Source organism: Tachyglossus aculeatus, chromosome 8, assembly GCF_015852505.1.
Source record: "Tachyglossus aculeatus isolate mTacAcu1 chromosome 8, mTacAcu1.pri, whole genome shotgun sequence".
Classification (NCBI taxonomy): domain Eukaryota; kingdom Metazoa; phylum Chordata; class Mammalia; order Monotremata; family Tachyglossidae; genus Tachyglossus; species Tachyglossus aculeatus.
Genome location: NC_052073.1, coordinates 5,415,848 through 5,521,790, shown reverse-complemented (window position 1 = coordinate 5,521,790; position 105,943 = coordinate 5,415,848). Strand labels below are relative to the sequence as shown.

The following is a 105,943-nucleotide window of genomic DNA, read 5'->3' as shown; positions in this document are numbered from 1 at the left end:
CGACAACCCGCGGACGGAGCCAAGTTGGCTAGCAAGACAGACCAGTTATCCAGCACCTGGAATGCCGCCATATTGTATTGTAGACTCCCAAGCGCTCAGTACAGTGCTCTGCACACCGTAAGTGCTCAATAAATACCACTCATTGACTGACCAGGACCAAGCAGGGACCTCCTAGTAGGGACACCCCCTAGCCTAATGGGTCATCTCCATAAGGTCCTCCTTGTGCTTTCAAAAATGCCCAGTTCCATCATGAACAGACTATCCAAATTATCAAAAATCAAACGTGACACTAATTTGTCCTAGGAGAATAACTGTATTGTAGACTCCCAAGCGCTCGGTACAGTGCTCTGCACACCGTAAGTGCTCAATAAATACCACTCATTGACTGATCAGGACCTAGCAGGGACCTCCTAGTAGGGACAGCCCCTAGCCTAATGGGTCATCTCCATAAGGTCCTCCTTGTGCTTTCAAAAATGCCCAGTTCCATCATGAACAGACTATCCAAATTATCAAAAATCAAATGTGACACTAATTAGTCCTAGGAGAATAACTGTATTGTAGTCTCCCAAGCGCTCGGTACAGTGCTCTGCACACAGTTAGTGCTCAATAAATACCACTCATTGACTGACCAGGACCAAGCAGGGACCTCCTAGTAGGGACACCCCCTAGCCTAATGGGTCATCTCCATAAGGTCCTCCTTGTGCTTTCAAAAATGCCCAGTTCCATCATGAACAGACTATCCAAATTATCAAAAATCAAATGTGACACTAATTTGTCCTAGGAGAATAACTGTATTGTAGACTCCCAAGCTCTCGGTACAGTGCTCTGCACACCATAAGTGCTCAATAAATACCACTCATTGACTGACCAGGACCGAGCAGGGACCTCCTAGTAGGGACACCCCCTAGCCTAATGGGTCATCTCCATAAGGCCCTCCTTGCGCTTTCAAAAATGCCCAGTTCCATCATGAACAGACTATCCAAATTATCAAAAATCAATTGTGACACTAATTTGTCCTAGGAGAATAACTAATCCAGAAGAAGACACTAATGAGGCCTCGGGCTTCCAAGAAAAATGAAGTTTTTGACATTTATGACACACTTAAAGCAAATAAATCCTGTGGATTTTTTTGTTTTTAATCTTCATTTCAAACCACTTTGAGAACACGGCCTGTTTTTATTGTAACTACAATTAGCTCCCATTAAATCTCCGGGGTTCTCCCAGTGGAAAATAAACATATTTCACACAAAAAAGGCATCCACTGTCTTGTTGTCCAAGGTCACGCTTATATTATTTGTTTCTTTATGCAATTTTTGACCCAGTAATTTTAAGACCCTCATAGCTAACAAAACTAGAAGGTTGACTAAACATCTTAAATAGACACGATACAGCAAAATTTAGCCAGAAGCTTAATATTTATCTCTAATTTGATTTACTAAGAAACGTCATTCTTTCCCTGGGGAGAAAAAAAGGCTCAGAGATTCCCATTAAGAATCTCAAGAGATTCTCCCTCTAGGGAGGCTGATAAGAGGAATGATTATGTTGGTGTTTATTAAATGCCTATTTGTGATAAGCCTCATGCTAAGCACAGGGGTAGATAATAATAATAATGGCATTTGCTAAGCGCTTACTATGTGCCAAGCACTGTTCTAAGCGCTGAGGGGATACAAGGTAATCAGGTTGTCCCACATGGGGCTCACAGTCTTAATCCCCATTTTACAGATGAGGGAACTGAGGCACAGAGAAGTTAAGCGACTTGCCCAAAGTCACATAGCTGAGAAGTGGCAGAACAGGGATTTGAACCCATAACCTCCGACTCCAAAGCCCGAGCTCTTTCCACTGAGCCACAGTGCTTCTTTAGATATGAAGTAATTAATTGGGATATTGTCCCAATTCCACCCAGGGCTCCCTAAGAGGGAGGGAGAGCCCACGTCCACCCGAGTTCTAATCCCGGCTCTGCCACTTGTCTTGCTGTGTGACCTTGGGCAAGTCACTTAACTTCTCTGTGCCTCAGCGACCTCAACTGTAAAATGGGGATGAAGACTGTGAGCCCCATGAGGGACAAACTGATCACCTTGTATCTATCCCAGCACTTAGAACAGTGGTCGGCACATAGTAAGCGCTTAACAAATACCATTATTATTATCTGTAAAATAGGGATCAAGACTGTGAACCCCATATGGAACATGGGCTGTGTCCAACCTGACTAACTAGGATTTACCTCAGCACTTCGTAAAGGGCATGGCACATTGTAAGTGCTTAACAGACACCATTAAAAGAAAAAAAAGAACGGGTATTTTATCCCTATTGTACAAATGAGGAATCAGAGACATGGAGAGATTGTGACTTTCCTAAAACCAGACTGCCGGAACTAGAACCCAGATCTCCTGACTGCTGCTCTGACCCCCTTCCTGAGGGAAGGGTTTATAGGAGTGACGGGAGGTTTGGTGGGAATAGGTTTCAAAAGAATATATATATTCCATTTCTGGGCTGAAATGACACACGGCAGGTGTTTTAATAATAATAATAATAATAATAATGGCATTTATTAAGCACTTACTATGTGCAAAGCACTATTCTAAGCATTTTCCCTATAACCACCTGAAGGCTGGACGGGAGAATCACAGAGGCGGCTAACAACCCCCACATCTGGCTGACTTCATTTCCCCCCGCTGTGGGCTTTATGGTACTTGTTAGATGCTGTGTGCCAATATATATATATATATAATATATATATATTATAATGATGGCATTTATTAAGCACTTACTATGTGCAAAGCACTGTTCTAAGTGCTGGGAAGGTTACAAGGTGATCAGGTTGTCCCACGGGGGGCTCACAGTCTTAATCCCCATTTTACAGATGAGGTAACTGAGGCACAGAGAAGTGAAGTGACTTGCCCAAAGTCACACAGCTGACAATTGGCGGAGCCGGGATTTGAACCCATGACCTCTGACTCCAAAGCCCAGGCTCTTTCCGCTGAGCCACGCTGCTTCTCTCTCTCTCTCTATATATATATAATCATCACAACTCACGCTACTCTAGTAGTCACACCGGATCCAACACGTTTCTTCCACCAGTGTAGCACTATAATAATAATAATGGCATTTATTAAGCGCTTACTATGTGCAAAGCACTGTTCATCATCAATCGTATTTATTGAGTGCTTACTATGTGCAGAGCACCGTACTAAGCGCTTGGGAAGTACAAATTGGCAACATATAGAGACAGTCCCTACCCAACAGTGGGCTCACAGTCTACAAGGGGAAGACAGAGAACAAAACCAAACATACTAACAAAATAAAATAAATAGAATAGATATGTACAAGTAAAATAAATAGAGTAATAAATATGTACAAACATATATACATGTGCTGTGGGGAAGGGAAGGAGGTAAGAAGGGGGGGGACTGTTCTAAGCGCTAGGGAGGTTACAAGGTAATCAGGTTGTCCCATGTGGTGCTCCACAGTCTTAATCCCCATTTTACAGATGAGGGAACTGAGGCCCAGAGAAGTGAAGCGACTTGCTCAAAGTCACACAGCTGACAAGCAGCAGAGTCAGGATTTGAACCCACGACCCCTGACTCCCAAGCCCGGGCTCTTTCCACTGAGCCACGCTGCTTCTCATTCAAACCCATGCTTCCTTCCCATCCCTTCCCACCCCCGTTTGGCAAAATCCTTGGTCTCTCCAGCGAATTCCGCTGCTCTGAACCAACAGCAGCAGGAGCGGGTGAACCCAGAGGACTGGACGTTCAGTACACCGTCCTTGGCAGATCAAAACAGAACCAATCGTGCCTGTTTAAAGGCGCTCACCGACCGTGGGTAAGAATAGCCAGAGAAGAAGGGCCACCTCAGAGACGACCCCCCAACACGCAAACAGAAAATGCTTTTCGCCACCAAAACCAGACAAAGTTACCAACCGGTCTTTTTACCTCAGCACTCCAGGCAGGGGCGTGAAATGGATGGAAAATGGATTTAAGCGAGGAGCTAGCTGCTTTCTCCTCTTCTCCTGTTCCCCGGGTAATGAAGAGAGCGTGAAGGAGGCCAGACACCAATTAAAGCTCAAACCTCCTGGGCTTATGGACTTAGCTTTCAGATCTCTAACCCTTGATACCATCTGGTTTAGCAACCATCAGCCCATCCCAGCTGAGAAATCATTACCGGGTTTTCCATTTCTGGGCTGAAATGACACACGGCCGGTGTTTTCATAATAATAATAATAATAATGGCATTTATTAAGCACTTACTATGTGCAAAGCACTATTCTAAGCATTTCCCTATAACCACCTGAAGGCTGGACGGGAGAATCACAGAGGCGGCTAACAACCCCCACATCTGGCTGACTTCATTTCCCCCCGCTGTGGGCTTTATGGTATTTGTTAGATGCTGTGTGCCAAGCAGTGTATTGAGCGATGAGAGAGAGACAAACTAATCGGGCTGGATGCAGTTCCTGTCCCACCTGGTGCTCCCAGTCCTAATCCCCATTTTACAGATGAAGTCACTGAGGCCCTGAGAAGTGGAGAGAGCGGATTTCATCTTTATTTGGTAAACAGTCGGGTGTTTTGTTTCCTCGTCCAGAGGGCCCTCGGCTTTCGCTGCTGAAATCTTGAGTCTGTGAGCCCGGGGATCGTGTCTGATCTGATATTATTATTATTATTATTATTATTAGACCGTATTTCTCGCAGAACTTAGCGTAATAAGCACCTAGCCAATACCACTATTGTCACTATTGCTGAAAAAATACCAAAATGGTATCCGATCTCCGGGGGGGTGGCTCTCACTCTCTGACCTGGGGGAAGCAATCGATCAATCAATCAATCGTATTTATTGAGCGCTTACTATGTGCAGAGCACTGTACTAAGCGCTTGGGAAGTACAAATTGGCCACACATAGAGACAGTGTGGCCTAGTGGATAGAACATAACCCTGGGAGTCAGAAGGACCTGGGTTCTAATCCCGCCTCTGCCACTTGCCTGCTCTGTGACCTTGGGCAAGTCACTTCACTTCTCTGGGCCTCACTTCCCTCATCTGTAAAACGGCGATCAATAATAATAACAATGATGGCATTTGTTAAGCACTTACTATGTGCAAAGCACTGTTCTAAGCGCTGGGCAGATACAAGGTGATCAGGTTGTCCTACGTGGGGCTCACAGTCTTCATCCCCATTTTACAGATGAGGTAACTGAGGCTCAGAGAAGTTAAGTGACTTGCCCAAGGTCACACAGCAGACATGTGGCAGAGCCGGGATAATACTGTGAGCCCCATGTAGGACACGGACTGTGTCCAACCTGATTACCTTGTATCTACCCCAACGCTTAGTACAGTGCCTGGCGCATAGTAAGTGCTTAACAAATACCATTTTAAAATACTGGAAGAGGCAGGATTAGAATCCAGGGCTTCTGGCGCCCAGGCCAAAATTCCCTCTGCTAGGCCATGCTGCTTCTAGGACACACGCAGATTCGGAGGCAGGAGTTGTGTTTCCTTCTCCATAAATACTGGGATCCTTAAGAGCAGGTTAAAGCGTGACATCCGAGAAGGAGCGTGGCTCAGCGGAAAGAGCCCGGGCTTGGCAGTCAGAGGTCGTGGGTTCTAATCCCACCTCCTCCACTTAGCTGTGTGACTTTGGGCAAGTCGCTTGACTTCTCCGAGCCTCAGTTCCCTCATCTGTAAAATGGGGATGAAGCCTGTGAGTCCCAAGTGGGACAACCTGATCACCTTGTATCTCCCCCAGCACTTAGAACAGTGCTTTGCACATAGTAAGCGCTTAATAAATGCCATCATTATCATTACTATTATTATCATCTTTCAGATTGCGGCAAGCAGGTCTCGGGCCATCCCACTTAGGTAACTGGGGATGCTGTGCCCTCTCATTCATTCATTCATTCAATCGTATTTATTGAGCGCTTACTGTGTGCAGAGCACTGTACTAAGCGCTTGGGAGGTACAAGTTGGCAACATATAGAGACGGTCCCTACCCAACAGTGGGCTCACAGTCTAGAAGGGGGAGACAGACAATAAAACAAAACATATTAACAAAATAAAATAAGTAGAATAAATATGTACAAGTGAAATAAATAACTACAGTAATAAATATTTAAAAATTTAAATATTTAAATATTTAAATATTTATATCTCTCAAAGATAGAAATGACGGAAGGCAGGAGACAAACCCGTTAGAGGAAGCGGATGGGAAAGTTTCAGCAGAGCACTTGACAAAGATCCTTGGCATGAAAAGCTTGTGCGAATATATTCGACTGTTACCCATCTTCCAGAACTGGCTATTTAGAAAGTCTAGGAAAGTAGCAGTTCACTGTGCTCATTTTTGTCTGGTTGGAGCCCACTATAATAAAGATGAACTATTAATAATATTTTTATTATTATTGCCATGTGCTCACTATGTGCCATCACTTTCCTAGAACAGTGCTTTGCACATAGTAAGCGCTTAACAAATACCAACATTATTATCATTATTACTGTCATCATCATCATCATCAATCGTATTTATTGAGCGCTTACTATGTGCAGAGCACTGTACTAAGCGCTTGGGAAGTACAAATTGGCAACATATAGAGACAGTCCCTACCCAACAGTGGGCTCACAGTCTGAAAGGGGGAGACAGAGAACAAAACCAAACATACTAACAAAATAAAATAAATAGTCCTGGGGTGGATACCAAATAGTCAAATCAGATATAGGCCCTACCCACACAGGGCTCACAATCTAAGTAGGATGGAGAACGGGTCCTGAATTCCCATTTTACGGATAAGGAAACTGAGGCCTGGAGGAACTAAGTGATTTGCCCAAGGTCACACAGCAGGCAAGTGCTTTGCACATAGTAAGCGCTTAATAAATGCCATCGTTATTATTATTATTATTATTATAAGTGGCAGAGCCGGCGTTAGAACCCGCGCTCTCCATCTCTTAGGCCCGTACGCTTTCGACGTTGCTTCTCAATCCTTAGCAGAAACAAATTAAAGTAGAGGAAGTGGTATTTGTGAAGCACATTCTGGTTACCAAGGACTGAACTAAATACGAGTCAGACACAGTCCCTAGCCCAGGTGGGGCTCACAGTCAAGGGGACGTTGGGGGAGAGATGTGTGGAATAATAATAATAATAATAATAATAATAATAATAGCATTTATTAAGCGCTTACTATGTGCAAAGCACTGTTCTAAGCGCTGGGGAGGTTAACAAGGTGATCAGGTTGTCCCATGGGGGGCTCACAGTCTTAATCCCCACTTTACAGATGAGGGAACTGAGGCCCAGAGAAGTGAAGTGACTTGCCCAAAGTCACACAGCTGGCAATTGGCGGAGCCGGGATTTGAACCCATGACCTCTGACTCCAAAGCCCGGGCTCTTCACCTCTTTCCCTCCCCTCCCCAATGCTGGGTGGTGGCTGCAGTTGAGGGAAAATAGACACTGCCAAGACGCCAAGATGGTGGGCCCGAAATAGCTGCTTCTGGTGAACTTTATGATGGCATTTATCAATCAATCAATCAATCAAATTTATTGAGCGCTTACTGTGTGCAGAGCACTGTACGAAGCGCTTGGGAAGTCCAAGTTGGCAACAGAAAAGACGGTCCCTACCCGACAGCGGGCTCACAGTCTAGAAGGGGGAGACAGAGAACAAAACAAAACATATGAACAAAATAAAATAAATAGAATGGATATGTACAAGTAAAATAAATAAATAGAGTAATAAATACGTACAAACATATATGTACTTCCCAAGCGCTTAGTACAGTGCTCTGCACACAGTAAGCGCTCAATAAATACGATTGATGATGATATATGCATATATACAGGTGCTGTGGGGAAGGGAAGGAGGTAAGGCGGGGGGGATGGAGAGGGGAAGGAGGGAGCATTTATTAAGTGCTTACTATGTGCGAAGCACTGTTCTAAGCACTGGGGAGGTTACAAGGTGATCGCTGCTTTGTCTCCCTTTCTCAAGGTGGAAGAATCAAATCTCATGCCATTCTGTCTCCTGGGCACCAAGGAGAGCCCATTCCAAAGAAAATTATAGTATTTATTAACAATAAATGAGCAACCTTGCTCAAATTCACACAGCAAAATCCCCCCCATCTTACCTCCTTCCCTTCCCCACAGCACCCGTATATATGTATATATGTTTGTACATATTTATTACTCTATTTATTTATTTTACTTGCACATATCTATTCTATTTTATTTTGTTAGTATGTTTGGTTTTGTCTCCCCCTTTTAGACTGTGAGCCCACTGTTGGGTAGGGACTGCCTCTATATGTTGCCAATTTGTACTTCCCAAGCGCTTAGTACAGAGCTCTGCACACAGTAAGCGCTCAATAAATACGATTGATGATGATGGTAGTGCTGGGTTTCGAACCCAAGTCTCTTGACTCCCAGTCCCAAGCCACATTTCACTTCTCTTCCCAACTACGATACCTGAATACTGGCTTCAAAACCAACACGAGGGTAATAATTATGGTATTCGTTCAGCCCTTCACTTCCCTGGGCCTCAGTTCCCTCATCTGTAAAATGGGGATTAAGACTAGGAGCCCCACGTGGGACAACCTGATCGCTTTGTAAACTCCCCAGCTTGGACTTCCCAAACGCTTAGTACAGTGCTCTGCACACAGTAAGCGCTCAATCATCATCATCATCATCAATTGTATTTATTGAGCGCTTACTATGTGCAGAGCACTGTACTAAGCGCTTGGGAAGTCCAAATTGGCAACATCCAGAGACAGTCCCTACCCAACAGTGGGCTCACAGTCTAAAAGGGGGAGACAGAGAACAAAACCAAACATACTAACACAATAAAACAGAATAGATATGTACAAATAAATTAAATAAATAAATAGAGTAAAAAAAATTAAATATGATTGATTGATTGATCGATTGGGGTCTCCAGCCCAAATTCGGGCCTCGAAGCCCCAGCCTAGGCCGGTAAGAATTGGTGTCACCCCAAATCTTTGGCCAAAAGCCCTGCCCAGCCCGGTTTGATGACCCAACTTCAGCAGAGAGGGAAGGTGGAGAAAGGAGGCGGGGGGGGAGCAGCATCATCATCATCATCATCAATCGTATTTATTGAGCGCTTACTATGTGCAGAGCACTGGATTAAGCGCTTGGGAAGTACAAATTGGCAACATACAGAGACCGTTCCTACCCAACAGTGGGCTCACAGTCTAAAAGGGGGAGACAGAGAACAAAACCAAACGTACTAACAAAATAAAATAAATAGGATAGATATGTACAAATAAAATAGAGTAATAAATATGTACAACCATACTTTTAGGTCGTAGGGCATACTTTTAGGACCCCCCTGAAATGGAGGAGGTTAAAAAATGGGAAAATTAAATTAAATCAATGGGAAAATTAAATTTAAAAAATTATCAATCAATAAATAAGATTGATGGATGGGATGGAAAGTTAAGGTCTGGAGGTGCCACCAGTCTGCAAGCAGGGGGGGGTCCCCCATCTCTGCCTGTGGGCGAGGGTCTTAGCAGCTCCTAGGTAACCCTCATTGCCCCCCACCCTCAGGGACCCCCTTACCAGCTGGAGACTTGTCTGCTCTGTCTCCCCCAGGTCCTTGGGGTTGGGGGGATTTAGCCATCCGGCCCCCACATGACTTCCCGGAAAGAGAGGGAACGGTTGGTCCTTTCCTCCTCCTCCTCCCCCTCTGGGGGGGCTCCCCCAGATCTGCCCTTCTGGGGAGGGGGTCCTGCCATTCAGTCATTCATATTTATTGAGCGCTTACTCATTTTATTACTTATTACTCTATTTATTCTACTTGTACCTATCTATTCTATTCATTTTATTTTGTTAATATGTTTTGTTCTGTTCTCTGTCTCCCCCTTCTAGACTGTGAGCCCGCTGTTGGGTAGGGGCCGTCTCTAGATGTTGCCAACTTGGACTTCCCAAGCGCTTAGTACAGTGCTCTGCACACAGTAAGCGCTCAATCATCATCATCATCATCAATTGTATTTATTGAGCGCTTACTATGTGCAGAGCACTGGACTAAGCGCTTGGGAAGTACAAATTGGCAACATCTAGAGACAGTCCCTGCCCAACAGTGGGCTCACAGTCTAAAAGGGGGAGACAGAGAACAAAACCAAACATACTAACACAATAAAACAGAATAGATATGTACAAATAAATTAAATAAATAAATAAATAGAGTAAAAAAAATTAAATATGATTGATTGATTGATCGATTGGGGTCTCCAGCCCAAATTCGGGCCTCGAAGCCCCAGCCTAGGCCGGTAAGAATTGGTGTCACCCCAAATCTTTGGCCAAAAGCCCTGCCCAGCCCGGTTTGATGACCCAACTTCAGTAGAGAAGGAAAGTTGAGAAAGGGGGGGGGGGGAGCATCATCATCATCATCATCAATCGTATTTATTGAGCGCTTACTATGTGCAGAGCACCGTACTAAGCGCTTGGGAAGTACAAACTGGCAACACATAGAGACCGTCCCTACCCAACAGTGGGCTCACAGTCTAAAAGGGGGAGACAGAGAACAAAACCAAACGTACTAACAAAATAAAATAAATAGGATAGATAGGTACAAATAAAATAAATAAATAGAGTAATAAATATGTACAACCATACCTTTAGGTCGTAGGGCATACTTTTAGGACCCCCCTGAAATGGAGGAGGTTAAAAAATGGGAAAATTAAATTAAATCAATGGGAAAATTAAATTTAAAAAATTATCAATCAATAAATAAGATTGATGGATGGGATGGAAAGTTAAGGTCTGGAGGTGCCACCAGTCTGCAAGCAGGGGGGGGGGTCCCCCATCTCTGCCTGTGGGCGAGGGTCTTAGCAGCTCCTAGGTAAGCCTCATTGCCCCCCACCCTCAGGGACCCCCTTACCAGCTGGAGACTTGTCTGCTCTGTCTCCCCCAGGTCCTTGGGGTTGGGGGGATTTAGCCATCCGGCCCCCACATGACTTCCCGGAAAGAGAGGGAACGGTTGGTCCTTTCCTCCTCCTCCTCCCCCTCTGGGGGGGCTCCCCCAGATCTGCCCTTCTGGGGAGGGGGTCCTGCCATTCAGTCATTCATATTTATTGAGCGCTTACTCATTTTATTACTTATTACTCTATTTATTTTACTTGTACATCTCTATTCTATTTTATTTTGTTAATATGTTTTGTTCTGTTGTCTGTCTCCCCCTTCTAGACTGTGAGCCCGCTGTTGGGTAGGGGCCGTCTCTAGATGTTGCCAACTTGGACTTCCCCAGCGCTTAGTCCAGTGCTCTGCACACAGTAAGGGCTCAATAAATACGATTGATTGATTGATTGATTGCTCTATTTATTTATTTATTTATTTTACTTGTACATCTCTATTTTATTTTGTTAGTATGTTTGGCTTTATTCTCTGTCTTCCCCTTTTAGAATGTGAGCCCACTGTTGGGTAGGGGCCGTTTCTAGATGTTGCCAACTTGGACTTCCCCAGCGCTTAGTACAGTGCTCTGCACACAGTAAGTGCTTAATAAGTACGATTGATCGATTGATTGCTTACTGTGTGCTAGAGCACTGTGCTAAGCGCTTAGGAAGTACCCATCCCCCCCGCCTTAACTCCTTCCCCTCCCCACAGCACTTGTATATATGTTTGTACGTATTTATTACTCAATTTATTTATTTTATTTGTACACATTTATTCTATTTATTTTATTTTGTTAATATGTTTTGCTCTGTTGTCTGTCTCCCCCTTCTAGACTGTGAGCCCACTGTCGGGTAGGGACTGTCTCTAGATGTTGCCAACTTGGATTTCCCCAGCGCTTAGTACGGTGCTCTGCACACCGTAAGTGCTTAATAAGTACAATTGATTGATTGATTGATTGCTTCCTCTCCCCCTCACCCCCCTCGCCCTCCCCCCGCCTTACCTCCTTCCCTTCCCCACAGCACCTGTATATATGTATATATGTGTGTACATATTTATTACTCTATTTATTTTACTTGTACATAGCTATTCTATTTATTTTATTTTGTTAATAAGTTTTGTTTTGTTGTCTGTCTCCCCCTTCTAGACTGTGAACCCACTGTTGGGTAGGGGCCGTCTGTAGATGTTGCCAACTTGGACTTCCCAAGCGCTTAGTACAGTGCTCTGCACACAGTAAGCACTTAATAAATGTGATTGCTTACTGTGTGCAGAGCACTGTACTAAGCGCTTGGGAAGTACCCTTCCCCCCTGCCTTACCTCCTTCCCCTCCCCACAGCACCTGTATATATGTTTGTACGTATTTATTACTCTATTTATTAATTTATTTTATTTGTACATGTTTATTCTATTTATTTTATTTTGTTAATATGTTTTGTTTTGTTCTCTGTCTCCCCCTTCTAGACTGTGAGCCCGCTGTTGGGTAGGGACCGTCTCTCTATGTTGCCAAGTTGTACTTCTCAAGCGCTTAGTACAGTGCTCTGCACACAGTAAGCGCTCAATAAATACGATTGAATGAATGAAAGTACAAGTTGGCAACATAGAGAGACGGTCCCTACCCGACAACGGGCTCACAATCTAGAAGCGGGAGACAGACAATAAAACCAAACATGTGGACAGGTGTCAAGTCGTCAGAACAAATAGAATTAAAGCTGGATGCACATCATTAACAAAATAAATAGAATAGTAAATATGTACAATAGTAAATTCATTCATTCATTCAATCATATTTATTGAGCGCTTACTGTGTGCAGAGCACTGTACTAAGCGCTTGGGAAGTACAAGTTGGCAACGTATAGAGACAGTCCCTACCCAACAGTGGGCTCACAGTCTAGAAATATTGTAAATATTTAAATATTGTAAATATTGCAAATATTTAAATATTGTAAATATTTACAATATTTAAATGTAAATGTAAATTAATGTAAAATTTAAATGTAAATGAGAAGCAACGTGGCTCAGTGGAAAGAGCCCGGGCTTTGGAGTCAGAGGTCATCGGTTCAAATCCCGGCTCCGCCACTTGTCAGCTGTGTGGCTTTGGGCAAGTCACATCTCTGGGCCTCAGTTCCCTCATCTGTCAAATGGGGATGGAGACTGTGAGCCCCCCGTGGGACAACAGGATCACTCTGTAACCTCCCCAGCGCTTAGAACAGTGCTTTGCACATAGTATACGCTTAAGAAATGCCATCATTCATTCATTCATTCAATCGTATTTATTGAGCACTTACTGTGTGCAGAGCACTGGACTAAGCGCTTGGGAAGTGCAAGTTGGCAACATATAGAGACGGTCCCCAACAGTGGGCTCCATTATTATTATTATTATTATTATTATTATTCTCTGGGCCTCAGTTCCCTCATCTGTCAAATGGGGATGAAGACTGTGAGCCCCCCGTGGGACAACAGGATCACTCTGTAACCTCCCCAGCGCTTAGAACAGTGCTTGGCACATAGTAAGCGCTTGACAAATGCCATTATCATCATTATTATTATTATTATTATATGTGTAAATATGTACAACCACCTCCCAGGGAAGCTGTCCGGCCTGGGAGAGGGATGGGAAATGAGTGGTGGGGGGGCCTCTGGGTTAAGGATGAAGGATTCCCTTCAAGGCCCTACTGAGAGCTCACCTCCTCCAGGAGGCCTTCCCAGACTAAGCCCCTTCCTTCCTGTCCCCCTCGTCCCCCTCTCCATCCCCCCCATCTTACCTCCTTCCCTTCCCCACAGCACCTGTATATATGGATATATGTTTGTACACATTTATTACTCTATTTATTTATTTATTTATTTTACTTGTACGTATCTATTCTATTTATTTTATTTTGTTAGTATGTTTGGTTTTATTCTCTGTCTCCCCCTTTTAGACTGTGAGCCCACTGTTGGGTAGGGACCGTCTCTAGATGCTGCCAACATGTACTTCCCAAGCACTTAGTCCAGTGCTCTGCACACAGTGAGCGCTCAATAAATACGATTGATTGATTGATTGATTACTCTATTTATTTATTTATTTATTTTACTTGTACATCTCTATTCTATTTTATTTTGTTGGTATGTTTGGTTTTATTCTCTGTCTCCCCCTTTTAGACTGTGAGCCCAATGTTGGGTAGGGACTGTCTCTATACGTTGCCAATTTGTACTTCCCAAGTGCTTAGTACAGTGCTCTGCACATAGTAAGCGCTCAATAAATACGATTGATTGATTGATTACTCTATTTATTTATTTATTTTACTTGTACATCTCCATTCTATTTTATTTTGTTAGTATGTTTGGTTTTATTCTCTATCTCCCCCTTCTAGACTGTGAGCCCACTGCTGGGTAGGGACCGTCTCTAGATGTTGCCAACTTGTACTTCCCAAGCGCTTAGTCCAGTGCTCTGCACACAGTGAGCGCTCAATAAATACGATTAATTGACTGTTTGGAAGGAGGGAGGAGAGGGGATGGATGGGCAAATTGGGGAGGGGGACTCCTCTGGGCCTGTCACGTCATCTGTAAAATGGGGTTGAAGACTGTGAGCCTCATGTGGGACAACCAGATTCCCTTGCATCTCCCCCAGCGCTTAGAACAGTGCTTGGCATCATCATCATCATCAATCGTATTTATTGAGCACTTACTGTGTGCAGAGCACTGTACTAAGCGCTTGGGAAGTACAAGTTGGCAACCTATAGAGACGGTCCCTACCCAACAGTGGGCTCCTTGGCACATAGTAAGCTGCTCTGCACACAGTAAGCGCTCAATAAATACTATTGAATGAATGAATAAATGAATGAATGAATGAATGAATGAATGAATGAATGAATGAATGGTCGCTGCTCACCTGTGTCCAGAAGGCTTGAGAGGGGCGGTGGGCAGAGGGAGGGAGGGACATCTCCTGGTCCATAAAATCCCTGATCCAATTTCCCAAGGAAGCAGGCCGGAGCCTCCCCTTCCTCCCTTCCCTCTTCCTCTCCCCCTTCCCTTCCGGACCCCCACCCCCAAATCCCCCCATCATCATCATCATCATCATCATCAATCGTATTTATTGAGCGCTTACTATGTGCAGAGCACTGTACTAAGCGCTTGGGAAGTACAAATTGGCAACATCTAGAGACAATCCCTTCCCAACAGTGGGCTCATAGTCTAAAAGGGGGAGACAGAGAACAAAACCAAACATACTAACAAAATAAAATAAATAGAATAGATATGTACAAGTAAAATAAATAAATAAATAGAGTAATAAATATGTACAAACATATATACAAGCCCCCATGGCTTCAGACCACCTGGAGACCCCAAACCCCCAATCCCCTGCAGCCTGTGGAAAAGGAAAGGTCAGGGGGAGCAGCCGGCTGGGCCACGGACCCCAGGAAAACCAATTTTCCCAGAGGAAAATCTCCACAGCCAAGCTTTTCCTCCCCTTGGGGGGATTCCAGGTTTCTTTCCCACCAGGCTGGGAAGGTGCAAGGGAGGGGGAAAAGGTGGAAAAACTAAAGTTGCAATTTGGGGAGGGATGATCTGTCAGGCTCTGCTCCCTCCTGCTGGTGGGCCCCTCCCCAATTGTCCTTTCCAAGCGTTTAGCACAGTGCTCTGCACACTTTAAGCGCTCAATAAATAATAATGCTGGCATTTGTTCAGCGCTTACTATCTGCCAAGCACTGTTCAAAGCGCTGGGGAGGTTACAAGGTTGTCCCACGTGGGGCTCACAGCCTTCATCCCCATTTTAATAATAACAATAATAATAATAATTTTGGTATTTGTTAAGCGCTTACTACCTGCCAAGCACTGTTCAAAGCGCTGGGGAGGTTACAAGGTTGTCCCACGTGGGGCTCACGGCCTTCATCCCCATTTTAATAATAATAATAATAATAATTTTGGTATTTGTTAAGCGCTTACTACCTGCCAAGCACTGTTCAAAGCGCTGGGGAGGTTACAAGTTTGTCCCACGTGGGGCTCACAGCCTTCATCCCCATTTTAATAATAATAATAATAATAATAATAATAATAATAACTTTGGAATTTGTTAAGCGCTTACTACCTGCCAAGGACTGTTCTAAGCGCTGGGGAGGATACAAGGTGATCAGGTTGTCCCATGTGGGGCTCACAATCAATCCCCATTTTACCGATGAGGTGACTGAGGCCCAGAGAAGTGAAGTGACTTGCCCAAAGTCACACAGCTGACAAGTGGCAGAGGCGGAATTTGAACCCATGACCTCTGACTCCAAAGCCCGGGCTCTTTCCACTGAGCCACGATGCTTCGAATTTCAAACCCCTCTCCCTTTTTTTTTTTAGGGTTCTTTTCATAATAGTGCTCCAGCGCTTCGAGCAGTGCTTTGCACGTAGTAAGCGCTTAATAAATGCCATAATTATTATAATGGTCTTTCATTCCTTCATTCAGTGGTATTTATTGAGAGCTTACTGTGGGCAGAGCACTGGACTAAGCGCTTGAGAGAGGATAATTCGGCAAAAGAGATGGTCTCTACCCAACAATGGGCTCGCTTAGGACAGTGTTTGGCCCACAGTAAGTACTTAACAAATACCATTATAATTATTATTATTATTATTATTCGCTTATTATGGGCCAGGCTTACCATTATTATTATTATTATTATTATTATTTGCTTACTATGGGCCGGGCTTATTCTTATTCTTATTATTCGCTTACTATGGGCCGGGCTTATTATTATTATTATTATTATTATTATTATTATTATTATTATTATCATTATTCGCTTACCATGGGCCAGGCACTGCTCTAAGCACGGGTTGGATAATCAGGTTGGATCAATTATCTGGATAAGATAATCAGGTTGGATCAATCAATCGTACTTATTGAGCACTTACTGTGTGCAGAGCACAGTACTAAGCGCTTAGTTGGATGCAGTCCCTGTCCCACAGTAGTCATCCCCGTTTTAATAATGATAATTGGGGTAGTTCTGAAGCGCTTACTATGTAATAATAATTGGGGTCGTTCAGAAGTGCTTACTAGATAATAATAATTGGGGTCGTTCTGAAGCGCTCACTCTATGATCATCATCATCATCATCAAATGTATTTATTGAGCGCTTACTGTGTGCAGAGCACTGTACTAAGCGCTTGGGAAGTACAAATTGGCAACATATAGAGACAGTCCCTACCCAACAGTGGGCTCACAGTCTAAAAGTTGGGGTAGTTCTGAAGCGCTCACTGTATAATAATAATAATTGGGGTCGTTCTGAAGCGCTCGCTATATAATAATAATAATTGGGGTCGTTCTGAAGCGCTTGCTATATAATAATAATAATTGGGGTCGTTCTGAAGCGCTTGCTATATAATAATAATAATTGGGGTCGTTCTGAAGCGCTCGCTATATAATAATAATAATTGGGGTCGTTCTTAAGTGCTTACTATATAATAGTAACAATATATTGGGGTAGTTCTTAAGTGCTTCCTATATAATAATAATAATTGGGGTAGGTCTGAAGTGCTTACTATATAATAGTAATAATAATTATTGCTATTATTACTATTACTATATAATAATAGTTATAATAATAATAATAGTAAATACGATCGATTAATCTCATCCAAGAGACCTGCCCCACTAAACCCCTCCTTGCCTCCACATCAGTCCATTGTATTTATTGAGCGCTTACTGTGGGCGAGCACTGTACTGAGAGCTTGGGAGAGGACAGTATAACAATAAACAGCCACATTCCCTGCCCACAGTGAGTTTCGAGTCAAGAGGACTGTACCTACCCTGGCGAGCGCTTGCTGGTCTAAGACACCCCAGCACATTGGTAGTATATCAATCAATCAATCAATCGTATTTATTGAGCGCTTACTGTGTGCAGAGCACTGTACTAAGCGCTTGGGAAGTCCAAGTTGGAAACATATAGAGACGGTCCCTACCCAACAGTGGGCTCACAGTCTAGTATACTGTTGTCGCCTTGGCCACAAAGTGCTTAAAATTTTTGTGAGGCTTCCCATCATCATCAATCGTATTTATTGAGCGCTTACTATGTGCAGAGCACTGTACTAAGCGCTTTGTGCTGCATCCCCCCCCAACCCCTCACTTTTTGCCCTCCTGCCCCAGCAAGAACAAAAGAGTGTGACTAGCTCTGCGCAGACCCGCACCGCCGCGATCGATTCCTTCGCAAAAATTCTCGGCCTCAAAATCTTCGTTCCTGGAAGGAGAGTCCAATAAATCTCACCATCATCTTCCAATACGCTGCAAAGATCAATCAATCAATCAATCGTATTTATTGAGCGCTTACTGTGTGCAGAGCACTGTATTAAGCGCTTGGGAAGTCCAAGTTGGCAACATCTAGAGACGGTCCCTACCCAACAGCGGGCTCACAGTCTAGAAGGGGGAGACAGAGAACAAAACAAAACATATTAACAAAATAAAATCAGTAGAATAGATATGTATAAGTAAAATAAATAGAGTAATAAATACAAAATGTAATAAATACAAGTAATAAATACAAAATGCAAAGGTACGATGACTTCTAGGAACTCTGAATCTTTTTTTTTAATTAAATAACATCCTTCTGCCAAAACGGCACTGTTCTTCCCTCCCAACAAAGTGGCTTAATTAAAAAAAATTCACTTTACATGACATTTGGAGCCCCAAATATTTGTTTTTTTTGTGCCTGCAATGTAGATACAGTTTTCTGATATGGCAGGCGTAAATCCAGCCACCTTGGAAAATTCAGGAGAGGGGTGGAAGGAGAAGGTTTCACCTTGGGCAGGCTATTCATTCAATCGTATTTATTGAGCGCTTACTGTGTGCAGAGCACTGTACTAAGCGCTAAGGCTACTTATACATTCAATTTCGGAAAGGAGAATTAGGCTCGCTGACAAGTCTTCTGAGCTTTCTGGTTTCTTCATGCTTAGCTTAGAACTATTTACTTCCTCATACCAAGGTAATCAGCTAAAAATTACCTGTATATATGGTATTCATTGAGCGCTTAGTGTGCAGAGCACTGTACTAAGCGCTAAGGCTACTTATACATTCAATTTCGGAAAGGAGAATTAGGCTCGCCGACAAGTCTTCTGATATTTCTGGTTTCTGCATGCTTAGCTTAGAACTATTTACCTCCTCATACCAAGGTAATCGGCTAAAAATTACCTGTATAGATGGTATTTATTGAGGGCTTACTGTGTGCAGAGCACTGTACTAAGCGCTAAGGCTACTTATACATTCAATTTCGGAAAGGAGAATTAGGCTCGCCGACAAGTCTTCTGATATTTCTGGTTTCTGCATGCTTAGCTTAGAACTATTTACCTCCTCATACCAAGGTAATCGGCTAAAAATTACCTGTATAGATGGTATTTATTGAGGGCTTATTGTGTGCAGAGCACTGTACTAAGCGCTAAGGCTACTTATACATTCAATTTCAGAAAGGAGAATTAGGCTCGCCGACAAGTCTTCTGATATTTCGGGTTTCTGCATGCTTAGCTTAGAACTATTTACCTCCTCATACCAAGGTAATCAGCTAAAAATACCTATATAGATGGTATTCATTGAGCGCTTACTGTGTGCAGCGCACTGTACTGAGCGCTAAGGCTACTTATACATTCAATTTCAGAAAGGAGAATTAGGCTCGCCGACAAGTCTTCTGATATTTCTGGTTTCTGCATGCTTAGCTTAGAACTATTTACCGCCTCATGCCAAGGTAATCAGCTAAAAATACCTGTATATATGGTATTCACTGAGCGCTTACTGTGTGCAGAGCACTGTACTAAGCGCTAAGGCTACTTATACATTCAATTTCGGAAAGGAGAATTAGGCTCGCCAAGTCTTCTGATATTTCGGGTTTCTGTATGCTTAGCTTAGAACTATTTACCTCCTCATACCAAGGTAATCAGCTAAAAATTCCTGTATAGATGGTATTCATTGAGCGCTTACTGTGTGCAGCGCACTGTACTAAGCGCTAAGGCTACTTATACATTCAATTTTGGAAAGGAGAATTAGGCTCACTGACAAGTCTTCTGATATTTCTGGTTTCTGTATGCTTAGCTTCGAACTATTTACCTCCTCATACCAAGTTAATCAGCTAAAAATTCCTGTATAGATGGTATTCATTGAGCGCTTACTGTGTGCAGAGCACTGTACTAAGCGCTAAGGCTACTTATACATTCAATTTCGGAAAGGAGAATTAGGCTCGCCAAGTCTTCTGATATTTCGGGTTTCTGCATGCTTAGCTTAGAACTATTTACCTCCTCATACCAAGGTAATCAGCTAAAAATACCTGTATAGATGGTATTCATTGAGCGCTTAGTGTGCAGAGCACTGTACTGAGCGCTAAGGCTACTTATACATTCAATTTCGGAAAGGAGAATTAGGCTCGCCGACAAGTCTTCTGATATTTCTGGTTTCTGCATGCTTAGCTTAGAACTATTTACCGCCTCATGCCAAGGTAATCAGCTAAAAATACCTGTATATATGGTATTCACTGAGCGCTTACTGTGTGCAGAGCACTGTACTAAGCGCTAAGGCTACTTATACATTCAATTTCGGAAAGGAGAATTAGGCTCGCCAAGTCTTCTGATATTTCGGGTTTCTGCATGCTTAGCTTAGAACTATTTACCTTCTCATACCAAGGTAATCAGCTAAAAATACTTGTATAGATGGTATTTATTGAGGGCTGTGTGCGAAGCGCTTAGGAGAGTACAACAGAATGAGCAGAAACGTTCCCTGCCCACGACCGGCTTACAGTCTATGCACCTTTACCCCCCACAAATAACGTATTCATTCAAATCGGCACGGCTAATTAAAAATTGGGTGAAACCAGTTATTTTTTATTCCACTCGGTATCAGATATCTCCGGCAGGCCTGTCATTTCAGACGCTTAAGTTCCCAAGCACCTTCACGGGTGAGTTTTGCGCGGCGTCTTAGCTTTTCTTATCTTCTGGTTCTTGTGCAGTTGGCGATTTTTCTTTTAATGCCCTCTGGTCCCTGGTATATTGTTCAAAGATTGGTTGGTAGATGTATATTCCTCCCCCAACCCCCAGAACTCCGGCAAAAATCATCTGAGGAAGAGTCAAACGACCAAACATCTTGTTTTCGGGTCGGGTGCGTTTGCTGTTTCTCCAGTCCCACGTAGTCTTCAAAATTAGGAGAAAGGAAAGTTAATATATATGCATATATGTTTGTACATATTTATTACTCTATTTATTTAGGGTGCGTTTGCTGTTTCTCCAGTCCCACGTAGTCTTCAGAATTAGGAGAAAGGAAAGTTAGTATATATGTATATATGTTTGTACATATTTATTACTCTATTTATTTAGGGTGCGTTTGCTCTTTCTCCAGTCCCACGTAGCCTTCAAAATTAGGAGAAAGGAAAGTTAGTATATGTGCATATATGTTTGTACATATTTATTACTCTATTTATTTAGGGTGTGTTTGCTGTTTCTCCAGTCCCACGTAGTCTTCAAAATTAGGAGAAAGGAAAGTTAGTATATGTGCATATATGTTTGTACATATTTATTACTCTATTTATTTAGGGTGCGTTTGCTGTTTCTCCAGTCCCACGTAGTCTTCAAAATTAGGAGAAAGGAAAGTTAGTAGATATGCATATATGTTTGTACATATTTATTACTCTATTTATTTAGGGTGCGTTTGCTCTTTCTCCAGTCCCACGTAGCCTTCAAAATTAGGAGAAAGGAAAGTTAGTATATGTGCATATATGTTTGTACATATTTATTACTCTATTTATTTAGGGTGCGTTTGCTGTTTCTCCAGTCCCACGTAGTCTTCAAAATTAGGAGAAAGGAAAGTTAGTATATGTGCATATATGTTTGTACATATTTATTACTCTATTTATTTAGGGTGCGTTTGCTGTTTCTCCAGTCCCACGTAGTCTTCAAAATTAGGAGAAAGTTAGTATATATGTATATATGTTTGTACATATTTATTACTCTATTTATTTAGGGTGCGTTTGCTGTTTCTCCAGTCCCACGTAGCCTTCAAAATTAGGAGAAAGGAAAGTTAGTATATATGCATATATGTTTGTACATATTTATTACTCTATTTATTTAGGGTGCGTTTGCTGTTTCTCCAGTCCCACTCCCACGTAGTCTTCAAAATTAGGAGAAAGGAAAGTTAGTATATATGCACATATGTTTGTACATATTTATTACTCTATTTATTTAGGGTGCGTTTGCTGTTTCTCCAGTCCCACGTAGTCTTCAAAATTAGGAGAAAGGAAAGTTAGTATATATGTATATATGTTTGTACATATTTATTACTCTATTTATTTTACTTGTACATATCTATTCTATTTATTTTATTTTGTTAGTATGTTTGGTTTTGTTCTCTGTCTCCCCTTTTTAGACTGTGAGCTCACTGTTGGGTAGGGACTGTCTCTAGATGTTGCCAATTTGTACTTCCCAAGCGCTTAGTACAGTGCTCTGCACACAGTAAGCGCTCAATAAATACGATCGATGATGATGATATTTGTGCTTTAAAGTTTGTGGTGTAACTTGTACTTCCCAAGCGCTTAGTACAGTGCTCTGCACACAGTAAGTGCTCAATAAATACAATTGATTGTATATATATATATATATATATATATATATATGTATATATCCTGTATATATGTATATATGTTTGTACATATTTATTACTCTATTTATTTATTTTACTTGTACATATCTATTCTATTTATTTTATTTTGTTAGTATGTTTGGTTTTGTTCTCTGTCTCCCCCTTTCTGACTGTGAGCCCACTGTTGGGTAGGGACTGTCTCTACATGTTGCCAATTTGTACTTCCCAAACGCTTAGTACAGTGCTCTGCACACAGTAAGCGCTCAATAAATACGATCGATGATGATGATATTTGTGCTTTAAAGTTTATGGTGTAACTTGTACTTCCCAAGCGCTTAGTACAGTGCTTACTGCTCTGCACGCAGTAAGTGCTCAATAAATACAATTGATTGTATATATATGTATATATCCTGTATATATGTATATATGTTTGTACATATTTATTACTCTTTATTTATTTATTTATTTATTTATTTTACTTGTACATATCTATTCTATTTATTTTATTTTGTTAGTATGTTTGGTTTTGTTCTCTGTCTCCCCCTTTTAGGCTGTGAGCGTCCACTGTTGGGTAGGGACTGTCTCTACATGTTGCCAATTTGTACTTCCCAAGCGCTTAGTACAGTGCTCTGCACCCAGTAAGCGCTCAATAAATACGATTGATGATGATGATATTTGTGCTTTAAAGTTTGTGGTGTAGCTTGTACTTCCCAAGTGCTTAGTACAGTGCTCTGCACACAGTAAGTGCTCAATAAATACAATTGATTGTATATATATATGTATATATCCTGTATATATGTATATATGTTTGTACATATTTATTACTCTATTTATTTATTTTACTTGTACATATCTATTCTATTTATTTTATTTTGTTAGTATGTTTGGTTTTGTTCTCTGTCTCCCCCTTTTAGACTGTGAGCCCACTGGTGGGTAGGGACCGTCTCTCTATGTTGCCAATTTGTACTTCCCAAGCGCTTAGTACAGTGCTCTGCACACAGTAAGCGCTCAATAAATACGATTGATGATGATGATATTTGTGCTTTAAAGTTTGTGGTGTAACTTGAACTGCCCAAGCGCTTAATACAGTGCTCTGCACACAGTGAGTGCTCAATAAATACAATTGATTGTATATATATATATACAATATATATATATGTATATATCCTGTATATATGTATATATGTTTGTACATATTTATTACTCTATTTATTTTACTTGTAAATATCTATTCTATTTATTTTACTTTGTTAGTATGTTTGGTTTTGTTCTCTCTCTCCCCCTTTTAGACTGTGAGCCCGCTGTTGGGTAGGGACTGTCTCTATATGTTGCCAATTTGTACTTCCCAAGCGCTTAGTACAGTGCTCTGCACACAGTAAGCGCTCAATAAATTCGATTGATTGATTGATTAAATGGGAAAGAGGCATTAGAACCGCTGCCGTAAACCATATTTCATTCCCCAAGAGTCCTCAGGTTGTACGGGGACTCTTACTATGTGCCAAGCGCTCAATAAATACGATTGATTGATTGATTGATTGATTGATTTTTTTTCTCCAGAAACCAACTTCCCAAGCGGTAGATTTACTTTTTGCGAGGACCGCTGGAGAAGCAGCATGGCCCAGTGGAAGGAGCACAGATGTGGCAATCAGGGGATCTGGGTTCTAATCCCGTTTCAACTTGTACTTCCCAAGCGCCTAGTACGGTGCTCTGCACACAGTAAGCGCTCAATACATACGATTGATTGATTGATTTCTGCCCTTTGGCTAATGCGTGGCTTTAGGCAGCGCAACTGAGAAGCCGGGTGGTCCAGTAGAAAGGATCTGGGTTCTAATCCCATTTCAACTTGTACTTCCCAAGCGCCTAGTACGGCGCTCTGCACACAGTAAGCGCTCAATACATACGATTGATTGATTGATTTCTGCCCTTTGGCTAATGTGTGGCTTTAGGCAGCGCAACTGAGAAGCCGGGTGGTCCAGTAGAAAGGATCTGGGTTCTAATCCCATTTCAACTTGTACTGCCCAAGCGCCTAGTACAGTGCTCTGCACACAGTAAGCGCTCAATACATACGATTGATTGATTGATTTCTGCCCTTTGGCTAACGTGTGGCTTTAGGCAGCGCAACTGAGAAGCCGGGTGGTCCAGTAGAAAGGATCTGGGTTCTAATCCCATTTCAACTTGTACTGCCCAAGCGCCTAGTACAGTGCTCTGCACACAGTAAGCGCTCAATACATACGATGGATTGATTGATTGATTTCTGCCCTTTGGCTAACGTGTGGCTTTAGGCAGCGCAACTGAGAAGCCAGGTGGTCCAGTGGAAAGGATCTGGGTTCTAATCCCATTTCAACTTGTACTTCCCAAGCGCCTAGTACGGCGCTCTGCACACAGTAAGCGCTCAATACATACGATTGATTGATTGATTGATTTCTGCCCTTTGGCTAATGTGTGGCTTTAGGCAGCGCAACCGAGAAGCCGGGTGGTCCAGTGGAAAGAGCGTGGGCCTGGGAGACAGAGGACCTGGGTTCTAATCCTGGCTCTGCCCGTTGCTTCCTGGGTGCCCTTAGGCAAGTCGATTAACTTCTCTAGGCCTCAGTTTTCTCGACTGTAAAATGGGGATTAAATCCTATTTCCTATTTAAGATTGTGAGCCCCAAGTGAAACGGGGACTGCTTCCAATCTGATAAATCTGTATATACTCCAGCGCTTAGAACAGACTGTAAGCCCCCCGTGGGACAACCTGATCACCTTGTAACCTCCCTAGCGCTTAGAACAGTGCTTTGCACATAGTAAGTGCTTAATAAATGCCATCATTATTATTAGAGTAGCAAGTGCTTGACAAAACCATAAAACAAACAACTTCTCCGCGCCCCAATTTCCTTACCTGCAAAATGGCAGCCAGAATATCTGTTCTCCTTCCTCCTTAAACTGTAAGCCCCATGAGGGGCTGGGGTTGCCCCTGATTATTTTGTATCTGTCCCAATACTTGGCAACCAGTAAACGCTTGACAAATACCATAATTATCATTATATTTCTTATCCCGGGCGTAGTTGATTTGAGCTCTAGTTTTAATACTAGGGATCTGCTCGTTTTCTCCTTCCGCAACCAGTCTCCCTAAAAAACACCGCAATTACCATTTCCTTGGCTCATCAGCCTCTGCACGCTGTCGGAAGGGATGTTAGAGCGGGGTCATCATCATCATCAATCGTATTTATTGAGCGCTTACTATGTGCAGAGCACTGTACTAAGCGCTTGGGAAGTACAAATTGGCAACATATAGAGACGGTCCCTACCCAACAGTGGGCTCACAGTCTAAAAGAGAACAAAACCAAACATACTCACAAAATAAAATAAATAGAATAGAATAGATATGTTGCGTTGGGGTCCAACGCAGTTCGCAAATGGGATCGGGAAAAGAGACGGAAGAGCCTCAGTGACCTCATCTGTAAAATGGGGGATAAGTGTGCGAGCCCCAAGTGGGACAGGGACTGTGCCCGACCTGATTAGCTTGGATTTTTAATTAGTATTATATTTGTTAAGCGCTTACTCTGTGCCAAGCACTGTTCTAAGCGGGGGTAATAATAATAATAATGTTGGTATTTAAGGGCTTACTCTGTGCCAAGCACTGTTCTAATAATGATAATAATAATGGCATTTATTAAGCGCTTACTATGTGCAGCACTGGGGTAATAATAATAATAATGATGTTGGTATTTGTTATAAGTGCTTACTCTGTGCCAAGCACTGTTCTAAGCGGGGGTAATAATAATAATAATGTTGGTATTTAAGGGCTTACTCTGTGCCAAGCACTGTTCTAAGCACTGGGGTAATAATAATAATAATAATAATAATAATAATGTTGGTATTTAAGGGCTTACTCTGTGCCAAGCACTGTTCTAAGCACTGGGGTAATAATAATAATAATAATAATTAATAATGTTGGTATTTGTATAAGTGCTTATTCTGTGCCAAGCACTGTTCTAAGCGCTGGGGGAGATACGAGGTCATCAGGTTGTCCCACGTGGAGCTCACAGTCTTCATCCCCATTGGACAGATGAGGTAACTGAGGCCCAGAGAAGTGAAGTAGCTTGCCCAAGGTCACACAGCAGACAAGTGGTGGAGGCAGGATTAGAACCCACGTCCTCTGACTCCCAAGCCCGGGCTCTGGTGACTAAGCCACTCTGTTTCTTGGATAATAATAATAGTAATGATGATGGCATTTGTTAAGTTGCTTACTATGTGCTGAGCACCGTTCTAAGCACTGGGGTAGATACAGAGTAATCAGGTTGTCCCACATGGGGCTCACAGTCTTCATCCCCATTTGACAGATGAGGTCACTGAGGCCCAGAGCAGTGAAGTGACTCGCCCACGGTCACCCAGCGGACAAGTGGCGGAGCCAGGATTAGAACCCACGACCTCCGACTCCCAAGCCCGGGCTCTTTCCACTGAGCCACGCTGCTTCTCTGGATAATACTAATAATGATGGCATTTGTTAAGCACTTACTATGTGCCAAGCACTGTTCTAAGCGTCGGGGGGTGGGGGGTGGGGGTATTCATTCATTCATTCATTCAGTTGTATTTACTGAGCGCTTACTGTGTGCAGAGCACTGTACTAAGCGCTTGGGAAGTCCAAGTTGGCAACATCTAGAGACGGTCCCTACCCAACAGCGGGCTCACAGTCTAGAAGGGGGAGACAAAGAGAGAAGCAGCGTGGCTCAGTGGAAAAAGCCCGGGCTTTGGAGTCGGAGGTCATGGGTTCTAATTCCGCCTCAGCCACTCATTGGCTGTGTGGCTTTGGGCAAGTCACTTCACTTCTCTGGGCCTCAGTGACCTCATCTGGAAAATGGGGATGAAGACTGTGAGCCCCCCGTGGGACAACTTGATCACCCTGTAACCTCCCCAGTGCTTCGAACAGTGCTTGGCACAGAGTAAGCGCTTAATAAATGCCATTATGATTGTTATTATTATAGAAGGTGATCAGGTTGTCCCGTGTGGAGCTCACAGTCTTCAACCCCATTTCACAGATGAGGTCACTGAGGCCCAGTGAATAATAATAATAATGTGATTATTATAAGTGATCAGGTTGTCCCATTGTGGAGCTCAGTCTTCATCCCCATTTTACAGATGAGGTCACTGAGGCCCAGTGAATAATAATGTTATTATTGTAGGTGATCAGGTTGTCCCGTGTGGAGCTCACAATCTTCATCCCCATTTTACAGATGAGGTCACTGAGGCCCAGTGAATAATAATAATAATGTGATTACTATAGGTGATCAGGTTGTCCCGTGTGGCGCTCACAGTCTTCATCCCCATTTTACAGATGAGGTCACTGAGGCCCAGTGAATAATAATAATAATAATGTGATTATTATAGGTGATCAGGTTGTCCCGTGTGGAGCTCACAATCTTCATCCCCATTTTACAGATGAGGTCACTGAGGCCCAGTGAATAATAATAATGTTATTACTATAGGTGACCAGGTTGTCCCGTGTGGAGCTCACAGTCTTCATCCCCATTTTACAGGTGAGGTCAATGAGGCCCAGTGAATAATAATAATAATAATGTGATCATTATAGGTGATCAGGTTGTCCCGTGTGGAGCTCACAGTCTTCATCCCCATTTTACAGATGAGGTCACTGAGGCCCAGAGAATAATAACAACAATAATGGTATTTGTTAAGCGCTTACTATGTGCAAAGCACTGTTCTAAGCGCTGGGGGGGGTGGGGGATACAAGGTGATGAGGTTGTCCCACGGGGGGCTCACAGTCTTTATCCCCATTATCCAGATGAGGGAACTGAGGCCCAGAGAAGTGAAGCGACTTCCCCAAAGTCACCCACCTGACAAGTGGAGGAGGCGGGATTTGAACCCACGACCTCTGACTCCCAAGCCCGTGCTCTTGCCATTGAGTAACGTTGGTGCTTTACCCCGGCGCTCAGTACAGTGCCTGGCACATAGTGAGCGCTTAGCCGGGACCCGAGGAGGAGGAGGAGGAAGAAGAGGAAGAAGAGGAGGAGCCGCCCCCCACTCACGTGGAGCAGCCGGACCACGGCGCTGACACAGATGACGGCGGCGGCGCCGGCGGTGGAGACTCACATCGGAAGGGGCGGGGCCTGGAAGAGCTCCCCGCTGATTGGAGGAGAGAGGGGGGAAATGGGCGGGGTCTTTGAGAGCTCGCCGCTGATTGGAGGAAGGAGGGAGGGGCCGCGGAGATCTGACTGCTGATTGGAGGACGGAGGGAGGGGGCCGCGGAGAGCTTCCCGCTGATTGGAGGACGGAGGGAGGGGGGTCGTGGAGAGAGATCTGCCCGCTGATTGGAGGAGAGAGGGGGAATGGGCGGGGCCTTGGAGAGCTCGCCGCTGATTGGAGGAAGGAGGGAGGGGCCTCGGAGATCTGCCTGCTGATTGGAGGACGGAGGGAGGGGGCCGCGGAGAGCTTCCCGCTGATTGGAGGACGGAGGGAGGGGGGGGGTCCCGGAGAGAGATCTGCCCGCTGATTGGAGGAGAGAGGGAGGAATAGGCGGGGCCTTGGAGAGCTCGTCGCTGATTGGAGGAAGGGGAGGGGGCGCGGAGAACTGCCCGCTGATTGGAGAACGGAGGGAGGGAGGGAGGGAGGGGCCGCGGAGAGCTGCCCTCTGATTGGAGAACGGAGGGAGGGCAGGCAGGGGGCCTTGGAGAGCTCCCCGCTGATTGGAGGAGGGGGGGGATGGGCGGGGCCTTAGAGAGCTCGCCGCTGATTGGAGGATGGAGGGAGGGGCCTCGGAGAGCTGCCCGCTGATTGGAGGACGGAGGGAGGGAAGGCGTGGCCGCGGAGAGGGGCCCGCTAATTGGAGGACGGAGGGAGGAGCCGCGGAGAGCTGCCTGCTGATTGGAGGATGGAGGGAGGGGCCGCGGAAAGCTCCTCGCTGATTGGAGGAGAGAGGGAGGAATGGGCGGGGCCTTGGAGAGCTCGTCGTTGATTAGAGGACGGAGGGAGGGCGGGGCCTTGGAGAACTCGCTGCTGATTGGAGGAGGGAGGTGCCGCGGAGAGCTGCCCACTGATTGGAGGACGGAGGGAGGGAGGGACCGCAGAGATCTCCCCGCTGATTGGAGGACAGAGGGAGGGAGGAGACGCGGAGAGCTCCCCGTTGATTGGAGGAGGGAGGGAAGGGCCGCGTGCGAAATAGGAAAGGGGCGTGGCCGGGGAAAGGTCGCCACTGATTGGAGGATTGAGAGGCGTGGCCTCAGGGGAAGGGAGGGGCCTCCGGGGAAAGGAAGGAGGGGGGGGCGGGGCCGGGGAAAGGTCGTCGCTGATTGGAGGAGGAGGGAAGGGCGGGGCCTGGGAAAAGGTCGTCGCTGATTGGATGGGAAGGGGCGGGGCCTCCGGCCCGTTTCCTTGTTTTGTTGTCTGTCTCCCCCGCCCTAATAATAATAACAATAATAATAATAATAATAATAATGGCTCTTTCCCCCTTTCGGACTGTGAGCCCGTTGTCCGGCAGGGACCGTCTCTATATGTACCTCCAAAGCGCTTAGTCCAGTGCTCCGCACACAGGAAGCGCTCAATAAATACGATTGAAGGAGTGAATGATTGAATGTATGTATGAATGACTTAGTCCGGTGCCCTGCACGCAGTAAGCGCTCAATAAACACGACTGAATGAATGAATGAATGACTAGGGGCCGTCTATGTTGCCGACTTGTACTTCCCAAGCGCTTAGTCCAGTGCTCTGCACACAGTCAGCGCTCAATAAAGACGAGTGAATGAAGGAAGGAGTGAATGCATGCATGACTCATCATCATCATCAATAGTATTTATTGAGCGCTGACTGTGTGCAGAGCACTGGACTAAGCGCTTGGGAAGTCCAAGTTGGTAACATCTACAGACAGTCCCTACCCCCCAGTGGGCTCACAGTCTAAAAGGGGGTGACAGAGAACAAAACCAAACACACTAACAAAATAAAATAAATAGAATAGATATGTACAAGTAAAATAAATAAATAGAGTAATAAATCTGTACAAACATATATACATATATCCAGGTGCTGTGGGGAAGGGAAGGAGGTAAGATGGGGGGGATGGAGAGGGGGACGAGGGGGAGAGGAAGGAAGGGGCTCAGTGTGGGAAGGCCTCCTGGAGGAGGTGAGCTCTCAGTAGGGCCTTGAAGGGAGGCTTAGTCCAGTGCTCTGCACACAGTAAGCGCTCAATAAATACGATTGAGTGAATGAGTGAATAGGGACCGTCTCTCTCTGTTGCCGACTTGGACTTCCCAAGCCCTTAGTCCGGTGCTCTGCACACAGTCAGCGCTCAATAAATACGATTGAATGAATGAATGCTTTGCACATAGTAAGCGCCTAACAAATACCATCATCATTATTATTATTTAAGCGCTTAGTACGGTGCTCTGCCCACAGTAAGCGCTCAAGAAAGACGATTGAATGAATGAATGAATGAATAGGGAGCGTCTCTCTATGTTGCCGACTTGGACTTCCCCAGCGCTTAGTCCGGTGCTCCTGTATATCATCATCATCATCATCAATCGTATTTATTGAGCGCTTACTGTGTGCAGAGCACTGTACTAAGCGCTTGGGAAGTACAAGCATATATGTATATATATATATGTATATATGTTTGTACATATTTATTACTCTATTTATTGATTTATTTTACTTGTACATATCTATTCTATTTATTTTATTTTGTTAATATGTTTGGTTTTGTTCTCTGTCTCCCCCTTTTAGACTGTGAGCCCACTGTTGGGTAGGGACCGTCTCTATGTGTTGCCAAATTGTACTTCCCAAGCGCTCAGTCCAGTGCTCTGCACACAGTAAGCGCTCAATAAATACGATTGATGATGTTTCTATGATGAATGAATGAATAGGGAGACGAACGAACGAACGAACGAACGAACGAACGAACGAACGAACGAACGAACGAACGAACGAACGAACGAACGAACGAACGAACGAACGAACGAACGAACGAACGAACGAACGAACGAACGAACGAACGAACGAACGAACGAACGAACGAACGAACGAACGAACGAACGAACGAACGAACGAACCCCTCCGAGGGCGGCGCGCGCATGCGCAGTGTCGCCGGGCCTCGCGGGGCGGTGCGTCACTTCCGGCGCCGGGGGGAAGGAGGAGGCGCCTCAGCGAGGGCCATCATGGCGGCGCCTGAGGGGGCCGGACCCCGCCATGACGGCCATGATGGCGGTGGGGGTCCGCGCCTCCTCCTCCTCCTCCGCTCCCCTGACAAGCTGAGGCTGAGGCCCGGCATGTCCGCCCTCTCCAGCCCAGCCCGGGCCGCGGGGACCACGACGGAAGGCCGCCGCCCCGGTGAGCGCCACACCATCCCTTCCTCCCTCATTCAATCAATTAATAATTAACAATTAATCAATTCAATTAATCAATGCCATTATTATTATTATTAGTCAATCAATCGGACGAGGGAACGAACGCGGCCCGCCGAGGGCGGCGCGCGCATGCGCAGTGGCGCCGGGCCTCGCGGGGCTGTGCGTCACTTCCGGCGCCGGGGGGAAGGAGGAGTCCTAAGCACTGTACTAAGTGCTGGGGAGGTTACAAGGTGATGAGGTTGTCCCACGTGGGGGCTTGCACTCTTCATCCCCATTTGACAGATGAGGCAACTGAGGCACAGTGAAGTGACCTGTCCAGAGTCACACAGCTGACAGTTAGCAGAGCCGGGATTCAAACCCATGACCTCTGACTCCAAAGCCCGGGCTTTTCCCACTGAACTACGCTGCTTCCCTACCAATTTTACTAATTTATTAATTAGTATTATTAATTAATAGGCCTGATTATTCATAATTTCTTGTTTATTAATTTTACTAATTTATTAAGCACTTACTACGTGCAAAGCACTGTTCTAAGCGCAGGGGAGGTTACAAGGTAATCAGGTTGTCCCACGTGGGGGCTGGCAGTCTTCATCCCCATTTGACAGATGAGGCAACTGAGGCACAGTGAAGTGACCTGTCCAGAGTCACACAGCTGACAGTTAGCAGAGCCGGGATTCAAACCCATGACCTCTGACTCCAAAGCCCGGGCTCTTCCCACTGAACTACGCTGCTTCCCTACCAATTTTACTAATTTACTAATTAGTATTATTAATTAATAGGCCTGATTGTAAGTAATTTATTGTTTATCAATTTTACTAATTTATTAAGCACTTACTATGTGCAAAGCACTGTTCTAAGCGCAGGGGAGGTTACAAGGTAATCAGGTTGTCCCACGTGGGGGCTGGCAGTCTTCATCCCCATTTGACAGATGAGGCAACTGAGGCACAGTGAAGTGACCTGTCCAGAGTCACACAGCTGACAGTTAGCAGAGCCGGGATTCAAACCCATGACCTCTGACTCCAAAGCCCGGGCTCTTCCCACTGAACTACGCTGCTTCCCTACCAATTTTACTAATTTACTAATTAGTATTATTAATTAATAGGCCTGATTGTTAGTAATTTATTGTTTATCAATTTTACTAATTTATTAAGCACTTACTATGTGCAAAGCACTGTTCTAAGCGCAGGGGAGGTTACAAGGTAATCAGGTTGTCCCACGTGGGGGCTGGCAGTCTTCATCCCCATTTGACAGATGAGGCAACTGAGGCACAGTGAAGTGACCTGTCCAGAGTCACACAGCTGACAGTTAGCAGAGCCGGGATTCAAACCCATGACCTCTGACTCCAAAGCCCGGGCTCTTCCCACTGAACTACAATGCTTCTCTACCGCTTTTACTAATTTATTAATTAGTATTATTAATTAATAGGCCTGATTATTCATAATTTCTTGTTTATTAATTTTACTGATTTATTAAGCACTTACTACGTGCAAAGCACTGTTCTAAGCGCAGGGGAGGTTACAAGGTGATTAGGTTGTTCCACGGGGGGCTCACAGTCTTCATCCCTATTTATTTTACGTGTACAAATTCAGTCTATTTTATTCTGTTAATATGTTTTGTTTAGTTCTCTGTCTCCCCCTTCTAGACTGTGAGGCCGCTGTTGGGTAGGGACCGTCTCTAGATGTTGCCAACTTGGACTTCCCAAGCGCTTAGTACAGTGCTCTGCACACAGTAAGCGCTCAGTAAAGACGACTGAATCCCCATTTGACAGATGAGGGAACTGAGGCCCAGAGAAGTGAAGTGACTTGCCCAAAGCAGCATGACTCAATGGAAAGTGCCCGGGCTTTGGAGTCAGAGGTCGTGGGTTCGGATCCCGGCTCCGCCAATTATCAGCTGTGTGACTTTGGGCAAGTCACTTCACTTCTCTGGGCCTCAGTTCCCCCATATGTAAAATTGGGATGAAGACTGTGAGCTCCCCGTGGGACAACCTGATCACCTTGTAACCTCCCCAGAGCTTAGAACAGTGCTTTGCACATAGTAAGCACTTAACAAATACTATCAATCATTCATTCAATCATATTTATTGAGTGCTTACTGTGTGCAGAGCACTGTACTAAGCACTTGGGAAGTCCAAGTTGGCAACATATAGAGACGGTCCCTACCCAACAGCAGGCTCACAGTCTAGAAGGGGGAGACAGACAACAAAACAAAACATGTGGACAAGTGTCAAGTCATCAGAACAAACAGAATTAAAGCTAAATGCACATCATTAACAAAATAAATAGAATAGTAAATATGGACAAGTACATTAAATAGAGTGATAAATCTGCACAACCATATATAAAGGTGCTGTGGGGAGGGGAAGGAGGTAGGGTGGGAGGGGATTGTCCCACGGGGGGCTCACAGTCTTCATCCCCACTTTACAGATGAGGGAACTGAGGAACAGAGAAGCGAAGTGACTTGCCCAAAGTCACCCAGCTGACAAGTGGCGGAGTCCGAATTTGAACCCATGACCTCTGACTCCAAGGCCTGGACTCTTCCCACTGAGCCACGCTGCGCCCTCCATTCCTTCAGTCATTCATTCATTCATTCATTCATTCAATCCTATTTATTGAGCGCTTACTGTGTGCAGAGAGCACTGTACTAAGCGCTTGGGAAGTCCAAGTTGGCCACATATAGAGACGGTCCCTACCCAACAGCGGGCTCACAGTCTAGAAGGGGGAGACAGAGAACAAAACAAAGCATATTAACAAAATAAAATAAGTAGAATAAATATGTACAAGTAAAATAAATCAATAAATAGCGTAATAAACCCGTACAAACATATATACATCTATAGAGGTGCTGTGGGGAAGGGAAGCCGCTCCTGTGCCCCTGATAGAAGGTAGGCAGGGTGGGCCCAGCAGAAGCCTCCTAAGGTCTTTGGGGCCGGAGGGAGATGAGTTAACTGGGCATTCAATACCTATGTCTCTTTATCAAATCAGTTGAACAGTCTTGGAATTGAATCAGCGCGATATTTTTAAGTTGCAATGATCTGCTTTATTTTCTCAGATCTAATGGGCGAAAACACTCACCTGGTCTTGTTTACCATCTCCTTACGAATTATAAACTGCCTTTTAGTCCAGACGAGCTTTGTCCCGGATGAATACTGGCAGTCGCTTGAAGTTGCGCATCACATGGTTTTCAAATATCCTTTAAAGCTTCTCCTCCTGCTTCCCCTCCATCATCGTCATCATCAATCGTATTTATTGAGCGCTTACTGTGTGCAGAGCACTGGACTAAGCGCTTGGGAAGTACAAGTCGGCGACACATAGAGACGGTCCCTACCCAACAGCGGGCTCACAGTCTAGAAGGGGGAGACAAGTCACTTTGGACAAGTCGCTTCACCTCTCTGTGCCTCAGTTACCTCATCTGGAAAATGGGGATTAAGTCTGTAATCCCCACGTGGGACAGCTTGATTACCCTGTATCTACCCCAGCGCTTAGAACAGTGCTTTGCACATAGTAAGCGCTTAATAAATGCCATTATATATATATATAATACATATAGTATTAGTACAGTTCTCTGCACACAGTAAGCACTCAATACAATTGAATGAATGTGCTCTTTGGGACCAATTTTCAATTCCAGTTTTCAGATAGATTAAATTCCAATCAATCGTGTTTGTGCCGCACATACTTCTTGGTGTTTGGGCGAATACACGTAGAATTAGAGGACTTTTTCCATAGGCGTCTTAACAGAGGCAAATGCTGGGAAACAGTGGCCTAGAGGGTAGAGCACAGGTTTGGGAGTCAGAGGGCCTGGGTTCTAATCCCAGCTCTGCCACTCATCTGCTCCGTGACCTTGGGCAAGTCACTTCACTTCTCAGTGCTTCAGTTCCCTCGTGTGTAAAATGGGAATCCAGACCGTGTCCAACCTGATTATCTCGTATCTACCCCAGCGCTTAGTACGGCGGCTGGCACATAGGAAGCATTTAGCAAATACTCGTAAAAAAATGTGATGGCTTGGGAAAGAAATTTTGCTTCAAAACTGCTTGCGGTAAATCCTTAATATTATTAATTATGGCTATTTGACCTGGGAATGGATTGAAGGACTCAGGGGTTATTCTTACCCCTTAGTCTTTGCGGGAATTTATAAGATTCTGCAACTGCTGGGTCAGGATGGCGTTCAGTGGCTGGTAAGTTAAATGAAAGTCGACAGTCAGCGTAAATGTGATATTCTGACGAGGATTTGTGGGGATGGTTGCACAGTCTTTTAGTGGTATTTATTGAGGGCAGGGTATTGAACTAAGTGCGAGAGGGAGACACAACTCTTGCCCACAAGGGGTTTACAGTTTAGCTGGGGAGACAGAAAATAAATTACGGGTAGGGGGAAGCAGTAGTTATAAGGATATATCCATAAGTGCTCTGGGGGCCGGGAGGTGAGTATTAAAGTGCTTTAGGGGTATGGGCCTAAGTGCCTAGGCAACCGAGAATGGAGGGAGACTAGGGTGGGAAGATGAGGGGCTTTGCCAGCTTGTACTTCCCAAGCCCTTAGTACAGTGCTCTGCACACAGTAAGCGCTCAATAAATACGATTGATGATGATGATAATTAGAGAAAGCTTCCTGGAGGAGGTTAAGGGGGGAGTGATAGTCTGTCAGAGGTCCAGGTAGGGAGAGGGCAAGCAAGGAATCAGCAACAAATGAGTAGGCTGGTGTTGGACCATTCATTCGTTCATTCGGTCGTATTTATTGAGCGCTTACTGTGTGCAGAGCACTGTACTAAGCGCCTGGAAAGTCCAAGTCGGCAGCATATAGAGACGGTCCCTAGCCAACAATGGGCTCAAAGTGTGCAACCTGGGTTGTAGTTAAGACGGAGAGAGCTGTGATGGGTTCCTTAAGGCTGATGGTGAGGAGATGGATGGGCAACTGTTTGAGGGTTTTGAGAAGTGGGGAGTTGTGCAGAATTGTTTTTTTCTTTTGTTTTAAATGATCCGGGCAGCAGAATGAAATCTGAACTGGAAAGGGGAGAGGCTAGAGGCTGGGAGGGCAGGGCAGAGGCTGATGTTGAGTCTGGGGCAGGATATAACAAGTGTAGGGAACAGCCTAGGAGAAGACGGGGTGGATTTCAGAATATCGCGAAGATTTTCTGACAGTATGCAGGTTGAAAGAGAGAGAGATGAGTCAGGGACAATGCCAAGTTTGGGAGCTTGTGAGACGAGGAGAGTGGCGGTGGTGTCGAAAGCGGTGGGATAGCTGCGGAGACAAAAGGATTTGGGTGGGAAGACGAGTTCAGTTTTGGACCCGTTAGGTGTGAGGTTTCGGCGGCACATTCCAAGACATGTCTTGAAGGCGGGAGGAAATGGGACATTGCAGAGCAGGAGAAAGTTTGGAACTGGAAAGTTAGATTTGGAAGTTGGCAGTGTGGAGATGGTATTTGAAGCCGTGAGAGCAGCCGACTTCTCCAAGGGAGCGGGTGGAGATGGAGACCAGAACTGAGGCTTGGGGCCCCCCTGAAGTTAGAGGGTGGTTGGCAGAGGAGGAAGAGACTGAGAAGGAGCCTCTAGAGAGATAAGAGGAGAACCGGGAGAGGATAATGTTATTGAAGACCTCTAGCCCGGGGCCAGGAAATTTGTCTAGCAACTCTGTTATATTGTACTCTCCCAAGTGCTTAGTACAATGTTCCGCACACAAAAAGCAATCAATAAGTACGACTGACTTATGCAGCCAAGCTTAGATAGTGCTTTCAGGAGAAGGGAGTGATTCACAGTTTCAAAGGCAGCTGAGAGGTCAAGAACAATTAGGATGGAGCAGAATCCTTTGGATTTGGCTAGTAGGCCATTTGACCTCATTTGACCTTACAGCAGTTTCAATGAAGTGCCTGGGACGGAAGCCAAGTTGCAGGAATTCAAGGAAAGGAACAGATAAAGGTCTATAACTACTGACCGCTGGATTCTGGTGGGGTTTTTTTTTTTTCCCCATAGAAAAGTTCAGCAACCTTGCTGTTAAGTCACAGATCAAGAAATAGTCTTCAGAATGGCCCCTGGCCAGTAATAATTTGTAGCAGTAGTAAGGACTGCTGATTCTGGTGGGTTTTTTTTTTTCCCATAGAAAAGTTCAACAACCTTGCTGTTAAGTCACAGATCAAGAAATAGTCTTCAGAATGGCCCCTGGCCAGTAATAATTTGTAGCAGTTGTAAGGACTGCTGATTCTGGTGGGTTTTTTTTTTTTTCCCATAGAAAAGTTCAGCAACCTTGCTGTTAAGTCACAGATCAAGAAATAGTCTTCAGAATGGCCCCTGGCCAGTAATAATTTGTAGCAGTAGTAAGGACTGCCGATTCTACTTAGCTGAGTGTTAAGCTCACGCGGCTTCAAAAGCTAAAAAGCTGGTTCCCATGGATATCACTGGTTCTCGGGATTATCAACCTTCTATCAGGAGGCTCAGTCGCTTAGTACAGTGCTCTGCACACAATAAGCGCTCAATAAATACGATTGAATGAATGAATAGCTCTCTTCCTCCTAAGCCCTACTGAGAGCTCACCTCCTCCGGGAGGCCTTCCCACACTGAGCCCCCTTTTCCTTCTCCTCCCCATCCCCCCCGCCCTACCTCCTTCCCCTCCCCACAGCACCTGTATATATGTTTGTGTAGGTTTATTACTCTATTTTACTTGTACATATTTACTATTCTATTTACTCATTTATTTTATTTTGTTAATATGTTTTGTTGTCCGTCTCCCCCTTCTAGAGCGCATTGTTGGGTAGGGGCCCAACTTGTACTTCCCAAGCGCTTAGTGCAGTGCTCTGCACACAGTAAGCGCTCAGTAAATACAATTGAATGAATGAATGAATGAACAGTGCCGAAAAGACCACCTCTTGGGAGTGGGTTTGCCCTGCGGTTGAGTGCGAGCCAATTTAGGAGCGAAAACGTTACGGGGATTGGTTTGGTGGCAGTTGAGAATAGCTCCAAATTCTAAATAACACTACAGATTTGATTTGTCTTCCCGATTAACAGGGCGTTGTCTTATCCATAGGTTGCCGCGAGGGAGTCAAGCAGACTAACTCGGCTCCTTTCTCTCGAAGAGGGGAGAAATAATAATAATAATGGCATTTGTTAAGCGCTTACTATGTGCAAAGCACCGTTCTAAGCGCCGGGGAGGTAACAAGGTGATCAGGTTGTCCCACAGGGGGCTCACAGTCTTAATTCCCATTCTACAGATGAGGGAACTGAGGCCCAGAGAAGTGAAGTGACTTGCCCAAAGTCACACAGCTGACAGTTGGCGGAGCCGGGATTTGAACCCGTGACCTCTGACTCCAAACCCCGGGCTCTTTCCACTGAGCCACGAAAGCGTATGTACTCTAGGAGGTCAGAAAGCAGGATGATGGATCTCGTTTTATCTGTATTTATTATTGTTATTAATGTATTGCGCTAATACATTGTAATTTGTTATAATTGTATAGGTTTGCATGTGGTATGTTAGTATATATTAGTATTAATATAATTGTATTCATATTATGTTATTCTAGTGTTATTTATTATTTTTTCCTCCCTCTGCTGCTGTAGATTTGGGGGCCTAGGCTCGCCCAGGCGGTTTTGTCCGCCTTGGCGGACGTGAAGCTGTACTCCCTAGTGAAGCGGCTGGAAAACCAGGAATTGGCCAAATGGGTGGTAAGTCTCGGCTCCGGAAGCTCCCTCCTCCCGGGAGGGCCGGCTACGGGATCTCTAAGGGCACGGCACCCGGATTAAGCACGCTGGAATTTTTTATTTGGAAGAATTTGGGTACGTTTTTGAGGCTGAGCCGAAGGCAGCCAGCGTTAGGTTAGGCGACCCCTTCACAAAACGATAGAGTGGCCGGGTATCCCCCTGCAGTGACTCCCATTTCTTCCTCTTCCCCTCCACCGACTTCCCGCTCCGGCCCGGGATTGTATCCAGGCACTCTCCCAGGGGAGCACCTTATCCCGCTGCCTTGTAGGATAAGTTTTTAGACTGTGAGCCCAGTATTGGGTAGGGACTGTCTCTATATGTTGCCACCTTGTACTTCCCAAGCACTCAGTACAGTGCTCTGCACACAGCAAGCGCTCAATAAATACGATTGATTGATTGATTGGCCTCCCCGGACACTTGGGAAAGGTGTGGTCCGGGACCGTACGGACTTCTGCCGTGAGCTGGATTGTCAGGGAAGAGAAGAAAGCTCATGTCTCCTCCTTGCCCAGTGACTTTTTCCTCGGGGGGGAGTGTGGCTTTGCTCATTTGCCTCACGGTTGGCTGCGGGCCGCGCTAGCCGGCCCTTCCCGTCCTCGACGGCTCTGCGCCGTCCCTGCCGCACTGCCTTGATCGTATGAGAAGAGAGGCAGCGTGGCCTAATGGATAGAGCCCGGGCTTGGGAGTCAGAAGGACCCGAATTCTAGTCCCGGCTCTGCGACCCGTCTGCTGTGTGACCTTGGTTAAGTCACTTCACTTCTCTGTACCTCAGTTCTCTCATCTGGGGATTAAGACTGTGAGCCCCATGTGGGACACGGACTGTGTCCTGATTAGCTTTTATCTACCCCCGTGCTTGGTACAGTGCCTGGCACATGGTAAGAACCTAATATCATTAAAAAAAAAATGAAAGGAACAGAAATAGCTAGAACTATTGGCCTTTACATTTAACAAGCGTCCTCTTTCCCACTAGTTCTAAATTTGCAGATGTTGTAATTATGCATGTTTAGTTCCTTTAACCCAATTTCAGCAGCCTGGCATGATTTCCAGATTCTGTCCTTTATTTTTGTGGCTCCTAAGGGGTTCAGTTAGCTCTTTCAGTCTCCTTTCACGTGCTGTTTTTAGTTCTTTTGCCAGTTGTGCTCTTGGTTTACCTGGTACTGCTGCACCAGGACGCTAACAAACACGATGGAAACGGTCCTCACCACCTTTGCTCTCTTTCACTACCCTCTGGAAGGTTCGAAGATGGTGAACAGGTGAGCCATCCCGATTTTCCTCACAATTGATTGTTAGAGAAGCAGCGTGGCTCAGTGGGAAAGAGCCCGGGCTTTGGAGTCAGAGGTCATGGGTTCAAATCCCAGCTGTGTGACTTCGGGCAAGTCACTTCACTTCTCTGTGCCTCAGTTACCTCATCTGTAAAATGGGGACCGAGACTGTGAGCCCCATGAGGGACAACCTGATAATCTTGTAGCCTCCCCAGCGCTTAGAACAGTGCTTTGCACATAGTAAGCGCTTAATAAATGCCATTATTATTTATTATGGGGAACCCAGAAATTACCTGCAATCCTACCTCTCTGCTGAGTTCCAGCCTCTCACGTTGCTTCGCTACAGTCTTGGCACCTTGTAAGAGCTTAACAGACACCATAACAAAACAGTAAAAAAATAAAAAAAGTTAAAGTAAAATAAAAAAGAAGAGTGTCAACTGTGTGCAGAGAACCTCACTATGCACCGCACCCCACATTGCCCTCAGTCAGTCAGGTTATAATCAATAACCTGTGATTATTTTGGCTGGCCAAAACAGTAGTCATTCATTGACAAGCAGAACTGTCTGCTACACAGGCCTGGGAGTCAGAAGGTCCTGGGTTCTAATCCCGGAATGTCCACTTGCCTGCTGTGTGACCTCAGGCAAGTCACTTCACTTCTCTGTGCCTGTCACCTCAGCTGTAAAAGGGGATCGAGACTGTGAGCCCCACATAGGACAGGGTGTCCAGCCTGATGATCTTGTATCTATCCTAGTGCTTAGTACAGTGCCTGGCACATAGCGCATAATAAATACCATTATTATTATTATTATTATTATTATTAATAAACTGTGTCCACTGACTGTGCCTTGCCTCAGAAAGCCCATTGTTCCTCAATCCAGGCTGCAGTTTTGATGGTAGTCCCATCTGATGGCTGCCACCCGAGAGGGTCCTGAATTTTAAAGGAGCTATCTTGCTGGCATTCAGGGCTGGGGAATGCCCTAGGTCGGGAAATTTTCCCTTAATTTTGCCTTAATTAGAGAAACATCACGGCTCAGTGGAAAGAGCACGGGCTCTGGAGTCAGAGGTCATGGGTTCAAATCCCTGCTCTGCCGATTGTCAGCTGTGTGACTTCAGGCAAGACATTTCACTTCTCTGTCCCTCAGTTACTTGATGATGATGGTGATGATGGCATTTATTAAGCGCTTACTATGTGCAAAGCACTGTTCTAAGCGCTGGGGTAGATACACGGTAATCAAGGTTGTCCCACGTGGGGCTCACAGTCTTAATCCCCATTTTACAGCTGAGGGAACTGAGGCACGGGGAAGTTACTGTGACTTGCCCAAGGTCACACAGCGTTCATTGATTCATTGAGCGCTTACTCAGTCGTATTTATTGAGCACAGCAGACGAGTGGCGAAGCCAGGATTAGAATCCGTGACCTCTGACTCCCAAACCCGGGCTCTGATTGATTGAATCACTGATGGTGGTATCGATTATAGTGGTATCAATTATACCACTACCAATTATAGTGGCATTTATTAAGCACTTTCTAAGTACCAAGCACGGGGGTAGATATTATACATATAATAGCGATGGCATTTGTTAAGCGCTTACTATGTGTCAAGCACGGTTCTGAGCACTGGAGGGGTTACAAGGTAATCAGGTTGTCCCACGTGGGGCTTACGGTCTTCATCCCCATTTTACAGATGAAGTAACTGAGGCACAGAGAAATGAAGTGACTTGCCCAAAGTCACACAGCCAACGGCTCCGTCTGTAAAATGGGGATTAAGACAGTGAGCCCTCCGTGGGACAACCCTGATCACCTTGCAACCTCCCCAGAGCTTAGATGTCGTTGTTATTATTATTTTTCACGTGCTTAAGCTTCAAATACCCAACTTTGGTGGCCGTCGCCTGCATCGTTCGCCCGACGGCCATCGTTCCGTGGCTGCCCCTGCTCTTCAGACACTTCTGGCAAGAACAGAGAAAACTGAACTTGGTTCTGCACCGGTTTGTACCAGTAGGGTAAGTGTCGCCGTCGTCGGTTTCTTTCGAGGTTGAAACTTTTAAGAATCACAGCTGGGGTGGCCCATCCTGGTCACAAGGGATGGAGTCCAAGGAAGTTAAAAGGAAAAAAAAAAAGCTGGATCACCTGGCGTGATCTGACCCATCTCAAGCTGCTGAAAGGCTCTTCTGGAGCAGTGTGGCCTAATAATAATAATGATGATGGTATTTGTTTAGCGCTTACTATGTGCCAAGCACTGTTCTAAGCACTGGGGTAGATACAAGATTATCAGGTTGTCCCATTAATCTCCATTTTAATAGTAATAATAATAATGGCATTCGCTAAGCGCTTACTACGTGCGAAAGCACTGGGGAGGATACAAGGTGATCCGGTTGTCCCACGTGGGGCTCACAGTTTTAATCCCCATTTTACAGATGAGGTAACTGAGGCACAGGGAAGTGACTCTTCAGAGGTCATGGGTTCAAGTCCCAGCTCTGCCAACTGTCAGCTGTGTGGCTTTGGACAAGTCACTTCACTTCTCTGTGCCTCAGTTCCCTCGTGTAAAATGGGGATTAAAACTGTGAGCCCCCCGGGGGACAACCTGATCACCTTGTCACCTCCCCAGCGCTTAGGACAGTGCTTTGCACATAGTAAGTGCTTAATAAATGCCATAATAATAATTATTATTCCCTTTTAGACTGTGAGCCCACTGTTGGGTAGGGACTGTCTCTATGTGATGCCAATTTGTACTTCCCAAGCGCTTAGTACAGTGCTCTGCACATAGTAAGCGCTCAATAAATACGATTGATTGATTGATTGACTTGCCCAAAGTCACCCAGCTGACAAGTGGCGGGGTCGGGATTGGAACCCATGACCTCTGACTTCCAAGCCTGTGCTCGTTCCACTAAGCCACGCAGTTCTAGTCACAGTTATGCCACTTCCATGCCTTCCTTGTGACCTCGGGCATGTGGTTTAATTCTTCTGTACCTGTTTTGTTGTCTGTAAAATGGGATTAGAACCCACGATCTCTGACTCCAAAGCCTGGGCTCTTGCCACTGAGCCACGCTGCTTCTCTGTTGGCTAGGGACCGTCTCTATATGTTGCCAACTTGTACTTCCCAAGCGCTTAGTACAGTGCTGTGCACACAGCGAGGGCTCAGTAAATACGATTGAATGAATCCACGGTATTTATGGAACAATAGTAATTAAGTGCTTAGTGTGTAGGGAGCACTGAACTAAGCACTGGGAGAACACGGAGGTGGGAATTAGACGCCGTTCCCGGCTCTTAAGGGGCTCACAAGCTGAGACTGACGGGGGAGGATGGATAACGAAACCAGAAGACATTAAAGCGACGTCAGAGACAGTCATCATCATCATCAGTCGTATTTATTGAGCGCTTACTATGTGCAGAGCACTGTACTAAGCGCTTGGGAAGTACAAATTGGCAACATATAGAGACAGTCCCTACCCAACAGTCTAAAAGGGGGAGACAGAGAACAAAACCAAACATACTAACAAAATAAAATAAATAGAATAGACAGGTACAAGTAAAATAAATAAATAGAGTAATAAATACGTACAAGCATTTATACATATATACTGGTGCTGTGGGGAAGGGAAGGAGGTAGGATGGGGAGGATGGAGAGGGGGACGAGGGGGAGAGGAAGGAAGGGGCTCAGTCTGGGAAGGCCTCCTGGAGGAGGCCTATAGAGACAAATATACAAAGCAAAAATAAAAACCGGCAAGTTGCCGTGGGTAGAGAATTTCAGCTCCCGGTGTCCCGGGAGCCCAAAGCACACCCTTAGGCACAGCGACGCCGACAGCAGTCACCAGCCTTCCCTCGGTTTTGCGGGGGCTTTTCTTTCCCGCCAGGGTGGTCTCCTCGATGGCACGGAGGAGAGGTGGGGCTGGGGGGAGTGTGGGAAACACTCAGGATGCCTAGGGATGTGCCCAGACCAAGTTGGCTTCCCGCAACTCATACCCACCGGGACTTTCCTGGACCGGGGGAGCCTCAGTGACGCAGGGTAGAGTCAAACCACATCACCGACCACCGTAGTTACTGTGGAAAGCCTTTTAAGCGCTTAATAAATGCCATTATTATTATTTCACTTCATCATCATCATCATCATCAATCGTATTTATTGAGCACTTACTATGTGCAGAGCACTGTACTAAGCGCTTGGGAAGTACAAATTGGCAACATATAGAGACAGTCCCTACCCAACAGTGGGCTCACAATCTAAAAGTCTCAGTTTTACAATCGTGCGAGGGAGTCCCCCACACACACAGACACATACTCCGCTCCACCGGGGGTCCAGTACCAACCTGCCGGTCAAGGGAAGCCTTTTGGCCGATGCTTCTTCTCTGCTTCCATCAATGCTTGCCTCCTCACCGCTCAAAGCAACCGCCTTTTATCCGCCTTGGGCGTCCCAGCTGTGGCTCTCCATGGCCCAATCATTAATTAGTCCAGGCCCGTTAGCGGGTCGAGAGGGAGAGAAGGCCATACCTCCTTCCGTGCTCCGCCCCCAAAGCCTGGCAATCACCTACCTCAACTAGAGCACTAAAATTAGGAATTTTTTTAAAAAGAACGTAAGGAAATTTGGGTTCGTATAGATAATCTTTGAAGTAGAGAATAAAATGTTGGCATCCTCCAGTGCCCTACTCTGCCATCACTTAATTAAGTATCTGTGCAGGTTACATCCTTACGCATCTCCCCCTCCCCACAGCACCTGTATATATGTTTGTATGTATTTATTACTCCATTTATTTTATTTGTACATATTCTATTTATTTTATTTTGTTAATATGTTTTGTTTTGTTCTCTGTCTCACCCTTCTAGACTGTGAGCCCGCTGTTGGGTAGGGACCATCTCTATATGTTGCCGACTTGTACTTCCCAAGCGCTTAGTACAGTGCTCTGCACACAGTAAGCGCTCAATAAATACGATTGAATGAATGAATCTCTGCAGGTTACGTCCTTACGCATCTCCCCGTCCCCACAGCACCTGTATATATGTATATGTTTGTATGTATTTTTTACTCTATTTTATTTGTACATATTTATTCTATTTATTTTATTTTGTTAATATGTTTTGTTTTGTTGTCTGTCTCCCCCTTCTAGACTGTGAGCCCGCTGTTGGGTAGGGACCGTCTCTATATGTTGCCGACTTGTACTTCCCAAGCGCTTAGTCCAGTGCTCTGCACACAGTAAGCGCTCAATAAATACGATTGAATGAATGAATCTCTGCAGGTTACGTCCTTACGCTTTTCCCCCTCCCCACAGCACCTGTATATATGTATATGTTTGTATGTATTTATTACTCTATTTTATTTGTACATATTTATTCTATTTATTTTGTTTTGTTAATATGTTTTGTTCTCTGTCTCCCCCTTCTTGAGCCCACTGTTGGGTAGGGACCGTCTCTATATGTTGCCGACTTGTACTTCCCAAGCGCTTAGTACAGTGCTCTGCACACAGTAAGCGCTCAATAAATACAATTGAATGAATGAATAGAGCACATTAGGCCTTCTCCAATCGCTTCCTTCTTGTTGTTCGCGGGATCACAGTCACTATAATAATAATAATAGCATTTATTAAGCACTTACTATGTGCAAAGCACTGTTCTAAGCACTGGGGAGGCTACAAGGGGATCAGGTTGTCCCACAGGGGGCTCACAGTCTTAATCCCCATTTTACAGATGAGGGAACTGAGGCCCAGAGAAGTTACGTGACTTGCCCAAAGTCACACAGCTGACAAGTGGTGGAACCGGGATTTGAACCCATGACCTCTGACTCCAAAGCCCGTTTCTCTTTCCACTGAGCCATGCTGCTTATAAGGCAGCATGTTGTGAGCTCACCACAGTTAACAATAATAATGATGGTGGTATTTGTTAAGCACCTACTATGTGCCACGCACTATTCTAAGCGCTGGCGGGGATACAAGGTGATCAGGTTGTCCCGTGTTAATCCCCATTTTACAGATGAGGTAACTGAAGCACAGAGAAGTGACACGGCTGACAAGCGGCGGAGCCGGGATTCGAACCCATGACCTCTGACTCCCAAGCCCGGGCTCTTTCCACTGAGCCACGCTGCTTCTTTTGCTCAGTTGGGAGCAAGAATCTTTAGTGCCAATCTGGGAAGGGAGCAGTGTCCCCTTTTTCTCTGCTTGGCCACGGTGGAGGGAGGTCGTTCATTCATTCATTCAATCGTATTTATTGAGCGCTTACTGTGTGCAGAGCACTGGACTAAGCGCTTGGGAAGTCCAAGTTGGCAACATATAGAGATGGTCCCTACCCAACAGTGGGCTCACAGTCTAGAAGACTGGTAGCCTTGTCACTGGCAGTTTCACGTAGCAAGAGGCAGAGAGGTCCTGGGCGTTAGAAGGACCTGGGTTCTAATCCCGGCTCCACCACTGGTCTGCTGTGTGACCTTGGGTAAGTCACTTGGCTCCTCTGGGCCTTAGTTCCCTCATCTGTAATATGGGGATGAAGACTGTGAGCCCTGCGTGAGACAGAGACTGTGTCCAATCCGATTATCTTGTATTTAGCCCAGTGCTTAGTACAGTACCTGGCACATAGTAAAACGCTTTAACAAATACCACAATTATTATTGAATTAGAATAATTAGCACTGAATTAGACAGTTGGGAATATACACCCCCCTATTTCCCCCTCTAGATCGTAAGCTCTTTGTGGGCAGGGAATATGTTTATTGTCATACTGTGCTCTCCCAAGCATTTAGTGCAGTGCTGTGCACACAGTAAGCGCTCAATAAATACGACTAACCTGGAAACATTCAGTGGGCAGCAGCTCTTCGATGAGGATTCATTTCAAAATTTGCAGTACTTTCTGAGGAGGGAGTGGAGAGGAATAAAATCCATAGAGAAGTGACTTTGGGAAACAGAAGTGCAAGTACTTCCTATTCAGTTTCCGCGTGCGAACTAAGAATAACTTTTTATTTTTGCAGACTTGCCACTCTAGGTTTTTCTCTGATAATTGATCGGATATTTTTTGGGGAGGTAAGTTGTGATGCAGTACCAGCCACTTCAGTAATAGCTCGGGAAGCCTCTATCACCCTTATCACCTGTGTTGACATTTTCTGGTTAGAAAGTGGAGTGATTAGGGCGGGAAGGAGATGGACAGAAAGGAGGGAAGCGGAGTGGGGAGGTGATCGGGATCTGCCGTGATCTTCACGGGGACAATAAAATCGATTATAGGCTGCTCTCTGCAGGGAGATGTCCAAGTGGACATCTTTTATTCACCCCTCCCAATAAAATCGATTATAGGCTGCTCTCTGCAGGGAGATGTCTAAGTGGACGTCTTTTATTCACCCCTCCCTCAGCCCCTCAGCACTTACGTACGTATTGTAATTTATTTTTCCACATCATCTGCTTCCCCCTCTAGATTGTAAGCTTGCTGCGGCCAGGGAACGCGTCTACCGACTCTTAGGTTGTACTTTCCTAAGCGCTTAGTCACTTAGTAGGGTGCTCTGCACACAGAACGCGCTCCATAAGTGCAATTAGTCGGTTGATCTGATTGATTAAAAAAGTCCGTGTCCGGACAAACTAATTAAAAGCACAACTCAGTCCAGCCAGCGTAGCCACGGGCTCAAATCGAGGCCCCTTAGCCGAAGCACGAACTTGGGAGGGTTGTCGCATCTAGACTGCGAGCTCGTCGTGGGCAGGGAATGTCACTGTTTATTGTTGTACCGTACTCTCCCAGGCGCTTAGCACAGCGCTCTGCACACAGTAAGCGCTCAGTAAATGCGACCGAATGCATCCACGAGATTAAATGGATACGTCAGTGCCCTATCATGGCGCGTTAATATACCTCAGTCAGGAAGGGATGGAAATGGGTGTGGGTTTCTCTTTTTTAAAGGTTGTGATCAATTCCTGAATTGGATTTTCGGAAATGGGTGTGGGTTTCTTTTTTTTTTAAAGGTTGTGATCGATTCCTGAATTGGATTTTCCCCCCCTCCCTCTCTCTCCCGCGCCGTCTCTCTCGACGCCAGTGGATATTAGTTCAGTTCAACTTCCTGAAGTTTAACGTGCTGCAGAACCTTAGCACGTTTTATGGTTCCCACCCGTGGCACTGGTATCTCACCCAAGGCTTCCCGGTCGTCTTGGGGCCGCACTTGCCTTTCTTCCTCCATGGCTGCTTCCTAGCCCCCAGGAGGGCCCGGATTCTGCTCAGACCTGTGGTGTGGACTTTGCTGGTTTACAGGTAAGATCTGGTTTTTCTTTTTTCCTCACAGTCTTCATCCCCATTTTACAGATGAGGCGCAGAGAAGTTAAATGACTTGCCCAAGGTCACCCAGCTGACGATTGGCAGAGCTGGGATTTGAACCCATGACCTCTGACTCCCAAGCCTGTGCCCTTTCCATTGAGCCGCCATGCTGCTTCTCCTGATGGTATTTGTTGAGCGCTTCCTCCGTGCCAGGCACTGTACTAAGCGCTGGGATGGACACAAGTGAATCAGGGTCCCTTCCCGCCCCTCCCTCCAGCAAGTCTTCCTTGACTGATCGCCACCACCCCAGTAATAATAATAATAATAATGGCATTTGTTAAGCGCTCACTATGTGCAGAGCACTATGTGAGCCCACTGTTGGGTAGGGACCGTCTCTATATGTTGCCAACTTGTATTTCCCAAGCGCTTAGTGCAGTGCTCTGCACACAGTAAGCGCTCAATAAATACGATTGATTGATTGATTGTTCTAAGCGCTGGAGAGGATACAAGGTGATCAGGTTGTCCCACGTGGGGCTCACAGTCTTCATCCCCATTTTACAGATGAGGCGCAGAGAAGTTACATGACTTGCCCAAGGTCACCCAGCTGACGATTGGCCGAGCCGGGATTTGAACCCATGACCTCTGACTCCCAAGCCCGGGCTCTTTCCTGATGCTGCTTCTCCTGATGGTATTTGTTAAGCGCTTCCTCCGCGCCAGGCACTGTACTAAGCGCTTGGGATGGGTACAGGTGAATCAGGGTCGACACAGTCCCTTGTCCTCCGTGGGACTCACAGTCTTCCAGACGAGGTAACTGAGGTACAGAGAAGGGAAGGGACTTACCCAAGGTCACACAGCAGACAAGTGGCGGGGCCGGAATTAGAACCCACGACCTCCTGGCTCCCAAGCCCGGGCTCTATCCACTAGGCCATCCTGGCCCCAGGGATCTCTTGGCTTTATCTATACCCACCCTCGGCACTTGGGCACATGCATTGATTCAGTTGTCTGTTCGTTCAATCAATCAATCAATCAATCAATCATGGCATTTATTAAGTTCCATGCGCCATATTAAGCGCTTGGGAGAGTCAGCAGACGTGTTCCCTACCCGTAAGGAGCCGACAGTCTAGAGGGGGAAACACGTTAATACGAACAGATGGGTAATTTATACTATCGAATTTAAAGGTACTTACATTAAGTGCTGCGGGGGTTGGGCTGAATATCAAATGTCCAAAGGTCGCAGGTCCTAAAGATGACGCAGAAGGGAGAGTGAGCCGGGGAAAAGAGGCCTCAATCGGAGAAGGCATTTTCAATTATTTATGGTGACGGCTGTAGTGACGATAGACTAGACGGATTTTAGACTGTGAGCCCACTGTTGGGCTTTGGTGGTGTGGACTTTGCTGGTTTACAGGTAAGATCTGGTTTTTCTTTTTTCCTTCCTGCCCCTCCCTCCAGCAAGTCTTCCCTGACTGATCGCCACCACCCCAGTAATAATAATAATAATAATAATAATAATAATAATAATGGCATTTGTTAAGCGCTCACTATGTGCAAAGCACTGCAAAGCAAAGCACTATGTGAGCCCACTGTTGGGTAGGGACTGTCTCTGTATGTTGCCAATTTGTACTTCCCAAGCGCTTAGTACAGTGCTCTGCACACAGTAAGCGCTCAATAAATACGATTGATGATGGTGATGATACCTCTGTCAGTGTCCCTTGTTTGAGAGTATGCTCGTTGTGGGGTGCGAGTGTCATTGTGTCGTCCCTTCTAGACTGTGAGCCCACTGTTGGGCAGGGACCGTCTCTCTGTGTTGCCAACTTGTGCTTCCCAAGCGCTTAGTACAGCGCTCTGCACACAGTAAGCGCTCAATAAATATGATTGATTGATTACTCTATGTATTTTACTTGTACATATCTATTCTATTTATTTTATTTTGTTAATATGTTTGGTTTTGTTCTCTGTCTCCCCCTTCTAGACTGTGAGCCCACTGTTGGGTAGGGACCGCCTCTATGTGTTGCCAACTTGTGCTTCCCAAGCGCTTAGTACAGCGCTCTGCACACAGTAAGCGCTCAATAAATATGATTGATTGATTACTCTATGTATTTTACTTGTACATATCTATTCTATTTTATTTTGTTAATATGTTTGGTTTTGTTCTCTGTCTCCCCCTTCTAGACTGTGAGCCCACTGTTGGGCAGGGACCGTCTCTATGTGTTGCCAACTTGTGCTTCCCAAGTGCTTAGTACAGCGCTCTGCACACAGTAAGCGCTCAATAAATATGATTGATTGATTACTCTATTTATGTATTTTACTTGTACATATCTATTCTATTTATTTTATTTTGTTAATATGTTTGGTTTTGTTCTCTGTCTCCCCCTTCTAGACTGTGAGCCCACTGTTGGGTAGGGACCATCTCTATGTGTTGCCAACTTGTGCTTCCCGAGCGCTTAGTACAGCGCTCTGCACACAGTAAGCGCTCAGTAAATACGATTGGTAGATTGATTGTGGTGGCCTTCCCTAGAGAACACAACCATATTTTCGAGGGCTAACACCCACACACTTAGATCCTCGGTAACCGGTCACTTTCGGAAAGCCCATCGCCTCTCTGAACAACTTGTACTTCCCAAGCGCTTAGTACAGCAGCGTGGCTCAGTGGAAAGAGCCCGGGCTTTGGAGTCAGAGGTCATGGGTTCAAATCCCAGCTCCGCCAATTGTCAGCTGGGTGACTTTGGGCAAGTCACTTCACTTCTCCGTGCCTCAGTTACCTCATCAGTGAAATGGGGATGAAGACTGTGAGCCCCCCGTGGGACAACCTGATCACTTTGTAACCTCCCCAGCGCTTAGAACAGTGCTTTGCACATAGTAAGCGCTTAATAAATACCATCATTATTATTATTATTACAGTGCTCTGCACACAGTAAGCGCTCAATAAATATGATTGATTGATTGATTGAACAGCCCTGCTCTGGTAATAACGGGACTTGGGCACAAGTCCCGCCTCTGCCTATAGTTTTTTTTTTTGGTGGCGGTTGGTTTGGTTTGTTTTTTAATGTTACTCAAGCGCTTACTATGTGCCAGGCAGTGTACTGATACAAGCTAATCAAGTTGGACACAGTCCATGTCCCACATGGGGCTCACGGTCTTAACCCCCATTTTAATTTCTCTGAGCTTCAGTCGATCCATCAATCGTATTTATTGAGCGCTTACTGTGTGCAGAGCACTGTACTAGGCGCTTGGGAAGTCCAAGTCGGCAACATATAGAGACGGTCCCTACCCAACAGTGGGCTCACAGTCAATCAATCAATCAATCGTATTTATTGAGCGCTTACTGTGTGCAGAGCACTGTACTAAGCGCTTGGGAAGTCCAAGTCGGCAACATATAGAGACGGTCCCTACCCAACAGCGGGCTCACAGTCAATCAATCAATCAATCGTATTTATTGAGCGCTTACTGTGTGCAGAGCACTGTACTAGGCGCTTGGGAAGTCCAAGTCGGCAACATATAGAGACGGTCCCTACCCAACAGCGGGCTCACAGTCAATCAATCAATCAGTCGTATTTATTGAGTGCTTACTGTGTGCAGAGCACTGTACTAAGCGCTTGGGAAGTCCAAGTCGGCAACATATAGAGACGGTCCCTACCCAACAGCGGGCTCACAGTCTGGAAACTTCAGTTTCCTCACCTGTAAAACGGGGATTGGATTGTAAATCCCGCGTCGGACAAGGATTCCGTCCGATCCATTCATCTTGTATCTTCCGCAGTGCTCGGTACAGAAGTATTTAACAAATGCCACCGTTCTTCCCGAGCAAAGTAGTCAGACCTTAAAAAATTGCCCACCTTCGCTGCTTTTCCACAGAAAGAGCGTGATGAAACGCACCTCAAGTGTGCCGCCTTGCCTGAGCTTGTGAGGGAGAAAAACTTGGACCAGTGAGCGTGCTTACTGTGTGCAGAGCACTGTGCTAAGTGGTTAGGAGAGATCCGCTCAAGCATCGGGAGACACGGTCCCTGCCCTTAATCTCGTTACGATGTAATGGGGGAACGGGGGTGACCGATTTTAAAATAAAGTCCAGGTCGGGGAAGCAGCAAAAGTAGATCTCCTGAAGTGCTGTGGGATGAGGTGGGGAAACTGTCAAAATGCTGACAGACCCCCCAAGTGTATAGGCATAGCAGAAGGGAGGGTGAATATTATAATAATAATAATAATGGCATTTATTAAGCGCTTACTATATGCAAAGCACTGTTCTAAGCGCTAGGGAGGTTGTTAGTATGTTTGGCTTTGTTCTCTGTCTCCCCCTTCTAGACTGTGAGCCCGTTGTTGGATAGGGACCGTCTCTAGATGTTGCCAACTTGTACTTCCCAAGCGCTTAGTACAGTGCTCTTGCACACAGTAAGCGCTCAATAAATACGATTGATTGATTGCAAGGTGATCAGGTTGTCCCATGGGGGGCTCACAGTCTTAATCCCCATTTCGCAGATGAGGTAACGGAGGCACAGAGAAGTGAAGCCCACTGTGAGCCCACTGTTGGGCAGGGACTGTCTCTATATGTTGCCAATTTGTACTTCCCAAGCGCTTAGTATCAATCATCATCATCAATCGTATTTATTGAGCGCTTACTGTGTGCAGAGCACTGTACAGTGCTCTGCACACAGTAAGCGCTCAATAAATACGATTGATGATGATGATGATGATGATGAAAGGACTTGCCTGAAGTGACACCGCTAATTGGCAGAGCTGGGATTTGAACCCATGACCTCGGACTCCAAAGCTCGTGCTCTTTCCACTGCTTCTCTAATAGGGTGGGGAAGAAAGGGCCGGCTTCTTGGAGGGCATGCTCTAAATGTTCTTTATAGTGACAATAATACCACCTTATTTACTCCTAATTGGAAAATACGGTTTGATGTTGAGCTTCATTTTCTTCAGCATGTCTTCCTTCGTTAAATGGTAATTTCCAAAAGGGCCCTTTCGATGCTTCTTCTCTAATTCCGTGCCCGGTGTGTTGCAGCATGTTGAGTCACAAAGAATTCCGCTTCATCTACCCCGTCCTGCCATTTTGCATGGTGTTCTGTGGTAAGTTTTTGGATTTGCTCCCTTAAAAACGGCTAAAAGGTTCACACTTGACAAAGCCCTTTTCCTTCTGGCTCCAACCAGGCCTGGGTTGGCTAAGAGCACAGGTGGCCGCTTTTCCCAACTTGGCATTTTTTTCATTCATTCAGTCGTATTTATTGAGCGCTTACTGTGTGCAGAGCACTGTACTAAGCGCTTGGGAAGTCCAAGTTGGCAACATAGAGAGACGGTCCCTACCCAACAGTGGGCTCACGGTCTTTTCACCTCACCATTCATTCATTCAATCATATTTATTGAGCGCTTACTGTGTGCAGAGCACTGTACTAAGCGCTTGGGAAGTCCAAGTTGGCAACATATAGAGATGGTCCCTACCCAACAGTGGGCTCAGTCTTTTCACCTCACCATTCATTCATTCAGTCATATTTATTGAGCGCTTACTGTGTGCAGAGCAGTGTACTAAGCGCTTGGGAAGTCCAAGTTGGCAATATATAGAGACGGTCCCTACCCAACAGTGGGCTCACAGTCTTTTCACCTCACCATTCATTCATTCAATTGGATTTATTGAGCGCTTACTGTGTGCAGAGCACTGTACTAAGTGCTTCGGAAGTCCAAGTTGGCAACATATAGAGACGGTCCCTACCCAACAGTGGGCTCACAGTCTTTTCACCTCACCATTCATTCATTGTCGTATTTATTGAGTGCTTACTGTGTGCAGAGCACTGGACTAAGCGCTTGGGAAGTCCAAGTTGGCAACATATAGAGACGGTCCCTACCCAACAGTGGGCTCACAGTCTTTTCACCTCACCATTCATTCATTCAATCATATTTATTGAGCGCTTATTATGTGCAGAGCACTGTACTAAGCGCTTGGGAAGTACAAATTGGCAACATCTAGAGACAGTCCCTGCCCAACAGTGGGCTCACAGTCTAAAAGGGGGGAGACAGAGAACAAAACCAAACATACTAACAAAATAAAATAAATAGAATAGAGAGGTACAAGTAGAATAGAGTAATAAATCTGTACAAACATATATACATATATACAGGTGCTGTGGGGAAGGGAAGGAGGTAAGATGGTGCGGGGGGAGAGGAAGGAAGGGGCTGAGTGTGGGAAGGCCTCCTGGAGGAGGTGAGCTCTCAGCAGGGCCTTGAAGGGAGGAAGAGAGTGAGCTTGGCGGATGGGTGGAAGACCATTACAGTCCTGGGGCACGTGAAAAAAAGAATTGCCACGTTTGACACTTAGGTGTTGCCGTTTTATTGTAACTAATCACCCATCCTCCCAATGTACTACCTCAGATCCTTTTTCCTCGTTTTGGATGTGTCCACGCAGGATATTCCGTCAAGTCGTTGAAGGTGTGGAGGCGGCCTGCGGCCAGCTTCCTGCTGCTGTCCAACGTGGTCCTGGCCCTGTACACGGGCTTGGTCCATCAGCGAGGCGCTCTGGACGTCATGGCTCACGTCCAGGGGCTCTGCTCCGCCCACCCGCCCGGCCCCTCCTCGGCCTCCGTCTTGGTGCTCATGCCGTGCCACTCCACTCCTCTGTACAGGTAACCCGCCGTCCGGCGCTTTCGCTCAGTCACATTTATTCAATGTATATATGTTTGTACATATTTATTACTCTTTTAGACTGTGAGCCCACTGTTGGGTAGGGACTGTCTCTAGATGTTGCCAACTTGTACTTCCCAAGCGCTTAGTACAGTGCTCTGCACACAGTAAGCGCTCAATAAATACGACTGATGATGATGATTACTCTATTTTACTTGTACATATCTATTCTATTTTATTTTGTTAGTAGGTTTGGTTTTGTTCTCTGTCTCCCCCTTCTAGACTGTGAGCCCACTGTTGGGTAGGGACTGTCTCTAGATGTTGCCAATTTGTGCTTCCCAAGCGCTTAGTACAGTGCTCTGCACATAGTAAGCGCTCAATAAATACGATTGATGATGATAATTATTCTACTTATTTATTTTACTTGTACATATCTATTCTATTTATTTTATTTTGTTAGTAGGTTTGGTTTTGTTCTCTGTCTCCCCTTTTGAGACCGTGAGCCCACTGTTGGGTAGGGACTGTCTCTAGATGTTGCCAATTTGTACTTCCCAAGCGCTTAGTACAGTGCTCTGCACATAGTAAGCGCTCAATAAATACGATTGATGATGATGATTACTCTATTTATTTTACTTGTACATATCTATTCTATTTTATTTTATTAGTATGTTTGGTTTTGTTCTCCGTCTCCCCCTTTTAGACTGTGAGCCCACTGTTGGGTAGGGAATGTCTGTAGATGTTGCCAATTTGTACTTCCCAAGCACTTAGTACAGTGCTCTGCACCTAGTAAGCGCTCAATAAATACGATTGATGATGATGATTACTCTATTTATTTTACTTGTACAAATCTATTCTATTTATTTTATTTTGTTAGTAGGTTTGGTTTTGTTCTGTGTCTCCCCCTTCTAGACTGTGAGCCCACTGTTGGGTAGGGACTGTCTCTAGATGTTGCCAACTTGTACTTCCCAAGCGCTTAGTACAGTGCTCTGCACATAGTAAGTGCTCAATAAATACGATTGATGATGATTGATTACTCTATATTTTACTTGTCCATATCTGTTCTATTTATTTTATTTTGTTAGTAGGTTTGGTTTTGTTCTCTGTCTCCCCCTTCTAGACTGTGAGCCCACTGTTGGGTAGGGACTGTCTCTAGATGTTGCCAACTTGTACTTCCCAAGCGCTTAGTACAGTGCTCTGCACACAGTAAGCGCTCAATAAATACGATTGATGATGCTGATTACTCTATTTATTTTACTTGTACATATCTATTCTATTTATTTTGTTAGTAGGTTTGGTTTTGTTCTCCGTCTCCCCCTTTTAGACTGGGAGCCCACTGTTGGGTAGGGACTGTCTCTACATGTTGCCAATTTGTACTTCCCAAGCGCTTAGTCCAGTGCTCTGCACATAGTAAGCGCTCAATAAATACGATTGATGATGATGATTTATTGAGCGCTTCCTGTGTGCAGAGCACTGGACTAAGCGCTTGGGCAGAAGGGGCCCGGAGGGGGTGGCTCGCGCAGAGCCGCGGTGTTCTTAATGTCGACTGGGTTAAGGTGAAACATCAAGGCGACTCAGCTAGGGTGTGAAACTCTAGGAGTCAGGATCCAAATCCTGCTTTAGCCCTTCTAAAACGTGTCGGGTGGCAGAGAGAGGACTGGAACCAAGGATTTCCGGGGCCTCTTGGCTACCATTTTCCTCTGCCTGGGGCCACAGTGGCTATCGCAGGGTGCGGACGGCTGCCACACACCCCCATCCCACCCCGAGAAACCCTGGGGGCATAACAGCTTTGGGGTGTCAACCCCGTGGGCACAAGTCGTGGAAGAGAGAAACAATCTCAAAGCTATATCGGGTATCCAAATAACTCATAATAGTAATAAAAATGGTATTTGTTAAGCGCTTACTATGTGCCAAGCACCGTTCTAAGCGCTGGGGAGGTTACCAGGTGATCAGGTTGTCCCACGGGGGGGCTCACAGTTTTAATCCCCATTTTACAGATGAGGTAAACTGAGTAGTTACCTCAACTGTAGCTCTTAGCTCCTTCAAGAACTTTTTTTTTTTTCTTTTTAGCCACGTCCATTGTCGCCTGCCAGTGAGGTTCCTGGAGTGTCCCCCAGATCTGACTGGAAAAGGGAACTACGTGGATGAAGCGGACCTGTTTTACACCGATCCCTTGAGCTGGCTGAAGGGAGAATTCAAGAGTGATGCACTACTGCCCACTCACTTGATCTTCTTCAATGTCTTAGAAGAGGTGAGGAAACTTTTCTGTCGACACTTGAGGCAGAGGGGTAAAGGGGAGCCAGTAGCCCCGGACACCATAAATCCAGAAAAGGCAGATATTTAGTTGTCAGGAGGGCCTTCCTTACCTGAGTTCCCGGGTGTGTCCCTGCCGAGCTTCTCCATAGTCACGCTTTTGTCAGGCCAGGGAAGAGGGGAAGATGTGCTTTTTCCTCCTGGCTCTTCGCCTCGAGTCAGACAGTGGACTGAAAGTTGGCCTCAGCCCGTGCTGAGGATGAGTGAGGTAGGGGGAGTGAGATGGAGTCATCTCCTCACCGTATCTCGTTCTCACCCATCCCGCCATCGACCCCCGGCCCACGTCATCCCCCGGGCCTGGAATGCCCCTAATCCCTCTGCCCATCCGCCAGGCTAGCTCTCTTCCTCCCTTCAAGGCCCTGCTGAGAGCTCACCTCCTCCAGGAGGCCTTCCCAGACTGAGCCCCTTCTTTCCTCTCCCCCTCGTCCCCCTCTCCATCCCCCCGTCTTACCTCCTTCCCTTCCCCACAGCACCTGTATATATGTATATATGGTTGTACATATTTATTACTCTATTTATTTATTTATTTATTTATTTTACTTGTACATTTCTATCCTACTTATTTTATTTTGTTGGTATGTTTGGTTCTGTTCTCTGTCTCCCCCTTTTAGACTGTGAGCCCACTGTTGGGTAGGGACTGTCTCTAGATGTTGCCAATTTGTACTTCCCAAGCGCTTAGTACAGTGCTCTGCACATAGTAAGCGCTCAATAAATACGATTGATGATGATGATGATGGACCCCCCCCTTCCTCACTGGCTGGCCTCTGTGATGGGCCCCGTCTAGTGGCTCAGTGTGTGACCTTGGACAAATCACTTCACTTCTCTGTGCCTCAGTTCCCTCGTCTATAAAACGGGGATGACGAGCGTGAGCCCGGGACCGTGTCCAACCTACTGACCTTGCATCTACCCCAGCGCTTAGAACAGTGTTGACGCGCAGTAAGTGCTCGACCATAATTACCATCATTACGGATTTTTCCATTAAAACTTGCCCTTTCGCCTCTAAAAGATGTCGGGGTTGGGAACGCCAGGTTTTGCGATATTGTCTCGGCCCTGCGGATGCTTTAAGCGTCTCGATCCCGGCAATCCTGGGCGTAGCGCACTATCGCATTTCCAAAGATCCTGGAAACACCTGTCTCAAAGTGACCGTTTAATGTCTCTTTTCAGGAACTAAAGGGCTTTCTAGCGCCGAGGGGCTACGAGCGAACCACCGTGATCTTTCATACTCACGTGCCTGAGGGTCGCACGGGAAGCCATATATACATCTATGAAAGAAAGAAAAGGGAAGCGCACCCCAGTTCAGGATGACCTGGTGAACCCCTAAGCCAAAGAGCGGTTTTAGCAGAAAGACCAGACCAGGCTGCTTCGTTTAAGACAAAAAGTGGGGGGAAAACAATGAAATTCAGAGGTAACGACTGCCAAAACGCTCACCCTGTGACCCATGCAATTCCTCCTTCTCCCTTCTTCCACTCAAGCTTTTTCAATAAAGAACTTTTTTTTTAAACCCATTGCATTACTTTATTTATCCTTCCGCGACAGTCGGCCGGGCAAGAAATCTCACAAAGCGAACGAGGCAGCGAGCTCATCTGTCCGTCGCAAATTCTTCCCACGTCCCCAAGAAAGACCAGAAGCAAGCGTGAGAGTACACAACGTGAACAGATGAGCCATCCCCCACCCCCCGCTTCAAGTACGGTTTCTAAAAGTAGGTTTACATTTAAGTCGAACACGTCAAACAGTGTTAACCTGCGGGTCAGGTACGCTTTGAGCTTGCTTTCTATTAAAACCGAAACAAGAGCCTCCATTTCAGGCCCCGAACTACCGCATGCCTGGCTTCCGGAGTAAAAAAAAACTGCAACCGAGTGATTATTGCCGTTGTCAAGAGGATCAGCGAAGCTAAACTATGAGAAATGCAAGATAAGACGCTTTGGGAGTAACAGCATTTACACGTCGCGAGATTATGAGATGAGAGACGATGCTTTCTCGTAGATGAATTTCACTTTCTTTCGCTTTAAAGACCAAAGAGCCGAGAGCACCCACCTCTCTGCGGGGGGTTACTCGGAGAAACGAGTGTCAAATCGCGCCGCTCAGTATTTTGGGTCAAAGGGTAACTGCCCCAATTCGATCTCCAGGTTTGCCATGTGCCTTCCGTGGGGACGGTCGTGCCTGGGCCACTTCCCTTCCCGTTTAGAGCGCTGGGGCTGGGGACGCTGCAGCTCCTGTTTTCGGTGCTTGGCGTTTTCGGTGTTTGCCAAACGGCGCTTAGCAGGTCGACTGCAAAGCAGCAAACATATTTTTTTTAATCCGTTAGAAGCATGCTTGGAAAATTGGGAAGGGGTGCCGGGTCGGTCTCCGCGCCCCCGCCTCCCCCCTCCCCGGTCTCGGAAAAGGGGATGAGGGGGCGAGCTGCTCGCGGGCGGGCCCCGCTACCCAACGACGGCTTTCCCGAAACCTTGCCTCTCTTTCCCTCCCCTCCCGCCAGCCCACGCTCTTTATCGAAATCTCCAAACTGAAACCTCCGCTCGGCCTCAAAGGACCGTCAGTGCTCTGACGTGCGGCAGCGGAGACTCCCCTAGCTCCAATACCTTTCAGAAGGGAAGATTATTCTTTTCCTCTAGTGTGCCAGAGTGAAATATGACAGACTAGTACAGGGGCTTATGACTAATTAGCTGGTTTTTATAAGAAAAAAAAAGGAACGGCTCGGGATACGTGTTTTAAACGGGAGCCCTTGGAATCTTTTTCAAGTGAATGCTTCTTGAGTGGACTAATATGCCGGTGATTCTTATTTGCCACTGGCAGGGAGGGATACCCGCATCTCCTCTCCCCTATAAAAAAGGGAAATCTCCCAAACTGCCGGGTCCTATAGGTCTGCGGCAATCAAGCCAAGCCACCGTCGTCCCAGCTCCGTTAGCGGGGTCCTTTCTACCCTCTTTTAGACTGAGCCCACTGCTGGGTAGGGACTGTCTCTATATGTTGCCAACTTGGACTTCCCAAGCGCTCACAGTAAGCGCTCAATAAATACAATTGATGATGATGATGATCTTCCATTTCCGGGATACTCGCACGTCTGCCAAGATGGTTAAGGGAAAAATAAACGCACGAGAAGCCGGAATCTAGTGGGCAAGCCAGAGGGCCAACTCCTTAACAGTTTATCACCCTAATACGTACACAAAGAAGGGATTTTTTTGGTGAACTACATTTCTGGTGAAGTGATATACCTACATGTGGATCTACGTATATCCTTTTTCACCAGGGCACTGAGAGAAACGCTACTCTGAACTTCAAAAGTTGAAGACGGATATTAGAGCAGCTGCTGAACACAAGCACAACCTTTACGGGCTACAGCTTCTCGACGGAGTCGGGTAAACTACAGCCAAGAGGGCAATAGAAAATGTAGGAAAGTGACCAATTGGGCTTCTCTGACATTGGCAAAGGATGGATGTTTTCCAACACGTTACCACGGGCGTGGTTTTCAAGAGCGAGGTTTCGCTCGGCTACTGGAAGAGGAAAACGAGACTCCCATTTAGGATTTTATCTTCCCCTGCCCTGGTTAATCTGCAGTCACTTGCCTCATCAAGTTAAGAGTGAAATAATTGTCAGAACGCGAACTTCCTGTCAGCAGGAGGTACTTAACGGGGTTGGGGCAGAGGGATAGAAGAAACCTCCCTCTATTTCAGGGAGGACTATCGGCTCAAAATGATTTTTTCCCACCCAGCGGGGGAAAAGGCCAATCCACTTTGGCGTGAGGTTGCCGAATTGTCAGTGGCGTCGCGCGCGCCTTCGTCTCCGTCTACGAAAACTCGTCATAACATTTAAAGCTATCCTGAGAACGGGGTGCTACGTTAACCAACCTGGGTCCATACTGAGGTGAAAAAGTGTCACCAAAGAAGTGTCTATATATATAGTCATCCAAATCCTCAAAAACTTCATCATTATCTATTTGATATTCCTTCATGTCTTCCAGATAATCTTTAACATCATTAACAAAGTCAGTGAACAGCATCTGATCGTGTATAAAGACATTGTTACGGAAAAACTTATTGATAAATCGTTCAAGTTCGCCCCAGTGATGGAAGTTGGCTACTTCTTGCTGCAAGTATCTGTGCATTAACTGATAAAATTCGTCTACCTTGACGGGGTCCAATACTTTGTTAAAAAGGCTGATGGATTCCTGACGGGCACAGTCAAATACGCCGGAACACCCCTTGGTCGGGGAGTAATGGTTGGTGCTACAGTACTGGCCACGGGTGCACCGCTGGGGTTTTCGGGGGTCTCTCTCGGGGGTTTCCTCGGAGCCCGGCTTCGCCTTTCTTCCTTCTCTGGGGGTCCGGGGGCCTCTGGGCGAGCCGCTCCGCGGAGGAGCCTTATGCTGGGGGTACACGTGGTCGCCGTACACGGTCCGCGCCTTTCGAGGCTCTTCGTGGCGCCGCCGGTCGTCGTGTGGCTTATCCCCCTTCTCGTCGAAGATGGTCCTGGTGGTGTCTTTGAAGTGCCTGAAGGTCGACTTGACTGAGTCGGAGAACTTCTTCAGGTTCTCCTTCACCGCTTCCTTGGCCTGCTTAATCTTCTCTTTGTGGTGCCTGACGAACTCCTTGGTGGAGTTCTTCATGGCGTCGAAGGTCTCCTTGACGGAACCGAAGAACGTGTCCTTGGACTTCCTCTTGGCCCGGTGGGCCCCCTTGGGGAAGCTGGCCCTCTTCTCGCTCGCCTCGTGCTTCCCGTCTCGATCCTTCGCTTCCACGTACAGCCGTTCCCACAGGTCCGAGCGCTGCTGCTCGAAGTTCAGCTTCCGTTCCAACTCGCTCAGCCTCCCCCGTAAGGTTTCCAGTTCGTCGCCCTTGGGCGGCGTCTCCTCGGGCCCCGCGTCGTCCGCTGACGGACCCGAACTCAGCTGCTCCAGCTCCCGTCTCAAAGCAGAGGTCGTCTGGCGTTCTCTGTCCAGTTCCTTCCTCAGCACCTGCGCTTCGGCCAACAGAGTCTCCTTTTGCCGCAGGAAACGCTGAGTCCTTTGCTTTTCTTCTTCCAGGTGCTGCTTGAGTTTCTCGTTTTCGGTCGCGATCAAGTCTGTGCTGGTTCCTTTGTCTTCCAGATTCCTCACCTGCTCCCTCAGCTTCCGTAACTCATCCTGTAAGGAGGATAAGGCTTCCTCTTCTTTCTCGAGAGACACACGGAGATGCTGGTTTTCGCTCGCGAGGCTCTCTTTCTGAGTTTCAAAAGACATCTTCTCTTCTTCAGACAGGGTCAGGTATGTGGCACGGTTTTCTTCTAGGGGCTGGTGGCAGAGAAGAACGTATTAACACGGCTAAATACCCAACTCAGCTGCAATTTCAACATTAAATTACAACTGCCACCCCTGGGTATTGGTGAAAACAGAAAAAACATCTCGTGAAAATAGAGAGAATGTCTCAGGCTATATCCATGCCAGTCACTGTGCCCGGGAAAGAATGGATTGACGATCACAGATCGATCTTTGTGAAGAACTGCACACATAACTTGCATCACGTTGCCTAATTTTAACAAATTCCCACCTAGTGAAATCACATGCAGTAGCACAGGGCCAGATTTTGGGCTACACAGAGATCAGATGCAGTTTAACTCACCTAGGGGTTGGAAAGAAATTAAAAAAAAATCGGTGTATGGCCGAGGGCTGTGGAGCCCATCAAGTAGTTACCATAATATCTGCATTATTCCCACTTACAATTATAGGTTGCTGTATGTATTTAGGCCCCATTCCACAGGTTCTGTCAAACACAAAGTAATTTCAATGATGGATGAGTGAACATTAAAAAAGGATACCTTGGCCTAAGTAATGATACTTATAATTGTAGTATTTGTTAAGCGCTTACCATGTGCCAAGCACTGTTCTAAGTTCTAGAACATGGTTGTACATATTTATTACTCTATTTATTTATTTTGCTTGTACATATCTATCCTATTTATTTTATTTTGTTAGTATGTTCGGTTTTGTTCTCTGTCTCCCCCTTTTAGACTGTGAGCCCACTGTTGGGTAGGGACTGTCTCTATACGTTGCCAATTTGTACTTCCCAAGTGCTTAGTACAGTGCTCTGCACATAGTAAGCGCTCAATAAATACGATTGATGATGATGATGATACTAGGGTACATCCTAGATAATTATGTTGGACACAGTCCCTGTCCCATATGGAGCTCACAGTCCTAAACCCCATTTTACGGGTGAGGTAACCAAGCACAGAGGAAGTGAAAAGACTTGTCCAAGGTCACACACGGCAGAAATGTGGCAGAGGAGGGACTGCGCGGCTTCATCGGCACCATTAACCCAGACACAATTAACTGACTCTCCCCTTATGCCGCGAATGGGCAGGGGGACGATGCAGTAATAATTGTGATGGTATTCGTTGAGCACTTACAAAAGCGCTTAGCACAGTGCTCTGCACACAGTAAGCGCTCAATAAATATGACTGAGTGAATGAATGTCAGGCACTGTACTAAGCGCTGGGGTGAATACAAGCAGCAGTAATAGTTATAGTATTTAGTAAGCTTCTGTGTGCAAAGAACAGTACTAAGAGCGGGGAAAGTACACGAATGAAACTGCGCAAGGATGACACGCAAATTCGTGAAGCGTTCCATATTTTTAGACTGAGCCCCTTCCTTCCTCTCCCCCTCGTCCCCCTCTCCACCCCCCATCTTACCTCCTTCCCTTCCCCACAGCACCTGTATATATGGATATATGTTTGTACATATTTGTTACTCTATTTTACTAGTACATATCTATTCTATTTATTTTATTTTGTTAGTATGTTTGGTTTTGTTCTCTGTCTCCCCCTTTTAGACTGTGAGCCCGCTGTTGGGTAGGGACTGTCTCTATATGTTGCCAACTTGCACTTCCCAAGCGCTTAGTACAGTGCTCTGCGCACGGTAAGCGCTCAATAAATACGATTGATGATGATGAATGAAAAGAGACTTGGCACACAAACTGAGGGTAAATGGTGGAGGTGAGCGGGTTAGTGGCAGAAACTTAAGGAAAGATGAAACAAAAATAGGACAAAAATAATTAGCAAGAGGAGCGGCTCACTGCCATGGTATTTCTACCCCTTGCTCCCACTGTTTGTAAATATTTTGTCTGTGGCCGCCTCCGTTTGAATGTAAGCCACATATGAGCTTTGCTTCTTTCACACTTTCCCAAGAACGCAGTATCTCCATCACACTCAGCGGGCACTCCATAAACACTCTGATGAGTAGCCAAACCCCACTGCACTTCAGTGCTTCCCCGACCTGTAATTTACTTTAGTGTCTATCTCCTGCACAACTAGACTGGAAGCTCCAAAAGGACGGGGATCACGTTTATCCATCTATCTATCCTTTTATCCATTTCTTCTATTTATTCCATTCTATTTGTTTTATTTTGTTAGTATGTTTGGTTTTGTTCTCTGTCTCCCCCTTTTAGACTGTGAGCCCACTGGTGGGTAGGGACTGTCTCTAGATGTTGCCAACTTGGACTTCCCAAGCGCTTAGTACAGTGCTCTGCACACAGTAAGCGCTCAATAAATACAATTGATGATGATTACACTGAACTCTACCAGGTGTTCAGTATAGCGTTCTGTACCCAGTGAGCTTTCAACAGCCTCCACTCCGTCCTAATCCTCCTCAATGCTGTCCACCATACCCTTCTCCTGGAAACGTTATCCAACCTCCGCTTCGCTGGTTTCTCCTCTCACCTCTCCGGCCTCTGACCCTCAGTCTTTCCCGGACTCCTCCTCTCCCTCCCATCCCTACCTGTGGATAATAATAATAATAATAATGAGGGCATTTGTTAGGCGCTTACTATGTGCAAAGCACTGTTCTAAGCACTGGAGGGGATACAAGATGATCAGGTTGTCCCACGTGGGGCTCACAGTCAATCCCCATTTTACAGATGAGGTAACTGAGGCTCAGAGAAGTTAAGTGACTTGCCCAAGGTCACACAGCAGACACGTGGCGGAGCCAAGATTCGAACCCATGACCTGGCTCCAAAGCCCGTGCTCTTTCCACTGAGCCACGCTGCTTCTTATGCGAAGCATAAGCGATTCTTATGCGTGGATGTCCTTCAACGTCCCCTTCTCTTCTCCATCTACCCCCATTCCCTTGGAGAACTCATCCGCTTCTTACCTCCTTCCCTTCCCCACAGCACCTGTATATAAGTATATATGTTTGTACATATTTATTACTCTATTTATTTTACTTGTGCATATCTATTCTATTTATTTTATTTTGTTAGTATGTTTGGTTTTGTTCTCTGTCTCCCCCTTTTAGACTGTGAGCCCAATGTTGGGTAGGGACTGTCTCTATATGCTGCCAATTTGTACTTCCCAAGCGCTTAGTCCAGTGCTCTGCACATAGTAAGCGCTCAATAAATACGATTGATGATGATCCGCTCACACGGCTTCAACTACCGCCCTTATGCGGTTGATTCCCAAATCTCCATCTCCAGCCCTAATCTCTCTCCCTCTCCGCAGTCCTGTCTTTCCTCCTGCCTTCAAGACATCCCGACTTGCACGTCTTCCCGTCACCTTAAACTGAACGTGTCCGAAAGAGAACTCCCGATGTTCCCACCCCAAACCTGTCCTTCCCCCGACTTTCCCCATCACTGTAGACGGCATCGCCACCCTTCCTTTCTCCCAACCTTGGGGTTATCCGTGGGGTGAGAAGCAGCAAGGCCTGGTGGATAGAGCCCGGGCCTCGGAGTCAGAGGTCATGGTTTCTAATCCCGGCTCCGCCACCTGTCTGCTGTGGGACCTTGGGCAAGTCACTTTACTTCTCTGTGCCTCAGCTCCCTCATCTGGAAATGGGGGATTTAAGACTGTGAGCCTCATATGGGACGGGGACTGTGTCCAACCCAATTATCTTGTATCTACCCCGGCATTTAGAACAGTGCCTGGCACACAGTAAGCGCTTAAATACCATTATTATTACTATCCTTGACTCCTCTCTTTCAACCCACACATTCAATTAGACTTTTAGAATTCAATTAGAATTCTTTTAGACTGTGAGCCCACTGTTGGGTAGGGACTGTCTCTATATGTTGCCAACTTGTACTTCCCAAGCGCTTGGTACAGTGCTCTGCACATAGTAAGCGCTCAATAAATACGATTGATTGATTCAATCCGTCACTAAATCTTGTCGGTCCCTAACTATGCCTGGCAATATAGGCAATACAGAGCTTCCTTACCACAACGCTGCTAAAATCCACCCTCTCCTCTCCATCCAAAGTGCTACCACATTAATCCAATTGCTTATCCTATCCCACACCTTGATTACCGTACCAGCCTTCTTGCTGACCTCCCAGCCCCGTCTCTCCCTTCTCTAGTCCACACTTCATTCGGCTGCCCGGATCACTTTACTTCAAAACCATTCAGGTCACGTTTCCCCACGCCTCAGAATCTCCGGGGGTTGCCCATCCACCTCCACTGGCTCACCACTGGCTTTTATGCACTCAAGCATCCCCTTCTACCTCACCTCGCTACTCTCCTATTACAACCCAGCCGGCACACTTCGTTTCTTTAATGCTCACCTTCTCACTCTACTTCAATCTTGTCTACCTCGCCATTGACCTCTGGCCCACATCCTGCCTCGGGCCTGGAATGCCCTCTCTCTCCTTAGCCGAAAATGACTTTCTTCCGCCTCTAAGCCTTAACGAAGACACATCTCCAAAAGACCTTCCCTAAGCCTTCCCTCCCTCTTCTCCCACTCCCTTCTGTGTCACCCTGACTATTCATCCCCCGTCTCAGCTCCACAGCACGTACGTGTCACTTATCCGTCATTTATTTATTGATATTGTCTGTCTCCCCCGCCCCCAGCCCATAAGCTCATTGTGGGCAGGGAATGTGTCTGTTATAATATACTCTTGTAAGTGCTCAATAAACACGACTGACTGATTGGCTGACAACTATCATCGATAGTTGATAGTTTGCCTTCCATTATCACTCTTGCTGCATCCATTCACCTCTGTCGGGCCCCAGTTGGCCATGGGAGATGCTGCTTTGGTTCTCAGGTCGGCCTTACCCTGACGGCGAAGTGGATGTTGTACTGCTCTTGGCACTGCCACACTGGCAAGGGCACTGAGAATTGGCAAGGGAGCAGCTCTGGCCTGGATTCTCTCTCAGGTGTCAGTTTGGGATTTTCTGCCATTGGCTTAAAGAGACTTCAAACTCTGGTTTGGGTACGAATGAGGCCCTGTGTACAGATCAATCTGGTTCAACTACAGGGAGGAACAAAAGGCAGGTACAAAGTACACTGTACAAGAAGATCACGACACAAAATAATTAGAAGCTAGAGAATAATAACTATTATTAATATGGTATTTGTTAAGCACTTACTATGTGCCAGGCACTGAACTAAGCGCTGGGGTAGATACGAGCCAACTGGGTTGGACACAATCCCTGGCCCACCTAGGGCTCAGTCTCAATCCCCATTTTCCAGCCGAGGTAACTGAGGCACAGAAAAGTGCTCCAGTGTGACTTGCCCAGGGTCACACAACCGACAAGTGCGGAGCCGGGATTAGAAGACATGACAAAATAAGTCCTCTTCTTAAACAGTTTTCAAAAGGGAAAACAAAGAAATTCGCTTAATTGCCTGCTCTCTGAAAAGTTCACTTTGGGTCAAAGAACATGACTGTCATTAGGAACCAGGAGTAAATGCCTAAATTTAAAAAAAAATTAGTTTGCCATAATGATGACAAACTATTTACTTCGATTATCTGTGTCTAAAAGAGGCAAACTACAAACTCAGTGAGTTAGCTCCATGTGCTCAACATACTGTGGAAGGGTAAAGGTAATTTCAGAAGCACAATTCTAGTTAATGGCCCGAAAGTCTTGAAAAACAGGCTGGGGCTAATGCCAAATAAGCGTAAGGCTGGGGCTAGTGTTAAATAAACAGAAGGAAAGAAGGTTTATCAAATACCATGGAGTTTGGAAGAAAAGCAACTTGGGGACCTTAAAAGTGTTTGACAACTTAAAGTTGCTGGGAAATAAACAGGCCAAATAAATAAACTGAGGCCAAATACATACCAGGAGAATCTTCTCTAGCCCCAAATACTCACCCTGTGGTTGACAACTTTAACAGTTGCTGGGAAATAAACAGGCCAAATAAATAAATTGAGGCCAAATACATACCAGGAGAATCTTCTCTAGCCCCAAATACTCACCCTGTTGTTGACAAAAGATCCTTGTTCTTGCTGGCACTGGAAAAGATCATCCTTCATGTCATTTAGTTCATCCTCATGTAGCTTTTCTACCAGTTGTTGCCGTTTCTGAATCTGAATTGTACCTGGGAGGACACCAAGTATTAGCACTCATCTCATCACCGGCAAAATTGAACGAAAAAATAATTCTGTCATTTAATTGGCGGGACAGCTGTGCACTCATGCGAAACATTAATTGTTGAGAATTGGCAAAAATCGGATCGAGGAATTTTTCAAAGGTATAAATCTGATGAAGGAAAATGAATTTGCCATTACACTGCGTGAATGTGAGAATGCTTAGAAAGTTTCATTTCCTTTATAGAAAAAACGGCAGCGTTCTTCATAGAAAGTTATTTAATAATTCTGCCGGTATACGATGCCTTTCTTCCAAAGATTTGGAAGTCCTTTGGGACTGCTCTCACCTACGAAACCCCCGTGAGACTCTACCCATTTAAGAGAAGAGAAGACTAAGGCCGAGAGGTCAAAATGATAAACCTCAGTCAAAAAAGGGGAACAGAAGGCAGCCGCCAACCCTCAGTTCACAACAAACCACAGAACCCAATACGATGAAAAGGCTAAGGACTGACATTCTCTAAAAAAAATGGGTTAAATCGGTAAGCTAGCATTATTCCCACATGCTGCTCAAAGCTTCTTCAAGCATGCAAAACCCACACTTCTTGAAAATGGAAAAAATAAACCAGTGCCACAGTGCATTTGGTAAACCACCCTTCCAAGTTTTCCGTCTTGACTCCGGTCCACTTAACACACCAGTGCGCACTTCAGTCGAGATACTTTGCCGGTGACTGACTTCTCCCTTTGCTCCAATAATAGAAGGTGGTTTTATTTTTGGATGCCCTGGCAAATCAGGGAGTCTCTGAGGAGGAAATATGGAAACAACACCATGCCAAGCTGTGGTTTGTTTTTCCACAGCCCGGTTGATGGAGGTGACTAAGCCCGGTTAACGGAGGTGATTAATGGCATTTATTTGTCGGCTTCCCTTTGGGTTTTGAAGCGTATTTCTCTTTAGGTTTTGAAGTTTATTTTTAGTTCCTTTAGGTGGAAGTGCCAGAAGCCTACAATCTGACAGATTGGTAAGGAGGGAGAGTACCCATCAGGTAGTACTCAAGCAGAGAGGGCAGCCCCATGGCTACCTCTGTATGGAGAGCCAAGGTGATGGATGAGATGCTCAGAATTTCTCCCCGTCTTGTCTAAGAAGCTGCAGGGCCAAAGGTGGCACCGCCTAATAACAATGATAATTGTGGTAATAATAATAATAATATTGGTATTTGTTAAGCGCTTACTATGTGCAAAGCACTGTTCTAAGCGCTGGAACATGAACATGACTGTGGTACTTGTTAAGCACTGACTATGTGCCACGCACTTTATTAAGCGCTGGAGTAGACTGGCTCAGCAAGAAGAGCCCGGGCTTGGGAGCCGGAGGTCCTGGGTTCTAATCCCGGCTCCGCCACGTGCCTGCTGTGTGACCTTGGTCAAGTCACCTAACTTCTCTGAGCCTCAGTTACCTCGTTTGTAAAATGGGGATGAAGACTGTGAGCCCCACGTGGGACAACCTGATCACCCTGTATCCTCGTCAGCGCTTGGAAGAGTGCTTCGCACGTAGTAAGCGTTTAACAAATGCCATCATTATTACTCAAGATCGCCGGGTGAGACGCAGTTCCTGTCCTACAAAAGGCTCAGTCTAAGGTGGAGGGAGGACGGGTATTCATTCATTCATTCATTTAATCAATCGTATTGAGCGCTTACTGTGTGCAGAGCACTGTACTAAGCGCCTGGGAAGTACAAGTTGGCAACATAGAGACGGTCCCTACCCAACAGCGGGCTCACGGTCTAGAAGGGGGAGACTCAGGGTACTGAATCTCCATTTAACAGATGATAAATGACTTGCTCAAAGTCTCGCAGAGGAGCCAGGATGAGAACCCGGGTCCTCTGACTATCAAGCCCGTGATTTTTTTCCACTAGGCCTCTCTGGCTTCACGATGGCACTGGGGAGGTGGACAAGGGATGGGGAGGGTTTTTGCTGAGACGATAGCCTCTTCAAATCCCTCCCGGATCACTACTGCCTCGGTTTGCTAGTCAAACACTGACCAGAAGCCTAGCTTGCAGGTGAGCATAAATCCCATTATAAACTGTTGGGGACCTTCCCAGTTAATGATAATAATAGTATTTGTTAAGCGCTTACTACGTGCCAACCACTGCTGGCCTCGATGCAAGGTAATAAGGTTGGAAACGGTCCCTGTCCCACGTGGGGCTCACGGTCTTAATCCCCACTTTACAGCTGAGGTAACTGAGGCCCAGAGAAGTGAAGCGACCTGCCCACGGTCACACAGCAGACGAGCGGCGGAGCTGGGATTAGAACCCACATCCTCGGACTCCCGAGCCCAGGCTGCTTCCCACTGACACTCCAACTGGCATGTCATCAGAAAATAAAGGCCTGAGCCTGGGAAACACGTCACGATTGTTAGGTCCCGAAACCTCCGACGGAGGTAAAATGGGGATTCCGAAGAATCCGCTCGAGCAATCGATGGAGTGAGGGTGAAGAAAGGCCTGAGGGAACTCAGAGAAGTTTCTGGACTCGGGATTTCGGTAAATGGTAAAAACAAACCAAGGACCAAGTCATTCAGCCAGGGTGTCGGCAGGGAAGGCTTCGCTCTGGCAGCCGCCTAACCCTACCACATCCTGTTACTGAGGTTCTCATTTTGGGAGGGTGGGGACACAAGCCCGAACAGATCATTTTTACTGGCACTGATTGTTGAAACGCCCAATTTAATTGTGCAAAATGAAGCCCCACCACCACTGAGAATGGTACATCTCTCCCCGGGCCATTAAGCAGCCTTTTTCCAAGCAAATCGTTTTTACCAAATGCATCGAGGACACGCGGTTTGCGGATATTTAAAATGCAACTTGGGTTACTGTTGTACGCCTTAAAACCGGAAGATTAGAAGGTCTCTTTCCTCTATTACCTTTAGGTTTGCCTGTGAAAAACAAAATTGCATTCAAAGCTGGATCAATTGGAAGCGGTCAAGAGCATCGAATACTGGCAATCTAGGCAACACAGAGCCTCATTACCACGAATCCATAACGAAGGTATGTAACTGCACTGATCTGGACACTGGGGTTGATTCTAATACTCCGTGGCTGTGGTGTAATTTGACAGAATGGTGAAGCCGAATAAAAAGTCAGGATAAAAGGAAGGATCCCCAGCTCTTCCTGGTGTAAATGCCTCCATTAAGGCATTGGGGCTTGGCTGAGTTAATTACCAGTAGCCTCACTGGAGAAATGCCAGAAATGCCACGCTGTGCATCAACAACTACTTCTACCCCAGGGGGATTCACAAAATAAGAAAGCAGAAGCAACAGGCGAGACATCCCACCGCCCAATGCCTACAGGGTTTGTATACGGAAGGCCTGAGCCGTACACCTGGCCGATACCGCACACTAGTTCGTGGACAGGGATGATTTTAGGAACAAAACAGGAATCAGAGAAGAAACTCCGATCTGCACCATCTTCTCCAAAGAAACTACTCCTGGTAGCTAGCACCACTGCTTTGAGGTCTCGCTCCCATCTCCTATGGAAATCCAACTTGTTAACCACCTTGCTCAGAGCTCCCCTTTTTCAACCTGATGCTCGTTTGGGCTGTGGAAATGGGCAGAAATCACAGAGCAGAGGTTGGAGTCCAATGGAGAGGCCTACAGCAGGAAGAGGAAACCCTGGACAGAAATCCCGGCTCTTCTTCACAGGACGCAGCCGAATTTTAAAGCCCCTCTCTCTATACTCCCACTAAGGGATGACTCACATGTGCTTTGAGATGCAAGTGAAAAGTCCTGTAATTTGAAATTGGACTTAGAGAAGAGAAGAAAAAAAAGTCAAATCCAATCTGATACCTATTGTCGTGGTTTTGTTCAATTTAATTCCAAACTTTTTTTAACCCCCATTTTAACATCCCTCATTGATATTGGATGAATCAAATCTGTGCTTGGGGCTCTAGGGTCTGTGACTTCTTCTGAAGAACACTGAAGTGACAAAGATCGGCACCATCTACTCCCAGGGAACTCCAAACTAGCCCATCGAGCTCCTCAAAGATGTGCCATGAGACGCTCGGAAGAACAGCGTGTCAGCTGACGTCCTTCCGCTCATCCTCCCCAAAAGAAATCTCCAGGACTCCCACCTTTTATTATTATTGTGATTATTAATGATGATGATGATGATAATAACAACTTCTTAAATGCTCACTATATGCCAGGAACTGGGGTAGAAATCCGACTGTGTCAGACTGGACAGTCCCTGTCCCACATGGGCCTCAGTCTTCACAGAGAACTGAAGTGACTTGCTCAAGGTCACACAGCAAACAGGTGGGAGAGACAGGATTAGAACCCAGGTCCCTTTGCCTCAGAGAACCATGCTCTTTCTGCCTTTCCCTGAAATAGCTTATCCTTGGGCATGCCAGTCTATTTGTTCTGACGACTTGGCACCTGTCCACGTGTTTTGTTTTGTTGTCTGTCTCCCCCTTCTAGACTGTTGGGTAGGGACCGTCTCTATATGTTGCCAACTTGTACTTCCCAAGCGCTTAGTACAGTGCTCTGCACACAGTAAGTGCTCAATAAATACGACTGAATGAATGAATGAATCCATCACTGAAAACCTGGAGTCCCCAAGCATTCCACATTCCACAAGCATTCAAGCGCTTAGTACAGTGCTCTGCACATAGTAAGCGCTCAATAAATATGATTGATTGATTCCACAATGGTCCTAGAATCTGTGTTTATCTAAACGCTTTCTGAACTTACTCTAAGCTCTCAAACGATTACCACAGTGCTCAATAAATACCTTTTATTGACTGACATCTTCTGCTTCACTGGATTCCTTTCAGATTGTGAGCCCCATAAGGGATTCACCTGTGCACGTTTCCCCCCAGTGCTCTGCACGCAGTCGGTGCTTAAAAAATACACATTCCCTGTCCACAGTGAGGTTACGGTCCAGAGGGACTGTAGTCTCTCCCCCAGAGCTGCATCTAGTGGGGGACTGGTGACCAGAGAATGGAGCAAGCCCAACATAGTAACACTTAATTAACCAAAGGGCATCCTGTTGTACTGTCCTCCCCTAAGTGCTTATTACAGTTCTCTGGACTCAGTAGCACATGACAAATTCCACTGATGAGGATTCTCTTTTTGGCACAATGTCTTAATATGCCAAATCTTACTTTTTTTATTTGCTCCTCACTCCCAATAATGATAATAATAATAATAATGGCATTAAGTGCTTACTACGTGCAAAGCACTGTTCTAAGCGCTGGGGAAGTTGCAAGGTGATCCGGTTGTCATCATCATCATCATCAATCGTATTTATTGAGCGCTTACTATGTGCAGAGCACTGTACTAAGCGCTCGGGAAGCTCACAGTCTTAGTCCCCGTTTTACAGATGAGGGAACTGAGGCACAGAGAAGCTAAGCGACTCGCCCAAAGGCACCCAGTTGGCGGGGTTGGGGTTTGAACCCATGACCTCTGACTATCCAAAGCCCGTGCTCTTTCCACCGAGCCACGCTGCTTCTCTGATACAGCTGCCTCTCCAAGACGACTGCGGGACTTGGTTTAAAAGACAATTCAGGGTCGGCCCCGATTACGTCCTGGGGATTTCGTAAAGCCTACGTCTTCGCCTTTCCAGACCCGGAGTCCTAATCCCCTCCTCCATCTACCCTCATCGTATCCACTGGGGAGCTCGAGGCCGCGGGCGGGCCGCCCCGCTGGGAGGGGCCTTACCGTAGAAGTGGCCAAAGCCCATGCTGATGGCCATCACCAGGGCCAGGATGATACAGCGGTTGAGGCCGCTGCTGAGCTGGCGGCGCGGGGGCTCCTCTCTGGGCGGCTCCGTCTCCTGCTCCGCGGGCGGCCGGTCCTCCGACTCCGAACTGGAAACCGTCTTCTTCCTGGCCCGGCGGCGCCTCACCGTGACGCTGGGCCCGGGGCGGGCTTCGTCGCTGCTCGACTCGTCGCCGCTGTGCGGAGCCGAAAAGGCTACTACGGAGAAACGGCACAGGTGAGCTCCGGCGGGAAAACCTGGGGACACTCTTCCTTGTTGTTTGGGAGCTTTCACCTCACTGGGGGCAGGGGACGTGTCTACCGATTCGGTTGCCTTGTCCTCTCCCGGGAGCTTAGTGCAGTGCTCGGCACACAGGGGCGCTCAGTAAATATCACGGATGATGAAATGTTCAACATCGAGCCTCACCTGCAGAGATCAGAAGAGTCCCTCTGACCACCTACCTTCAAACACTGTTATCCACAGTGAGCCTTTACCGTTAAAGAAGAAAAAAGACAATGGTGGTTGTGACTGATGGGCTAATGGCAAGTAATTATGATAATGATGGCATTTATTAAGCGCTTACTATGGGCAAAGCACTGTTCTAAGTGCTGGGGAGGTTACAAGGTGATCAGGCTGTCCCACAGGGGGGCTCACAGTCTTCATCCCCATTTTACAGATGAGGGAACTGAGGCACAGAGAAGTAAAGTGACTTGCCCACACAGCTGACAACTGGAAGAGCCGGGATATGAACCCATGAACTCTGACTCCAAAGCCTGTGCTCTTTCCACTGAGCCACGCTGCTTCTCTGCATGAAACCCTTCCTTTGGCCACAACCTTCTGTAGCTTCTATGGTATTTCTATGCTCATTTCTGGTCTTCTGCTGGTGTCTATCTGGGTTTCACTGTTTCACCTTGCCTTATGTATCCGTCGCCCACGCTCTCCACTTTATTCTTACATCGCAAACCCTTTGGGAGCCACAGTCTGGGTCTAATTCGCATCAGTGGATACTTCCCCAGCAGGTAGTACAGTGATTTGTACACACTAAGTGCTTAATAATAATTAAATAATGTACTAATAAGCGCTTAGTACAGTGCTCTGCACACAGTAAGCGCTCAATAAATACGAATGATGATAATAAAGACGATTACTACTACCTAAAAATAAGCCTCCCCTTTGTCAGGCCAGCCTCTTTTTTTTTAATGGTATTTGTTAAGCGCTTCCTATGTGCCAGACACTGTACTAAGCGATGGGGTATATTCAAGATAATCAGGTTGGTCACAGTCCACGACCCTCAAGGGGCTCACAGTCTTGATCTCCATTTCATAGCTGAGGTAACTGAGGCACAGAGAAGTGAAGTGACTTGTCCAAGGTCACAGAGCAGACAAGTGGTGGACCCGGGATTAGAACCCAAGTCCTCAGAAGCATGCTCTATCCACTAGCCCACACTGCTTCTCACCTCTGAACGTTACTCTCACCTTCTTAGCCTCTGAAAGTTGCGGGAAAATTTTTTCCTTCTTTCCCTCTCTCTTCCACCCAAAAGTAGAGAAGGGTTGTACAGGAGGAAGAGGGAAAAGATTTGAATCCATCCATTAGAGTCATAAACAGCTATTATTATCGAAGAAACACGAACAAACTTTCGAGATATAAGGGTCAGTGGCCTTATCCCTTTAACAGCGATTCAGTTACAGTCATAATAATAATAATAATGGCATTTATTAAGCGCTTACTATGTGCAAAGCACTGTTCTAAGCGCTGGGAAGGTTACAAAGTGATCAGGTTGTCCCACGGGGGGGCTCACAGTCTTCATTCCCATTTTCCAGATGAGGGAACTGAGGCCCAGAGAAGTGAAGTGACTTGCCCAGAGTCACACAGCTGACAAGTGGCAGAGCCGGCATTTGAACCCATGACCCCTGACTCCAAAGCCCAGGCTCTTTCCACTGAGCCATGCTGCTTCTCTGAGAGAGATGGAGTCTGAATGAATTCTGAAATCTCCCTGTCCCCAACGCACATGCACATTATCGAATTCTCTACAACGGGAGCTGTCGGCTGAGTGGTTTCTTCATCCCCAAACCAAGTCGTAGGTAAGAAAGAATGAAAAATGCAACGATAATGCAAGGAAGCAGGAAGTTATCCGTTCAGGGTTGAAAGTTCTAACCAAGTGTGCTATCGGTGAAGGTGATGAGAAAAAAAAAAAAGGCAGAGGTAACAACAACCCTGCTTACCTAATACAGGAGCCCCCAGCCCTTAAAAAGGCACAGAAAAAGGATGGATTAGGGGAGGGGTCTCAGATTAACAATGCCGATTTACACAGTGAGGAAAACGGTGTAGACGGAGAGACCCTACACTGTAAGCTCACTGTGGGCAAGGGAACGTGCCTACCAACTCTGTTATATCATACTCTCCCAAGCGCTTAGCAAAGTGCTCTGCACCGTAAGCGCTCAATAAATACCGCTGATTGAAAAGTTTGGGACTGCTGCAGTCCACATATTATTGACAGCACTTACAGCAAGCCTACAAAGGATCAAGCTAGCCAAGCTAGCTCTCTTCCTCCCTTCAAGGCCCTACTGAGAGCTCACCTCCTCCAGGAGGCCTTCCCATACTGAGCCCCCTCCTTCCTCTCCCCATCTTCCCCCTCTCCATCCCCCTGCCTTGCCTCCTCCCCTCCCCACAGCACCTGTATATATGTTTGTACATATTTATTACTCTATTTACTTTACTTGTACATATTTATTCTACTTATTTTATTTTGTTAATATGTTTTGTTTTGTTCTCTGTCTCCCCCTTCTAGACTGTGAGCCCACTGTTGGGTAGGGCCCGTCTCTAGATGTTGCCAACTTGTTCTTCCCAAGTGCTTAGTACGGTGCTCTGCACACAGTAAGCGCTCAATAAATACGATTGAATGAATGAATGAAAAGGATCAGACTTTAAAATATCCAGCCCCTGGGGCCTGTCGAGTGAGTCTGAAGTTCTTAAACCACTTCTTCCCAGGCTGAATAGAATTCTAGATGGAGAACCATTCCATTTATTTAGGAACTTTACTTGTAGTCATCCCCACCTGGTCTGGAGAATCTGATCCTCTTTGGGAGAGGAGTCTTCTGGTGTATCGCTAAGCCTCCAACAATTCCCTTTCCCAGCACGGTATCACAGCCCCTCCATTAAGCCCCCATGCAACAGTGTAACAGCTTCTCCCAGTCACAACCTTTCTTTACACAAGATGTGTCCACCAGAGAGACTCCAACTCCCTTCAGCCTAATTTTTTGTTGGCCCAAAAGACCTGCAACATGCAATCTCTGCAGCTCCCACGGACGTGCTGATCTTTGACCGACAGTGTAAATTAAAGGTTAGTAGGCTTCAGCCCAGCATTCTGCACCACAGTCCAAACGGAGAAGGAACGTACGCAGAAAAGACCTGATCAAGGGAAGGAAAAACGGTCACGCTTTTGGTATTCTAAGTTCCAATAGGAAGAGCTCAGCTTTTAGTGTGCAGAGTGTTTATGCAAGATTAAGGAATCCACGTCACAAGGAGCGTGGGGTTATTTTCGTTAGGCATTTGTTCTTTTCAAGGGCAGTTCCTGGAGCACTCAGTCTCAGAGGGAGCTTACATATGTTCCAGTCTCACGCACTGGCAAACGGATATAAAGCATTGCGGGAAAAGAACCACAAGTTGATAATTTAGTAACACACTTGAGAGACTGGAGGGTCCTGACAAGAATATCTCTGAGATGTTTTTCATTCCTCAGGAGATATCTCCTGAGGTTTAAGGTTATATTTCTTGGGTACAAAGGAAGGACAATTCTCAAACAAAAGCAGTATTTCACGAGGGTTTAAGTAGTCGGAGTCTTCCGATTCTAGAAATGAGGTGGCTAAAAATCGAAGAAAGCCCGTGTTGACCGCCTAAAAATAATTTGCCGCTTTTGAAGGGCTTTGCCAATCAGCATTTTGGAAGGTCAGTGCCACATTGCAACTGTTGTCTTACTCCCTCAAACCAGACTCCGTACCGAAAGCGGCACACCGGAGCGCAGCCAGACTAGAAATCAGGCAGCACACTATATATACTCTTCTGTACTCAAATAAATGCGGACCCAAGTATGCACATCGTAAAGAAACCAGATTTGGGGAGTTGAATATGGCCCACACTCTGATTTTAGAAAAGCAGGTAATTGGAGGTATGCAAGCAAATTAGCCAAGATGATTATTGGATGGGCATTTGGAGTAATAAAATAAGCAGACGACTGGCAATGACGCCATTGAGCACTGGGTAAAGGGGACTAGGCATAAAGTCTCAGCCGAACCAAATTCAGTCACACCACCTTGAAGAGGGAGTTGGCCAGGCCGATGATGATCATCCCATCCCCTTATATACTTGGGAATCTTCCACAGCTTGGCCCACCAACTGTCTTTAGTGAGGAAACCGGAAAGAAAGAATTTTAAGGCTTTTCTTCAGGAATGAAAACAAGGTTTGCAGTGGTTTTGGAGAATGAGCGACCGGCGCGGTCACGAGGCCTTAAGATGAGAGTTTATCTGGATTAAAGGTACTCCTTCTGTTCTTCATTAGGTAATTCTGGATATTCTATTGCTTTTTGGCTTCTGTCTCAGCATTCCAAAATGTAGGTCTTTCAAAAATAGCAAGTGAGACCTACTTAGGTCACTGCTTTGGAAGTCCCAGTTTGATAGTATGTAAAGAGCTGGAACACTAACTGGAAGAAAAAAAAATTCTAACCCAACACCCAGCATTCAATTATCTACCCCTTCTCCAAAACTAAGGAGATTTTCTCTCCACAAAACACTTTTCAACTGTAACAATACAGTATCCTTGAGGATAGGGATTATGCTTTCAGACTCAAACGTCAGCAGAAAACAGTGGGCACAATGCACAACAGTCTATACCCAGATCTGCCCAACAGTATGTTTACAAATCCTCGAAAACTATCTCAACCACGTAATCAAACGTATGGCAGTAGTGTAACTCTGGGATCCTCACTTCCTGCCCAATTATTTCCATCTTAAAAAAAAGGTCACAGTTTGATTCTAAAATAAAGGCATTTGAGAAGCCCAGATTAGGACAAATATTTTTAGGTAGTCAAAGATGACCCCAAGGGGCCTATCTACAGAAAATAAATGCAGAATCTAGTTAAAAGAGATTCTAAGAACTCAGCACACTGTTTCTTATCCTTCCACTGTTCTTACCAGTTTCTGGTTGACAGAATGCATACTGGCTGCTAGAAGAAGAGCCCATGTTAAAATCTTCAGGTCCTTGAACCTCCTCATCAACAACAACAGCCTCTTCTTGGATTTCGATTTCTTCCAGTTTGGGTGGTTCAAGAGTCACAATATCAGAATCATCACTGATAGCCCCAAAACAGACATTATCATCAGGTGATTTCTCTCTTTTAGCCTGAAAATGAAAATCACAGTGATGTCCATCTGAACAAATACTAGCCCAAGTACAATACTCCAGAACAAAAAGTTCAAAAACAAGATGATCTGTGTTACTCTTTCACTCTAAATTACAACAAAAATAGAAAAAAAAACCACGAAGAGAAAACTTGGCCTTGATTACGTTGCCTTAGAACAATCCTGTTCAGTATCAACCCACAAAGGACATAGAAGACACTAAAATTTATGGATGTAGCTTACCTCAAAAGCTGACTTGGTTTCCTCTAAAGCAGAAAAACCAGTTTCCTCCATGGGCACTGTGTCACCTTGGTTGCTTTCTGCCATACACCAAAGATTAAGTTCCATTATTGCCTGAGTATAAACATTCCGACTACGTGCTTCATTTTTTTATGGCATTTATTAAGAGCTTACTATGTGCAAAGCAAGGAACCCATGTTTCAATTCTACATACCCGTGCACAAAAATCAACTTGGTAGGCAATGGCATAGCCAATTAAACTTCCTTTCATAGTTGCACATTTCTAAACCAACACTAACACCTCACTTCAGTGTCATTTTACAGAGACGGTGTAAATAACTGGTTCACAGAGCAGTTTCAAATATTTGGATATCCAGAGCAGTCAGGTCCATCACCAAACCTCTTATCTTGGCAAAACACGTTAAAGACTGGAGGGGGTAGAGGGAGGACGGGAGAGAGGGGTGGAGGGAGGGTGAGAGGATGTGTGCTTGTGTTTGTGTGGATGGTTGCAGATTGTTCTTTGTCTCAAGAGGACAAAGGCAAACTGTCACCGCAACACAAAGCATACAGCTCAGCACTGGGGAGGTCTTCGGAAAGCTAATGGCCCGTCACTTCCAAGGCCACAGAGGAACTCCCTGGCAAACTATCCCTCAGGAGAAAGCCCCATGATGCCTGCAATGGGTAAAGACTATAAAGGCTAAATTCCAGGGAGCGCACAGACAAAAATATAGTCAACAGGGATCTAAGCTGGGATACATCATCATAATATTTATTAAGTGCTCCTGGAGGGCAATGGTACCTTGAAGTATGGCCTAGTAAGAACACAGGACTCGGTGAAGAGATTCCTCTCTGAATAATTCTAGACTATGAGCCCACTGTTGGGTAGGGACCGTCTCTATATGTTGCCAACTTGTACTTCCCAAGCGCTTAGTACAGTGCTCTGCACACAGTAGGCACTCAATAAATACAACTGAATGAATGAATGAATGAATGAATGAAGGGAGAAACTCAAGGTTTCAATGCACTCAATCATTTCGCTTCTCCCAGGTTATCCTTTCTGCTCTTCCATCACACCCCAGGCCTCACACTTCACTCCTCGAACTTACCGATTCTCTGTGCCTCTTCTAGCTTGTAACCTCCTTGAGGGCAAGGGTCATGTCTACTAACTATTAAACTCTCCCAAATGCTCAGTGTTCTGCTCAGACTTAGCACTGAATAAATATTACTGACTCACTGACATTTTCAGTGAACTCTTGCCTGCTATATCAACTTCGGCATTTCACTGCACCTATTTCCTCATCTGAAAAATGGAGGTAAAATACCTACTCTTCCTCGCTTAAACTGTGATCCCTATGTGGGACACTGACTATATAGAATCTATCATGTACTTAGCATAGCTTGGAAATCAATCAATCAGTTGTATTTACTGAACACTTACTTTGTGAGGAGCACTGTTATAAATACTTGGGAGAGAACAATATAGCAGAGTTGGTAGACATTCCCCCTGTCAATCGATCAATCAATCGTATTTATTGAGCGCTTACTGTGTGCAGAGCACTGTACTAAGCGCTTGGGAAGTACAAGTTGCCAACATATAGAGACAGTCCCTACCCAACAGTGGGCTCACCAAAAGGAGCTTTCAGTTTAGAGGGGAAGACAAGACTAATATGAATAAATAAACTGTGGTACAGAATGCTTTGTAAATAGCATCTTCAGTTACAGGATGAATTATTGAGTGCATAATGTGTGCACGGCACTTTACTAAGCACTTGGTACAGTACAGTATAACAGAGTTGGTAGACACATTCCCTGCCCAAAAAGAGATTAAGTCTAGACGGAAAAGACAGGAAGTAGTATAAATATATTACAGATATGTTCATAAGGGCTGTGGGGCTGAGAGTGAGGTGAATATCAGCTGCTTAATGGGTTCAGACCCAAATGCATAAAATAATAATAATAATAATAATAATAATAGCATTTATTAAGCACTTACTATGTGCCAAGCACTGTTCTAAACACTGGGGAGGTTACAAGGTGATCAGATTGTCCCACGGGGGGCTCATAGTCTTCATCCCCATTTTACAGATGAGGGAACTGAGGCACAGGAGTTAAGTGACTTGCTCAAAGTCACACAGCTGACAATTGGCAGAGCCAGGATTTGAACCCATGATCTCTGACTCCAGAGCCCGTGCTCTTTCCATTGAGCCACGGAGAGAGAGTAGGGGAATGAAGGTTTAGTCCGAGAAGGCCTCTTGGAGGGGATCTGATTTTAATATGGCTCTGAAGATGGGGAGAGTGGCAATCTGTTGTTTATGAACGGGGAGGGCGTTCCAAGTCAGAGGGAGTTTGTCCACTTGGAGTAGGTGGCAAGAAACGAGACTGAGGCACAGTAATTAGGTGTTTTTTTACGGTATTTCTTAAGAGCTTACTATGTACCAGGCATTGTTCTAAGCACCGGGGTAGACACAAGGTCATCAGGTTGGACACGGTCCCCGTCCCACAAGGGGCTCACAATCTTAATACACATTTTACAGATGAGGGAACCGAGGTCCGGAAGCGACTTGCCCAGGGTCACAGAGCAGACAAGCAGGAGAGCTGGGATTAGAACTCAGGACTTTCTGACGCCCAGGCCCAGGCTCCATCCACTAGACCACACAGTGAGCAGATGCTCAGTAAATTCCATTCTTTGGCTGGTTGGTCGAGTGACATCACGGACCCTGAGGGTCCCCTTACTGGCCACAGTGCTCACCCACTCTTATCCTACCAAAGACGTCCACAAAACACTGACTACTCTCTTTCATCTCACCTCCCAGATCCGATGGCTGATCTTGCTGTTCCGATGAAACTGCATATCCTCCAGAGGCGACCTCGATGTTGTCACTGGCCCCGGCATTTTCCGTGTTCACCGTCTCTATATCTGATCCCTAGAAGAAACAGTCAAACTTAATGCTTGCTCAACTCTTCCAACGTTGATCACTGTGATGGCTCCCCATTTACTGAAGAAGAGAACCCCAGTTTTATGATGGCATTTGGCTCAAGTTGTTGTGGAAAAAAAAAACTGTCATTGCTTAACCGTCATAAGTAAGGCAGAAGCAGGACTGAACAAGAAGGCTAAACACTAGATTTGAAACACAGGGACAGACTGTTCTAATTCCAGCTCTGTTAGTAATCTGTTGGGTAATTTAGGCTCTCATTTTCAGAGACACGTGCCATTAAGCTTACGTACGAGGCAGAGGCTACGCGGCCCTCCTTGGGGGACTCACAAAATTAGGTTGGAGGTGGGGGGGGGGGGGGTGTGAATTCTCCTTTCTTTTCCTGTTTTCTTGTCTCATCCTTCTGACTTATCACACTACCCAGTGTGAGAGTAAACAGGCTGACTTTTTAAATGTCACTTGCAGGCCACATATGTATGTTGTTTTAGGAGAAATGACTGTAATGCCATCCTAAGAACTGGTTGAAGAATTAAAAAAAAAATCTAAATTCATCAGGGCCCTTTCTGAAAGTAGAAAACACAAGACTAAATCCTCAAACCCTATTCAGACAGCTCTTCTGACTGGCTCAATAGAGACCCAGACCAATGCTAGAACTGATAAGATTTATACTTCAATACGAAGAAGATTTATACTCCAAGAAGAACTCCAGATCAGAAGAGAAGGGCTCCCAGCACTCTTCGGTAGCCTGAGTAAATAAACTGACTTGTTTCACGATTAGAAATATCACATTAGATTATGGATCTTTTTATATGATTCTATTTACTAGCCTCCTAGTAACGTGATTTTAGCTAAATACATTCGTCTAAAAAATTAAATCTCCCACTCATAAACGAGGGATTTTATCAACTTAAAGTGTTACTAACAACAGCAATCTTCCCAGTTTTACAGCTAGAGAAAAACAAATACAGCAGAAGAAATGTGCCCAGGGATAAACAGAAAGTAGGCCCAGTGAGTAAATTGCCTTGAGAGGAACAGAAGACAGAAGTGGGTAAATAGGAGGGAGAGTGCTTTAATGCCTAATGACCAATGGCCTGAGCCACTTATTCACAAAGGATGCAAATCAGTGTTCCTGAGTGGGCACATAATATCACAATACTTCACAGAAATAGAACACGTGTTCTGCTTCTTGAACATATAATTCTTTTATACAACATACCTCATGATTGATGACAGTCCAACCACAAGATGAATCACTGTCACTGGAATTCTCAGACATTTTTCCAGGACCTATAAAGTAAGCCAACTTGTTAGCTTGCAAAACGCATTTTAAGAAGTTTTATTCTACACACACACACACACACACACACACACACACACACACCATCTACCCCAACCCCCCTCAAAAAAAGAATAGCACTAAAATTTCTTAGAGTTTTGTTATGTATCCTGAACACAGACACAATCAATAGCTGAAGGGGAAAAAGTGGAGCTTGAGACTAGTTTTTGCAAATGTTTACATTGTTACTCTCTGATAAAGGCAAGGAAACATACAGCCTACCCAGTAGAGACATCAAAACTGAGCACGGGAGGAAAAAACTGAGCATGGGGAAGAAAACATCACATACCACAAAAACCCACTTTCTCATGCTGAAATGCTGAGTATAAGTACCAAACGCTACAGTGTTAACTATTTATTCATCACTCTGACTGTAGATTAACAGATGGAAGTCAGAAAAACTTGTCCAAGGAAACAGGAGACTAAATTGTGAGTTCTGAGCCACCATTTTGAGGGAAAATTCTTACTGCACGTTAGCCCATTTAAAATGGGCTCCATCTAGTTTGTCTTTTAAATACGGCCCAGTTTAAACATGCCACAAGCTATTGTTAACCAACAGCAGTGTCAAATGAACACTGAGGCTGAGGTAATGCCCAGAGCCTGTATTCAGTCTAAAATGGAAGATCCAATTGGTGATAGAGAACCAAACTGAATTTCTTAGATTAACTCTGAGAATAGCAATCAATCAATCAATCAATCAATCATATTTATTGAGCGCTTACTATGCGCAGAGCACTGTACTAAGCACTTGGGAAGTACAAATTGGCAACACATAGAGACAGTCCCTACCCAACAGTGGGCTCACAGTCTAGAAGGGGGAGACAGAGAACAGAACCAAACATACCAACAAAATAAAATAAATAGGATAGAAATGTACAAGTAAAATAAATAAATAGGGTAATAAATATGTACAACCATATATACATATATACAGGTGCTGTGGGGAAGGGAAGGAGGTAAGATGGGGGGATGGAGAGGGGAGACGAGGGGGAGAGGAAGGAAGGGGCTCAGTCTGGGAAGGCCTCCTGGAGGAGGTGAGCTCTCAGCAGGGCCTTGAAGGGAGGAAGAGAGCTAGCTTGGCGGAGGGGCAGAGGGATTGGGGGCATTCCAGGCCCGGGGGATGACGTGGGCCGGGGGCTGACGGCGGGACAGGCGAGAGCGAGGTACAGTGAGGAGATTAGCGGTGGAGGAGCGGAGGTTGCGGGCTGGGATGGAGAAGGAGAGAAGGGAGGTGAGGTAGGAGGGGGCGAGGGGATGGACAGCCTTGAAGCCCAGGGTGAGGAGTTTCTGCCTGATGCGCAGATTGATTGGTAGCCACTGGAGATTTTTGAGGAGGGGAGTAATATGCCCAGAGCGTTTCTGGACAAAGATAATCCGGGCAGCAGCATGAAGTATGGATTGAAGTGGAGAGAGACACGAGGATGGGAGATCAGAGAGAAGGCTGGTGCAGTAGTCCAGACGGGATAGGATGAGAGCTTGAATGAGCAGGGTAGCAGTTTCAATGGAGAGGAAAGGGCGGATCTTGGCAATGTTGCGGAGCTGAGACCGGCAGGTTTTGGTGACGGCTTGGATGTGAGGGGTGAATGAGAGAGCGGAGTCGAGGATGACACCAAGGTTGCGGGCTTGTGAGACGGGAAGGATGGTAGTGCCGTCAACAGAGATGGGAAAGTCAGGGAGAGGACAAGGTTTGGGAGGTTTGGGAGGGAAGACAAGGAGCTCAGTCTTCGACATGTTGAGCTTTGTTACCTTTTCACTGATTAGCAAATGAAAGACAGTTTCTAATAAAAGAGGAGTTCACGAATGAGGATTGTTAACGAAAAATCAATCATAATTTTACACCTCCAACAACTGAAACAGAAGCGCTTAGTACAGTGCTCTGCACACAGTAAGCGCTCAATAAATACGATTGAAAAAAAAATCTACAAGTGGCCAAAGAAGGAACACAGGAACATGTCCATTAGACTGGAAACTCCCTGGGGGGCAGGAATCCACCAATTCTTTTTTTTTTTTAATGGTATTTGTTAAGCACTTACTATGCTTCTAGACTGTGAGCCCGCTGCTGGGTAGGGACCGCCTCTATAGGTTGCCAACTTGTACTTCCCAAGCTCTTAGTACAGTGCTCTGCACACAGTAGGTGCTCAATAAACACGATTGAATGAATGAATGAATGCTGGGCACTGTACTAAGTACTGGGGGAAATACAAGCTAATCAAGTTGGACCCAATCCATGTCTCATATGGGGCTCGCGGTCTTAATCCTCATTTTAGACTGTGAGCCCACTGTTGGGTAGGGACTGTCTCTATATGTTGCCAATTTGTACTTCCCAAGCACTTAGTACAGTGCTCTGCACATAGTAAGCGCTCAATAAATACGATTGATGATGATGATTGATGATGATGATTTTACGGAAGAGGATACTGATGAACAGAAGATGTGACATCAGTCAATCACAATCATATTTAGTGAGTGCTTATTGTGTGCAAAGTACTATACTCAGCATTTGGGAGAGTACAATAAACAATATAACAGACACATTCCCTGTCCACAACGAGCTTATAGTCTAGAGGAGGATGCAGAAAATATAAATAAACTACAGATATGTACATCAGTGCTGTGGGGCTGGTAAGGGTTTGAATAAAGGGGGCAAGTCAGGATGACACAGAAGGGAGTGGAAGAAGAGGAAAGGGGGGTGATTAATCAGGGAAGGCCTCTTGAAGATGTGCTTTCGATAACGCTTTGAAGGTGGGGGAGAGTAATTGTTGGATTTGAGGACGGAGGGCATTCCAGGCCACAGGCAGGATGTGGATGAATGAAATGGTGGTACAGGGAGAAGGTTAGCATTAGAGAAGCCAAGTGTGCAGACTGGGTTGTACCAGGAAAGTAGTTAGGGGTGTCCGAAGTCACACAGCAGACAAGTGGTAGAGCCGCGATTAGAATCCAGATCCTAAGAGGATATACTCTCCCAATCAATCAATCAATCAATCGTATTTATTGAGCGCTTACTATGTGCAGAGCACTGTACTAAGCGCTTGGGAAGTACAAATTGGCATCACATAGAGACAGTCCCTACCCAACAGTGGGCTCACAGTCTAAAAGGGGACTCCCAAGCTCTTAGTACAATGCTCTGTACACAGTAAAGGCTCAATAAGCCCTACCGATTGAGTGGACTGGTTTCTTAGCAAAGCTATCTGCTGCCGATCAAGACTCTCCACATTACCTTTCAAATAATTTTTGAATTTCACCAGGACCAAGCTAACCAATCTGGAGCTGGACTGGCTCTCACTTTGTTCTGAGAGAACTCATTTAAGGCAAGTAAATGTAAGCTAAAGGTAATGGCTCTGACACCTGTCACTATTACAGTTAAGATCAAAAGGCTTATGGGATAGAATTTCCAGCCTTTTTAGGTCACCATTCAATCAATCAATCGTATTTATTGAGCGCTTACTGTGTGCAGAGCGCCGTACTAAGTGCTTGGGAAGTACAAGTTGGCAACATCTAGAGACAGTCCCTACCCAACAGTGGGCTCACAGTCTAAAAGGGGGAGACAGAGAACAAAACCAAACATACTAACAAAATAAAATAAAATAAAAATAAAATAAAACAAAACATTCCAGAAAAATGTGAAAAGAACCTACTCTTCCTTTATAGCATTTTTCTGTGATATTTATATCAGTAATATATAGATTACATTTTCGAATTGACATTCCTGGAAGGATCTGGCAGGATCACCATTCTCTAGCTCTTCTGAGATCTAACAACCCAGCTTTGTTTATACTTGTCTCCTCAATAAGGTGGGATGTCACAGCAGACAAGATTTAAAGGGAAAAATAAACTCTAGAATGTCTAACAAATGACCGTTCTGTCCCAAAAAGCTGTATTTTGCCACTGAATCACTAAATAATGAATTTACAGGGAAATTTTGAAAATACATCAACAGTTTTTTTTTTTAAAGATTCAGTGTTCTTCAAAAGTGCCAGAAAGTTCTTGAAAACATTAAAAAGCTTGAGGAGCTTGGCCACTTTGACTGGAATGTCCTTGTGGGCAAGGAACGTGTCAATCAACTATGTTATACTTTGCTTTTCCAAGCACTTAGTACTACGCAGGTAAGTGGCAGAGCTGGGATTAGAATCCAGGTCTCTTGGACGCCCATGCTCTTTCCACTTGGGCTATGCTGCTTCTCCACCTCCCCAGACTGCTGTCCCCCAACATTTACCGTTATTGTTTGAGTATATTCTCCCTAACTTACATTTATCTGTTTTATCCTTCCACACTTTCGTTTGCAACAGCCAAAACATTCTGTCAATGGTGTCATGGCTTACGTCTAACAGAGTATAATAATAATAATAATGATAGCATCTGTTAAGCGCTTACTATGTGCAAAGCACTGTTCTAAGCGCTGGGGGGATACAAGGTGATCAGGTCGTCCCACGTGGGGCTCACAGTCTCAATCCCCATTTTACAGATGAGGTGACTGAGGCCCAGGGAAGTTAAGTGACTTGCCCAAAGTCACACAGTTGACAAATGGCGGAGCGGCATTTGAACCCATGACCTCTGACTCCTAAGCCCGTGCTCTTTCCACTGAGCCACCCTGCTTCTCATGTAGCAAGCCCAAGCCTCCTTCTCACTTGCCCTCTCCTAAAACTACAGTGCTCTGCATTCAGCACGTATTTATTCATCATCATCATCATCAATCGTATTTATTGAGCGCTTACTATGTGCACAACACTGTACTAAGCGCTTGGGAAGTACAAATTGGCAACATATAGGGACAGTCCCTACCCAACAGTGGGCTCACATACACCCAGACCCAAACACACATCCAAACACATAAACACAGGCACACACATATACACACACACCCAAACACATGCTTGCAGAAATATACATGTGCACGCATTTATTGAGCACTTACTGTGTGCAGGGCACTGTACTAAGCGCTTGGGAGGGTACCATACAACAGGGTTGGCAGAAACGTACCCCACCCATAACGTACTGCTGACTGAAAGCAGAATGGCCAGGCCATTCACGCAACAAGGCCACTAACAAACACATGAACTTTAAAAGATAAAGTGGGTCGAACTTTCAAATCAGGATGCTCCCAGGAAAGGAAACAAACAAATGGACAATGTCCATTATTAAAATTTATTTTTGCAAATCCAGACTGTTAAGATCATTGTGGGCATGGAATGTGTCTCTTTAGTGCTCTACTGTACTCTCCCAAGCTCTCAGTACAGTGCTCTGCACACAATAAGTGCTCAGTAAATATGACAATGAATGAATGAAAAGAGAGCTTGAAAAATGCCTAGTGGAAAGCGTATGGGGCTGGGAGTCCGGAAAATTGGGTTCTCTTCCCAGCTTCTCCACAGGTTGTGTGACCTTGGGCATGCCATTTGAATTATCTGCGACTCAGTTTCCTCATCTGTAAAATGGGGATTAAATACCTGTTCACCCTCCCCCTTGGAGTGTGAACCTCAAAGGGAATGGCGACTGTTGTCAGATCTGGTTATCTTGAATCGACTCCAATTTTAGCACGCATAGAGAAGCAGCGTGGCTCAGTGGAAAGAGCCCAGGCTTGGGAGACAGAGGTCATGGGTTCTAATCCCGACTCTGCCATCTGTCTGCTGTGTGACTTTGGGTGAGTCACTTCACTTCTCTGGGCCTGTTACCTCATCTGTATTATGGGGATTAAGACCGTGAGCCCCATGTGGGACAACCTGATTGCCTTGTATTCCCCCAAACCCCCAGCGCTTAGAACAGTGTTTGGCACGTAGTAAAAGCTTAACAAATGCCATCATTATTATACCAATTACTGGTCATGGGTTCAAATCCCGGCTCTGCCAATTGTCAGCTGTGTGACTTTGGGCAAGTCACTTAACTTCTCTGTGCCTCAGCTACCTCATCTGTAAAATGGGGATTAAGACTGTGAGCCCCACGTGGGACAACCTGATCACCTTGTATCCCCCTCAGCGCTTAGAACAGTGCTTTGCTTAACAAATACCATTGTTATTATTATGATTATGAGCCACAAGAATGGGAAAACGAGGTCCAGCTTTAAAGGAGGACTGCCTAGAGGGGGAAACCAGGGGGAAAATAGTTGACCCCAGTTGGCCAAAGTGAAATTCAGGAGTGACTTAAGGGGGGTGCTGGAGGCATAGAACCTGAAACCACTTGAAGTGTAAAACTGACCACTCATTCACTCCTGCCCAATCATCCCTATCTTTCTTATGCTTCCTGCTTGTTCTCAAGGTTTTATAGACTGTGAGCTCCTTGTGGGCAGGGAAGCTAGTTGTCGGGGCGGGGAATGTGTCTGTTTATTGTTACATTGTACAGCACAAGATGTCTCCCCTCCTAGAGATTGCCTTGGGTGTTTCTCTTCAGGGATCCCACCTTCAAAGTTATTGGCTCTCCTCTGCCAAGGGCGTTCAGGATATTCATGATTTACTCAACAAGTTCAGGAGATGATGGGGCTATCAGCTCCTTAGTGCCTAAGATTGTTTGTTGGGGGGAAGAGGGGGGTGGAGAAGACAGGATGCTCCACAGGAATTTACCAAGAATTCAGACTCTTTGGGGTCTTCTAGACTGTGAGCCCACTGTTGGGTAGGGACTGTCTCTATATGTTGCCAACTTGTACTTCCCAAGCACTTAGTACAGTGCTCTGCACACAGTAAGCACTCAAATACGACTGATTGATTACTAAAATACTCTGCTTAGATCCTGTGATGGGCTTCCCAGCTTCTCCAGTTGCAAAGGAGAAAACTACTGCTGCCTGGCTCTTTCTGGACCTTGGAGATGAAGCAGCAGCAGCAGCATGGCCTAATGGCTAGAGCACGGGCCTGGGTTCTAATCCAGCCGCCCCCACTTGGACTGTGAGACCTTGGGCAAGTCACTTAAATCTCTAGGCCTCAGTTACTTTATCTGTAAAATGGGGGTTAAGACTATGAGCCCCGTGTAGGACATGGACTGTATCCAACCTGAGTACCTTGTATCTATCCAAGCACTTAGTACAGTGCCTGGCACCCAGGAAGTGCTTAACAAATACCTTTCTCAAAAAGGGGCAAATTTACCCATTTATAAACATGTATATATGTACATACACCCTCTTTGGCTAAGCAGTGTGGGCTAGTGAGAAGATCACAGGCCTGCGGTGTCAGAAGGACCTGGATTCTTATCCTGGTTCCAAGTGTCTGTTGTGTCATTTTGGGTAAGTTACTTCACTTCTCTATGTCTCAGTTACTTCACTTTCCTATGTCTCAGTTACTTCACTTCTCTATGTCTCAGTTACTTCATCGGTAAAATGGGGATTAAGACTGTGAGCCCCATGTGGGACAAGGATTTTGTCCAACCTGAGTACCTTATCTCTATCCTAACTTTGAGTACAGTGCCTGGCACAAAGTAAGTGCTTAACAAATACCACAATTATTACCCCCAGAATAATGTGATTCTGTGCCTCCTGATTCCTGTTTTCTCTTTGGCTTGAAACACTTCCATCCCATTTTTGAGCCCACCTTATGGGCAGGGAATGTGTTTCTATTATACCGTACTCTCCCAAGCACTTAGTGCAGTGCTCTGCACACAATAAATGCTCAGTAAATTCAACTGACTGAGTCTTTCCAGCCAAGGAGATGGTAGGAAAATCTCCCAAAAGTATGTTCTAAGAATCTTCAGAGTATCTTAGTCTTTTAAAGAACGGAGGTGAATAGAATACTTCTTGGAGCAGATGATTTTTCACACAACAAGAAACAAGATTCAGTTCTGGAGGCCTAATAGGCAACATTAAAATAATTTTTAGTCAACATTTATGAGACTACAGAGTCGATCTGCAGGCATAGTATGTTAGCTACGGGAAACTGGGGGTGAGAAGGGAAGCTTCACTTGTGTATTGAGTAAGCACAGGGATCATTTTTGTCTGTCAAACAATGAGTGAAATCATGTATTTGCCTTTAGCTATACGGCAATCTACTAATTACATCACCCAACTTGTCACGCTGGCTTTTTATACAGCTAACATGATCCATCCACGCAGATTTTTATGTCCTGTGGCATAAAAAAATATTAAGGCAATGAACTTTAAAGAATTATTTGCCACATTTTTTGCAGCTTTAAAGGACTTCTCTCTATATCAGGAAAAATGCTCTTCCCTAATTATTCAGTCTTGAGCATACAGGACTGGCATTCATACAATTAACATGTATTGAGCCTTTCATAAGTGTTCTGCCCAGAGCAGGTGCTCAATTAATACTATTGATTATTGATGGTTTGGCACGGTAAGATACAATGAGGTTGTATGAAAATTTTGGCGATGGCTTAAAATTTCAACGAGTCTGTGATTTCAAAAATAAAACTTACTTTGAAGAAAAAAAATAAACATTCTTAACATTGGAGTGCCTAACACCTTTGAAAACAACAGAAACATAAGGCATGTTCTCTGTCATCAAGAAGCTTCCACTCGAATACATTCCAAGCATCACTCATAAGCTTAATGATGGAAAAAACTGTGCCTTGTGTTCACGGTTAACAAGAGGCATGGGATTATTTTTTTCTCCTTAGTATTCTTACCAAGTTGGTTTTGTTACCTAAAAATCTCAGCACTGAACATTTACAGTGAGTTATACGGCATTATTTTGAGGGGCTCAAACAACATGCCAAAAGAGGTAAAGGGGAGCAAGGAGAGAGGTGGGCAAAGTTCAGGCTGGAAGAACTGGGAAGAGTTCAGATCAGGGCTGGAAAATGGACATCGTGGAGAGATGGGAATAAGTCCATCATGACTGATGACTATACAGGGTTCCTGAATGCTACAGGAATAGCACTTGGGAGAAATAAATGGGAACTTCAAAACAACTAATCAATAGTATTTACTGAGTGCTTACTCTGCGCAGAGCACTGTTCTATGAGCTTGTATAAGAGTTTGTAGACATGAGTTCTACCCTCGAGGAGTTTACAATCCAGCAGGAGGGACAGACACTCAAATAAAATTACAGGTTGGGTGAAACAACAGAGTTTAAAAATATGAACATAAATGCCATGGACAGTGCGGGTGGGGTGGGTACCTGAAGTGTTTAGAGGATAAGGACTCACCTGAATAGATTATTTGAATGTGCTGAAGTGAAAGTAATACTAATAATTGTAATTGTGGTATTTGTTAAGCGCTTGCTATGTGCCAGGCACTGATCTAAGCACTGGGCTAGGTAGAAGATAATCAGGTTGGACACAGCCCCCGTCCCACATAGGGCTCACAGTCTTAATCCCCATTTTGACAGATGAGGGAACTGAGGCAAAGAGAAGTTAAGTGACTTGCCCAAGGTCACCCAGCAGGCCAGGTTTAGAACCCAGGTCCTTTGGACTCCCAAGCCTCTGCTCTACCCATTAGGTCAGGCTGGGGCAAATACAATGGGAAGACTAATCAAGGAAGGCCTCCTGGAGATGTGACTTTAAAATAATACTAATAACAGTGTTTGTGAAGTGCTTACTATACGTCAAACACTCTTTTAAGGCTTGGGAGATGGGGAGAGTAGTGGTTTGCTATGTGGAGGGTTGTGGGAGGGGGGTCCCAAGCAAGGGGGGTGGGGGGAGTATAAGCAGGAGTGAGAGGGTTGTGTTGTAGTGGGAAAGGAATAAGGATAAGATCAATTTCCTAAAAGGTGATCATTACTGCTTGATGTAGAGAGGAATGGACTATCACTGAAGGATTCTGAGGAGTGGGAAGGCATGCACTACAATAATAATAATAATAATGATGGCATTTGTTAAGCTTACAACACTGCTATATACGTGAACTTCCTTCTTTTTCAACAAAGTAGGAAGGCATGAGTGAAAACTAAATTAAATATTAATAGGAAGTTCAAATAACTGAGTGATGATAGAGTGAAGAACATTACTTTTAAATGATTAGCTAAAATATTCCTTCGTAAGATGTTTCCACATAGTACACTCAACACCCTTCACTATGCTGAACTTTAATTTATTGTGTGTATAGATGTACTTTATTTCCTGGATAACAAGGACAAAGCGGCAGCAAAACAGTCAGTCCCACAAAGAATAGCTAAGTTAAACCTTTAATCTGGAAAGCAGGCTTTTTTGCAAAGAATTCTGAGTCAACACGCAATTGCTCCACACAATTTTGAGGTACTGGTGAGTACCCTTCTATTGAGCAACATCCTTCAAATTGGGAAACATACCTCTTGCCAACATGCCCACTCACTGCTGCTACCTACCCATCTCTCTTTCTCTCTCTTTCTTCCTTTCTTTTTTCTTTCTTTCTTTTTCTCTTTATTTCTCTCTGTCTCTCTCTCTCTCTCACACACACACACACACACTTTTTCACTGGGGTCTGTTCCTGCCCAAACCACCTCTAGTAGTTGTATGCACTGTTCTAAGTGCTGAATAATAACGGTGTTGGTTAAGTGCTTACTGTGTGCCAGACACTGTAATAATGCATATATGTATATACATGTATATATGTTTGTTCATATTTATTACTCTATTTATTTATTTTAGTTGTACATATTTTTTCTATTTATTTTATTTGGTTTAAATGCTTTGTTGTCTGTCTCCCCCTTCTAGACTGTGAGTCCGTAGTTGGGTAGGGACCGTCTCAATATGTTGCCGACTTGTACTTCCCAAGTGCTTAGTACAGTGCTCTGCACACAGTAAGCGCTCAATAAATGCGATTGAATGAATGAATGTACTAAGCACCCTTCCTGGTGCAATGCACTAACTGCTTAAAATTACAAATATATATATATATATATATATATTACAAATCACAAATTATAGTATATTATATATATATGTAATTATATTACAAATTACAAATATATATGCCTATCCCCTGCCCACAGGGAGCTTACACTCTAGCTGACACAATGAATGATATTAAGAATATCCTCTAGATGCTAAACTTCTTGTGGATGGGGGACATGCCTACCAACTCTGTTGTATTGTACTCTTCCAAGTGCTTAGTACAGTGCTCTGCATACAGTAAGTGCTCAACAAATACCGAAATCTGGAACAGTACGTTTGCTTTCGCTCACTCCTCCAGAGAAATTCTCACAGTCGCCCAAATCTTAACTCTGTGAAGTCTGGAAATGTCAACAGTTATGCTGGATGCCCGTGAGCCCGCTGTTGGGTAGGGACCGTCTCTATATGCTGCCAACTTGTACTTCCCAAGCGCTTAGTACAGTGCTCTGCACACAGTAAGCGCTCAACAAATACGATTGAATGAATTAATGAATGAATGAATGCCTGCTCTGCCCTTTCCCCCTTCAGAGCTGCTGCAGTAAGTACTGGTACTTACTTTGAGCAAAGCACTGAGATAAATACAAACTATTCTATTTAAAATGATCCCGGACCCACACACGGCTCACAGTCTACGTGGGGAAAGACAACTGTATTTTTTTTTTAATTGGTACTTGTTAAGCACTTACTATGCGGAAGGCACTATAGTAAACACTAGGATAGATATAAGATCAGGTTGGACACAGTCCCTGTTCCACAAAGGGCTCAATCCTCATTTTATAGATGAGGTAACTGAGGCCTAAAGAGGTTAAGTGACTTGCCCAAAGTTACACAACAGACAAGGGGCAGATCCGGTATCTGATTCCCAGGCCAGGGCTCCTTCCATTAGGCCACACTGCTTCCCTGTACTGTGGCTTCATCTCTCCCCTCATCCTTTATGCTCCTAGTTTACCTACCTCTGATTTTCCCCAATATTTCGATCTCATCTGATATCTTCTCCCCCTCTAGACTGGGAGCTCACTGTGGGCAGGAAATGTGTCTGATGTTTTATTGTCCTCTCCCAAGCACTCAGTACAGTGCTTTGCACACAGTGGGTGCTCAATAAATACAATTTATAATCTCAGAGAAGTGAGAAGTCATTTTAGTGTATTCCATCCCTGGAGAATGAGAGCTATTACTGTTACAAACACGTACTTCATTTTTCATGTCTATTTGCACCTACCTCTTTGGCCAGGATGGCATCTATTCATTCATTCATTCATTCAATAGTATTTATTGAGCGCTTACTGTGTGCAGAGCACTGGACTAGCATTCACCTCCCACCTTGAAGCCCCTCAAGTTTATCTCTTCCTTCATAATTCTTCCTGCTTAGCAAATTTCCTCTGAGCTAGGACTATCTCTGGAAGGGACACTACCTTGGAAAGTTTAAATTCTATAATGCTACAATGCTTTTAGAGAGACTTTTATGAGCAAAAAAACCAACTTCTGCTTCCGCTTGGGCCAAAATAAATGAAGCATCCATGGGAGGGGCCGTTTGGCAGACATCCAGGGGAGAAGGAGTCTAATTCTGAGAGCTTTCTGGCTCAAGAGGCCCATATCAAGCAAGCTAAACCAGCACTTAGTAATAATGATAATAATAATAATAATAATAATAATGACATTTATTAAGCGCTTACTATGTGCAAAGCACTGTTCTAAGCGCTGGGGTGGTTACAAGGTGATCAGATGGTCCACTGCCTGGCACATAGTAAACACTTAAATACCACAATTATTACTATTAGACTGTGAGCCCACTCTTTTAGACTGTGAGCCCACTGTTGGGTAGGGACTGTCTCTATATGTTGCCAATTTGTACTTCCCAAGCGCTTAGTACAGTGCTCTGCACATAGTAAGCGCTCAATAAATACGATTGATATTAAGCGCACCCCAAAGGTAGTTAATGGACTCCACTTGGAGGAATAGATGGAATGACCCATAGTACTGGTAGCACTGGTCAATAATAATAATGATGGCATTTCTTAAGCGCTTACTATGTGCAAAGCACTGTTCTAAGCACTGGGGAGGATACAAGACGATCAGATCGTCCCACGTGGGGCTCACGGTCTTAATCCCCATTTTACAGATGAGGTCGCTGAGGCCCAGAGAAGTGAAGTGACTTGCCCAAAGTCACACAGCTGACAAACAGACGAAGGGCGGAGAGCCACGACCTCTGACTCCAAAGCCCGGGCTCTTGCCACTGAGCCACGCTGTCAATCTGGCCAACGCCGGTTATCCCTGACACTGTTAAGCAGTTACTAGGTGCCAGGCACTGTACTGAGCGCTGGGGTGGATCCAAGCAAATTGGGTTGGACGTAGTCCCTGTACCATGTAGAGGTCACAGTCTCAATCGCCATTTTACAGAGATGAGGGCACTGAGGCACAGAGAAGTAAAGTGACTTTCCCAAGGTCACACAGCAAACAAGTGGTGGAGGCAGGATTAGAACCCACGACCTTCTGACTCCCAGCTCCGGGCTTTATCCACCACACCATGTGTATATATGTTTATATGTTTGTATGTATTTATTATTTGTACATATTTATTCTATTTATTTTATTTTGTTAATATGTTTTGATTTGTTCTCTGTCTCCCCCTTCTAGACTGTGAGCCCACTGCTGGGTAGGGACCGTCTCTATATGTTGCCAACTTGTACTTCCCGAGCGCTTAGTACAGTGCTCTGCACACAGTAAGCCCTCAACAAGTACAGTTGAATGAATGAATGAATGAATGAATATGTGAGTCCCCTTGGGACTGGGACTGTGTCCGACCTGATTAACTTGAATCTAACCCCTGGGCTTAGAATAATGCTGGACACAGAGTAAGCGCTTAAAAAGATTATTATTATTCTCACTAGACCTTCTCAGGCAGGTCTGAAAAAGAAAAAAGGATTTCAGGTTCTACTGAGGAGAGTGCTGAAGCAACAGCTGGGAAGAAGCCAATCAGATTTCCCTCAGCCTTGAAAATTCTCAAACTGTATCAAGGAATCAAGTGGACCTCGTCCACACAACATGAAACTGATGAGCTGTTTTTTCCCCAAAATATGATTTAACGACCACTTTAGCAGCCAATAAAATGTATGTGTCGACTGTGCAGTTCACATTCTCTATATAAAATACACAAGACAGCAGACAAAAATAACCTCTGTGGTGAATGTTTTTTCTTTCCCCCGGAACTTTCCAGCAGGTACTTCGGAAAGACCTGAAGTTGTGATGACAAAAATTTCACTACGCTTTTTTTTTTTGTCTCTTAAAATTCAAGAGATCTTTACACGGAGAATGAATTTCAAAACTTAAGCAATTTCCACCCAGTTTTATACACTTTACATCTTTGGAGATGCTTAAAACTTTCCTCTAGATTTACCCACAATTCCAACCTATGGCTTTGATGGAAGAGCATCACAACAGTTAGAGACGCTACCTCTGACATTTGTAAACGTCACCATCCATTAATGAAAATCATTCGTAGGCCTCAGTTTGGCAGGAAAGATTCTGTAAGATTTCCCAGGAGGAGGCCAGATAATTTGAAATTATGCGTTTTTCTTCTCTTAGGAATACAACTGTGAAGCATGAGAAGTAGAATGGCTTAGTGGAAAGAGTGTGGGCCTGGGAGCTGGAGGACCCAGATTCTAATCTTGATTCCACCACGTACTGGCTGGGTGACCTTGGGCAAGTCACTTAACTTCTCTGTGCCTCAATTACCTCACCTATAAAATGGGGATTAAATCCTACTCCCTCCAATGCAGACTGTGAGCCCCATGTGGGACAGGGACTGTGTCCAACACGATAAACTTAATAATAATAATCAAAATAATAATAATGGCATTTATTAAGCGCTTACTATGTGCACCGCACTGTTCTAAGTGCTGGGGAGGTTACAAGGTGATCAGGTTGTCCCACAGGGGGCTCACAGTCTTAATCCCCATTTTACAGATGAGGGAACTGAGGCACGGGGAAGTTAAGTGACTTGCCCAAAGTCACACAGCTGACAATTGGCGGAGGCGGGATTTGAACCCACGACCTCTGACTCCCAAGCCTGGGCTCTTTCCACTGAGCTTGTATCTATCCCAGCGCACAGACTAGTCCTTGACACACAGTGCTTAACAAACACCATTTGGAAAAACAGCGGTTGTTAAGAGGTAGTAAATATATTATTTTTTCATACCTTGTCTGGAACTCAACACTCAACAGCCCCCCTTTTCCTCAGCTCCCCCTCACCCCAACTTGCTCCCTCCCCATCCTCACCCACAGCACCTGTGTACATGTACATATCTATAATCCCATTTATATTAACGTCTGCTTACTTGTTTTGATGTACGTATATATCTGTAATTCTATGTATTTATACTGATGCTATTGATGCCTGTTTACTTGTTTTGGTATCCCCCTTCTAGACTGTAAACCCAGTGTGGGCAGGGATTATCTCTATTGCTGAATTGTAATTTCCAAGTACTTAGTACAGTGCTCTGCACAAAGTAAGCACTCAATACATACGACTGAATGAATGTGTGAACACCCAAAAATTCTGCACTGCAAGATGAGTCTGCATTTTCTCATCTGAGACCATTTACAGAGTTTCTAAATAAATAGTAACATGCAACAGTATGCCACCTATTATCTGCATGGCTTTAAATGCCACTGACCTGTTATTTCAAAATTTGTCTCAAAACTGGATACGATGACAAAACTCACAGAAAATCCTGACAATAAACAGCCAGTTATCCAGTTGACTAATTCCAAAATTTGACAATGGCCTATGGGAAATGTAGGCTCCAAGTTAGATCAACAGTGAGGTTGAGCAATGACCCAAAATCCCACAAATAATTCAAGGGAAGACTGCAAGAAAAAGTGATCGAATTATTACGTTTGCAAGTAATTACCCTGTAAAACAGGGATTAGGAAATTCAAAATAATTAAACAACTACTGCCGTTGAATTTACTTAGGTCAGTCAATTAAAAGGAGGCAGTTTCTTTGATATACAACCTTACACAATTATATGAAAGAAAATAGGACACCGAGGGGGAAAGCAAACGAAATAATGTATTACAGGTTTGCCTTCATGGCTTTCCCAAAACAGATCAGTGATGAGACTGAAGAGGTGGCAGTTTCAGTCATTCCAATTTTAAACTGAAGAAATGTCTCATTTCTGTAGGTTTCAGTCTCCATTATAGATGTCTGGATGTGGACTGATAAAGGATAACTAGAGTAGGAGAACAAAGCATTTTCTGTGGAACTAAAACTGGCTTGCTTACTTTCAATTTCAGCATTTTCTGTTCATGGGATGGATGTAAACAATATTGCAGTTCCTATGTAAGTGATTATGTCACTCCAATATCTCTAAGAAGCTCTGTTGGTTTACACAAGGCAGTGTTGACACTGTAAAATAACAATATCTGCTACTTCCTCATTTTTTTTGCAAGGGTTTCCTTCAAACACCTCAGCACTAAACACTAATCCTTGAATCCCACCAGAGGCTAGTGCAAATCCCCTTTCAAATAATACACTGGGGACATCTTTGTGTGTAAAGAACAGCAAAGTTTACCACACCTCCAACAGATTTCGTGTGTGTTTGCTTTATTATAGACCGGATTTCTTATAAGTAGCGGCTCATTTCCGGGGCCAGGATGACTGTCAAAACTGCTGAAATAGACTCTAGACTGTACAGTCCTTGTGGGCAGGGAATGTGTCTGTTTATTGTTACATTGTACCCTCCCAAGCGCTTAGTACAGTGCTTTCCACACAGTAAGCACTTAATAAACATGACTGAATGAAAAAAAACTGGTTTAAGTTTAAATACTGCATGATTTCAATGCCAAATAACAGCTGTTTGAAAGACCCATAGAAAACTGAGATTGGGTTGTCTTGGTAATTGAAAATTGTATTGCAACCTTCAAAAAACTTCCTGTTGAGCAGGTACCTGGTCAGGGGTGGCATTTTCAGCAGGTCATTTCTGCTCGCAAATGTTTACAACATGAGCCAAAGGGTCAGCAAATATTTTGGCCAAATGTCATCCTTACTTTAAGCCTTGCCAAGCCTGGTGGTCGGGGGGGGGGGGGGGTCTTTTCGGTAGACCCATCCAGCAAATCCTCTTCCACTCGAATCAAATATTTCCAATTTTTGACAAAAATCAAATGCTACTGTTATTCTGAACCCTTTCCTAGACCAAATAATTTTTAGAGCTAGGGATTCCAGTAAAGCAAGGCCCCAAAGGAGATGGTGCCTCTCCTGCCTTGCCTCTTCTCAACTGCTTGTAGGCCCCAAACAACTCGAATCTTTCATGCACAGTCACAACTGGTTCAAAAGGCAAGGTCAATCGCTCTTTAACTTGGTGGCAACCCTTCCGAATTATATCACTAAGTCAAAATGGTGATTACGGCGGTTTTGTTCATTCAGACACCCAGGTTTGTCCAACTTGTGACTGGATTGGTTCTCAAACGCAAAAAAGAGGTGGGGAGGGGGTGCCAAGGGAGACTTTTAGGGCTCAAGCAGGGCAAACTCTGGGATGGAGTAGGGGGGAGTAAGTGAGAGGTAGAGAAAAGGATTGGAAGGGCTCTCTTCCTCCCTTCAAGGCCCTGCTGAGAGCTCACCTCCTCCAGGAGGCCTTCCCAGACTGAGCCCCTTCCTTCCTCTCCCCCTCGTCCCCCTCTCCATCCCCCCCATCTTACCTCCTTCCCTTCCCCACAGCACCTGTATACATGTATATATGTTTGTACATATTTATTACTCTATTTATTTATTTATTTTACTTGTACATATCTATCCTATTTATTTTATTTTGTTGGTATGTTTGGTTTTGTTCTCTGTCTCCCCCTTTTAGACTGTGAGCCCACTGTTGGGTAGGGACTGTCTCTATATGTTGCCAATTTGTACTTCCCAAGCGCTTAGTACAGTGCTCTGCACATAGTAAGCGCTCAATAAATACGATTGATGATGATGATGATGATGGTGGATAGAGCCTGGGCGTCAAAAGGGCCTGGGTTCTAAACCCCGCTCTGCCACTTGCCTGTTGTGTGATCTTGAGCAAGTCACTTAACTTCCGTGTGCCTCAGTTGCCTCATCTGCAAAATGGGGAATTAAGGCTGCGAGCCCCATGTGGGCAGGGACTGAGTCTGTTTATATTGTACTCTCCTAAGCGCTTAGTACAGTGTTCTGCACACAGTAAGGGCTCAAATACAATCACTTACTGACATGGACTGTGTCTGCTCTGATTAGCTTGGATCTACCCCAGTGCTTAATACAGTGCCTGGCACATAATAATAATTATTATTATTAATAGTAATAAAGGTATTTGTTTAGCACTTACTATATGCCAAGCACTGCACTAAGCATTGGGCACTGTACTAAGTGCTCAACAAATACAATAAAAAGAAAAGGGGGAATGATAATAATAATGGCAGTTAAGGACCTACTATGTGCCAGGCACTGTACTAAGAGCACAAAAAAACACCATAAAAAGAAAACGGGGAATAATAATAATGGCATTTGTTAAGGACCTAGTATGTGCCAGGCACTGTAATAATAATAATGGCATTTGTTAAGGACCTACTATGTGCCAGGCACTGTAATAATAATAGTAATGGCATTTATTAAGTGCTTACTATGTGCCAAGCACTGTTCTAAACACTGTGGAGGTTACAAGGTGATCAGGTTGTCCCTCGGGGGGCTCACAGTCTTCATCCCCATTTTACAGATGAGGTAACTGAGGCCCAGAGAAGTGAAGTGACTTGCCCAAAGTCACACAGCTGACAATTGGCGGAGCCGGGGTTTGAACCCAAAACCTTTGACTCCAAGCCTGAGCTTTTTCCACTGAGCCATACTGCTTCTCTAAGAGAAGCACTGTACTAAGTCTGTACTGAGCACAAAATACACCATAAAAAGAAAAGGGGGAATAATAATAATAATGGCATTTGTTAAGGACCTACTATGTGCCAGGCACTGTACTAAGAGCACAAAAAAACACCATAAAAAGAAAAGGGGGAATAATAATAATAGCATTTGTTCAGGACCTACTATGTGCCAGGCACTCTACTAAGAGCACAAACAAACCATAAAAGAAAAGGGGGAATAATAATAATAATAATGGCATTTGTTAAGGACCTACTATGTGCCAGGCACTGTACTAAGAGCACAAAAACACCATAAAAAGAAAAGGGGGAATAATAATAATAATAATAATGGCATTTGTTAAGGACCTACTATGTGCCAGGCACTGTACTAAGAGCACAAAAAACACCATAAAAAGAAAAGGGGGAATAATAATAATAATAATAATGGCATTTGTTAAGGACCTACTATGTGCCAGGCACTGTACTAAGAGCACAAAAAACACCATAAAAAGAAAAGGGGGAATAATAATAATAATAATAGCATTTGTTAAGGACCTACTATGTGCCAGGCACTGTACTAAGAGCACAAAAAACACCATAAAAAGAAAAGGGGGAATAATAATAATAATAATAATAATAATAATAATAATAATAATGGCATTTGTTAAGGACCTACTATGTGCCAGGCACGGTACTAAGAGCACAAAAAACACCATAAAAAGAAAAGGGGGAATAATAATAATAATAATGGCATTTGTTAAGGACCTACTATGTGCCAGGCACTGTACTAAGAGCACAAAAAACACCATAAAAAGAAAAGGGGGAATAATAATAATAATAATAATGGCATTTGTTAAGGACCTACTATGTGCCAGGCACTGTACTAAGAGCACAAAAAACACCAGAAAAAGAAAAGGGGGAATAATAATAATAATAATAATGGCATTTGTTAAGGACCTACTATGTGCCAGGCACTGTACTAAGAGCACAAAAAACACCATAAAAAGAAAAGGGGGAATAATAATAATAATAATAATGGCATTTGTTAAGGACCTACTATGTGCCAGGCACTGTACTAAGAGCACAAAAAACACCATAAAAAGAAAAGGGGGAATAATAATAATAATAATAGCATTTGTTAAGGACCTACTATGTGCCAGGCACTGTACTAAGAGCACAAAAAACACCATAAAAAGAAAAGGGGGAATAATAATAATAATAATAATAATGGCATTTGTTAAGGACCTACTATGTGCCAGGCACTGTACTAAGAGCACAAAAAACACCATAAAAAGAAAAGGGGGAATAATAATAATAATGGCATTTGTTAAGGACCTACTATGTGCCAGGCACTGTACTATGAGCACAAAAAACACCATAAAAAGAAAAGGGGGAATAATAATAATAATAATAATAATGGCATTTGTTAAGGACCTACTATGTGCCAGGCACTGTACTAAGAGCACAAAAAACACCATAAAAAGAAAAGGGGGAATAATAATAATAATAATAGCATTTGTTAAGGACCTACTATGTGCCAGGCACTGTACTAAGAGCACAAAAAACACCATAAAAAGAAAAGGGGGAATAATAATAATAATAATAATAATGGCATTTGTTAAGGACCTACTATGTGCCAGGCACTGTACTAAGAGCACAAAAAACACCATAAAAAGAAAAGGGGGAATAATAATAATAATGGCATTTGTTAAGGACCTACTATGTGCCAGGCACTGTACTATGAGCACAAAAAACACCATAAAAAGAAAAGGGGGAATAATAATAATAATAATAATAATGGCATTTGTTAAGGACCTACTATGTGCCAGGCACTGTACTGAGAGCACAAAAAACACCATAAAAAGAAAAGGGGGAATAATAATAGTAATAGTAATAATGGCATTTGTTAAGGACCTACTATGTGCCAGGCACTGTACTAAGAGCACAAAGAACACCATAAAAAGAAAAGGGGGAATAATAATAATAATAATAATAATAATGGCATTTGTTAAGGACCTACTATGTGCCAGGCACTGTACTAAGAGCACCAAAAAAACTCCATAAAAAGAAAAGGGGGAATAATAATACTAATAATAATGGCAATTGTTAAGTACCTACTATGTGCCAGGCACTGTACTAAGCCTGGGCACTGTACTAAGCGCTTAACGAATACCATAAAAAGAAAAGGGGGAGAAGGACGGAGGTTTACAGCAGTTAACACACCCTGGCGCCCTGAATTCTGCGGTCCATGAGCCGCACCGGGCAAGCTATAGATTCATTCATTCATTCAATCGTATTTATTGAGCGCTTACTGTGTGCAGAGCACTGTACTAAGCGCTTGGGAAGTACAAGTTGGCAACATATAGAGACGGTCCCTACCCAACAGTGGATCCAGCAGCCGCAGGCTGGGGTGTAGCACCTCATCTGTAAAATAAGGATTAAAACCGGGGACCTGGACTGCGCCCAACCTGATTACCTTGTAGCTGCCCCGGCGCTTACTCCAGAGCCTGGCCCGTAGTAATCGCTTTATTAATACCACAATAAACAAAAAAGAGGTTTAGAACAGGTTGGAGCTGCGGCTTTCCAAGCCCCTGCGGCGGGGCCGGCTTCTGATGCCAGTCCCAACGTCACCAGCCCAGCTGCGGTT

The 105,943-nt window shown here is 45.1% G+C and overlaps 3 protein-coding genes across 12 annotated transcripts; 1 reads left to right on the top strand and 2 right to left on the bottom strand.

Annotated features, from left to right (window-relative positions):
* Window positions 1–20,649: 20,649 nt before the first annotated feature.
* Window positions 20,650–28,498, bottom strand: PIGBOS1 (PIGB opposite strand 1). Of its 2 annotated transcripts, none has more exons than XM_038750562.1 (2): window positions 28,440–28,498; window positions 20,650–20,976 (listed from the first exon to the last, which is right to left on the bottom strand). In XM_038750562.1, the coding sequence occupies exon 2, from the start codon at window positions 20,926–20,928 to the stop codon at window positions 20,764–20,766; it is 165 nt and encodes a 54-aa protein (XP_038606490.1). In that variant the 5' UTR covers window positions 20,929–20,976; window positions 28,440–28,498; the 3' UTR covers window positions 20,650–20,763. The 2 variants fall into 2 exon arrangements, with proteins under 2 accessions (XP_038606490.1, XP_038606489.1); XM_038750561.1 differs by lacking the exon at window positions 28,440–28,498 and adding an exon at window positions 25,545–25,551.
* Window positions 28,499–31,586: 3,088 nt separating this feature from the next.
* On the top strand, window positions 31,587–59,295 carry PIGB (phosphatidylinositol glycan anchor biosynthesis class B). 4 transcript variants are annotated; one of them, XR_005452132.1, is made up of 12 exons: window positions 31,587–31,728; window positions 34,794–34,929; window positions 35,802–35,919; window positions 39,284–39,388; window positions 40,544–40,674; window positions 42,543–42,683; window positions 47,626–47,677; window positions 48,670–48,881; window positions 53,881–53,945; window positions 55,239–55,489; window positions 57,555–57,735; window positions 58,962–59,187. XR_005452132.1 is itself a non-coding variant. In XM_038750252.1 (12 exons), exons 1-12 carry the CDS (start codon window positions 31,668–31,670, stop codon window positions 59,100–59,102), a joined length of 1,560 nt encoding a protein of 519 aa, XP_038606180.1. In that variant the 5' UTR covers window positions 31,587–31,667; the 3' UTR covers window positions 59,103–59,295. The 4 variants fall into 4 exon arrangements, 2 of the variants coding, with proteins under 2 accessions (XP_038606180.1, XP_038606181.1); XM_038750252.1 differs by having other exon boundaries at window positions 55,273–55,489; window positions 58,962–59,295; XR_005452133.1 differs by lacking the exon at window positions 53,881–53,945 and having other exon boundaries at window positions 55,273–55,489.
* On the bottom strand, window positions 59,287–84,650 carry CCPG1 (cell cycle progression 1). Of its 6 annotated transcripts, none has more exons than XM_038750245.1 (10): window positions 84,583–84,650; window positions 83,240–83,357; window positions 80,437–80,513; window positions 79,987–80,194; window positions 79,110–79,196; window positions 74,761–75,015; window positions 71,968–71,979; window positions 68,951–69,072; window positions 61,643–63,063; window positions 59,287–60,065 (listed from the first exon to the last, which is right to left on the bottom strand). In XM_038750245.1, the coding sequence occupies exons 1-10, from the start codon at window positions 84,640–84,642 to the stop codon at window positions 59,879–59,881; spliced, it is 2,547 nt and encodes an 848-aa protein (XP_038606173.1). In that variant the 5' UTR covers window positions 84,643–84,650; the 3' UTR covers window positions 59,287–59,878. The 6 variants fall into 6 exon arrangements, with proteins under 6 accessions (XP_038606173.1, XP_038606174.1, XP_038606176.1 ...); XM_038750251.1 differs by having other exon boundaries at window positions 59,788–60,065; window positions 61,921–63,063; XM_038750246.1 differs by lacking the exon at window positions 71,968–71,979.
* Window positions 84,651–105,943: the final 21,293 nt, after the last annotated feature.

Coding starts and splice junctions, on each gene's coding strand:
- CCPG1 (XM_038750245.1), bottom strand. CDS start 84,642: ATGTCTGAGAATTCCAGTGACAGTGATTCATCTTGTGGTTGGACTGTC. Junction 80,195..80,436: donor AAACCAAGTCAGCTTTTGAG/GTAAGCTACATC, acceptor TTTCATTTTCAG/GCTAAAAGAGAGAAATCACC. Junction 79,197..79,986: donor ATTCTGTCAACCAGAAACTG/GTAAGAACAGTG, acceptor TCCTCACTAAAG/ACAGTTGGTGGGCCAAGCTG.
- PIGB (XM_038750252.1), top strand. CDS start 31,668: ATGTCCGCCCTCTCCAGCCCAGCCCGGGCCGCGGGGACCACGACGGAA. Junction 34,930..35,801: donor GCGCATCACATGGTTTTCAA/ATATCCTTTAAA, acceptor TAATATTATTAA/TTATGGCTATTTGACCTGGG. Junction 55,490..57,554: donor CACTCCACTCCTCTGTACAG/GTAACCCGCCGT, acceptor TTTTCTTTTTAG/CCACGTCCATTGTCGCCTGC.